General features: G+C 38.9%; 2 protein-coding genes and 1 long non-coding RNA gene across 5 annotated transcripts; 1 reads left to right on the top strand and 2 right to left on the bottom strand.

Moving 5' to 3' along the window:
* Window positions 1-5,784: 5,784 nt before the first annotated feature.
* LOC134552109 (uncharacterized) lies at window positions 5,785-12,516 on the bottom strand. The gene is made up of 3 exons (XR_010080765.1): window positions 12,081-12,516; window positions 11,397-11,474; window positions 5,785-5,890 (listed from the first exon to the last, which is right to left on the bottom strand). It is a non-coding gene; the product is annotated as an uncharacterized LOC134552109 (long non-coding RNA).
* A 10,223-nt stretch (window positions 12,517-22,739) lies between these two features.
* Window positions 22,740-50,851, top strand: NFE2L2 (NFE2 like bZIP transcription factor 2). 2 transcript variants are annotated; one of them, XM_063400445.1, is made up of 5 exons: window positions 22,740-22,895; window positions 40,772-41,041; window positions 41,197-41,292; window positions 41,638-41,817; window positions 43,777-50,851. In XM_063400445.1, the coding sequence occupies exons 1-5, from the start codon at window positions 22,869-22,871 to the stop codon at window positions 44,983-44,985; spliced, it is 1,782 nt and encodes a 593-aa protein (XP_063256515.1). In that variant the 5' UTR covers window positions 22,740-22,868; the 3' UTR covers window positions 44,986-50,851. The 2 variants fall into 2 exon arrangements, with proteins under 2 accessions (XP_063256515.1, XP_063256516.1); XM_063400446.1 differs by lacking the exon at window positions 22,740-22,895 and adding an exon at window positions 23,019-23,214.
* A 2,914-nt stretch (window positions 50,852-53,765) lies between these two features.
* Window positions 53,766-65,724, bottom strand: HNRNPA3 (heterogeneous nuclear ribonucleoprotein A3). Of its 2 annotated transcripts, none has more exons than XM_063400448.1 (13): window positions 65,570-65,724; window positions 61,707-61,820; window positions 61,206-61,229; window positions 57,399-57,521; window positions 57,165-57,311; window positions 56,873-57,083; window positions 56,546-56,635; window positions 56,378-56,470; window positions 56,152-56,232; window positions 55,338-55,484; window positions 54,388-54,513; window positions 54,229-54,300; window positions 53,766-54,142 (listed from the first exon to the last, which is right to left on the bottom strand). In XM_063400448.1, exons 2-12 carry the CDS (start codon window positions 61,770-61,772, stop codon window positions 54,248-54,250), a joined length of 1,161 nt encoding a protein of 386 aa, XP_063256518.1. In that variant the 5' UTR covers window positions 61,773-61,820; window positions 65,570-65,724; the 3' UTR covers window positions 53,766-54,142; window positions 54,229-54,247. The 2 variants fall into 2 exon arrangements, with proteins under 2 accessions (XP_063256518.1, XP_063256517.1); XM_063400447.1 differs by having other exon boundaries at window positions 56,378-56,485.
* Between the last annotated feature and the right edge of the window lie 78,455 nt (window positions 65,725-144,179).

Genomic DNA, 144,179 nt, shown 5'->3' on the forward strand with positions numbered 1-144,179 from the left:
GAAAAAATGATAAGAGAGAGGATGGGCCATGAATGAAACCTCTAATTTAGGGATCTCCAACCAGAAGTCAACCTTATATATATAGAAAAGACTAGTATGTGCTCTCTTTAAACAAAAAAATGCAGACTTTTTGTACATGGTGGTCAACTCTCCCCTGTTAAAGAGAGAAAGTGTAAAAGGAGCTCAACTATTTCAGCTTTCAGTCAACAAAATGATCTGAAAGCTTAGAAATGCTGGACCTTAATTTTAAGTCTGTATCTGAACAAGGGATGATCACTGAGAATCAAATACAACGTCCTTGTCCACAGTATATTTTAAAATGCATATTGACTCCTTGGTCAAACTGCTGTGACTTCACCAAGCCTCCCACTGGTGCTCCAAAGCAGAGTTACTAGTGATATATTTTTACTATCACTGTACTAAGTAACTCCAGACCTGAATTTTCTGTATACCAATTTTGCATGGAAGAAAAATACTTTCTAAATTGTTAGCTGTATGCACGGATAAGTTTGTGCATCCCTCTGTTCCAAGCTGGCAAAGATGTTTGCCTCTGCAAACTAATGAGATGCATCTCTGCTTCTTCTGATTACTTCTGGTAGTGAAACCAGTTGTGGTCACTGGTAGCAATAGGGGCAGGAGTGTTGATCAATGTACATGCATTGCAGGTGCACAGTGAGCTCATTTCACCTTCTTCATTCTACTGTAATGACAGCCCTGCTGCAGCCAAAAAACTAAGGGAAGAGAGACAAGCTTCATAGGAACCTCTGCATAGAGATGTATAACCCTGCCCAGCCTCAGCCCCTCCACAGTGTATGCTGAAAGCTTGTCAAGAGAAAAAGCTTTCATATTTATTTTTTGAGGCAATTCTGTAAAACCAAACGTAGTTACCAGATATGTCCTCTCATGGCTTGGTCAGTGAAATTAAGCATAATTTGACATTTACAGATAGTTAGCTTTCAAGGTGCATATCCCAAAGGAGCTCAAGTGCACACTCTTTTTACTGCCCCAAGACTTCCTACACTTCCCCTTTTTCAAGAGAGCTGTCAGTTAAAGTGAAATTTAGCTGCCCAGCATGACAGAGGAGCTTCTGTAGAAACTATTTGCCTCTTGACTTTCCTGCCTGTTGCAACTTCTGTACTCCTGCCTTTTGTCTTGGTGACATTATCTCATGACTATCCTCAGTTCTCCATCCTGGAAAATAGATTATATTACGGCATTTTGCTAAATTATCCAGTCTAATCATGTAGTTTGATTAGACATTTTTTTACATTAAAATTCTACCAATCTGCTGTCATTTCTCAGAATTTTGAGGAGAAAGAAGAAATTATGTAATAATGACATTTGCTTAATTCTGTATTTTTCTTGTTCATGTCCCTAGACATATTGGTTCTAATAACTATTGTTACTCCTAAGGGTATATAACATATCAACTATATTGTGAAAGAGAATATTGCTTGTGTTTTACCTAGAAACTCAATCCTTGAAAGTCCTTTTGAGAAGATTATAAGTATGACAAGAGCTCTACCATTTCTGGGTGAGAACAGCATCTCAGGAGGAGGCTAAATACAAGGGTATGAAGAGGGCTGATTGTCTTGAATGCAGTTTAAGTCTGTTGAATTTTTACTTGCTTAATTAAGATATGAAAAAGGTGTTGATGAAAAGCCTAGTGTATTTGTACAGTTCTTGACTGAATCTTATTCTAGATTTCTTTACTGGTGGAATAGGGACATTTATCAGATAACTTGGCAGAAATGTTTGACATATTTCAGTTAAAACTCTAACACTTAACTGACTCACAAAAGCCCTTTCTCAGATCAGATAGCCAGGCAGCTTAAGAAGCAAATCAGCTATTTCAAATTCTTGGAGTCTAAAGAGAAGGAACATTTTCTTCTAGTGTTTATTACATCTTAAGACAATTCTCTAAGTATGCTGTGGGAATACCGAGGTATGCAACATCAGACACACAACTGAGCAACATAATTGTGTAAACATCATGTTTGGGACAGGCAGAGTGTTTGAACAGACCATGCACAAACTGTTCCCAAATGGAAGCTGACAAATAATTATGTGACTCTTTAAAATGAACAAAACACACCTGAGGTGTTTGATTCTACTTCGGGGGTTCCCTTCACATAGTGCTATTGGTTTTATCACTTTTCATGTGAAACAATGTCTTTGCCCTTGCTTAAAACAATAGGCTTTCATGATCTTGAGGGAACTAGATGTCAAAACAGAATAAAACATCTACACCTTAGATTAAACCTGTCTCAATAATTCTTATATCATATCATATTACTTGATAATTATCTCCCACACAATAGTAAGATTGTCCTGTAAAGGTAGCTACTAATGGAAAGTCAAGAGTCTATAACTAATAAGAGAGAATTTTATTAAACGTCTGAATTTCCAGGTGCTTTGTGAAAATGGAAGGCAGTTTACAACTACGCTGAGGCATCTGTATTTGTTGTGATATATCAGGCACCCATATCATTTTTGTAAATAAGTTGCATAGTCTTTTAACACACAGCTAAGAGTGGAGACTGTCACTGTCATTTAAGGTTTGATAGGGAAATGGGTTAGGCTGAGTCCTGATGTTCTGCAGATTTGTCATTTATGCACTAAACTACTTTAGGATATGCTTACAAATAGCCACTTTCTCCCATCCCCTGAACTTGTATTTTTTTTTCAGCCCTCAGTGATATTCAGTTCCTTCTTAGTCTGTTCCCCCAAAGTTTCCTCCAATTCCTTCTAATTTGGCTCAAATGCCCTCTGGACTGCCAAAGCAGAGGTGCTCCCCCAGTATATACTGAACAAATGTAGGGGACTAATACAGTTTATTTTGAGAGACATGCTTCGGAGTGAAGACATTCAGGGAATACATGCAAAGAAAATGAGAACAGATTCGATGAGAGTCAGGCAGAGCGTGGACAAACACACGTGGTGGTAGTGAGCATTTAATGGTCCCTTCATGTGCTGTGCCAAGAGGGGATCGAGCACCCCAGGCAATTACATGGCAAGATAACAGAGGCAAACTGAACACTTAGAAATGGCTGTTCTTGAGCTTGCCACAGAAAGCTTTGGCAGGAGACTGCCAGTGCCACGAACACACCATATTCTGTTTCCTTGTACCACGTTTCTTTTGTACCTCTCCTGTTGCTGAAGGAATGGAGAAATGGGAAGGAGGAATTGTAGTCAGTGAAAGAGGAACCAGAGTCACAGAGCAGTGAACAGGGAATTTCAACACAAGCTAGTGAGCACCATCCACCATGTGGTGTTGCACTGGTGGCCAACCACAGCAGAAAAGTGGTGATTTAATGGTTTCAGGCAGCTAAATTATCATTATGCCACTACTAGACCATTTGCATTTTGTTTGGGGCAGAAGCACGCAGCTTCCATAACTTATTCTCCTTTTCCTTGGAACTGGATCTAGGCTGTTCAGTTCTGCCCTGTCTGAGATGGAAAAAACAAAAGGAGGAGACAGACTGAATTCTGAATAATGAGATCAGGTAGTAAATCAGGGAAGTTTGAACAAATGTAGCTAATTCTGTCATTATGTGAAACAAAACAAATGTTGATTCAACTCTAGCTTAGGCTGGGGCAGTTAAGGCAGCTGAACAGAATATTTGAATGAGTAAAAGCAACATTTCTGCACAGATTCAAATCTGTTGCTGTTTTTAAAACACAGTTTTAACATCAGAATGCTGGCTAAAAGGGTTGATTTTCAGGATTTTTCAAATCACAGCACAGTATATTAAGAGAAATGAGGGGCAATTTATCTGAATATGCAAGGCCATAAACTGGAGCAGTTCAGCAGCTGCTCCACACACAGCTAAACTGTCTTTGTGATGAGAGAGAGACCCTCCTGGAGAAAAGTGGACACTCATGGGTAGGAACCACTAAAAAGCATCATTACCTATAAGTAAGCAAGCACTGCTAAAGCAGACAGAACAGTGAGAGTCTCTAGCAGGCAGCCTGGCCGTCTGTCTCCCTTTCCTTTTTGGAAATACCAGTTATTTGTTGATTTTAACTTTTTAAAACGTTGTTTCCTTCCTGATGATGATGTGATTTGAATCCATCTGTGTATTTGATTTTTGCCTTGTAGAAGTTGAGTTCATTATATACAATTAATGACTGGTGTCAGCTTATCCTGTGGAATTTGCAGTAGCTGGACACCTTAAATGCTCCTGCTGCTGCTGCCTTGCCAGACCTGGGGACTCCAGTCTCGGGCACTGTCAAGCCAATGCTGTTCTCCAGTGCTTTGTTTCAGCAGAGAAATGTGGCACATACAAGGGACAACACAGGCAGCTCCTTTTTTGAAGAACACAAAATAGATTAAGCTGGTCTCAGCTGAAAAGGATGCCATCAATTTAGACAGCAGCCTGCTCTTTCAGCTGAAAACACGGGAAATGGAGCAGCACAAATGGGTGAACTGCTTGATTCTCCAAAATATTTGTGAGATAATTAATCTCTGCTGCTTGCTTTGTTTGATAGGGGACCAGCTTACTGCTCCATTACATGCAGTGATGTCGCTGAAGAAGGTAGGCATTTTCAAATGAGAGGAAAACAGAATTTATTTTCTCTTTAACACAACATTCTTTGTGTGCTGAGAAGTAAGAAAACAAGCTGTCCTTGTGTTCATGGCTCCTCAGCACTGCAGCACTGGAAGTTTAGGGGCAAAGGAACAGTAAAACAAAAAGTAGGGGCAAAGAAAGCAGTGCCAGACTTTGAGGGAGAAAGTACTACTGTAAATATACCTAATGACTAGGCATAAAAAGAGGTACTAAGTGATTCCTCATGCCCTTGTGAGCTGAAAGCAGCTTGGTGAGAAACCTCAGGGCAATCATTCCCAAGCTTGCTGGAACATCAAGACTCTGGAATAATAGTGTTGGCTCCCCTGCTAGAGCACTCCCTCCTGGCCTGTGGATGCACTAGTTTTAAGAGGGCAGTTAAGGAAAATAGTACAACCTTGTGACTGAAGGAAGAATAAAACCGTGATGATAAATTCAGCAGAGGGAGAGTTAGAAAATGGAGACATTTATCAGGACAATTATCTTCCTGTGACAATGGTAGCACTTATTTGGACGTGTTGGTACAAAGCAACTTGGGCCAAGAGCACTAAAACTGCCTTACTCCAATTAAAATAGCAAGTTTCAGCTGGAATGGAGAGTGTGACTCCTGGTACATAGGAAAGCAAGACAGCTAAAATGACTATTCTTGAACCCCTAATTTGAGATTTTCTTCTGTGTTTGAATTTTTCCTGAAATGGCTGGAAATCATTACTGTTGTATGCCTCCAGTAAGATGCTTAAATTTCTCCTTTAGTGCTCAGCACATCATTAAAATTCTCCATCTCTCAGATGCTCTTGGATCTTCAGTGGCTTTTACGGAAAGCTTTCTAGCAATTATTTTGCAATCAACTGAATTGTGTATTTATATATCAGCAAAGAATCTTCTAAACACTTTTGTTATGGTATCTAAATACATTTTACTGCAGCTTTTAAGCAGTTTCTAAAAGCCATTAAAAACTGAAAAGGAAAAATTATTTGCCTCAGATTTATTTTCCGCGTGATACTGTGTGTCCTGGAATTGCCAAGTGTTCCTGCCTTCCCTAGCTCTTACTTCACTTGTATGGCATTGTTGGCTGTGTTAAAACAGGCAAACTTGATCCTTATGCATTGTCAATCTTACCTGACTTTTGAGTCAGTTATGTTTTGACTGTGTTTAAAGAAAGTATTTCCAAGTTTGGGGGGTTTTTTCCCCTGTCAACCCTTGATTTCTCACTCCATCTTACCTTGTACATTGCTTCCAGGACTCTTCAGAATGTACCAGGTGTTGGAATGAGACTCCAGAGCCAGCTGCACAAGCATCTCTCAGACTCCTGGAGTGCTGACCTGTAATGAGTTGAACTGAATCAGTGCCTCTGTGGCAGGTTTTGTCCTCAGCCCTGCAAATCCCTGCAGGAGGTCCCAGCACAGGGCCAGCAGAAGGTCCTGGAGTCCCCAGCTCCTACAGACAGCCCCATCTCACCTCCTGAAACACAGAGGCTGGACCCTGAGAACTGATAACATCTTTTCATTTGATCTACCCCATCTGGGGACAGCAATTATCTTATATAGACAGCATCTCTGTGTGAAGGCATTTGAAATTCCGCAATACTAAGTTCTGATCTAAGAGGATCTGGAAAGCTGGGCAGGGTGGATTAACAAGACATTTTCTGATCTGTCACAACCTAAATGTGTCATTGGCAAAGGAGCAATGTGCTGTTAGTGACCTTTGCTTCCAAATGCACCAAAGCCCAGCCTTCCTTTTACCCAGCAGATGGCCAACTGCTCTTGCTAACAGAAAATAAACCTCAGCAGAGGCTTCCTCACTAATGTTTATAGCCCTGCAGATGGACACTTTAAAGGAAAGACAGCTTTGTGGAAACATAAAACAAAAAGCTATGAAACTTTAAATTCAAGACCTGTTATTTTGTGCTTGGTGGCAGAGCTCCTTTTTCTTCGGACAAGTATGCCTGAGTAATACAGTACATGCAAAGCCTCTGGGAAATGCAGCGTGTGCTCTAGGGATGTGGGGTAGTTTCCTTCTCCAGGAGAGCCAAAGACTGCAATAACAGAGATGGTAGGCTTTGTACCCCTGCAAAAGCTTAGAAATATGAACCTTAATTACAGGATAAAATATAAATAAATGCTTTGAAGTTTTGTTCAGTGCAGCACTATCTGCCCTTCCCTGGTGCTGTTCTTTCTCAGTGTTCTTGGATCTCTCAAGGACACTGCTGGTTTAGCTGGACCCAGCTGCATACAGTGGTTGCAATTTTGCCTGATGCTTGTGACTTAAGGTGGTCAGAGGGCACTTTTAGTTGGGAATGTGGAAGTCTAAACTTGAGCTAGTATTTTCTCCAAAGTTCACGTTTAGGATTCACCCAGCAGCTCAGACACGGTACTGCAGCATGTAGTAATTCATCCAGAGGGGATAGGTTCAATTCACATACTTAGAATTATCCTTAATATTCTGTCTCCCACTGTCAGCTTCTGCTGTTTGGTAGTTACCAAACAGCCTCGTGTTACCTTCTGTTTGGTAGTTACCAAAACAGGCCAGCTGATTGTCAGGCATCTTCTAGCATCAGGGAAGGTCTCACAGTGACAGAATGAACCAGCTAATGGAAAGCAAACTGGAAATGGAAACAACAAACTTTTAGCCATTGCTAGGACATTGTGTAGCCTAACACAGTATGGCAACTGTTGGCAGACACTCAAAAGCCACTTGAGAGGCTTGGACTGACCAGTCACAGGCTGTGTCAGCCAGCATCTCCAGGAACTGAGGACACAAAAGACATCAGTTCTCCTCCCAGACCTGCTCTGTTTACAGTAGTTTCCCCTCTTCTGCTTTTCCCTTAACTATTACAGTCAGGGCTATTCAGTCACCAGGGAGGTAAATGCACACCCCATCATAGGTTACAGTAGAACAGAGATTACAGAAAACAGTTTTGTGCTTAATTTTATGTAACTTCTAGCAGTATTGGAGTTACTGTTTTATCATTCCTCATTTGTAGCCAATATAGCTTTTTCTGTCTGAAAATTTCTTAGATAATAACACAGCAAAGGATATGAAGTAAGGAAGTATGACTCTCCACTTGAAAACTAAGAAAACTGGCAGGAATCCTATAGGCAGATAAAGTAAATAAAATAGCATTAACAATCTTAGCAAAGCATTCCAGATTTTGAAATGACAAAGCCCTTTTCAATAAGCTTTTTGCGTTACTTAAACACTGTGTTGTGCAAACAGTTTTTTTGTTCTCCTCTTACTGAGCAGGAGGTTATGCAACCAGGCTGCAATAGACACATTGCTTTTTGAAGACAAGTTCATAAAGCAGTAAGGTATTATAAAAGCATTGTTACAGAAGCAAAAGCTCTTTCAAATCGTTGTAACTGCTCATGTCACGAGAAAGGGAGGTTCTTTAAACTCTGTGTCATTGTATATTATGCATGTAAGGCATAAAAAAATGACCTTGGGACATAGAAGCCCTGCCTGCCTCAGACAATAATGGGTGCCACAAGTGTTTGCCTTTCAGAGGTGGCAAATTATACTCTAAGTTCACGTACACAAGTATGTACATGTGGGCTAAGAAAGCTAAACAGGTGGAAAGAGAAATCTGTGGCATGGAAAGCCACTAACTGAGGCAAATGTCTGAGCGGGTAAGGCCAAGAGCACTTCTGTCCCTGCTGATGTTCTCTGCCATTTTACCTTGGCATCTATTACCTTGATAGGCTTTTACTATTTTCTGCCCTGCCCCAGGTGTCTCTAAGCTTAGCATTTGATTTTGCACCCTTTTCCCTATCTTGCTCCCTTATGCTTGTTTCAGGCAACAACAACTGTGTGCAGCATATCTTTGGGGTTTTATAGAGCCACTTTCAAAACTGTTTGAGAGTGCTCCTACACATTTGCAATAATAAACAACAAAAGAAAGAGGCTAAAATTATTAAAAACATAACAAAAATACAGAGCTAAATACTGTTACATACAGTGAGAGCAATTGGAAGTATGAACATACAGAAAGGCTTCTTTGATTAGCATGTTATGAAGGAATGATCATTTTTAGAGAAAGAGCATCCAGTACTTATTTCATCCACCAAAATATCATTGTTTTTGTGTTTTGAATCCAGTTTTGAATAAACACTATGGGGCAGAAATGTTAGATTCACTTCCTTCCTTTTGTAAGTAGATGCCACTTTAGGTCCTCTTTCAACTGAGTGCCTCTGGTGAGCACTGGAGCAGACTCGGTGATGATCTCGTTATCTTCAGACCATGGTTGCTCCAAAGGGAGAGATTCCAGCTAAAAATATTAATCTTCACTCTTTTCTATCATACCCCCTTTTGGCAGAGGAGAAGCATTTGGCACAGAACTGCTCTGGGAACTCCACACCAGCTCAGAGGTTGCCTTGCAACAGAGCCATACCTTGGAGTCAGTATTGGACCTTATTTCTGGAAAAGAGAGTGGCTTGGCTCTAGCAGAATTTTCTCTGCAGCCTTTGTGTTGTTTTTTTTTTCAAACCAGGTTACCCACAAATCACTAATTAAAAGGAATAGATCCCTAGAACAGATGGATTTAGAGTTATCAGTCACACTTGCTATTTTAATGACTATTTTACATTTTACAAGAAAGAGAAGGAAATTACAGTAAACATCTTTTGATAAACTTGCAGATTCCACTCATATATCTAACTCCTATTTTGTGAAAAGCTCTATGCATATTGTGCATTTTTAAATCTAGAACCTCAGGACACAAGATGGCAGTGTAAATACTAGTGATTCAGGACTGGAAATGCTCCTGCTACTCAAACTAAGCATATAACATTTCATTTAAGTCTATATTAATATGATCATGTAATTGTGGTATTAGAAATAAACCTAAAAGTATTTGTCAACAGCAGAAACAAATGCAATTTGCCAATAAATGAGTATTGCATGAGCAAGTGTTAGGTAAAGCCTAATTCAAGATTTTATTGTACACAACAACACTCTGGAGACATTAAAAGCCTCTTATGAAACTCCTCAATTGCAATAACAAGAGGGTATCCCTTTATGAAGGAATGGAAGCTGGCTCAGTCGTAAGAGCTTCCGAGCAAAATTGGCTGCTGGGGACAAGCACATAAGAGAGCTGGCAGCCTGAAATATGTGGAGAGCTCAGGGCTCTCGGAGGAGTAGTGCAGAGCACTGGAGTGGAACAGGCTGAACAGTATCTAAAATTGAACAGGTGCCTTTCTGTGAAAAAACTAACAAAGCGGACAACTGTTTGGCATGGCAATTGAGAGAAAAAAATTTCCACTGAGAGGCATCAAATTAGGGGCTAGGTCTCTGGCTGAGGAGAAAATTGCTTAAAGAGCTACAAGGAGTTGGACCTTTCCACATGTAACTTCAGAGGAAGTTCATTCAGAGCCTCTCTGGGCACCAGTGGGTGAAGAGAACCACGGTAAAAAGCTTTCAAGGCCACTACCCAGAAACTTCTTTGGTTGGGTTATGTTGAATAGTGAATTGAATTAGTAGGTGTAGCTAAAAAGTTGTTTTGGCTTCCTTTCTTATCATTTGATTATGCAAACATGGCCTTGCTACATAGTAAAAAGAGCCCTTAGAAAAATAGTAATATTTCAGAGTATAAAATAATCCTCAAAGTCATTATCCCTGTGGGATGTCTAATGCTGACAAAATTCTAGGCAGTCCTTCTTTCTCCTGGAGAATGTTCAGGTGACTTTGCCTCTCTTTACCTAAACTCTTGGCCCTTATGGGCAAATCAGATTGACCCAGGAGATCCAGCCTCAACACCAAGGTTCATTATTTCTGGATATAGCTCTTAATTTGACATATTTATTAGGAATTAGGTCATGAAAAAGTTTATATTTCTCTTAGACTGGTTATATAACTATTTTCTGGTTTTCTCTAGAGAATGGGAATATTTGTAATCCTCTGTTGTACTGCACCATGGAAATCCTCCCAGTGTGAGTGGAGATGGGTGTACTGAGCTTGACCAGTGTTTTTGACAGAAGATGGAATTTGGGAAATCCTGGTCCCTGAGTCTACTTTTCTTGTGGTCATTATCTATGAGTAAAAATATCACCCTGTTGCCAACCCCTCAATCACAGCAGCTCCAATGAAAAGTTCTCAGATTTTTCATGGTGGCCCACTCCTTTTGTTACAATTGGCCAATTGCTGCTTGTTATGGCCTTATGTTCCCACGCATTAATCACTGGGTTAATACCTGGACTTCTTTTCCCTCTCTCTTTCTGTGTTTGCATAAGATTGAATTTGGCATTGATTCAAATCAAATAATTCAAATGCCTGGTATTTTAACTACGGCTGGGTGTGGGTTCATGACTAAAATAAAGTGTATTACCTAGCAGTTTCAGTCATTTGGTCTATTTTTCACAGTAGATTACAGAAAGTGTGGCATGCACAGAATTATGCATGCACTTTTCAACCATCTAAAATGGAGGATAAATTGAACATGTCATGGTTCTAGGAGAGTAATTTATATTGAGTACAAGCTGGGAAGGGACTAGAGCCAAAACCTCAGATCTAAATTACTTGAGTTCCAGGGAAATTTTAATCCAAATAAAAACTTCAGAGCTGTTCATTATATAATTAAGTGAACCAACAAGAGACCGTATCTCAGTACTCACTCCCAAGCTAAAGAATTTACACCAAAATTGAAGCTTTGTGGTTAAGTCCACAGATGCTTAATACTGACTGTGATCACTGTATGGAGTTACTGCCAACTGTCTGCTGTAACCACCCCACATGTCTTTTTTGGCTTTGTGTACATCCCTGTTCTTCATAAATGAACTTTTCCAACCTAATAATTGTTCCTCTCTGAGAGTGTGTTTTGAGGATTCACAAACTCACATTTTTTCATGCATGGACTTTTGAAGTTGGTCTCATTGTCTTCTTTACATTTCAGGGTCCACCAATAATGTCTCAGGACTGGGAGGAAAAAGGAAAACATTGGTTTTTCTTGCTGCTTCTCGATGATCTTCCGTACAGTCTTTCATCTTCTTTTGCCTCTAGTCAAAGTCCAACTATTCTTATCATGGCAGTCAGCCCATGTAGACATTCCATGAAATTCCATCTTTAGATAAAACAGTTCTTACTTTTCTATTCAGAATCATTGCTAATCCAACTTCCTTTTACCAGGTATAACCAATTTACACCAAATCAAACATAAGCTATCCTTTTCCTGTGATAAAATGTAGCTGTAATATCCCACCCCAAGATTAAGTCCTCCCTCCCCAGTATTTTACAAAAGCACCTCTTTGACCTGACCTGACACAAATCAAAACTAATGTCTTTCCCATAGTCCAGAACAACTTCTTCTCCCCAAAATAAACTCTTCTCTTGACATTCAAATGTAATGACCCCCAGACTCAGGAAGTCATGGTACAGCAGAGTGATTGTAGTCCTAAAGACACTTTAACCTTTTCATTTACGGCAAGCATCATCCTTCTGCCTGTCGTCAGCCCATAATGTAAAAGGTGAGGTCTGGACTATGAGGGATGGAGCAGGAAATGATGGCAGGCTGGAGATTGTTACCTTGTGGTCCAGCACAGGCACACGGGATCCAGCTGAAGCTTCAGAGCTGTTCAGAGCAGGCAGTTACTGGGGAAAAGGATATTGGGCATTATCAGTACCACTGATACAGTCCCCAGGCAAATATTGGTGGCCATAATGAAAGTAAAAGGCATTATATTTAAAGTCAAAAATAATAGGCCTGTGAAACATGCTGGCAAATGGTATTGAGGCCAAGTGCTTAGCAGGATTCAGTAAAAGGTTATACATACATATTCATACATTTGTGCGGTGAATCAGATTGGACCTGATAAAAATTCATAATGGATATAAATGTTCACAGTTCAGGGCATAAATCAGCCACCAGCCTGAGGTTAGCAAATAACTTCCCCTACAGTCAGGCTGTTACATAATTATCAATTATACTTGCAGAGGGGGGAAAGGAGGTTGAAGAATAGGGCAATTTCCTCAGAGACATCTGGGAATTACTATTGGCAGACAACTAATTTAGATTTTATCTGGTATGGAAGTTCTTATTACATCAAATAATGTAATTTAGAATTAAAGCATGTGATTTATTTTGTATTTTTTATTTTTCATGTAATCAAGTTAATGCCTGCGGGTACTGCAGGCCTTTCCATTACAAGCCAGCCGAAGTTAGCGAAATTCACTGTGCTGTTTTCTTACCAAATCTCCTTAAAAACAGCTTCACATTTTGCAAGGAAATCAGGCAGAGTCCCAGCAATTTAGTTTATCAAAGCTAGCCAACTAATACAATCAACTTACTGTCTATATTAGCAGAGAAGAAGTTACATGAGTGAACTGCAGCAAAATCTCCTTCCATTTTCTTTGTTTGCGTAGTAACCTAAGAGGACTTGCAGAAGTCCTGAGTATCTCAAATTACAGCATGGGGGCTGCTCCAGGCCTACCTTTTTTTGCTTGGTATTATCAGCTCACCTAAGCAAACCATACGCCTTCAGTGGACTTGTTTCCATCAAGCAACACACCTCCAGCTCTTGCTGCACTTGAAAAGAGTCTATGAGCCAAGGTTAACACACACTGCATGCTAAGAACAGCAGCCTTTGTGACCTTGCAGAGAGCTGGATGGAAGATCAGATCCTTAATCAATTGATTAAAAAACTGCAAATGAATACAGGCAATCCTTTATGTTTGCTGCATTGGGATAGTAGCTGCATTCTGCTGTACTTCTGGAGTATGTGATACACTTATTCCACTGACAACATAAACTATCACCACAATAGATGTGGAAAGCTGGGAAACATCTATAAACAAAACATCTCAACAATTTTCCCAAGGAAAAGGAGTGGTACTTGGCATTAGTCTCTCCTAAGCATCATTTCTGTTCCTAGTGAGTATTACTAGAAATATTGCACAGTGATTGCTCAACATCTGGAAAGTTCTAGGGACACAGTCTAAAAATACTATGGTCTTACTAAAAAATTTTTATTGTGTAAACTTGAGTATAAACTCTGTGTAAACTCTGTTCAGACAGATTTATAAAAGGAATGGCTGAGGAGAAGGCAGAAGATGCAATGTAGTAGACCCTTTTAAAAGGTTTCAAATCACATTTCGTAAAGATTTAAGTTGAAAAACGAGCTCCAGCTGGCTTTGCTGTGCCCAGCTCAGTGGTGCTGCTGCAGCGCCGGTGCCCGCAGGCTCCCCGCTGCCCCAGCGGAGCGCAGGGGCTGCAGAGGCAGTGCCAGTGCTCCGTGGCTTGTTAGGAGCAAACACGGCAACTCCTTAGAGCACAATTAGCTCTTAGCAGTGGCAGCCTTATCAGCCCTGCAGCTGAATCACAAATGAGGATTACAGTTGTTCGGGGTGGCTCGTGTTGGGAGCATTTGACACCAGTCTGCTGCCAGTCACATCTGCAGGTCTGTCGCGTCTCCTGCCTCCTCCTGTCCTGCTGCTGCTGCTGCCACCCTGCCAGCAGCAAGACATTTCCCTGGGATGCTCTCAGGCTGCTCACAGCCCAGCTGCTCGCTCTGCCAGCTACCAAACTGCTGCTCCAGCTCCCACATCGGCTTCTTCCTCTTAAACATGCTTTACCTTGTGCTGGAAACCCCAGTATATATTGGGGGCCTCAATACACAACTGCAAAAACATAGAATCCATTGAACTATGAAGAAATGTTTGGGCTGTGAGAGATATGGGGGTGAGAACTGATTTTTAAAAAATATTTTTAATAGGATAATGAAGCAAACTTCATAATACTGCTGACATTTACAATTGTACATCTCAAAAATCTGCAAATACCAATGCAGAATTATGGATGAGGTGTAAAAAAATGATGCACTCAAAATTAGTAGTTTTGATCTAGAATAAGGTAAATTGATAAATAGTGTACAAATAATCCAAATACTCTTTCAGTGGAATAAATAGCTTGAAAAGTTTGAACTGGAAAAGAAAATGATGGGAAGCTGTGCTGCCTTAGCAACTAGATGTGAGTTTGCACAGGATATAGCTAGATAAAAGAGCAATGTCATTGTAGACTCCACATGAAGAGCTGTAAAGTCATCAGGCTGAGCAATTTTCTTTTTCATTTAGGCCTAAAATACTCTGTTGTATCCCCAACACTGTCAAAAAGAAAAAAGATAAATGAGAAAGAATTCTGAAAAAAAGCCAGAAAATCATTGGCTGGAGGCCAAGCTTATTTGGAAATATGCTTAACTTGTCCAAACCTTCAAGGGTGATTAAGGGGAACTCATAGTGGATAACTTCTTCTGGAACCAAGCTACTTAGAAATAGAAAGTAGAAAAAAAGGAGTTAGCAGGTCATGGGCTGCCAGAGATACTGACACTGCTTTGTTAGCTGCTGCTGCTGAGCAGCCACAAAATTACTCTGCTAGCAGATCCCCAGAGCACATAAAAACGAGGGTTGCATTTACATATTCTGAGAATCAAGCTTAGGTTTTGTTTTCTCAGGAACTCACTCCCAGAGACAAACCTCCCATGTTTCTAACAGGCATTTAGATAAAAACGAGACACACGGTCCAGTCCAGTGCTAAGGGCCACACTGATTCTTTGATATTGCTTCCTGTTCAGATACAGTCTTTTTTACCCCGGGCAAGCACCTGTGCAGCTGCTCCAAGAGCAGCTCCTGCAGAACAGTGTGAATAGAGACAGCAGATTGTTTAGATTTTAAACTTGGTAATGACGAACTGCCTGCTGCAGTAGCAGAATATGTGGGGTGTGACAAGAGGCAGAGGGAGTAAACAACATTTTGTATTCCCATGTCATGTGACAATCAGGAGGAAAATCTTAAAAAAAAAAAAAAAAAGGCAAGGAAAAATAAAGGGTGACAAAGCAGCCAGGTTGTCCTGTTCTCCCTGAAAATCAGAACAACAAATAACTTAGGGTCTCCCCTGTTTAGTAAACATGTTTTTTTAACAGAGGACACACAGAATTAAGAGTTAGAAGATAAGGAAGGGATTCCCTAGAAGAGATTATGAACAAGCCATGAATTAAAGACAGTTTCTGTTAAGAGTTCTATTTGTATAGATTTAGTATGCCAAAATACTTTGACAGAACAGATGTCCTCCCAATGCTTCTATTACCTCTTGCATCAGAAAATGAAAGTCAAGGACACCTCTGCATTATTCTCACTTTCACACTTTCTGGATTATTTGCGGGTGTGGAAGGGGCAACAAAATAACTATGAACAATTATAATGTTCAGAAAAATCTAGGCTCCTGGGAATGCTTGAGAATTTAAAGGGAAAGAAAGGCAAGCAGGAGCTGGGTCAGCTCACCTATGACATAACTATTCCAACACTTGGAGGATGGGGGGGTTCAACAGCATATCAAACACGGGGGTCTGACTCCAAAGCCTGTCATGCTTTTAGATTCTTTGTAAAATATTTATTTAGAGTTAGTCTGGCTTCAGCAGTTGAAGTTTCACAAAACTAAGTCTTTTAAAACTCTTCCCACTATATTCAAAGCAATGCAGGCTGCAAGCATTTCTATTCACACAATTGAACCTGTATTGTAAATAGTAATATATACAGGGTCATTAATTCTGGAAAAACTTCCTTTATCTATTTTAGCATATATCAATATTTATTTCTAGAACAGTTGTTCTATTCTAGATTTATTCCAGACCTGTCTTGGCTCCAGAAAGTCATAGAAGTGTCTTCCATCTCAGACATATTGATATTGTAGTATGCCCTGGGTAAAACAAACATTAGGATTGTAGTTGAATTGGGTGCACACATCATATCATTTATTATTTGCAGATGCCAGGACATTAAAACTTTCAATTGTTTTCCCACCAAACTGAATACGGCAGTTTGTTAATACAATTACCTCTGTATAATTGGAAACTAAATCAACGATGACTGCGTGATTTGAATGCTACTTTAAATAATTTCATTTTTATGATGCTGTTTTGTTGCACATGGTATCACCAAATAGCTTATTCATTTTCCTGCTGACTGTGATTTGAGTTTGCATATTTCTCTGTGATGGAAGAAGCACATTTTCAACCTTTCTAGATTTCTGGGATAGAGTGTGCATTGTTTTTAATTATTTAAGCTGACACACATTAACACTGGAAGTCCATAGACCACAGTGAGTGAAACAAGAGGGAAGGACTGGGTGAACTCTAACTTCCCTGGAAAAAAAAAAAAAAAGCAGCCACCAGAGGTCTTTGGCAACGCCCTTAAAGGAAAACAACATGTGGGGTAGACAAGGTACACAGAACTTAAGTGTTGTGAAGGATTTCCCCTACTCCTTTCAGAGGAGGATCCCTAGTCACTGCCTGTTTGCCTCTGTTTTAAAATATTTGGACAAGCAACAGGGAGAAGGGCCACAGATTACTAAATCTGTCATGGTCTGTTTGGATCTCTCAAATTCACAGGATTATGTACTTTGCAAATTAAAGTTTATTTTATAAGCTCATTAGGAAAGAAAGCAAATATGATGAAGAAGGGCTCAGTCCCCTTTGTACAAACTAGCCTAGCTCATGAATTCACTAATTCATCATGTCAGTCATGAGGTTTGTAACTCACAAGTTCTCTAATTCATAATGTGCAATTCATTAACTTGTAACTCGTGCACTTTGCATAAGAGGAAAATACCTATCCAAGGGTGAGAGTGCTCATCCTTCATCCTTGGTCACAGTGCAGGTGTTCCCTGTGTCACATGAGAAGCACAAACATTAGTGTTTCAGTGTTTTCAACACTGTTTTCATCACAAATCCAAAGCATTGCATCATACAAGCTACTACAAAGAAAATGAACTCTATCCCAGTCATAGCCAGTATAATCTCCACACCTTATTCCCTACTATTGACACGATGCTCAGGTCCCACACTATCCAATAGATCCTCATTAGTCACCTTCCTCTTTCCCATCCTTTGCTATCTTCGCAGATATCATTCCCTGTAAAATGTCCATAAAATGCCTGTGAAATATTCATTGAATCCATTTAGTCCAGGATGTTAGGCTCCATCTGTTGGTGGTCACTCAGGACCAGAGAGCTCCTGTGCTCTGTGGAGTTACTGGGCACCAAGGCCACCTCAGGTCGGGTCACTGCTGCACGTGCTCCACTTCTTGCAAGGCTTCTTCTCCACTGGCAGTGATTCCTGCTACAGTAATCCCATAACATGCAACTCAGATCATAGTTAGAACAATTTAAAGGTGTCTCCATTGCAGTCTCCATCTCTGGAGACTCTCCACCTCCTTGCCTCTGCTCCAGTGTGGATTTATCCAGAGACTCCAGTCCTTTAGGTGGACCTGCCCATGGGCCACAGTCTCTCCAGGGTCCAGCTGATGTGGCCTTGGCACAGCCACAGTCACTTTGAGGTGCACCTCCTCCAGCACAGCCTCATCCAAGGGCCACAGTCTCTCCAGGGATGTACCTGCTGTGCTGTGGACATTTCCATGGCCATAGGGGCTTCTCCTCCACCATGCTCTCATCCACAACCTTCAGCAGGTTGTGATGAGAGCAACAACAACAGACACTTCAGGTTGTCCTGCTGCTGCAGGGACTATCCACAGGCCATGTCCCTTCAATTGAAGCTCCCTTCACTGGAGCTCCAGCCTGCCTGGCCTGGCAGCGAGCCCCAGGCCGTGGGCCAGCCCAGGCACGTCGCCATGGCTGTTATCAAAATGCTCCCAGGCACGGCTGGGCAGGGTGATAAGCCCTTCAGCAAACAGCCAGAGTGAAAAGAGGCCACTAACAAGATCTAGGCTAATGTGCAGCAGGGCAAGCAGGACCTATGGCAAACACAGCACTCTGCCAATTGATAGCTAAATAGCACTAAAAGCTATAAATTCAGTCTAGCAAACTCTGACCGAACCTGTCATTACCTGGGCATTTGAGCACCAGATTGGTCACCACAACAGAACTGTCATGGTTTAACCCCAGCGACAGCTCAACCCCACACAGCCACGTGCTCACTTACCCCAGTGGGATGCAGGAGATAATTAGGAGGGTAAAAGTGGGAAAATTTGTGGGCTGAGATAAAGACAGTTTAACAGGGAAAGCAAAAGCAATGCCCACAAACAAAGCAAAACAAGGAATTAATTCACATTCAGCCATCTCCAGGAAAGCAGGGCTTCAGCACAGGCACTGCTGACTTGGGAAGAGAAACACCCCCAGTCCAAACATCGCCCATTCCTTCCTTCTTCTCCCAGCTTTATATGCTGAGCACAAGGTCATGTGGTCTGGAATATCCCTGTGGTCACTTGGGGTCAGCTGTCTCAGCTGTGTCCCCTCCCAGCTCCTTGTGACCTCCAGTCAGCTCCCTGTTGGGGCAGCCCAAGAAACAGAGAAAATCATGACACTGTGCAAGCACTGCTCAGCAATAGCTAAAACATCCCTGTGTTATCTTTTATCTGTTTTAACACATTGTTCTCAAGCATTTTTCAACTTGAAATTGATTTCTAAGGTTAAGTCATCAAGCTATAACAAGACAGAAGCTCTGACAATCACACATTCAAATCATTTCAATGCCAGCTTATACTACAGGATGAGACAAGTACCAGCAGAAGATCAACTGCTTCTGACCCCTCTGAGTCAAATTTAAAGCTGAACTTTCTTCAGGAAGATTAGGGGTGTATATTCTACTTACTCATATTCCTGTACAAGGTCTTACCACTTCCTGTACTTCCACGATTCCGAGGAAGGAAATCATAACCAACAGTTAATGCCTGGGATGTGGGCAAAGGTTGTAGGCATATGGTAACTGTTTCCCTAGTCCTAGAGACAGGGTCGTCTTCATGAAGACATGAAAGAACCATGAAAGAACCAGTGCTGTACTTCACATTGTGTGTTGACCTCATCTCCCTTTTAGATGGTCAGGGTTAGGGAAGATGAATTCCAGCCATGGTGGCTGTAAACATCCCATCCTGTGCCAATTAGCAAGCAGGGATCTGTGGTCCATCTCATGACTCTGTGGTGTAAGAGGGGAACAGAACTTGTGTCACATGTGATGCTAATCCCAGGCTGTTTGGTTTACATTTCATGCAGAGATCTCTGTAAAATAGAGGATGTCTTCCTACCACTAACTGAAAAATAGACGTTGCTTCACTGATTCCTTTTATCAGTGTTTTTCCAGGGATATCACAGGGACTGATTTTAAAACAAAATTTTTTATTAAAAATGTAACATCAAAAAAGTCAAAATCCCATATCCTCCGAGTCACTTCTCATTGCAGTTTCAGTCAAAAGAGTCACTGGTTGAAAGGTCAGAAATTCAGTGGCTGAAGCTGACTTGGCAAGTCAGGATTTGTCTCCAACATTTTTCAGAGGTTTGAAAGTTATTATTTCAACAGATATTTTCTTACATTGCCCTTTAATCTGAAGCAAGTTTTTTAAAAGTTTGTTTTTCAGCAGTAGGTGGCACTATCAAGTTTCACAGATATTGTAATATAAATTAATATAAAATTCTAGGCACATAAATTATTTTAAAGAGAACATGAAAATATATCAGAAGAAATTCTGATTATAAAACAAATATTTTTCTAAATATTCCAATTGAGAAAAAGTCTAATGCAATAATAGGAATGAGAATGACTAATATCAAAATAGGTAACATGTAACATTTAAAATATGTGTCATAGAAAGTTCTCAATCCTCCTTGTAAAGTACCACCTTGAGTTGTTCTTGAATATACTACGTCAGCTACTTTAAATTTCCCAGAAATTGTATGTATCTTATTTGCATATAAAATGTAATACTGCAATTATTAGTGTCCATACATCTCAAATAACTTATGTGCTTTTTGTAAGGTAAATTAATGTATACAAACAGGAATATGGCAAATGGAAAAAGCATTAGGATTTTTCTTTTGTGGTTCAAAAGTTTATACTTAACAAACAGAGACTAAAAACACTACACGTAGGGCCAGATTCCTCCATGCGTACTATATGGAGATGTTACTATATCCCAAATAAACTCCAGGATTAAAAAGGTGCAATGTTAACTGAAAACATTTTCTTCAAAACTTTACTATATAAAAATCTATAAAGGGCAACTCACAAACAAATCTGTGTTTCCAGGTATTCCAGATTGTCTGATGACAGAAAATAACCGTATCACAAAAGCACTGCGGGTACTTTGTTTCAGAAGCTCCCAACGCCATGCACCTCATTCCTCAGCAGTGTACAGCAGGGTTAATCCAGTGCAATGCAGCATTTTCATTAAACTGGTTTTTGGATGACTGCCTTCTCATTAGAAATGAAGTGCTGGTCTGCCTGAGCACAAGGAGTGAAGATAAGGAAAGGAGAAAAGAAATTAAGTAAGGAACACAAATGAAATATATAGTCAATGCTTTTATCTGCCTGACCAGAATGTGTCCTTGCCATTTTTTTTCACCCCAGGCTCCAAGCAAGCTTCTTGGCTCTGCACTGTTTCTGCATAACGATACAACCTATGCCAATGCCTAAGATTCACACTTTCTTTTGTTTTCTATTAAATAAAGCATGTAAAAAAGACACTTTTATAGCTTCACAGCATTTTTTCATGAACTGACATTGTGTATTACTCCTTTTGTGCTAACACGGTCTGCTTACTCTTCTTTTATGATACCAAAAACATCAAAAGCTGGTACTTAATAAAAACGTAATTTATAAGGATCTGGCAGCAGCTGCATTCAAAAGGTTTTTTAACTTGCAACAGCCTGCTTCAGTTTCTCCAGAATTTTCAACAAGAGTCCTTCTCACTGAATTCACTTGGGTTCACTTTCGGACCTCAGAATAAAGTGGTACTACAAAAATAATATGCAGGGATATAGTTTAAATTTTGCTGTTTGTTTTCCATTACAAATGATTCATTGTCACCTTGCACTCTACCTCCATGGAATTGAAGCCATAGCATCGTAAGAGCTACTTCAATGTACCTAATTCATACAGCACCTCTCCTGCTTAGACCTCCACAATGTGCTTAGTGGCTCCATGGACCTGCTTTAACTAAACTTTCATTGTAAGGGAAGTGCTTCCAATACATCTTGTACAGTTATCAAATATGCATATAAGAAATCTATTTAAATTACAGGTTCTTATTCCTTCCAAGGGATATATCAATTTCACATAATTACAGCAAGCGTTATCTTTGGGTAGACACACAGCTGCAACGTGAAGGTGCAAAGAACTTTTAAATTATTAGAGATGTATCGAATTTATACACTTGTGCTATTTTTTAAGTTGTAAAGTCGCAGTCTTGTACCCTGAAGGGCAAACGTGAAAATGAGATCTTCACCCTGGCTCTGTTTAAATGGCACCAACAGCCCAGCAGCTGTGCATACGCAAAGCAGGGTCTGAGAGAAGCTCAGCACAGCTTCACAGAAGCAAAACACCCACAAAGCAACAGGGAGATTTATCAGGTTAAGAGTGTCCTCATTCCACATTATTTGGTTGAAGTAGTGATTGAAAGTAGTCTCAGGAATGGGCCTAAGGAGTGACCAAAGGATCATCTGAAGGGTACATCCTGTCATATACTCTCAGCCAGGCTATACACAATGGCAGCATGTGTATACTACCTTTTCAAAGAAGTATTCAGTGCCCTGAATCGTTTAACTGTATGACTTCCAAGGGGAGTTCAGCCTGCTCTCCGAGTAATGTAATTCCCCGTACAACGACAGGTGCTTTACGATAAGGCACTGCACTACTTTGGTAACTGTGACACGTGTAAGGAAGGATGCCAGCCTGTCTGCGCTAAAGCGTTCCCCGACTTTTAGGCACGTGTTTTGTTACTCCTGAGGAGCAGATGTGTGTTGCACATTAAACAGCCGCAAAAGGCTGATACAATGGTATCAGACTAGTACCACTGCCGCTCCGAGGGGAACCTCGCCCGGAGCTACCAATTCCAGACACTCTGTGCGTGCCAACCCGATCTCCCGGTGCCTGCTCCGGCTGGATCGATGGCTCGTTCGGGGCTGTTCCCGGGGCTCTGCCGTCCTTCCGCGCTGCCCGCAGGTTGCCGGCGGCGCTCCCTGCTCCAGCGCCGAGCTGCCCGGCCCGGCCCGGCCCGGAGCGGGGCCGCTCCTGCCCTCACCGCCCACCCCCGGAGCGCCGGCTGCCCAGGGCGCGGGGCAGCGGCAGCGGTGAGCGGGCCCGGCGTGGCCGGCACGGCCGGAGCCGCTGCCGGGAAAGCCGCCGCCTCCGCGGGTCCCGCGGGCGCTGAGTGGCTGCGCGGCCGGGCCGGGGCGGAGCGCGGGGGCGGCCGCCGTCCCGGCGCGGCCCCGTCCCCAAACAGCGCCGAGAGAAGCGGCGGGCGGTGCCGGTGCCGGTGCCGGTGCCGGTGCCGGTGCCGGTGCCGGTGCCGGTGCCGGTGCCGAGCCCGGCCCGCGCCATGGAGGCGGAGGCGGCCGGCGCGCAGGTGAGGGCAGGCCCGGCCGGCGGGCGAGGGGCGGGGCGCCCGTCACGCGCGCGCGGAGCACGTGGCGCGGGCCCGCCCCCCGGAACGTGCTGAGTCACGGTAGGGGCGGGGCCGCGCCGCCCGCGGGGCGGGCCGGGGTCAGCCGGGGCCGCCCGCAGCCGCCGCCCGCAGCTGGAGAGCGCGGGCAGGGCCGGGCAGGGCCAGGGGCCGGAGCCGCCCCCGAGGGAGCGGCCGGGGAGGCGCCGGAGGGGCTGCCCGAGCCGGTGCAGCCTCGAGTCGCTGCCCCCGGCGGGCCCGAGCGCTACCGCTTCGCACTCGGGTGAGTTACCCCCGCTTTCCGCTGCTGCCGTCCGGGCCCGCTCCCCGCGCTGTCCCGGCGCGGTCCGGGTTCGCCTTCGGGTCCGGATCAGCCTCGCACACGCAAACCCGCGGAGCCCGAGCCGGGGCTGCCCCCGGCAGCGCGTTGGGCACAGCTCGGTCCGGCCGGGGCGGCCTCTGCCGGGGCAGTGTCCCGGAGCCTCAGAGGTGTCGTGGTTTGTACTCATGTGCTGGGGAGCCTCTTCTCTCGAAGCCTGGGGAAGTTCAGTACTGCTGTGTGGCAAACTAGCTGCACAAGAGCTGCGTGAATAACTGGAAACATAATTGAACTCTATTATAAATTTATATTATTGTGTTTTTCTTGGGTGTCTGAATAGAAGCGTATTCTTATCAACAAAATGCTAGGTTTAAAGAAGTAATACTTAAAACTTGTTCTGGAGCTGCTTTAATTCTTTTCATACTGCTAAATTAGGACTCAAGTGTTCTGATGCTCTTCTAGTGTGTGTCAGGATAATATACGCTATGCAGTAGAGCTTCTTCTAACCTTGTCCATGCTCTAGGATATAGAAGCGTGTGCTTCCTGCAGGTGCTATCCCTTCCGCAGCGTTGGATGTACCTTTCCCTGTCACTGGACAGTTCCTTTCTGGTCTTGGGCTGCTCGTAACACTGCTCGGCTCATCTGGTTTTGTAGCCCTGGGCAGCACCGTCATGACCTCCACCTTGCCTGCCCTCAGTTTGTTGGCAAATACGGCAACAGCGATCACTGTCTTGGCCTGTGCTACATAAGCACCCTGTGAATTTGGTTTTGCCTATATTATCCAGGCACTTTTGGTCTCATTCCTCAGGTACTCTTAACAAACCAATTCCTGCGGACATGGTTTCATATGGTTTCATACCTTCCCCAATCCACTGTGACTTGTCTTCCAGAAACCTCACTTTGGTTACTCATTTGCCTGCTTTTAGAACCTCTTTACTAAGCCACCTGTTGCACTTTTCCTGGCTGAGCTTGGCAGCTGCTGCTTTCTTCTCTTGCAGACCTAGCCTGGAAAGGGAGTGTGTTTTTCAGATAGCGACTTATCTTTGACATATAGTCCTAAATGTATTCATTAAGTAGAAAATTCACATACCCTGTACCATAAGGTGTTCACTCAGAATGAACAGGGGGCAACACAAGCTGCATTTAGCCTCTCAGATTTTGCAAGGCAGCAGATGGGAAGGGTGTTCTTGCTGTCCATGTGCCTGGTAGCAGTGGTCATAGCAGTAAAGGTGAGTGGTAAGGATTGATCCAACTCCTTAACTGGAATGTAAAATCTCCACCTTTCACCTACACACTTCTGGGGGAGATAGCAGAGCTATTGCCTACAATATTCCTATAAAAAGTATTCCCTTTTTGTACCTTTCTGCCTGGAAAAAGGATGCATCTCTGTGCACAGAGGTAAAATGGTATGTTGCCTACATGGACCTCAAACCATCCAAGAAAAAAGATTGCAGTCGAACAAGTGGTCTGGATGTTCCAAATCACACTTGAAAATGCAGGACTTAGCTTTTCTTTTCCATAAATGTGAAGTTATTGAAATGGTTTCTTGTAACCTTGTAAAAAAGCTCAACAAGCCCTTTAGTTACTAAATTTTGGGCCTCACAACCAAAGGGCAAAAAGAATTCCCTCTTCAACACAAATAATGACACTGTTGCACTAGGTTGCAAGTAAGACTAATTGCAGTAACTGGCAAAACCAAGTAGACAAATAATTGAGTGTGCATGCAAGTGTATCTGTTAGGTTTTTTTACCTAGAAAGCTGTCCTGAAGAGTCTCCAGCTCAATTAGTGTGATCTCTTCAGCACAGAGGGCTTTAATGAGGAATTACACATACTTTTCTTTTTCTTGACCTGCCACATGAAATCATCGGGTGGGTTTATTTTTATTTTCTAACAGTGTCTCATTTCCACATGAGGGTAGATTCTGGGGGAAAGTCAAACACTCAGGGCTGGCAGCAAGTCTTTGCTTTTTGGGTTGTTGGGGTTTTTTTGTGTTGTGTTTGGGGTTTTTTTTGTTTTGTTTTTTGTTTTGTGTGGTTTTTTTTTTTTTGGTGGTTTTTTTGTGGTTTTTTTTTTTTTTTTTTTTTAGTTTCTTGATAATGAGATGTAATAACCTTATTGAGTAGGAATATCTGATCAGTATATCTGTAGATATGTCTATTCATGTATCTATGTGGATAAAATTCAGAAATGCCCATATATCTGAATGTATTGTTATCTGTTAAAATGGAGGATAAGTTTGGAGGAAGTAGATGAGAGAGTATCACAAGCACTTCCTTAAGTAAAAATGCATTTATTTTGACATTCCCAGTAGTTCTGTGCTCATCTTGATATTGAGCTGTATTGGTAGAGCTTTCTTTCCTTCAAAACTCACAAAATAAGATCTTTCAGTGTAGCATGTTTGGCTGAAATGAATGTAGCTGATCTTGTCAATCCATTCAGAACAGCTAATTGGATATTGTTATTAGTAAATAAATATGCATCATATGAATCCTGTTCTGTAGCATGTCTTTAAAATGTGCCAAGAATTTACAGTTGTATTGGAAACTGGGGGAAGAGCAAGTTCATTGACTCAGAAAATGTACCTGACTTGAAGAAATTAATTTTTAGCACTCAGAGTTGGAGAAGAGATAGGCTTTGAAAGTTTATTTGGAAATGTTTGAAAGAGACCAAACTGGAATAGAAAAGAACATTCATTGTAAGCAGGAGGCAGCTGGATGTTCTTGTGTGCTTTAAAGAAGCTGAGATGTTTTTATAGGACTGTGTGGGCGGTTAGGAAGGTTTGTGTTCACTTCCCAGTAATGTTCATGGGCAAGAATAAATTTGCTTTCTGTCTGTTACTTTATTCTTTTTCTTTTTTAATTGAAAAAATGGAGCTGTCATAATACTCATCCTGAATGAGAATGCTGTGGGTTATGTATAACCCTGAAAGACAAAGAAATTGTTGAAAATTATTATTGTATCTATTGTTGCACCTGAATACTGTTTTGATTTCTTTTGCTTTCTTTACCTCTTAAATTTGCAAAGCCGAAAAATACCTGTTTGATAAGTACTGCTACTTCCGTGATCCTGACTGAAATGAATGTAGCATCTTGAACATACTTATTTTGTTAAAAACATGTCAGATACCTTTGTGGAGTGTGCAGGGCTTTTTGAGGTGATGTTGAGGAATATCAGAAGTGCAAGGACCCAAGTGAAGTATTTGTTCTGAGTAAAATCAGTTCATACTATTCCTTAGTAGAGTTTTTCATACATAGTTGTAAAATTTTGTTGTATTTGTTCTTCAGTAGAACTAAGAAAACTCAAAGCAGCGAAATCTGTTGGAGTTTGCCACTGAGAAGTTTTGGAATGCAGTGGACTTTATAAGGAGAATGAAAATAGCCAATTGCAGGCTCGGAAAAGGGTGAACTTGAGGGAGAAAGAGAAAATAGAGAAAGTGCAGATGAAGATGGCAGTAAATGATGCCATGTGTACCCATACCTGTAACACTGGGGGTGTGACTCATTGCAAAGAAGAAATCAGTTTGATTTTTGTATCTTGAGCACTGCTTCTTTCTGGTTTTTTTTCTCTTTGCAATTATAAAGATTAGCTTTAAAATTACCAAACCATTCACTAAATTTAGGCCAATTTGTGTGAGTGTGACATATTTCCAATGATTGTCTTGGCCGAGGCCAGTGCAGTACAAGTTCAGGCAGTAACCCATTGGCATGAATTAAATATTAATCCCCTGCTGATTGAGTTGCAGCCAGCAAGACGTCCTGCAAAGTCTCTAGGTTAATCACCTGGTTAAAGTTTGCTTTGGCCTCCATCTCATTCCAGCCCTAAGTAACCTATTATTTTAATGTAGCACATTCCTAGAAAACTTGAAAGGTTTGAAGTCTGTTCAGTTTTCTGATCCAGTGTATTATACCAAAGTTGGACTCTGTGCCACAGAACGCCGCTTTAGGTGAAGGGGAAAGAATATGACACGTTGGTCGGCTCAGTCTTTTTCAGCAATAAACTGATTTAATTGGTTTTGAAAGCCCTTCATTTGCTACCTCTGCAAGTCTTTCAGTATGACCAATGAGGAGTCAGGAGGAGGAGCTGGAAGTGGCTTTGAATCTGTGTTACCCAGGGGTGACTGATAGACAGTGAAGCGCAATGCCGCTCAGGGTTGCTCAACTGCAATGCTTTTATGGCATATTCCTTTCATTAAGGTAAACAATTAAACCAGCGGTGAGAACTGAAGGCGGCAGTGCTTCTTGTGGTGGGTAAAACTGCTGAAAGCTGTGGAAGGCTTATCTGGAGCAGATACTGGCAAATGCATTCAATTAAAGATAGGCATTGTGTACTTTAGCTTTTCTACCCAGTAACTGCGTTCTGTACGGGAAAAAGCAAAGCTAGTGACAATCACGTATTAATTGGCAGTAACAAGAATTTAATTATCTTAGAGCACTTAAGTTTTTCTAAAATAAAAGAGCGGTGTTACTGCTCTGTGCAGCACAGTAGTGAAACAATCAGAGTGACACCTATTTTTCTGTTTCTGTGAATTTTCGATATATATTTCTTATTTTTTCTTTACTATTCTTTAAAATAAGGAAATAAAAATAAATATCCCTCATTATATTATCTTGTTTTAATATTACTTTAGTTTTACTTTGACATGTGTATGCCAACAGTGGCCCTTTCAAATGGAAGCAAGGTCTCTAAGAACCATACATTTAAATTAAGTATTAATTTGGCACCATACATTTAAATTAAATATTAATTTGAGTAACCAAGCAGTCTGTAACAACATCTAGTACAGATAAAAGTGTTTAATTATTGGACTGCTTTGGAGAGGAGCATTTGTCTTTATCTTATGATCTCCTGGTTTTTATCTTTTGCCATTTTGAATTCTTGGTGAAATATTTTCTGTTTTCTTTAAGTGACACATTGATTTTTCAGTGTCATGTCTCAATGCATTTGCTTTGTATTCACCTCGTAATTTGTATGTTAATATTCACTTCAGAATTCCCTTTAAAATACTTAGATGTTTTGAGATGTTATTCTGGAGATCTTGAAAAGCTATTAGGAAATAAAAGAGTGTTAATAACTCAAAGTTAAGTTAGCATTTTGCTACCAGCAGAGTATAAGTGCTGCTCAGTAGTATATTATTAAACCCTAGCACAAGTTCTAATTGGCACAGCTGTAGTGGAATGGGCATAGCTTAGAAATAATACTTACATGGCTGCAATTCATGCACTACAGGTAAAGCTGAAGGGTTTTTTAATATGTCAGTTCAGATTTCTAATTTTGGCCTGATTAGCTGCAGTTTTTAGACTGGGAAGAAGGAATATAAAACTGTTTGTTTAGGCAAAGTTAATTGGAAGGTACTGTAAATGACTGTTAATGTTTTCTATCTTTAAATGTAAACTACACCATTTCATAAGGTGTGTCTTAGCTGTGGATGCTGTTGCAGTACTGAGGGAGTTGAAACCCCTCAGCCTTGTACATGGCTTACAGTTAATTTAGCCTAACTTCTGCAGTATTATTATTAGCAATCTAGTTTAAAAAGAGAAGGGAAAGGGAAAGAAAGTTCCTTTAAGATTGAAGTTGCAGCAACAAAGTTATGTAAGATCAGTTTGAACCCATCTCTTTAAAACCTTTTAAGGAAGTATCTTATGTATTGCTATGAAATGTAAAGATATGAACTTTTCCCTCCATGGCCCCACTTCTGCCTTGCAGTTTCAAAGTTTTATTGCTGTTTGCTGTATTGATTTTACGTGCTGTCTCTTTTAAGTATAACAAAAAATTCCACTCCTGGAGACAGCTTGCGAAACAAAGTTTGCATACTCGGGAAATTGACTCAGGAGGAGCTTAGTTGATAGTGTGCCTGTAAGAGGAGGTTTGGTTTATGATTAAGGGTGTGTCTATTTGCTGTGTTTGAAAATTAATACCTACGAAATGTTAAAGCAGTGACTTTTCAACAGCTGAGTTACGTGAAAAGTTACTATGGCTCTGATTTGCTTCCTGCTCAGATCATCACCACCATTTTGCTGTAAAATACAAAATGATAAAAAGATCATGGGGGGTTTGTTTGTTTGAAACCTTGTGGTAAAATGAGTATCTTCCTACTTATTGCTGTAATTAGAGTGGAGAAATCCCTGTGCTGCCTGGGGGCTCCCCATTCAGCATTCCCCAGCCGCAGTGGTGGGTGCAGTGTGCCCCTCGCAGTGCTGCCCCGTGTGAGAGGGCCAGCTCCAGTGTCTGCTCTGCAGCTGCCACATGGGCACGGCCACCTCACCCTTTCTTCCTGCCGCCTGCAGGGGCTGTGTGCTTGAGTTCCATGCTGTTGGGCAAGGAGGCTGAACTGGCTTCTACATCAGGGTATTTCCAGTCAGACTGTGTGCAGTTATGTGACCAGATGACGCGTTCCACAGTCAGCTGGGGAGCAGAACAATGCACAAGAGAGGATGGCAGGGAGGAGTGGGTGGCTCTGAAGGCTGGTACAGCTCAGCTCAGGAGGGGAAGATTTTCAGATGCTTCATGGCTGGAAGGAGAACATGGAGACTGTAGCAGCAGAGGTCATCCAAAGCCTGTCAGTGGGGGTATTCCCCCCAGTTTGTGACACTAATGCTTGACTTCACCGCTGTCACAGGAGGAGTCACTGATAAGTCTGCACCAGCACAGATAAAATAGTCCTGAAGTGTCCTTGGTACAAGTGTACAACAGGCCCTGGTGCAATCTGCTGTGAATTACTTGACATGAGATGCATGGACCTGTTATCTGTTTTATGACACAGAATTATATTCACACTTGGCTTTGTTTCTACTGTAGATGGGTCTTGAGCAGATCTGTGTCAGCTGAGGAATTTCTGGAAGATTGGCCTGCTGATATTTGTAAAATAAACCTGAGTAAACTTTTGAAACGAGTAGGATTTAAGATGCCAAAGGATGAAAATAGAAGTAAGTTGGTAACAAAAATGGTGCTATTAAAATAGCATAATATGAAAACCAGAACTTATATTTGAATCTAAATTGTTATTTCTGACAGCTGGTCTTCCAAATTATTTAAATCTAATTATTTGGCTATGGAAATGCACACTATATTAATGTGCCTTATAGCTGTGTAACAGCTGTAACAGGTTGTAAGAGAGAATTACAGCACAGTGACTTCTGATACTGTACTTTCTATTTTGGTTTTAGTATTTGAACTAGAATGTTATCAGGTTAATTCTTCAACTGCTATGACTTGTTGTGACTCAGTGAAATGTTGTAGTGCCATGGAATGTTTTCTGGCTTGATTTATAATCCTTTATCATGGACCACTTCAGGAGTCTAGTCTGTGCTGACCACTCTTGGGAATCTTTGCTCAGCTGACAGCTAGTGTGTACATCTCTAAACATCTTTCATCTCTCAAAGTTTCTTTTTGTTTGCAAAGTGGAGAATGGAAGCCATTTAACATAAAACTGTTAATGGAGTTCTTCAGATTATTCTGAAACACTGTCACTAAGGTCAGACCCATAGAATTATTTTAAATGCAAAATGAAGCTTGGGATGAGAGCTTTTAATAAAATGGGCTATGAGTCTACTCCAAGGGGACAGACATGGAAGAAGCCCCAAGGAAAGTGGTGGGCAGTGGAGGCTCTTGTTTTGGATGGAAGGATAGTTACTGATGGTTGGGTTTTGCAGTTTTGTTGCTCTTTTGAAGAAAATTACCATTACTTTGGCCAGAGGTATAAAACCACTTACCTGCTTTGGTTTATGCCTTGGAAGATGAGTTAGATCCTTTTGCTTTCAGAATTTATAAGTTGAAAAGTGATGGCTGGAATGCACCACACAGAGCTTTAGTTTTCTACCCAGTTATTATTCACTTCCTCAGTGGGTTTACCTTTTTTAAGCAAAAGCTGTCATTGTGGACAGAAATGATAAATTGACATGAAATGATAAATGCCCAACTTGTTGGCCCTTACTGAGCTTTCTGATTTAGTTGTTTAACTTTGCAGGACCTTCATATGAAGAGATTACTGAAGCCTTTGTGGAGGCTGATTTACAGAGGCTTGCTTTTTGCAGATAAATGTTTGAATTACAAGTACTTAAGAAGATGAGTAAAATCTATCCTTGCTTCGTTATATGGAAGGATAATTCATGTATCTTGGTGTGGCTAGAGAAAAGGAAGAGGCTACAGGAACTCTTTTCATGCAAATTAAATAATGATTTCTATGATGTTTTGTGTAAATTTAGGCAGAGTGTTCTTGGTCAACAGTGCACAGTTGAATGGTATTATTATTGACTGAAGTATGTCACTAATGAAGGCTGTTCACAGTGTCAAATTAAGTTCACAGTGCCATTTAACCATGAATTACTCTTTTGGAAAGATATTGCCAGCACAGCTAAAACCTGCCCCTCTGGGTATCCCTTTCTCAAACCTGTTATGATTCTGTACAGCCCAGCAGTGAGCAGTTGAATAGCAATATATTTTTGGCCTCTTTTCTGGGTTTGGTTTCTTTTCCCCTTGCAGAAACTAAATAATAAGTGTATTAGAAGTTGAATACTCAAAAAAGAAACACCCTGCCCCTGCTTGTTTAGTGAGAACTGTGCTGTGACTGAACCCCCAGCACGGTCTGTATGGGTTATGTATGTGAACAGGGCATGATAATTGCAGGACTGACTCACAAAGGTGTTTTACACCTGTGCCCCATGTGCAGTGGGAACTGTGTGCCTGTGTGCTCTGCCAGATGTGGGCACATCTGGAGCAAACACTGTTCCCTGCACTATAACCCTCTTCTTAAGCTTTTAGTCTGAAGACAGTTCTCCTGGCTGATGAGGTGTTTGTATGGAATGTCCCTGCTGCAGCCACGGTAGCTGCCTGTGTTTCTGAGAGAGAGCTGCTGGCAGGACACTGGGTGAACCTCTTTGCTCTCAAACTCCCTCAGGCACTCCAGCTGCTTGTCACTGCTGCTGGGTCCACAAACAGCCATAACAAAGTGAGTTCCTTACGAGGTGAGTGAGGTGGAAGTTGCCAAGCCGTGCCTCTGGCAGTGTGGAGCATGCAGTGTCCACATCCAGTGCTGCAGCTGTAATGGCCCAGCCGGTGCTGGCCCTGGAACCTGCCCAGCCATCAGCAGCACGACAGCTGGAAATGGGGACTTTACACTGAGATGCCAATGCTGGGAAAACATGAAGTACCAGAAAGATATAATCCTGGAGAATATATGGATCCTCAAACAAACACACAGTTTTCGTGTTTGGTTTGGGACGTGCTTTTCAAAAAGGTGTGACATTGAAATAGTGGCTAATAGGTTGTAACCCAAGTTTTATACAATCTAATATTATTTGCAGATTTTTAGGTTCTTTTCTCTGTTCCTATATTCATTTTGCTTCTTGATTTGTTTGATTGGACAAAAGAATGTGCTATAATTTGACTGGATCATGTTTCCCAGATGACTGAGCCATTATTATAAACAAATCCTCTTGTGTATAAACTAGTGAGTATCCTGTGGCAATGTCTGCAGAGTACATGTTTGGCTGGGTACAGCAGAATAGCTTGAAGATAATAATTTAACAGATAATTCTTTTTCAAATACTGTAGGTTCAATATAGAAAATAAAGTGGAATGCAAAGGCTTTTGTATTCCTGTGGTTAAAAGATCAGCAGTATTTTTCTTATATTATTTGTTTACATATAGGGTTTTGTTGTTGTTGTATAAATTACAGAATTCAATAAATGCCCATTTCATTATGATGCTGTTTCAACTTGGGAAAGAAAAAAAAAACCCACACACAAATGAAGCCATTAAAGCCGTATTTAATTTCAGGAAGAGCTGGTCTATCTGAGATGGCTGCTGTTTGAATACCTGTCAAAAAGGGGTTTTATGGTGTGGTACATGGTGATAAGACAACAGCTAGAAAGTCAGGCACATCGCTCGCTTTACTTTTTGGGGCAGCACAGCAGAATTTTGTTGATGTATCAAGTGAAAACAAATAGTCAGACTAACCCACTCTTAGAAAACAATCCTGTAGTTTTGCCAACCTCCCAAGTTCATTATGCAACTTGTGTAATAGCTTGTAACTTGAATACATATTAACTTTTTGTGCTTATTGACTTACTTTCGTAATGCTGCTGATGCAAGATAAAGAAATAGCAAGTCAATAACTCCGTGAAGCTGAAAGAGGGATTCAGAATTGGAGTGTAAGGGGCTGCAACACTACTAGCCAAATATACTGGAAAAGTGAAAATAGTATTAACATGATATAATTAAGACTGAAAAGGGAAAACCAGAACCCATTTGACTAAAAAAGCAAAGCTCTGAAAACATGTACAGCTCATTGCTTTAGATACAGATGCTTCAGAAAGCACTCTGGGATGTCAAGAGTTTTAGGACTAAGTTTGGAAATTAAGAAGTGGGATCACAACCATGGCAATTTTTAGCTTGTTCTGAGCAGCCATGGTAGCACTTGTAAATATGGGCATAATTCAGTTTATTCAAGTAAAAATCATTGTCATCTGTTCTCCATGTTAGACCTTACTCTGTCTTTTCCTTATGACTAAGGCAGAAATAAGGGAATTTGGAACAGATACAATGCGTGATAGATCTGGTCCTCAGTACTAGAGGATAACTTTGGAAAAATCAGGTACTGGACAAAGAAAGTATGTACCAATGTCAAACTTAAGATTTTGCTTTCTGTAAGCCATGCAAACGAGACAGCGGATTGGGGATTTCTATTTTTTTTTTAAGTACATTGAGGACTGAGTACAGTCCAGACCCCACTCAGCCCCTGGAAACCAACACTCTATATGGAACTCTTACTATTTTAAACCTACCATCTAAAATATGTATTGATTAAACAATTTAGAAAAGCACAGTTGCTTCTGGGGTGTCTGAGATCATGAAACAGTCTTCTACAGATCCACAGCACTGAGCAAGAATCCCCTGATCTGTTGTACCATGAATGGTCACCTCAAGGCAGACCAGATGTGGTGGGAAGAGGACTCAGATATGTGTTTCTGATTGTTGGTGATGAGATGGAGCCAGAGAGGAGCGGGTTGCTCCTCCTGCGCCCCAGGCGGGGAGGGCTGTGAGGCGCATGGCCAGTGATTTAAGGAGTGTCAGCAAGGTGGGGTGATTGATTTTGCAGAAAACGAGAAGACTTGCCAGAGTGAAGAAGTGAACTGTTCTCTGTCCTTTCTTCTCCTGTTCTTTGCTGTGTTTCTGATGATGTTTTTCTTTACCTGCTTTGGTCTTGCTTTACTGTTAGTATTAGGATTTTGCAGGTTTTGGAATTGAAATAAAGTTAGTACATTAATGACCATAAACAGCCTTCAACAGCTATGCTTTATTGCAGTTACATTCTTGCTCATTTTTTATGTTCTTCAGGCTTAAAGAAACTTGTCTTTTCACCATACAGGGTGTGTTTTTTACAAGGTATATACGAGGTATATTTTTCCCTGTCAGTTTGGAAAGCTTGCATGCCATGGGGTGTGTTCAAGAAAACCATCATGTTGAAAGATGTACATAACTTACGGATTTAACCTTTGTTGCTACTATTCCTGGAAGATGACATTTCAGGTAAAATGCATAAATAATCCACCTCTCAGAGGAGTTGTGTCTGGAGTGAGGGTTGGGAGAATCCAGAGGGTTGAGTAGTATCCAGAAGAATTGTACTTCCAGCCCAGTCTTTTTGTCAGAGTAATGCCCTTGGACAAGGCTTGTAGTGAAGCTTTCTTAAGAATGCTGGGCAATCCAGCCAAGGAATTTTTCAACTAATCTAATTTATAAGTGTAGATCCTGACAGCTTGACATTTATTAAGAGAGCTTGCTGTAATACAGTGGGAGGTACAGTCTGAAATATGAGATGTGTGTTAGGAGAAAATACAAATTTGCATACATAGACTTAACATTTCAGGAACTGATCTTGTCTGGCTATGTTGGGGCAGAAGAATGTCCCACAATGCACATTCAGCATGGACAGCATTTAACAGGTTTATTTATACAGACAGGGAGTGAAAATTCTCTAGCAATATCACTTCTTCACAGCTAGGCCTTTTCAACCCTTTTTGAGTCCTTGCCTAGGTAAGTTAGCCTGCCAGGGCTTTAAGAATGTTTTGTGGCTCAGGCATCCAAAGACTTGAGGACCAGGAAGAGCAAATGGGCATAAAGAAAGAGGAGCAGGCTGGTGTAGTGTCAAAACATACTGGTTTGATGTCAGTGCACTGTTAGGTGGCACAGGTGTGAAAGAGGAAAAGACATCCCCTTGCATCCATCCAAGCACCTTGTTGCCTTCCAGATTTCTTAGAAGGTCTTGGTGAAAAATGTGGGACAGCAGACTGCTCTGCAGGGCAGTCGGGATTTGACCTTGTGTATTCACAAATCACAGGTTGCTGTCATGTGGCTTTGTTTGACAGCTGTTTGTTCTGTCACACTTCCAAACCCAGAATTCCAGCGTCTGAAATTGCTGTTGTACCCCTCTGCCCACCAGTGTAAATAACTTCTGTCATTCCCTTTTCCCCATTCTTCTCAATTGTTTTTAAAAAGGGTGTTGGGTTAACTTTATCTGCTTTCTGTGCCTTCTCTTAAGCATAAGGCTTATATGTCCAGAATTCTGTTCTGTAATTGTAAACTGTAATTAAGTAACTTACCTTGAAAAAGATTTAGAAAACCAAACAGTAGTTATGGGGATGTCAGATCATCTGAAAACATTAAATTATTTACAAATAGTTCTTAAAAACTACTTGAACAAAATCAGTTCCTCCAAAGGATAACGAGGTGAAAGTCTTCAGCTGTTGCTTCCACTGTGCTTTTCTGAAGTGGTAAGATGTTTCCAGCTCCTCTTGTACTTGCTTTATTACTTGATGGCCTCTGTTTCATTCTTGCCTTGAAGTATCTCAGGTCCTTGAGCCTCACTTCCAACATGTTTTTTATTAAAGCAGAAATGTAAGGTGCTTTTTTCTTCATTCCCTTCACTTTCTGGAAAACAGATAAGAATTGAGGGGTACTTTGCCCTGTCCCTGTCTGTGAGTGAGCTGTAGGAATGCTCTCCTGCTCCTTGTGCGGTGCTGGTTGGGCTCTCTGCTGGATGCAATAGCCCTTCATTCTGTGGCTCCTTTATTGACTCATGCTGGCATGTGAAATCATCTTGGTGGGGTTAGGTGCTAACAGATCATGGGAAAGGAAAACAAATCCTTGTCTGGTGAGAGATTCTGCTCGTGTCATCTCAGTTTATGGTGCAAAAGGCATGACTTTAGAAGTAGATGCACAAACCTCACAATGTGCTCTGCATCCAGGGGATGGCTTACAATGGGTGCAAGGTGCTGAGATTTTTCTCTGCTGACACTTGGGATGCTGGATGTTTCCATTCTAGCAAGGCTACCTGTAAATGGCTTATATTCCAAACAACACCAAAACCAGTCAGGTAAACCAGACAGGGATAAAACAAAAGATTAGCATTTTGTTTAAAACATGGAAGTCAGTCTATGAAGTTACATGGAAACAGGGTCTCTTTGTTTACCCTTCTGCAAATGTTTGCTTAGGAGCAATAAGAGTTAATTGTCAAACTTAACAACGTAGTCAGAGATTTTCTCATAAAATGTATAACAGACTCTGCCCAGATGGCAAATGCTGATATGTAAATCTAAAACATGAAAATTTCCATTGGGGCCCAGATGGTGGCTTAATGTGAATTGTTTAACATTTATGTTTATCTTATTAAAAGTGCCTTTATATGTCCAAACTAAGCTATCAATGTGGTTGGAAGAGCATATCACTAAATGAACAGAAAAATCAAACCATCAGTACAAGGCACCTCCTGCTTACATGGATCATGGGAAAGCAAACATGTCTTCTGTTGTTCTGTATTCAGAATTGCAAAGAAAATCAAACCAAAATCAACCAAAATCAATTTGTTGTTTGTCTGCTTGGGAAAAGCCTGAAACCCATACCATTTCTCCAAAGCTAAAAATGTTGGACAGCAGTAATACACAAGTTGAATCCCATAAGGTATTTGCCTTTGGCCTGGGTGTTCAGAGGGAGAGAGCTGAGCTCCAGGCGAGGGGGAAGCACCGTGGCTGCAATCCCTCCTGGGCACAGGCCGGGCTCTTCCTGCACGGCCTCTGGGCTCTGCCAAACCCATCATTTCCTCTGATGCAATCCAAGAAGTTGCACAACGGAGGAAAGAACAAGTGGGCGCTTGTGGAGGCTGTCACATGAGCTGTGCCTTTGCAGTAAATGTGTCTGATATTCAGGGAAGTGGTCAGCCGGGCTCTGAAGGGCAGCAGCCAGCTCTGGGTCAGATGAATCTTTCACAGGACTCGGTGCACGTGTTCCAGCTGAGATGCCAGTCTGTGCTCACTTGTCCCTCCAAACGAGTCTTTCAGAGACCAGCACCTCGTGCTGAGGCATCTAAAAACCAGCGTGTTGTTCTTGCACAGGAGAGGGGAACACGTTTTAATAGCTGTAGTTTTAACACCCAGGCATTGAGTACACAGTCACTTCTGGAATACTTTCACAGTAGAAGGGGAAAATCGCTTCAGTGATGAACCTAAAGCAGAATGCCTGCCTGCGTGGGTACCTCTGTGTATGTGTGTGCTGGTGTTAGACAAGGCAGGGAAATAAAGAGGAAGACTGTGGGGAGGCTGAAGGAGGAAAATTGCAAAATGTTTGCTTTAGACCGCAAGGTTCTTTTTAAGAGTTCTTTGCCATTACCTCGTGCTTGTGGTTGTGATTCATTCCTTAGTGAATCACTGGTCAATGTTGCCTCCCTTAACTTTGACCTGAGGCTTTGGACTAATGACCAGAATACTTTTTTTTTCCTGAGAAGGGAAGTACAAGCATTGGCTGGAATTACAGATAAGTGTTAAGTGGCAGGTTAATATTTAAATCAGTGTGCTGTTACGTACTATATATCAGTATATTGGCCAGAAGAACACTTCCTCCATGTAACCTATTTATGTTAAGAGTAATTAGCTGAATTGTTATTCAAAGTTAAGACTAATATTGCTGTATTTATGTACGAGTTTTCAAACTGAAAATAGGAGGGCTCTTTACAGTTACATGGCTGTAACAAAAACAAAACAAGCCATCCTTTTGGGTTTAAGTGTCACTAGCACAACTAAATAAAATTTAAAAGGTCTCCTGACAAGCATTGCTCTCCAGGGTAGAGCATGACACTGGCAAGGCTTAACTCTTTGCTAGAGATAAGACACTGACCTAAATATGCCCCCTTGAAAAATAGTGACAGGACCCAATCAGTGCTGTCATATTTGTCAAACAACAATTCAAGATCCTGACCATCTTGTTAAGTATGCAAGCATATTCATTGAAACAACAATCCTGAACTGGCTGCTGCACGCACAAAGAGGCAGAGGTGTACAGCCACATTTCCTTTTGTCAGCTGGTGTCTTTGGAGACATCTCATCCCACAAAGGAGGCAGCACTCAAAGCTACTTTGGTAATGAATATTGCCATTAGAAGGGCTGAAAGGTGTGATAGCTGGATCTTAATTTTTTGTACTAAGGTTACATGGATTTTTTTCTTAAGGAAAATGTGTTTTGCCTTCTGTAGCTCCAGAAAGAAAATTTTTTTGGTTTTCATTATTTAACCTGAAACTGTGCACCAGTTCTGATATTTTTGTGCATTATATACACACATGCACAAAAAAACCCCCACTTTTGAGTCACATTTTTAATGGTGCTTTGTAAATGAATAATTCAGAAGTGAGCTCTAAAATCCAGATCCTGCAGTTTTATCCAGAACATATTGCAAATGCTCAGAGACTAGGAAACACTTTTGGATCTGCTGCAGAAGGAGACACTGAGCAGCTGGTAAACTACTGGCCCTTAATGAAGCCATACCATATTGCAGTATCTCCAATTACTGCAGAACTTAATTAGTTCATTTTACCCTGCCAATCTGGAAAGACCAAACATTGTCTTGGGCAGCCACTGTAATAATTTCAGCTTCTTCATTGCTGGCCATTAAAGCTGAGTTTGGTCTCTCCCAACAAGGTATACTAAATATGTTTTAGATTTGGGAGTGCCTGCGTTTTGTTACACAAAGATATTTTACGTAACTACCCAATTTTAGTAAAAATACATTTGTTTAGTTATTAGTGGAAGTCAGTCATGGCACGTGGAATGAGGACACTGAATTGAGTTGTTCAGATGTGGACTTGGCCTAAAGATTTTTGCCTAGCTGTTGTACAAATGTGATGATTTTGAATGGCAGCATGAGCTGGCATTCACATTACTTTGTTCTCTATTTGAAAATAACTTTCAGAGCGAAGGGAATGTTTTAATTTGATACTTTGGCAAAAAATTGTATCTTGGGTGTAGAGCTGCAGAGTGCATCAGGAAGGTTCTGTTTACATGAAATGCAGTGTTTGGTGTATTACTTGTAGTGGGTTATCTGATGAGGATGCCCAACACTGAACATTATTTTCACATGCTGCCCTAAAGAGAACTTAAGCATGAAACATGATGTAAAATCAAAAACTTCCAGGCACTAGCTAAATGGTTGGTATTTACTGTCTGAGAAATGTGGCTAGTAAATATTACAATTCTGTATCAGCAGGCATACACATAGATAAATTTTGAGTGGTAGGTTTTCTTCATGGAAGAAAATACTCTAGACTTCAGTCCTAAAAATATTGATTATTGGAACAGGAAAAAACTAAAACAAGAGAATCAATCCACTAACCCCCTTGCCCTCCTCCCCTCCTCCCACATAAAAAATCCTGATGCAATAAATTAAAAGTCATAGTAGCCAAAGAAAATAGTATTAAGCAATTGCTTCTTCCTAAATAGCAGAATTCCATTTGGACTCTGTGATGAGCCAGGGGCCAACTCATTACCAGTATTTGAGACCCTGCAACCACTGTTTATGCTCCAAACCAGCCACATTTAGAACATCAATACGGACTAAGCTTTAAATTACAATTGTTTACTCATAGTCCTAATAATTGTCTTTAGTGCTAGTGGTGTTATGTCACTTGGTGTCTTTGGAACCAGATTCTCTTCTAGCTCTGAAGCTCTGTTCTGCTGATCTTTGAGATTAATACCAGAATGGAACATTAATATTCCAAAAGACATTTTGCAGTACGGCTATTATAGTTACTTCAGGAAGCCTCCATCATGTTTTTAGTCAGGTTTTGCAGTTTTACAAGAACATGTGAAAAAAAAATTTACATGGTCAAACTTTTCACATTTTCTCTTCTAAAAATTACTTTCTTTGTGACAAATTCATCCTGTACCTTCATGTTTTCTGTAAGACAAGTCAAAAAAGAAGAATGTATTTATCCTCTGGCTAGTTCCTGTATTTCCTTACCAACTGTAATAAGTTCTTGGTTTTCTATGATCCTGTGTGTGGGCCACAGGAACCAAACCACCACATCACACACTTCAGAAAGGTCCTATAGAGCTGTGTTTTGTTTTGGTAATTTTGTAGGATTGAGAGAATAAGCTTCAGTTATGAGTCTACTCATTTGACACAGACATAAAAAGCTTTGCTGTTGTTCTAAACCAGTTCTGCCGGGGAGGAACTTGCTTTAAAAAAGCTTTTCTGTTGCAGGACATGAACTTGATCGACATCCTTTGGAGGCAAGATATTGACCTTGGGGCAAGACGTGAAGTTTTTGATTCTAGTCAGCGGCAGAAGGAGTATGAACTTGAGAAACAGAAGAAACTTGAAAAGGAAAGACAAGAGCGGCTCCAAAAAGAGCAGGAGGAAGCCTTGCTGGCTCAGCTGGAGTTAGACGAAGAGACAGGTGAATTCATCCCTGTGCAGCCAGCTCAGTGCATTCAGTCAGAAAACACTGAGGCACCCGTTGTTTTCTCACAGGTAAACTCCAGTGGTTTGTGTTTAACCCCTTTCCCACTCACAAGAAGGCATAATTACTAGTGGCTGCCTAAAATGGATTTGCATGTGTTGCTCTAATGGAAGATGTTCCGTTACTCAAAGATGCAGTAACCTTTCTGCATAACTTTCCTATTTAGACCCCAGAGCCTTCAAAACCAGAAGCAGAGGCCTTGTCCTTTGATGACTGCATGCAGCTCTTGGCAGAAGCATTCCCGTTTATAGATGAGCATGAGGTAAAAATGCACAGTTCAGCGATTTCATGGGTGGTCTAACACGGGGTCAATCTCATGTCTTCTCTGACTAAGCTTTGTCTTCAGCATAACACTAATTTGTGGTCTGAGTTTCCTCCTCAAGCTGTCTCCAGCTAGCATAAAGCAGTGGGTATGCTTGAGCCTATTTTTATATTATTCCGTTATATTTTAAAAAATGCTTTTCTTAAGAAACACCTCTTTATTCTGCAGAAACGGTAGAATCTAAAAACTAGATTTTTGCTTTGGAAAATGCACATCTGGTTTTTTGAGTGGTTTTTTTTTTAGTTGTTTTGTTCAGCTTTTTAAATTTTTGTTTAAACCCTTCAGGCTTCTTCAGCTGCATTCCAGTCACTGGTTCCTGCTCAGGTCAGTAGCAACCCAGCCTTTGTTTCCTCAGATCAAACTCAGCCGCCTGAATCCCCTGACCTAGTTCAGCCCACTGATGCAGAGAATATGCAGAACATAGAGCAAGTTTGGGAAGAATTACTGTCCCTTCCAGAGTTACAGGTTAGTATGATAAGCACCTGAAAAACAAAGCATGATGTTTTTGGAGGGCTACAGTATTTTGGAGAAGGCAGTACAAGAGCATCTGAACAGATGGCGATTATGACTTGGTTTCTACACCTGTAGCGTGCTTATAACTCAATATAAGCTTTAATTTTTTTCAAAAATAATATATTAAATAACATGTAGAAAGAATGAGTTGTTTATGGATAAGCCTTAACGAAACACTTCTCAGTCAGAACTTCCTCATGTTTAGCAAGTCACTGTTTGCCTCTGTGTGCAACTTGATACAGCGTGATCATTGTTAAGATTCAGCTGCTCAAAAATGGACACTTCTGAGTCACGGATTTACAACAGGAATTTTCACAAGTGTTACTGTAAAAGTTGGGGGCTTTTTGGCAGTGTCTCATGCGAATATGATTACTTTTGCATTCAACTTTTATCTAAGGAAAAGGTTGTTTAAAGCTGATTACAGAGTATATATTTAGGTACACAAAAGAGTCAGGTATGCTGTTTGTATATGTATTTTTATATATAAATATATATATAATTTTTTAAAATATATATTTATAGATCTAAATATATATATTTAGATACATTCAGTAAAAACAACTTGTATAATGTACATGAACTGGATATTTCAAAGGAACAAAAAATCACTTTGCTAATACAGAGAATATGTAGGAATTTTTATCCTATATTTATATTTCTATTTTCTTTATATTTTACTATAAAACTGAATAAATTTATTTTTAATATATATACTGTAGAATATCATCATGCTTTCCATCATGCTGCTGCTCTACTTTATGCTATTAATACAAGAGATGATTGCTTGGTGGACTGCCCATAAATCTGAATCATTGAAAAAAACTAAAGTGGAAATTTGCAGGAGCTGAATTTTTCCTGCCATTCTCCCTTTTCCCTTCATCTTTTTATATTTGATATATTCTTCTAGTTTTCTAACCTGATTACTGTGTTAGGCTTAAAGGCCCCACATAAGTAACAAGGGCAATTGGCTGTGATGAGGCAGCAGTGATGGTGAAAATACAACCAAACCAAAATAATCTATTGCAGTAATTCTGAATAGTAATGGAATCATTTTCTGGGGAAAAAAAAGATAATTAAAATGAGGGCACTGCCTTTTACAAATTATGTTTAAAGAAATGGAAAAATAGAGCTTTCAAATTGAAAATCTTGGCCTAAGCCAGGAACAACATCTAGTTAAGTAATTCCTGGGGGAGAGCAGGCCTGTTTATTTCAGCTTTAGTTAGGCAACTGCCACCCCACTGGAAAGTTGTTCTTGTAACCAGTGGAAGGCCATCAGTGGAGCAGTCTGATGCTCAAACTGGTGTTTGCCTGCTGAACTCATGTGTGTTTGCCAGGCTCCATGTTAGCACTCTCCTTACTTCACCAAGAAGTTCACCACATTGCTCTGCTCAACAGCTCCTTCATGCAGTAAATCCTAGAAGAATCTTGGTTTTGAGGAACCGTGACATGAAGGTAGCAGTGCTAGGAGTGCTTGTTTGGTGTACATGCTCAGTAAGTCTCATTCAGGAATTTCACATTTCTGTACTCGTGCCATTCCTAGCAGTGGTGCTTGTGAGGAGTTCAGAGCTGGCAGCTCCAGGACCCCCACTAGCAATTACCAGAACAGGAGGCCTTCATGCAGGTTCTGTGACACATTGGAATGGGTGTCTCCAGCAGCTTGCTCTGAGCCTGAGAGGCTCTGCTCTCCTACTCTAAACAGCTTTGGAAGTTGTGTTGTGCTCTTGTTTTGGTGTCTGTTGTCTTCCTCAGCTGCCTCTTCACAGCACAAGGGTGCTATAGTCATCTAGACAACAGTGTTATAAACCCCCTTTATGTCCATGTTGACTGCTATTTAATGTTTTTGGGTTGTAGAAAAGGGTTTTATCAATTGGAGATGTGTTGCTCGACTTCTCCCTTGCCTTCCCCATCTAGTGCCTGAACATCGAAAGCGACAGCCTGGCTGAGGTGAGCACAGTGACGAGCCCTGACACCAAGCCAGCAGAGATGCACAACAGCTACAGCTACTGCAGCTCACTACCCGTGCTGAAAAGAGACGTTACCTGCAGTCCAGATCTCCTGGATGGTATGGAGGGCCCCTTCCCGGGCATTTTGCCACCAGAAGACAGCAGCCAGCTGAGTGTGAACTCTTTAAATGACACATCCCCTTCAAGCCCGGATTTCTGTGAGGATTTCTACACCACGTTTATTGATACAAAGGTGAACGGTGATGCAACAGCAACGAACACTATCAGTCAATCCCTGGCAGAGATTCTAAGTGAACCTATTGATCTTTCTGACTTTGCACTGTGTAAAGCTTTTAATGGCAACCACTCAGGGACCAGAGCAGAATGCAACGATTCTGACTCTGGGATTTCACTGAATGCAAGTTCCAGCGTAGCATCGCCGGAACACTCTGTGGAATCATCTGCCTGTGCAGATAAGACTTTGGGCTGCAGCGATTCCGAAATGGAAGACACGGATGGTGCTGCTGGAAGGATGCTGCAGGGCAGTGCTGGCGTGTACTCTTTGCACCTCCAGGATCGAGTGTTTTCTTCCTTAGGGCCAAGCACTCAAACACAAAGTTTGTCGTGTACAAGCACACCAAAGGAAGAACCCCCTCCTGCTCCCAGCCACCCCAAAGCTCCCTTCACGAAAGACAAACCTCCAGGCCGCCTCGAAGCTCATCTCACACGAGATGAGCAGAGAGCCAGAGCTCTGCAGATCCCTTTTCCTGTTGAGAAAATCATCAACCTCCCTGTTGCGGACTTCAGTGAGATGATGTCTAAGGAGCACTTCAATGAAGCCCAGCTCACGCTCATTCGAGATATACGCAGGAGAGGCAAGAACAAAGTGGCTGCTCAAAACTGCCGTAAAAGAAAACTGGAAAATATAGTAGAACTGGAGCATGATTTGAGTAACCTAAAAGATGAGAAAGAGAAGCTGCTTAAGGAGAAGGGAGAGCATGACAGGAGCCTTCATCAAATGAAAAAGCAATTCACCACTTTGTACCTCGAGGTCTTCAGCATGCTGCGTGATGAAGATGGAAAGCCTTACTCTCCCAGTGAATACTCACTGCAGCAAACCAGAGATGGCAATGTCTTTCTTGTTCCTAAGAGCAGGAAATCGGGGACTAAACTTTGAAGGGCAGTACAGCTGGCTCCTGTTCTCTGAGTTACTATTTTTGTATCATATCATGATAGTTTTTACTGTGAGGTGGAATGCAGGATTAGGTAATGTTTGTCAAGTAAGTCTATGCAATGATAATTTTCAAGTTGTTAACTAGTTTATGGAAGATGCAAGTTGAAAATTAATCACGTAATGCAGATGGGCATATACAGAATTTTTAATCTGACTTTATAACAGACATTTCCTTCTTACAGCACCACTTTGACTAGTTTCCATATATATGTAAATATTTAAATATGCCATATTTATATACTGTTCCTATCTATTGTTATATTCATAGATTTATTTCAGAGATATATAAAAATGATTTTAGCCTTCTAAATATAATTTCTTGCAAGACAACCAGGATGGCTTCTGATATTTTTTATAAATATGCAATAGCGTTCCCCATTTTTCTTACACATTTATACTTGCTTTATATTTAATATATTTAGTATAAAAGTTGACACTCAGTGTTTGATTATGCTTTATCAGCTCAATAAACTTTTTTAACTCTTCTTCATACACATTTATTTCCCTAAAGAAGAGAAATCCCTGCTAGTTTTCCAAGGCTGTCTTCTTGTAGCAGAATAATCAATCACACAGCAGTGTCAGCATTTCTAGTGCTCCATTCAGCTTCATTTTAATAACCTTTGGAAAGACCATGTAACACAAAGTTTCAAGTCTATGCTAAGCTCCTATTTTTTGTTTTCCTCCTTGAACACTGTGTAAATTCATGAGATCTTTTCTCCAAAGGTATTTAAAATCTGTTAAAGCATTGTCAGCGTTATGTCTTTTTCCAGCTAAAATTTCTGTAGGCATTTGAGCAATTCTCCTAGAAATACACTACTGTGCCTCTGACTTCAATCAAGGAGCATCACGTGTCCCTGCTGTTACTCTGGTGCTTATGGAAAACTGCTTACCAGCAGCCAGCCACCTGCTGTTTGGAATCTCTGCTCAGTGAATTGAAAAGCTTTGTGGAGTTTAAATTATGATTTATAAAAGAATAAAAAATGGGCAAATAAATAGCATTGTTTTGTTTACTACTCAAGGAACTCATTGCACTTGATCATTTTGGATTTTTTTCAGTACAGAAAATGCATAATTTGTAAGACACATTGATCTGAACATTAAAAACTATCTTCATTCCTGTGGAAGTTCTAAAAGGCATGCTTGATTTGAAGTGATTTTTTCTTTCCATTGATGGTCCATATAATTTATCTATTGCAATATTATGCATAATGTCATTTAAGTGTATATAAAAGTTGTTTTGCAACACCTTATGGTACATATTTCTAAAATAAGGAAATGGAGATGCTGAGAAAGGGTAGAATAGGACCCACAAAGATGGTTTAATAATACAGTAGGAGAAGAGCTTTAAAGAGGAATATCAGATCAGGAATCCAGCCTTCCATTATCTCATTATTCACAAAGTTAGAGTAGTGTTGAGTAAAATTATACAGGTTGCTGCTGAATTCAGTCTTGATATTTTTATTCCCAAACTTTCTTACTGTGCTGGAGTTGCAAGTCCATCAGAAAGCACCTCAGCTGGCTATAAAAGCTAAAATAACAATTTTATATCAACCTAATTCCACATCACTTTTTGTGAACCTTTTGAGTGTCCTCAACCCCTGTGCATTTAGGAAGCAGGGAAAGTGTTGTCACAGGATGCTGTGCAAGGGCTCCCATTTCCAGCTGTTCTGTGCTGCTTGCTGCTTTCATCCAACACTCCAGTGCAAGCCTTTTCACCTGAACATTAGTTTGGAGCCTGTAATAGTGTGAGGACCAGTTTTGGTTTTCCCCAGCTGCACTCAGTTGCAGATTATCTTTTACTGTTTGGTTGGCCACAGTAGCATCAGTCAGTGTAACTCCACAATCAGCTGTTGGTTTTATTACCCACAACCTTTGTCACCTTTTTGTCACCTTGTCTCCGTCTTGCTGTGAACTCATTTATGGGTTCTGGATGGCAGAGGCATCCCTGGCACACTCTCCCTGCCCCGCTGCAACATGGCCTTGGCAGGGCTGGGGGAGGAAAAGCAGAGCACCACCAGCTTCACTACAAAGGTATGCTTGTTCCAGGGCAGCAGAACACCAGGAATCATCATCTTACTGACTACATGCTCTTTAAAAGGCTCTTTAAACTGCCAAGTGCCAGGACCAGAAGGAAGTCTTTAGTACTTAAACCTGGGACTAGCAGCTGTTCCAGCCCTACCTACCTCAAAAGATTTCATGTGGTTTCTCACTTACTGCTGCAAACTTTCAAGCAAGGTTGTGCCCTGCAAAAGGTTTGACGCTGCAAATACAATGAAGTCATGAAAATATTTCAGCATCTCATGAGTGCTAGAAACCATGTCTGTTAGAGCTGTGCTTTTGCAGAAGACAATGGGAAATGCAGATTTAGGTGATCCAGCTTACCTTAGTGATCCTGACCTTCCCTGTTAGCTGTGTGCCAGGCCATCGCTGTCCCATCCTTGACACACTGAATGCAGAAACACTCCTCTGCTGGGAGCAAATGGTCAGCAACAATGGTTGAAAACCTGGAAGCTCGATTTAATGGACTTCACCATCTCGAGATACTTCAGCTGGTGCCTGGCTCTCCTAAATCAAAGCTACTGCAGCAGCAGGGGCTGTATTGCCTTCTGATGCTGTTAAAATGTGCCTCCCAGCTTTGCCACCAGCTTCTGCTCAGGATGGAAAACCCCAACAATTGCCAAGCCTGGGCAGGCACTGAGGGAATGCAAGCTGCTGCCACTTAAAGCAAGAGGAGTAACCCCTATTTGAAGATGGCAGTTTCAGAGCACAGGCATCAAGGAGAAGGCAGACCCAGCCATGGCCCTGGACAGCCTTTCCACATGGATACACAGGAACTCTAACACAGGCAGGGGCTGATGGCAAAGCAGAGCACCTAAAAAACTCCTGGGTTGCCCTTGCCATTAACTGTACTATCAAATGTCTGTCAAAGAAAATTCTCTCTACAGCTGCGATATAAATACTTTTAATTATAAATTGGCTATAAAACAGACATCTCAGTAAACTCCTGCCCTGCACTTCCATTTGTTCTTTAATTTGTTCACTAATGTGAAAGCCAAAGGCAAACAGCGTCCTTACAGCCTTTGCAGGGACTGCTGCATTTGTACCATTCATTTGTCTAAAACATAACACAAAGATGTGTCTACCATTACCTAAACAGAAGTGCAACAAAAACCTGCAGTTAACACAGCAGCTTTCTTTGAATTTCATCAGGTGAAGAATCAGTCTAAAGTAACTTGGTATGTGACAACCTGCATTCAGTTTAAAGCGGTGTTCTCCACATCAACACAGTGCATGCTGCTCTCGCATCAAACCCCCCAACACCATTAAGGAAAAACCCCACATTAATCATATAATAACATCATACTCGTATAAAAACATCAGACTGCAAACTGTAAGCTTCATTTTATTATTACTGAGGTACAGAGTATGTTCCCACACCTGAGTAACTAGTGACACTGCCAAGCCAAAAGCATCACAATGCTGACCTCACACTAACAAGCTGCCACATGGGTTTAAAACTATTCATAAAGCAGAAAAGCTGGCCTGAACCAGGGGTTTTTGGCTTGCAGTCCCAAGTTGGAAAGATGATCCTGTAAGAAAAGGTGTTGCAGTAATTCTAGACCACTGTATTCTTCACAGCACTAAAAAAAGGTGATGCCAACGCATTTTAGATTGTAAGTCATTTGACAATACACACTTTATTCTGATACAAAATTGAAATATTTTAACAAATTTCAATCCATTATGGACTATATTGAAATTTTAAATTTCTGTGCTATTTTAACTTGTTTAACCCCAAGTTTCAAGATGTCAGCACACTAGCACCATTGCTCTTGAAGTCTTTGCCAGTTACACAATTTTATTCTGTTTCCAATCTTGCGATATTATCTTCTACATGAAGGCCATTTTTTCTTCTATGGAGATACTTGGATTACTTTAGTTCAGGAAAAAGCTAATAGAGAGATGTCAACCTGTAGCACCCACAGCAGAAAAAGAATCATCCATCAGAGATATGTGAATTTCAGTGATACTCAAGATCTTACATGCTCCACACAATTTAAGATACACACACTTGTCAGAGACCACACACTGATTTCTGAATATTCCACCTTAGTGTAGACACTACATGAAAACACGGTAATGTCTTAAACACAGGAACCAAAGACAGCACGTCAGTATACCACACAGTGACTGCTTGAAAAGATTAGAAACCTTAAGTATTGAAAGGATATCAAAGTTAAGAAGTGTTTATTGCAGTTTTCTGTAACAGCACAGTTACCTCCGTCAGTCTGGGCGGCTTTGGGGGAACCCTCCCTTCTCTACCTGGAAGTATCATTTTTGTTATCAAATAAATTTCTATACAACTGCTTTGCATCTTTACATCCCCAACTCCGTTTAAAGCTGCTATTTTCAACAGAAGCCAATGAACAAAAACATGCCCATGAAACAATGCTCTTAACTCCTTAAAGTGCCTCTTGGACAGAGATACAATTAACCAAGTATTCCCTTAAGAATGTGTTTATTTTGGTCAAAATAATTATTTCTGAACAGATTTGGCTATAAATAACTGAATTTAAGCAAATTAATCTTAACAAGAATGTTATAAATCAAACTGTGAAAATAATTCTAACGGTGATTATCTGTTTCTGTAAGTGCAAAAAGACCCAGCCAGAGTACAGAACAAGTCTGCAGCAATGCAGAATCCTCTCATGTTAAGGAAAGGTAGAGCTTCACTCTATACACAGGCCTAGTACCAAGGCAAACTACAAAGTTTTTGTTAAAAATTAATTTTGTTAAAACATCTTCAAAATTTTACTGTTTAAAAAATCCAAAGATCACTGCAAGGGCAAGAGCATTTGCCTGCACCTGAGGGGCAATGCTGTTCCCCATTACCTGTTGCTGCACAGATGCCTGTGGGAGCTCTGCCAAGCAGAGCAAAAGCACAGCTTTCCCACTTTTAGGTCTAAGAAAGCAGACTTGTCACCTCAGCAACAAGCTGCCACACTTGGCTAAGCACAAACTTGTCCTATGTTTTTTGAAAAATATATGCAGTTATCATGACACTTTTAATTAAATAGCTTCTGATTTTATGAAAGTCTCTGTATGATACTTCCAAATTACATTTAACTGTGTATTACAAAGTCAGGAATTACTTCCTGGGAGCCTACAGGCAGCAGGTAAAAAGTTTAAGTACTTGAAACAGTTTGTGAACATGCCCCTGCCTCTGATTGGGCAGGTTCCATCTGACTACTTTCAGAGCAATTGAAGTATAACACTAAAATGGAAATTGACTTCCTGAGAATGCAGAGGCTCAGAAATGTATTTGGAAGTTTAAACAGATCCCAAAGTACTGAATAAAAGGACCTGTAACAATCAAAGATGCAGAAAGGAAATAATACCTGTTCCAGTCTGTGTAAAATCAAGATTCCGTGAGAAATTTTTATTGCCATTTAATTTGCCTGTACAAATGCCATTGTGATTTCAGCTGGGTATCACATGACAGTATTAGCCTCAACTACCCTGCCTGAAAGCACCCAGAATCTGAAAGGGAGCTCTTTGGTTTGTACACATAAATACAACATCAGCTGGTAAGCCAAGATCCACTGCCTAGGAGGGAAATCCCAGCTTGCACAAATCCCAAGCTCCCTCCCAGAAGGGGTGCAGCAGCAGCAGGCCTTCACACACTGCTGAGACTGAAGAACCACTTCAGTGCCACTGCTGCTCTGGGCTGCTCTGGGCTACCTCTTTCCATGACAAGGCACAAAACAATCCCCCCCACCCCCGCACACTCCCCCGTAAGCAAAACACATCATTTCAAAACATCAACTTGTCCTGTTGATCTCAGACACGAAGCAATTTTGTATCTGCCAGGAACAGAAGATTCTTGAATAGGAATTGTGCCAGCAAGCAGCCCTCATCCAGAACAGGAAACACTGGATGAGATGTGCTGGAACATTTGCTGCTTACTACTTATGATTTTCCCTTGATATTAAAAGACTGTCAAAGGAAAGCCTAGAAGGAAATAAGGGTCAAACACATTTTACTATACACTACAAATCTTACCCAGTCAGAAACCTTCATTTGAAGAGGATGTGCAAGACATTCCCCATTTTGTCAAGCAGCAGCTTCTCATTCAACCTGAAAATTAAAAGAATTACTCTTACCTTGTTTAAAAACCTCCCACCACTCTTTTTAATTCATGAAAAATTTTAAAGGCAAACCTTACCTATGCTCATTGCCCTTCCTTTCAGGTCTAAATGCTAGACCTATTGATTTTGAGTCAACTCAAGTAGCTATCACTCAAGGAGGTTCCAAAAGGTGAAGAACTCTTGCTAGACTTTCTTCGATATTTCAGCTGTGATAAGCAGATTTAACTAGCCTTGGGAAAGCTGCTCACTATCAGCACAGTATCTTATTCCTTCACTTTTCTGGAAGTTGAGGCTGTTGCTCCTGCTGCCTTGTCATTCTTTAATTAGGCTGACTTCTCCATACTCAATAGGCTGCTGAAGTCCTGTCTTACGAGTCTCCTTAGCAATGTATGGATCAAGGAAGTACATCCTAGGTTCTGTAAAGCTGGCGGTCACTGTCCTCATGGCTTACACTTTTCCACGTCACAATCAACAGCTAAGCTACCCCACCCACCTACAAAGCGGTCACTTACATCCATCTCTTAAAAGGTTGCATACAGATCTTGTTCATAAAGTTTATTATGACACTATTTTTCAAAGTTAACAATGTAGTCACAGTACAGCTACAAGAGGCCCTGTTAAAAAGAACACTGTCAATACATTCTAAAAAAATTTAGAAATACCAGATCAATTGTCAGAAGGGACATCAACCCCATCCTCCAGTTGTCCCTGCAATCAGATGCAGGCCCCAGGTGCAAGTCTACACATCTTCTACCGTAGTATTGTACAAAGCAAGTCAGTAGTTAGGTGTCTCACTCCCTAGTGAGTTGTGGTTTAGTTTCCCATGTTTTCAAACTCCAAATGGGTTGTTTAAAAAATGCCTTTATTGAAGTACAGCCTCCCCCCCACCCCAAGCCCAAATGCACACGTACAACAACAGAAGCGTTCACTAAACCACCAATTCTTGCTTTAACTTTTGAGATCTTTCAGAACTCCACAGACAATAAGCAGACTTTGAAATCCATTTTGGAGGCTACCATCTTGACACTGGTTCCTTGTTTTAGCGTACTGCAGTCTAAATACACTCCAATAACAGCGTTTAAATAACATGTTTAATTTTTTCAAACAACACACTTATTTTTCTACCACTTCTTAAAAATTATAATCCATTATTAATATGACTGATTATGCCTTAAGCCATTTCATACATCTTTGCAGATTCATTCCTACACTGGAATTGCATTTACCTTATACTGCATTGACCCAGAAGTGAAACAGGTGTGAGTAATTCCAATACATACTGCCAAGTGTCTGAGTATTTCTTTTATTGACTGGGTCCCTACTCTTCTGAGTCTGAATTGACAGCAAGCACTGGCCTGGCAATAGTCAAGAGAATTCACATCAGATGAGGACAGGACAGACTGCAGTGCCTTAATTGGGAGGTCAGAAGTGAGAATGAAGTACAATTTCTAGCCGCATGTACTGGTCAGATTTTCTACTCCACTGCACCGAATCCGGCTGTAGCACACTATCGTTCTATCTGTGGGAACTCAGGACTGTACCCTCTACGTTGTGGGAGTGCTTCTAGTTAGTCAAATACAACTAGATTGTGTTTGATCTTTGAGCTCTCAGCTGAGCACAGATGTCTGCCAGGGAAACAGCTCAAGAACTCTACTATTTAAGAGCCCATGGAAAATGGGCTTTTGGAACACATTACCTGGGACTGTCAGTGATTACACCTGTGCTACCCTTGGCTCCCAGTCAGAAGCATGTGTCCAGAAAATTGCCTAGGGTGCATGCAAGAAAGTATACAGCCATTAAATTATTGAGGAACATGCCTAGTACTCTCACCATGACACCTCATTTAATTGAAACAGTGCAGTCTGGTGCAAGGGAGAAGGAAATGGGGACAAGGGGGATGAAAATTCCAAGCCACCCTCCCCAAAGTATAGTTTTATTGAAACAGAATCATTGTATATCCCAAGGAAACAGGCACTTGATTCCCCCCACCTTAACTTCTCAGGAATTACAATAAATATAAAGGTAAAAAGCAAATTTCTTTTTCTCTCCACCCAAGACTTAAACAACTTCAGTTATCCCTTATACATCTCAAATGAGACGGGAGACAGCTTTCATGTGTCTAAAGTTGGTCTTGTTAAAATATTTATCATGCCTTATTTTCTTGAAGCGCTAGTACTAATACAGAACTACAAATTAAAAAAATATGCACAAAGCAAAAAGTAATTTGAAATTTTCATTAAGATAAAGCTTAGTTCTATGATTCACAAACACTAATTTGAGTAACTCAATCCTAGTTATACATCTAAACAAACTATAATGCAACATACAGATGTTTTCCCTCTGTATGCCTATGTAACTCATGTCAATGACAGTTACGTATATACACTGAGACTAGACCCCTTAAGACTGCAAATCAATAGGTGTTTCTATTGTTAACTTTAAATTAATACAAAATAGTAATTGAGAAATGCATTTATCTTCTCTATTAACTAACAAGGAAACACCCTAAACTACATTTCATTTCTGTTATAGAGTTCTCTGTACTAAATGTGGAAAAACTGAACTACACAAATATTGAAAAGTTAAAAATTCATTGATTTGTTTATTCCTGGTACCACTACCACAATTTACAGGGCAATATACCTGATGTAATGGGAAAATAAAAAGAAAAAAGAAAGACAAAGCTACAACAGAGAAAGACCTCAGGAATGTACATCTAATCGACACTACATTGCATGAATCAATAGCTGCACTTTTTGCAAACTGTAGCTATGACAGTCCTGATCAAGAAGGGTTTCCTGTTTAAGCTGCAGTAACTTTTCTGACTATGGATCATCGTTCCTTCTGTGGCAGATTTTACAGTTCCTCTAATTCATTTGGGACGACTGTCTCAAAGTAACCTGCAGCTTTCCTGACAACTCCTCGCTCTCTCTCCTGCTAAGAACTGTAGCCTGTTGAATACAGGATAAGAAAATTATTACTCTCAGTGAACAGTTGTACATTATTAATCATCATTATAAATATGCATTACACCTACCCTTTTTCCGGTAGCATTTTTAGAATCTTCTACCACCATAGCCCCCACTTCCACTTCCAGATCCATAGCCACCTACAAAAAAACAACCAGTGTGTATACTGAAATACATGAACAACAAGAGACTTTAACTCAAAAATATTTTCTGTACAACATACTTACCACCATAGGGACTGCCTGAACTTCTGCCACCAAAGCTGCCACCACCTTTCATGGGACCATAGTTAGACTGCTGCTGTCCACTGTAATTGCCAAAATCATTGTAGTTCCCACTTCCACCATAATTACCTGAAACAAGTAATTTATGAAGACGTGTTTGTTCGGACAAGCTTAGGACATAAAACTCACCAAATTCCAATACACAATGTAAAAATAAATTGTACTAGTTTAGAACAATTTAAAATGAAGTTTATGTATTTTGATGCTACCTCTATTCAAAAGAAGACCCTTGGAATTTTTATGACTTGAAATCAGTATTTTATCAAAGATAAACACATCACATTTTAAGCACATCTGAATAGGCAATTTGATATTAACCCAATAGGCCAAATCAAGACCCCTAAAATCAGAAAACCATGAGTTTCATCATTATTCTTCTACTGCAGAACTCTGCATGTGTGACAACGTAAATTACAATTTATTTGCTCCAAAGAAATGACGGAACTGTAATGGACATGCTGCATACATAGATAAAAATGTACAGTAAGATACACAGGAGTTTTTGCAGCTTAGTTCCCCCAAACTGAGGCACGCAATAAAAAAAAAAAAGCTTGTAAAAATGTGTCGTGTAGTCCTCACAGAGGATATGATCTCCATGTTGTGAACTGGTATCTGATAATAACATACCTGAAATAGTCAAAACCTTTAAAACTCCTGTATTCTGCCTCCACATATAGATTTATAGCCAAAGCTTTTTAAAAAACACATCCTTGGCAAAACAACATTATAGTTTATCAAAGCTGATCCACATGAGAAAGAATTTTCCTTATGCAACAACATGGCCTTCTGTGTTAAAACCTAGACATACGACTCATTTTATCAATTACCACATTTCAGACATTGTGAAATGAAACCTAAGAACCATGGATGTTGAATTAAAGCTGGAATCTTACCACCACCAAAATTTCCTCCTTCATTGTAGCCATCATATCCTCCTCCTCCACCTCCATATCCACCACCTGGGTTTCCATATCCTGGTCCTCCACCACCACCATAACCTCCTCTGCTGCCATAGCCAGGACCACCTCCATAGTTGCCACCTTTGAATAAAAGAGTCAAACTTAAGACACCAAAGCTAAATCCTGGTAAGGAAAGAACCATTTCACAACAAAAAAAAATTAAACCAACACACTTACACAATAAAAATGTTCCACAGAGCTTTCCCTGTATTACATAGATTCATTGTGGTTGCACCATTTATCTGAACTATTTAATTAGGGGAAAAAAAAAATCCCATTCTTACAAAATTAGGATCCTAGTAATTAATTCTGATAATTGCACCTTTTACCAAATTGCTACATTTCTCTTCAGATGCATTTTGAATACTCATCCTAACTGTATCACGAAAAAGATACTAGAATGACAAGAAGTCTTAAGAGTTGACTGAAAACAGTTGTTTACTGCTTTATTCAGTTTTAGTCATCTCAACTAACATCAGGATCTCTTCACTTAGTTCTCAGTAATAAACAGTTCTCTCATGACCCTGTGTTATGAGGTCTTAAAAAGGGTAAATACAGATGAGTATTTTTTCCATCCATCATTTTGTGGGAAGAACAAAAAAAAAGTCAATTCTTCACAGCTCTACAATGCAGACATTTCATTTTCATTATTTCTATTATCATCAAAATAGAGTTTGCTTCCAAGGTGAAGGCAAAACTTACAGCTGGTTCTAACATTGGGGAAAAAGGAAGTGAACAGTACACTTACCATCACCAAATCCATTGTATCCGTCACCACCCCCAAAGCTTCCTCTGCTCCCACCACCGCCACCACCACCCCCATAGCCTCCTAGAACACAAAACAGATGAGAATGTTTTCCTGAACAAGCATGTTAAGTGCTTAAGCCAACTGACACAGGAAATTAAAAAAAAACAAACACAAAACACAAACCAAAATGTAAATCACATTGTATACTAATATTCCAGCCATTTACCTCTCCCACCAAAGTTTCCTCCTCGGCCAAAATTTCCTCCACCGCCTCCAAAGTTTCCACGGCCCATGAAGTTGCCTGAGCCACCCCCACGACCTACAAAATATTTCACTTGAATTACATTAATTGAAAACCTGTTACACAAAATAGCTATGCACAACTACAACTCACCTCTCTGAGAGCTAGCAGTCTGCATCTCTTGCTTTGAGAGTGCTTTTTTCACTTCACAGTTGTGTCCATTTATAGTATGGTATTTCTGAACTACAGAAAACAGTGAAAAAGGAAAGTTAGAAAACCACATCACCCAAGTATACTGTTAAGCTCTCACAGAAAGTTACTGTAAGGCATTTGCACACTTTGGAAAATAACATTAAATCAACCCCACCCCTTACAATAGTAAGGCAACTGATTATGTAATCATCTCATTCCACACACTGCTCTTCTGAAATCTTAATACTTTCATCCTGTAAGTAATTTTTCACAGAAGAGCTTACATACCAACAATTTTATCAACTGTATCATGATCATCAAACGTTACAAAAGCGAAGCCTCTCTTCTTTCCACTCTGCCTGTCTTCCATGACCTCTATGGTTTCAATCTTGCCATATTTTTCAAAGTACTCCCTTAAATTATATTCTTCTGTATCTTCTTTAATTCCACCAACAAATATTTTCTTCACTGTGAGGTGTGCCCCAGGCTTTACAGAATCCTGCAATGCCAAAAATGACATTCAGTGCTTAATACAGTAGGTAAAGATTAGGGTATGTGGTTAACTGGAACACTAACTCACCTCCCTTGAAACTGCTCTCTTTGGTTCAACCACGCGTCCATCAACCTTATGTGGTCGAGCGCTCATGGCAGCATCCACCTCCTCCACACAGGAGTAAGTCACAAAGCCAAAGCCTCTGGAACGTTTTGTTTGTGGGTCTCTCATCACCTGCAAACACACAAGGATGCACTCTGCATTTCTGGGCTATTTGAAGTACCTCACTTTTCTAAAGCAAACTAATATTAGAGACTTTACCACGCAGTCCGTGAGTGTGCCCCATTTCTCAAAGTGCTCTCTCAAGCTATCATCTGTTGTTTCAAAGCTCAGACCTCCAATGAACAGCTTTCTTAACTGCTCTGGCTCCTTTGGCTCATGGCCCTACAAAATCAAAAAATCATACACAAATTTTGAATAAAAATCACTGAATTAAAACTTCACTGAATTATTAGAAATTAACTGTGCACATTATACTACAAATAGGTGAAATACATTTACATAAAAACAATGACTTCTAATGGGTTTAGACAGCAGAATAGTAAACAATGAGATGTGATTTTAATTAAAACACTAACAACTTAAAGAGCATTAAAATGCAGACAGTAAAGGGATTTCAATATATTACATAACTTAGTTGCTCCCACCACCCAGAAGTGCATTCATTCTGTACCTATATTTGAGCTGCTGTAGGGATCGCGCTGTAGGGACTGGGGAGGAAGCACTGACACGTAAAGGGAAGTTCTAACACTTTATGAAGCATAAATACACAGAACTACAAAAAAATTAAGAACGCAGTATACAAGAAAAAAGGTTCCTGCTTGGGCTGTCTACTCTTTGGGGATGTCCATTTTGAAAGGCTACTTTTATGCATTTTTATGAAACATATCAATGCTAAATTCCTTGAAATTGTAAATTCTGTACATTGGTAATTTTATTATTGGAGTACATGCCAGCAATAAAGTGCAAATATATATATAGATTTTGGTGTTATAGGAAATACCTTTTAAATGTGATACAACATGGACCTATGTCTTATAGACAAAAAAAAGCCATGAGTAACAACTCTTTAATGAACAGTAGTGGATACAACCACTGGAGCGAGATTGGTAACGTAGCAAGCATCACAGAACAAGCAAGTTTAATAGCTCCTGGTAACACTGTCTATATATGACCAGTCATGTTTTAAAAGGTGCAAATTTGCAGATCCCACTTCTCCATCACATGACCGAAATGGGCTTAAGAGTACGACTGTGTTTCTGCAGTGTTTCAGTGCTGCACCTGTTTAGTAGACAGGGAATTTCCCCGTGTACTTGATAGGGAGCTCACACAAAATTGTTTCACTGCCATTGTCGGAGAGGTCTTACAAAAGGCAACCAGATTAAAATCTCATTTAGCAAGTGGGTACTTTTGTGCATGTAAAACACTCCACAAGGTTCTGGCTAGCTATGCTGTGTGTGACTTCAGTTCTGCAGCATCAGTGCTCAACAGGCTTCACTATTTCTGCTGCAGTGCATTAAACCAGACTAGATGCAGCATTATCCTGAGGTAAACTACACAAAAACAGCCACAGACTTCCATCTGTAGACATTTTGCTTCAAATCTGAAGTGCTTTAACCTCTGTCACACTGCTAGGGTTGGCCAGGAAGGCTTAAGCCTTTGGGTGAGTTTTTATAATTATACAGAGCTTTAGCAAACCATTGGTTTATAATACTCAGGTTGTACTACAGCGAACAGTAACTAAGACTATAAAAAGCTGCCTGGGAAGTGAATCCCTGCCCCTACATCTGCTGAATTTTGTTAGAAAGAACGCCAGCATTCTTGGTAGCAACCTTCTATTTAAGGCTTTACCTCAGGATCATCATATGAATTATTAACAGTCAGTGGTCCCATGACTACAAAGTAAAGCTTCTAGTGTCTTCCAAGTGGTCCAGACTACAAAGGTATTAAACCCCCCCTCCCTTTTGACTACATTCAAACTTTTAATTTTATGGAATTACACATCTACTGCATATAGAAACTGCTTTAGGTCAAGGGTTGTAATCTGTTGCTAATTGCAATTTTTAAAATCTACTGACAATTTTTAGTTGGGTTACATTAAAGTTGGGAACATTAAGTGTTACAAGCTCCTACATATATTGAAAGAAAATTATTATGTAAAACCATAAAGTCTAGACTCCTCCAAAATCAGAAATCTATGGAAGGAAAAACGGCACAAGACTATTTACAGTTCTCTGCTACTACTCAAGGCTATGAGGGTTTCCAGCTAACAACTTAGAGTGCATTTACATTAAAAGAATAACCACAGAACTTTTCAGGTAAGGAAAAGTGAAGTTTGTTTCTGCTTATTGTTATTATGTGACAAGAACTGCTGTTCTCATACAGCAGGAAGAACACCTGCTGTTACAGCTTCTCTGTTCTATTGGACAGAAATTATCCTTAGGACACATACATGTTATAGGAACTCTGTGCAAAAATAGAAGGAAGTGTTTTCTTAGAGAATTAGGGAATTGTTTTTGAGGTAGTATGTTCTATCTGGGGTTTTCAGAGTGCTATCCTCTCTCACACAAGATGCTGTTTTCTGCTGCAAGTTATTCCCAACAGCAGTCTTTGCTCCACAGAGAATTCTGCAGAGCACATCTCTCCCTCAGTAACTCCCACCCTGCTGTCAGGATCAGGCTGCCTCCTGCTCAGCTGACAAGGCACGAGAGCACGCCATTTTGCAGCACTCCTCTGGCAGAAGCGGGGAGAACAGCTGCAAGACTGCCCAGCCTGCCTTTAGTCGGCAAGACACTGTTTCTCCCCCTAAGCTGTGAAAGCGGCTTCCAGACACATTACAAGGCTCTGCTCGCCTGCGGAGGCGGAGAACTTTCCCTCAGCCCCGACTTTGGCCTCCGCGCTAAAGCCTCCATTTTGTGCTCAGCGGCGGCGGCCGTGCCGCCAATATGGCGCCAGGGGCGGGGCGCGCGGCGGGCGCCGCAGTGGCGCCATGGGCGGGGCCCGGCCCGCGGGGCCCGGGGGGAGGCGGCGCTGCGGGCCCCGCTCACCGCCTGCCGCCGGCAAAACCACAGCGCCGCCTCCCCGGCCCCAGCGAATCCCAACACTCGGCGCACTGTAACTCTACCTCTCGCCTAAGAGGGGAGGGAAGATGGCAGCTAGAACCCCCTGGGGATTCCTGCAAAAATCCTCGTTTTCCAAGAAACCCTGACACCTTTTGAGACAATCCTGCTGCAGATACATTCTACGTCTATCCTGAGCTTGCCATCAACTGAAATTTCCTACGGCTGCAGTTTCAAATAATCAGCCTTTTGGAGTTGCAGTATTTCTCTCTAAAGGCACTTTTTGGTGGAAATCTCCCGCGCATTCTACCCCTGAGCAGCAGCAAGTGTCCACAAAATGCTTATCACCAAATCTATACTCAGCTGTGGCTGAACCTGAGACCACCCTGCCACCAGGCAGCAGAATCCCACTGTCTTCTGAAACGGGAAAGCTTACAGGCAACTGGAGCCTCTGCAACTTTCCCTGAGAAACCTGTTCTCTAGAAACACAACAGTGTTAAGATCGTTGCAGGGCAATCTACTTTTGCGAACTACAAGAGGTTCTTTAGTACGCAGTTGATCGACCCCAGTTACACTCAATCCAAAGTCCAAATGAGTGAGAGTTTCAACATTCCTTCCAGAAGGACTTTACACACCGCACTTCAATACAAATTAACCATACTACCAGACGCATGCAACTCCGACAAGGTTTGTTTGTAATTCAAGTGTATAGGCCCTCCCACATTGCAGAAGGGCATCATTCCAGAAAAAAGGTTGGTTTGAACAAGCTAAAATATTCAGGCAACCTGAAAAAGTAATGTTAGAAAGCAAACAAATCCAAATAAACAGAGAGAAAATGCCTCCGTTATAAGCTATATAAGCACGTTTAATACCCTTTTTGCTGATATTAAAATTATTTTCTGAAGGGTATTAAGAACTTTTCCCCCCTCCCACTTCCACACCCTGCCCCAGAAGTAACTAGCTCCCATCCTCCCAAAAACAGCCCCAACATCTTCTCTATACTACGCACCTTATTCAGTCTACGGTATTTCTGCTAGAAGCAAAAGAAAACAGTTATTTTTACTTAGTACAGCTCGCTTTCATTCGCAGTGACTATCAGGCATCCATTTTTACTTAAAAAAAAAAAGAAGAAGAAAAGAAAATAGGAACCTGTCTTCATTCCCACTAAAACAGGACTTTGAAGGTAGGAAGTAATCAAGTTCCTGCTGATACTCTGAGGATGCATGAATTTCTTAATAATTACACCTTGCTTTAATCAGAAACATATATTTAATTAGTTTTGTTATAACAGAAAGCTAGACAAGCAAAATTTCCCCGTTATGCTTAACACCCCACCCCTTAAAACTGTAGGTAATAAACAGCAATTTAAAGTTACTCCGCTAATACGGGGATGAAGAAGGTAGAAAAAAAAATATTAATATATCAGATAGAAATGGTTAACTTGCAGGTTTTTTTTTATCTTTCCCCCTTAAAACTACTTTATTTTTACTAAAAAACCCCATCCTCTCACCTGTGAGGATCGTCTTCCTTTCCTCTTGTAGTCTTCCACTTCTCTGTCTTCCTTAACAGCAGACATTTTGGAAGGGTACTCTAAAACTCGGCCTTTCTTTTAGATCTAGGAAACCTAGAAAACAGGTTGGATAAGTCAGTACTTACCCCAATTCCTGTGACACAGGGCCTTCTCTGGCTGCAATGCACAGGTGTGGCTTTACAGGAAGAAATGGGCAAAAGTAGAAAAATATCCCAGAAGGATTTAAAAGGGTAGAATAAAAAGCCTCAGCCTACTTAGCTAACAATTAAAATGGTGTGTAAAAGAAACATCTATTATGCCAGTCAAGCCCACTTTAGAAACTAATACTAAAATCTGCAGCAAACCTTCTATTACTATCTGACAAAACTATTGTGAATACAACTGATACACAGCAAGTAAATTCCACCTTCAATACTCAAACCCACTACATCAATTCTGCTTCTCTGGATTTCTAACCCCTGAGACATGTAACATTTTGCAAATACTGCTTATTAGGACTTCCTGATGTGTAACCTCTTGTGGTCAGGTATCCATCCGTAAGTGTGGAACACGAGAGGATGTCTCGTATAGTTCCTGTAAGAGTTCCACTAAGAGGAGTGCAAGAATCCCTTACTGAAGCTACCTTGCAACATCAAGAACTGCTGATCCTCAGCAGTCTGTAGCACTAGGCATGTGCTTTACTTTTGCTTCCATATTATATATTTGATTACTGCCCTGTACTATGTCATGGATGTACCATTACAAATAGGAACTCTCTTACAAGATAAGCTCAGTGAATGAACCCACACCTACACATTTAAACAAAAAAATAATGTTCCCTTTGGCCTTTTTTCTATAAAATTTTCTAGGATCCTTCAGTTAGTCCTAGTATTAATGTATTGGTATCTTTGATCAATATTCATTACTACTTTGGATGCTTCTTGAAGCTTTATTACAATACTCTTAACTACCTAACATATCTCAGTAAATCGGTAACTGTGCTGCATTTAAAAGCATAGATATTTACAAGACTAGGTGTATTTCTGTCAGGGGTTTGTTTGTTTGAGTTGTGGCGGGTTTTTTTAAAAGTTTTCTCCCTGCAAATTTTGTTCCTGCTTATGGAAAGGAGGCAGGTCTCTACTAATGAGCAATGTATGCTGTTATTCAAAGTGGAAATTCGTAAACATAACTTCATGTTAAAATCCGGCTTCAAACTACACTTAATTGTGAAATCATTAGTATGACAATTTAATGCATGAAAAATTTTAAACGTTTTCTTAAGTAACATCAAAGTGTTTGTAGTATCTTTAGTTCCTTTCTTTACAATGTTAAACCTGCCCTTGAAATCTTTTACATCAGTTTGATTTAAGAGGTATTAGGATATGAAGTATTTCAACTGAGCTGCTCAGTTTTTTAAATCATGTAAGGGAGGTGTGAAACAGAACATTAACACTTCAAGGGCTTTCTACAAACTAGCAGTTTGGCAAAATAAAACTTTAGGAATTGTTTGGGAGGAAATGCATAAGCTTATTTCAATACCTTTTCAAAGTAATGGAAAGTATGAATCCCTTTCTGAAGCTGTCACCTGCTGCTTTCCCCAGCGAGACTCCACATGGCCAACATACAGCTCCTGGGCAGGTCTCTGCCCCAAGGGCCTCTGAAGGCCTTGAGGGGTAAAAAGGGAGTTGTCTTCTTGCTAATGCACATTATCAGCTCATATGGAACACAGCCCTGCTTAGTCCTACCTTTATTTGCCTTACAGAAAGTTAAAGCTGACAGCACTAGATTTTTTAATTCTTATCACCAACAAAATACTCTATTCAACTCTGAGTGAAAATATTCAGAATACTTTTGTTATTAAATGCTAGTTTAACTAGCATTGAGCAATTATATACTGCAACTTAACTACAGAACTTGAAGCAGTCTCCAAGGAAATCATTTAACTATAATGATAAAGAAGTCACCGGGACATATCTCATTATTCACAATTCTGCTCTATCTCTTACAGGAGAAAAGAAACTAGCAGAGACAAACCAGACATTACCAAGATGGAAGTTCACCCATCCGATCAGAGAATACTATGGAAATGCATTGGTCTTTTCTGTAAGCAACTTAAGCTGGAACTAGAAGTGCATACAGAAGGGTGTTTTACCAATTCTAAAAGTTAAAGCACCAACAAACTGATTCTCATTTTTAAGTGTGTTGGTAGTGTATTCCCAACACCAACAGGAATGAATGCGTGAGAGAAAACTCAAGATATTAGCTTAATACCTGATGTGATAGGTTTCCAAGCTTTACTGAACCAACGCTTTGAACACATCACCCTTCTCAGTTACTAAATCCTAAAGCAGCTAAATTAATTGCCTACATGAAAAAAATATTCTTATCTGCTTTGGTAAGAGATCTAGTTTCTTCTGGTTTTAATGTAGAAACTAGTGTGAGCTGCTGGTTTCTCTGATCTTAGTTTTTAAAGGTTTCAGTCTTCAATGAAAACAGTAAAGATAAAAAATACTACACACAAAAAAAAAAAGGCAAAAAAGCGCACTATTTTTGCTTGCCATACTCTGAGACACTTGAGCAAAAAACCAAAAAAACCCCTTAGGTTTTGAGGAAATGACTATTTCCCTCCAGGTAGAGTGAGGATGATTCCTCTAGGTTTGTGCAGACTGCTTGGTGCTGCTCACCAGGATCATGGCAGAATGCCACCGAATGTCCTGGGTATTTTGCACGTGCAATTGTGGGAGTGGACAAAATGTAGAAAACTCTTCCCCACCTCCCCGGGCAGCAAAGGCTCCCGACACGCTTAAAGTCCCTCTGGGCAAGGGTGATAAGATACTAGGGAGCTGCTACAACGTGTAGCAGCATTTCTCTCCGAGATGCAGCGTACTGCACTGAACTATTTTAATGCTTCTAAAGTGTGTTTCGAGAAAACAGAGTGTGTAGAAAGAGCGTTAAAGAATATCCCTGCCGCACTACTCCCGAGTAGCTTACACAGGAGGGGGGATGAGCCAGGGAGGGAAGCGGGGAAAGGAACACTGTGAGGGCAGAACAATGACGCACGCACGTGTAGGGCTCGCCTTGCCCTACTGCTGCTCGAATACACGCCCCGGTGTTTTTGTGTCCCCAGGGTTGCTGCGAAGGGCTCCGCTGCCCACAGCCCTGCCCCGGCCCGAGGGCCGGGCCCCTCTCACCCACGCCGGAGCGCTGCGAAATGGCGGCCGCAGCCCGCGGGGCCGCGCGGCGGAAGCGCCGCCTCTCCCGCTCGCTCTCTCTTCCTGCCCGCGCCGCCATTGCGGAATAGCGCGGCGCGTCGCAGGCGAAAGCGGGCCCGGAGCCCGGCAGCAACGCCACAAGGAGGCGGCGGCCGCGGGAACCTGCAAAGGGCTCTGTACCGCGTTGCCGCCAATCGCCCCTTCCCCGCCGCGCTGTCCCGCCCGCAGGCTCGGGCGGAATTCAGGCCGCTCCAGCTCCGCGCGGCGCGGCAGGAGCCGCCTCGCTTCCGCCCCCGCCTTGGCCGATGGCGGCGAGCCCCGCGCGCAGTTACCTCCATTTTGTGCCCGGGCTCGGCCAGCGCAGCGCCAATATGGAGCCGGGCGGGAGAGGAGGGGAGGGCGCGGGGGGGTCACGTGGCGGCAAGGCGGGCTCGGGGCGGCGCGCGCGCTGCGGCCGTTACCGCTTTTCTTCTCTGGGCCCGCCGCCCATCCCCCCTCCGGCCTCCTCCCCCCCTCCCCTCCCGTCCGCGCGCCGCGAGCCCCGCGCCGCGCCTTGCCCGCGGGGACGGCAGAAAGGGTCGGGAGCGAGGGAACGTGGGGAGAGGGAAGGTGCGGAGAAGGGTAAGCAAGCGAGGAAAGAGAAGATATCACCGTGCTGGTGTTCAGCGACAGCGCCTTCCCGCCCTCGTCGGTCCCACGCCGGCCGCCGGCCCCGCGCACGAACCGCCGCCCGCTGTGGGGGTGGCGACGCCGGCGCAGCCGCTACTGGCGCGCGGGGCGGCCCCGCCTCCCCGCACTGGGGCCGCCCCCGCCCCGCCCCGCCCCCGCCGCCCGGCCCGGCCCGAGCGCGGGGCCCTGTGAGGGAGCGCCGCAGGGAAAGGAGGGGCGGGCGGCATCGGGTGCTTAGTACGAGAGAAAAGGAGGAAATGCCCTGCCTATAGGGGACATCTGCAGGAGTATCAGGGTGTGCCCGAGGTGCATAGGACCTTCTAAGAGGAGTTATTTCTCTACGTATTGTTTTACGCTGGAGATGCTGCAAGGAGGCAGCTGCAGACTGGCTCTCCAGCGCTCACCCTCAGAACTGAGCGTAGCTTAGTCAGTTTCCGGATAAATACCAAAACAACTCCTAGCAGTAAGTTTCACAAGCTCCCCATTCAGAAGCACTGCCTGTAGCTTTTAATGGCACTTGGCATAAACTAGCGTAGAGAGTTCAGGAGAAAGGGTATTCTGCGAGAATTCCATATAGAATGAAACATAGTTAAGCACATACACTACAGTTTTTTCCTTACCAGAAAAATGGCATCAGGAAAAGCAGTGTTATAAAATTTAACTATTAAAGTCAAGGTTTCTTCAGTCTTGGTTGTCCTCCCCTTAGTACCAGGACCTATTTCAGTATGATGATCTAACCTGAACAGGAGTTGGCACTTAGCCCTTTAAAAATAGCTTCATCCTATGGATGAAAACAATTGATGTTTTACTGAATCACTGGAAAATTAGTATTAGCTGTTAATTTAATTATTAATTTCTTTATTCTTTACCCTGATGTTTCTAAAAAAATATATAATTATTTATGCAAACATTTCCAAACCTGTTTGATTAACTGAACATAATTTTCCTAATGCATGGAGAAATTCCCAACAGATCTAGAAATGTTCTCACTGCTGTCGTGTACAGGGACTGAAACAACTTTTTAGATAATTTCTGTATCTTTGAGAAGGTAGATGTCTACACAGAAAGTAAAGCTCAGTGAAAATCTCATAAAACACCAGCTATTCTTTGCACTGAGGTCAAAGCCAACAATTTCACATCTTCCTTTTCTCAACAAAGTAAACCACACTATTTGATGTTTTATTTAAAATAAAATTCTTCCTATATGTTGTTTGTTCTCTTGCCTCTGTTACTCTCAGGGTGACAGTACTGAGAGACAGACAATGGTACTGGCTAAATATGTCTCTTAGTTTCAAAGGTTTTTGTAGTTTACACAGGAGCTGCCTCACCAAATTCGAAAAATTCCTTTATTAGTTCGATTGTCATTCATTTAACGTTAACATTTAACATTTAACATTAACATCTAACTGTTACTCATGGAGGCTGATTGCCTTGCAGTTCATTTGGTTGCACAGCCATAGGCAGATCGCATTTGAATTCCACAGTTTCAGTTCATGATCGCCCTCCCCGATGTGTAATCAACTGTACAGAATGCAATAATCTTATGATACTGGGCTTACTGCACTGAAATAAAGACAAACCAGTAAATGAGGGAGATGCACATTTTACAAAGATTCACTGTTGCAGATGAAAATGATCCACAATTTTGAGGGATTAGATAAAATTTTAATTTTGACTTCGGGCAAACAGTTTTCTGGTAGGGGTTGTTTTCAGGTTATCTAGTAAAATATTGCTCCCCGTTTGGGTCACTCGTTTCCTTAAGTGAAAATGTAGCATTTAAAATAGTCATATCTGTCCTGGCTCGTGTAGTTTCATAGTCAAGTGAACTTTCACATTAACTAGCAGATGCAGTATTGGTCATCTATTCAGATGGCTAACATGCTTTTCTTTTTACTAGCAATGTTTGCAAACATGTATGCTCCTCTTTGTAAGCCAAGGGAACAGCAGTGTGTGTCTATTTAAAAACAAATAAACAAAATATGGTGATAAAGGCTTTTCGCTTTTATATATTTATGTGGTTGGAATGACATGGTCACTTCATTGTCCTTTGTTGTGGGTTTGTTGGAGGTTTTTATTGTTTGATTCTTATCCAGCATTTGTTTGTTAAGTGAATCTTAAAGAAGGTCAATATTGTTGGTAAAACTGTCCAAAGTATTTTTTAGTATTACACAGATTTTAAGATGTGAATATGAAATCGATCTTGAACTCTAGTCACCAGAATAGTAATGTTAATGGAGCCGATTCACTGAACTAAATATATGTGCTATAAAACTCTAAGACTGCACAAACAAATGGGCTCATTATTAATTAAATGTTAGTATTGTCATCGTTTTGAACGTGGAGTTGGCCATATTTGAGTTTCATACTTTAAAAAGATGCAGACTGCAATGTTGATAAGAAGACCAGAGTGTGATATAGAAAATCATTCATGTGAGCTTCAGGCCACAGCGCTGTTTAACATTCAATTCTATTGTCTGTGTTGTAGAAATGTGGTATATTTAAACATGGGCAAGTGTTACTGGAAACACTTGACAATTGTGCAAGCAACTGCAGCTTCTGCTATCTTCTTTATTTGGAAACAATTGTTTTCATCTCCGAATTTGATTTAAATTGCTGAGCTTTGCTGAACAGAGACAGGATAATATACTAAAGTCTGGTAACATTTTGGCAATTCTTGTATGCAGTGCAGAATGCATGAAAACCTTTTACTTAATTATTTGAAAAATACAGAGCCAATACACTGATTACTTTTATTATGATTATGGTATGGGATTTGCTTTATTTCAGTAATTGTTATAACTCTTAATAGATATACACAGACATATACATATACATCTGTATATTTGTATACACACACACTCCAGAAACAATAAATCCTACAGACCCTTTCCACTGCAGATTGTGCCAGTCAAGTGTGTTGTGCCCCAGAACTCTGGCAGTCTCTGCAGGACTGGGTTGCAGTGATTTGAGAAAGCTTTCTGTCTGCCTTTTCCCATGGAAGTTACAGAAACGTGCAGACACATCAGCTGCTTCCATTTGCACTCTCCTATATTAATTTTAATAATTGATAAAGCACTGCTATAAGTAATACACCAGTCTGTCTTTAAGCTAGTTTGAAATGAAAAGATATATATGTATATACCAACCTGGTACAGGTTTAGTAATTTCCAGCAAGTATTTTGGAAATAGAACCAAACTCTTGTGACCGTGTCCATTCCACTCCATCTGTCAGAAACCTCAGATCAATTTGCCATGACTGCTGTTCCTCAGGAGCTATGTCTGAGACTGTGATGCAGGAAATGAGAGAGATGAAACAATTTTTAGCAACTAGCTCAATTAAAAATACTTGAAAACTTTGTATATTTCTCTTTGTTTATTTTAGTGTCATTCAGGATCACACAATTGCTTCTTTCTACAAATTGTATCTCTATGTAAAATGTTTATTTTTTATAGTATTTTATATTCTTACCATATATGTAATATGGGAAACAATCCTGCATTTTGGATTGCTATAAATACACATCTTTTCCTACATATCTTTTATCTTTGTGTTCTGCTCTTCTTTGCATGTTAATTAAATCTCAACCTATTCGATTATATTTTATTCCATAGCCTGCTATGTCACTATGTCTGTGTTTTATCGGAATTTTCGAAATTTTATTTTCTTGAATCTCTCTGGAAAAAAAAGAAAAAAGAAAAAAGAAAAAAAGAAAGAAGTGTACATTAGCAATGATACTCAGACTAACCAAACAATAAAACCACTAGCAGTGAGGGGAAAATAGCTTGCTGAGATGCCATTATGACATAGCTGGCTCTGTAACTTGTGCCCAAGAATTCCACATTTACTATCTGGGTCTTAGGATAGGGAGAATTCTGTTACTGGCAAAATTATACCCTAGACAAAGTGTAAAGGTGTCATGTCGAAATGCCATCATATTAAAGGAGATTAGTTGAAATAAAGAATCATATACCTTATAGCCTGGGCTGCTTGATTTACAAAAGGCTCTAGGGTAAATTTAGGGCTTTCTTAAAAGCCATAGTCTTTGTTTATGCTTGAAATTTTTTTGTTAGCAAACATACATTTTCTTTAAATGGTAGATCTAATAGAAAGGACTTTATGTATTGCCAGTGGAAAAAAGAATGTGATTTACACTTGAACACTCCAGGTAAAATGGAGTTTAATATGCTATATTTGAGATGCCAGTGCACGAGCAGTCAGCTGTTCTAAAATTTGTGTAATAAAATCATCACAGCAGGGGAAAAAGTGGGAAAGAATGGCAAGATTTCTAGTATAATTTTTAATTGGGATTCACTTGTCTACACAGGAAGAAAAAAACAACCCTTGAGAGAAAGAAGAAAAATGGAGGATGTAGCAGGTAATAGCTCCTATTCTTCAAATCAAATTTGTAAAAAATAATATATAATTATACTTGATCTTGAGTGTTCATTCTTTGTTATTACAATTTGCAAAACACTAATTAGAAGTAATTGTACAATTAACTAAACGTTTAGTATTATTTGGTACATTTTATTAAGGCGAGAAAACTGCAGGTGGATTTCCTGCTCGTGTACGTATCTGAGCAAGAGAGCAGAGCACGGGAAATAAATCTTGTTCCTCCCTTGACTGCAATGCAGATCTGGCTCTGGGAGGGGTTTCCATTTCCGCACGGCTCCAGCACATGGCCAGCGCTGAGCCAATGGCGAGCACCACATCTGCCACTGGGTGCGTGTGCCTCTGAATGCCTCTCTGACTGCTAAGGAGGAAAACCTCTCGCTTTTTTTTTTTTTTTTTTTAATTTTTATTTTTCCTCTCCTAAATTGAATTTGCACACATTCTTCAGGCTGTGATTTATGTCAAACATAGTTATAACTGTTTATCTGGTACACACTGTAGCTACCCTAACAGCTAGTTTGCCAACATCTGTCACAGACAGAATTTTTTTAGAAAAACAGCTACATAGATGATCCTTTTCCTGTACTTACTCTCCACGCTATGCTCTAAGCTGCTGGGATCATGCTTTTTAATGACATGGTATGTTTTAGTCTGTTTGTAAATTGTTCTCCGCTTTTAAGTACCACACTCCCTTGTAAGTCAGCTATTTCAAAATGCATTGAATTGATTTTTTACATAGTTATTTTCTGATCTGTTGCTGCTTAAAAACAGATTATTCTTTTTATAAAAATTATTTGAGATTTTTGGATTACTGTGATATAAGGACATATGAACTGTTCTTTATATATTGAATGAAACACATGTGAATAAGGTTATGTCTTTCAAAAGTTGTCAAAATAAATTTGAAATTCCAGAGGGTACTACCTCATGTGTTAATGTTTGAATTTGGAGCAGGAATTAGGAATTTGGAATTAGGGCATATCTGTTTTTTAAAAATCAAGTCTTTATAATGAATTCCTTACAAGTTTTCTTTTTCTCCCTAACAGAAATTTTGTGTTTAGTTAGAAATAGGTATTTCTAAATACAAAATATTAAGCTCTAAAATATGAGAGGTTGTAGTTTGAACCCATATCATAAGGATTATAATTGTCAAGTATCTTACAATTCTTTCTCCTTACCTTTAAAATGGTTGCACTGACCAATACCAATGGAGGTGCTGGGCAAGTAGAATAAAACTGCAGAAAATGTCAAGAACCAATCTACTCATTATGGCTGATTAAATCTCTTAATTAAGAGAAATATATTGAAACTGCTGAGAGAATATAGCCAAAGGTGAGGAAACTGCAGCTGGTAGTAGGTCATTTGTACATTGAGAGACCTCAAGTGTATGAGCTGATGTATTCCGTGGAAAATTGTGTTGTTAGTTTAAAAAATGCCCTGTAATGCCTGTAATGCTGTCATATTTACTAGGGAAGTGGCTGTACCTGCTTGTTTACCAAATATTGTAGGTCATGTGCAGTAAGCACCATTTGAATGTGCTGAGTAGTGGAATAATTTATGGCAATATATAACCTGATTACATTTCTGCCTTCAGGACAGACATGGTTGGAATTCATTGGCCATATTATTAATAATTTTCTAGGTGTTAATAAGAGGATGATAATGTAAGCAGATGGATTATGCAAGAGAAATCCAACATAAGGACAACTATCTAATTCAAAAGAATGTATTAACGTTTAACTTTCAAACAAGTTACTTTATATAGATGGGAACAATTCAGATTTTAGGTGTTCATAATTTTCTTTTGGAAAAATGACAGAAAAATATTTTTTGTGCATTTTCCCCAGAAGCCTGTCACTCAGTGAGGTGTAATCTAAAAACCAACACCTTTTTAATGTTTGCAACCATAGCATTGTTATAGTTTTATCATGTGCATTTAACATGTATTTCATCAATTTACATTATCCAGGTGTCAGAGGACTTGGTTGTAATATCTGCTACTAGATATAGTTAAAATCTAGTTTGATTTTGTGGTTCTTAAGGGATTTAATAAACTGCCTAGAAATGTCTGCAATGTATACAAAAAACTCTGAAAATAAGTTCCAGAATTGTGAAGTCAGATTCTTGTCTGATGACTGATTCTGCTTGTGCTTTATGTTGACTGAGGATGAGGCCTGCAGTCTGAGGAGACATGAGCAATTTGCAGATATTGTCCATTTCTCTTTTCTTTCTGGGTGCCATTTCCAAGGCTTGTTAGTAAAAACATGCAGATAAATGGGTCTGTCTGCTTCATTTCAGTGGGGCCACCTCAAAGAGGTATCATCTGGGATTCTGTGACTTCAGAGTTGTGCCACAGAAATTCTTCAGTTTTTATATCTATCAGTATACAGGATTTTATCTAAAAATAAGGATATTTATAACATTTAAATATAGAAAACACACAGCTTGCTATTTCTGTAAGTTAAAATTGCCATTATATCTGAACAAAAATTAGCTGCTTTTTTATTCCCTCATATGGACAGGTGTGTACCCTCCAGTACCTGTTGCTTTTGCTCCCATCTTGTGAAGTTAGCTATGGGATTAAATTAATTAGGTATTTTTATTTCTGTTCTGCATTCTGGTGCCCAAACAAAGCTTCTGTCTTGCCTATTTTTTAGCTTCACACCCCTGCAAGAGTTTCAGAAAGCAGACTGATGCAATTATATAGCACATCCCAGTTGAAAATTAGGACTACTATGTCAGGCCTCGAGCAGGAAGGCAATATTCCAGGCTGGCTGCTGGAAACCACAAATCTTGACCATTATTGCAAAACTTGTGATAGAAACCCAAAGAAGAGTATTATTAGCCAGTCATGGAGTATTGAATTATATGTGACTGTAACACCACTGAAACATCAGCTACCAACCTAAAGCTTTCCTTTTTCTCTTTAGTTCTCTTTAATGACAAGAGGCAGATATTCCTGGTTTGACCTTTGGATTAAATCTGTCAATATTGATTTTAAAATCTGTGCACAGTCCAGTTTTTGAACCCAACTCCTTTTTTCGTTTGTTTGTTCATTCTTTTCCCCTGTGAAATCAGTATCTGAGGTCCCAAGTTCTCATGTTTCCAAGTGGTTTACATGCATTTTAGTCTTAGGATGCTGAGGGAATTGGCAGTATGTAAGCTGTAAATGTCTGTGCAAGTTTCATCCTATTATTAGGGTTTTATTTTAGTGGTATTCCAGTAAAAATAAAATATAAAGTTTAGTCTGTTCTAGAAAGACTCCTATACATATATGCAGTAGCAAGCTTCTTTTCTGTAATGAGAGATGGTTACTGGACCAAAACAGTTGTTGAATTACTTCTCTGTGAAGGTGATGAGGACAAAGGAATATTTTGCTATAAAATAAATTCTCTTTTGGAGCACACTTGTCCCCACTATTTGCTGCTAAAATTACCTCAGCTTGAAAACCTCCCACAAACCTTCGGTTCCTCATAGCAGGGGCCGTGCTGCTTTGTTGCCTGCCTTACAGAAATTACATTAGTGTGCCAGAACCCAGTTATTTACTACTGAATGACACCCACCAGTGCTGAAGGTCTTCTCAGACTTGCCAAAACTGTCTCAAACCTTCCTTAGAGTCTCCTGGTCACAGCTTCTCTCCGGACAGCTCCTTGAGTGTTCCTGCTCCCACTGAGGACTGCATAGGAAATTTGCTACATAATGCTACAGCCTTGTGAGTTCACAGTCTGGGTGGGATGACTTAGAAGAGAACTACCTGTGTTTTAACCATTCTGGGAGTAACTGGGTTATAAATACACACAGGATACACACAGAATTATGAGTATTTTGAAAAGTTCAACTAATATATAATGGCTTATTGCTACTTCTCATAGCTGGAATCTATGTGTTTCTAATAAAATCTGGCAAAACGCTGCTTTCATAGTGCTGAATTTGAACACTTTTGGGGTGTGGGGAGTGTTTTTGTTTGTTTTGGGTTGTTTTTTTGTGGGTTTCTTTGTTTGTTATTTTACTACTGGCAGATTGGTTATCACTTCTGTTGTAATTGAATCCTACACTCCATGATGCAGTGTAGGCCCACACTCCCCTCTCCTCTCTGTTTCCTGAGGGTGGTAACTTCCAGCAGGAGAGGTACCAGACAACAGGCGTTGTGCAAACGCCTTAAATCTGCAGCTGTTGGCTCATTTCTATTCTGGTGCCACATGTTGTTATGAGTAATTTGTGACATTCATCAAAAGCGGAAAGTGTATGTTTTTCCTTTTTTGTAAAGTATTTGCTACAATTGTAGTTAAGCTGAATATTATTAATGCAGTTTGTTTTATTAGTTTCGCAATACTGCCCTGGCAATTACTGCTCAACAGCCAGAATTTGGTCAGGGAAAGAAAGTCAAGGTGAGGAATTGCAAGGAAGAAAGTAATTGGCTCCTAGTTAATCACAAAGAATATGTTCTTTTGTTTCTTTATTTTCCTGTTTTTCTTAAAAATAATAGATAGCAGAGGAAAATTATACCAGAAAGAAGGGGCTTGATGAACCTTATTGGGGCAAGTTATGGAAACACATAAACCCCTTTGTCTATCTCTCTAAGTGCTTGGTGAATTTCAGACTATGGACTTCTTTGTGATTGTACTTACAGATAAGGTAATTGGTATTAATTCAGTTAGAATTAGTAAAAAATTAAATCAAAGAATAACGGAACAAACAGCAGAGTCCATCTAGAGTTTGCTCAAATCTATTTATATGCTAAAAGATTTCCACCAAAGGTTTAATTTACTTTTCTGGTGATATATTCAGATTCACAAAATTTGAATTCCAAGCTGCACTTTTTCATTTTTTCACATTTTTTCCAAGCTTTCATTTTTGGAGTTGTTTTGTTTCCAGGTTTGTTTTCTGATGTCTTGATAGACATTATCTTTTACTTTGCTTTTACTCATGGGTGAACTGCAGCCTTGCTCTTTTCGTATCTTCCTTTTGTTATTCTATTTTTGATTCTTTTCCATTTTTATTGTTATCATCTGTTTTGAAAAATATGTTGTAAAAATTTAAATTAATGATAATTTTATTTTTATATTTATTATTTGTATTTTTCTTCAGTCTCTACTTTTTGTTTTAAAATAAGACGGTTGATACAATACAAAGTACATTTAATTAAATATTATAACTGCACAACATTCCCTTGTAGTTGGTCCTTGGCAAAGAAAGAATAATTCTTTAAAAAAATTATTAGATTATCAGTGTCCAGATTTTTTCTGATTGGTGGATCTAAATTTTTCAATTTCATAATAATGATGCTACTGATTAGTATATAATTTCTATTGGAAATTAAAACATTTTGGACATAAATTCAATCCTATTTGTTCAAGTAATCTTTTTATTCAAGATATGAACAAAAATTTAATTTACCCTATGTGGTTAGTTCAATATTACATTGCTAAGTCATATAATATGTCTCTTAATTTTGATAGTGTCCAAGAGGAGTGGCAAACTTAATGTTACTAGTAAGAGTACAATTTGCCTTTTGCTAATAACAGTGATGAGTTTTGTATGGTATAATGTTTGAAACCATTTCCTATTACATAGATTAAATAATTGAATAGATTAAGCAGTGTCAGATTTAAAGCCTTGTGTTTTGGCAAATACTCCAAGGAAGGTAGATATATGCTATACTACACCATTTCTTTATTTCTTTGGGAAGAATCAGGATTGGGGATATCAAACCTGAACCCCTTATGCAATGAAGATATTGAATACATTTGACATCATTAAAATAGCATTATTTGAAAAAATACTGAGTTCTTTGGGTTTGTAGTGCTAAGGCTGTCATGCAATGACCTCTGGGGTTGGTTAGATAACAAAGTTGTAAGGTAGGTCTCTTACCAGAGTAATATAAACTAGCATTGAAGAAAGGTTGCTAAATTCCTAAAAAGAGGATGAACCTGTCTTGAAGTATTCAATTAAAACAGTGCATTTGTCAAATCAACCTCAGGTGATGACATATACATTTTGTTTTCTTCTCCAAACAGCTTTGTAGTGAATTTAAGGCAGTGAAAATTACTGGTACTGTGAAGCCTGGTCTAGCTTTGTGAGTGAGTCATTCCCCCTGCCCCCCACCATTCCACATATAAATACTGAGAAGCTTGGCATAAAGAATGCAGCCTGGGGCATACCCCATAAAACTTACAATGCAATTAAATGAACAATTTCTACTGGAAATAAAATGGGCATGTTGAGCAGAATATGAATTAAACTGAGCAAGAACAGAGTCAGACAACCTTTCGTAGTACTCCAGGCTCTTGGAGAGAACCCCCAGGGTCAGCAGTACCAAATGCAGCTGACAGGTCAAGGCCAATCAGTAAAGAAAGATAACTGCAGTTTGCAATGAAAAGCAGGTCATTCCAAATTTTGATTAATGTAGTCTCAATGCTGTAGTGTCCACTCGACTGGGTTAGCAAAATAAAGACAGATAGCAGTGGATTAATTCTAATACTTCTTTATTACACTGCAGCCATTACAGGCTTCTCTGCTGCTGCATTCACTAAGCCGAGGTTTTCTCCAATTTATGATCCTCCGTCCCCATTGCCTCCTGGCCTGAATTCTGTGGAATTGACTCAGTTACAAGGGATTGCCCTGTGGACTGTTTGCAAGACTACCAAAATGACCTCAAAATAACTTTGGAAAATGGCAAACCCATCACATTCTTAACATTATGATTAGTTGATGTTGGCAGTGTTTACCCTGTGGAGCATATATAGTGAAAAGGTGTCAACTTCAGTGACTTTGTAAAAAAATTGGAGGAACTAGTTTGTTGTTTACTGACAGGTTTTGTTACACAAAACAAAGACTCAAAACATTTGGTTATAGAACGAACTTTGCAAGTGTTACTTGCCAAGGTAGGAATATGAAAATATATTATTTTTTCTTCCAAGATAAAATCAGTTTTGAAATAAGTCTTTGCAAAACACAAAATATCTCTATCAGTGAAGAATGAAATTCACTAGAAAATATGAAACTACTTGAAGAGATTTAAAACACCATTTAGAAAGGATTTGTTCTAGGTAGATTCCTTCTCTTTCTTTCCAGTATTTTGTTTGATTGTTTTTCTTTTTCATGTGGTAGATAAGTATTTGTGCCACACCAGTTTGAATATATGTTAGAATTGTGTTTATTAACCCAAATGCATGCACGCATAGCCTTCCAAGGCAATCTGTTAGAACCGATTGTGTCATTTTGGACAGCAGCAGCGCTGTGACGTCAGTGATTGCCCTGGAAACACGAGTGCAGTCTGTGTGCGCACTCTGCTCGCACTGGGCTGCGAGCTGCCTTGTGCCTGCTCCTCAGCTGCCTGGAGCTGCAGTGCTGAAAGCTGGCTGCAGCCCGGCCTGCCAGTGCTGCTGGACTGTGCTCAGGGCAGAATCGGAGCAGTGTAGATCATAATGAGGGTGCAGACAAAGTTCTGCATTTCCCTGTTAGGTAGGACAAGAATGTCATTGTACAGCTACACAGGAGATGACTTTTTCAGAGTGAGAATTAGAATGCTTCTTTTCCCACATAGCTAACAGTGTAAGTTAATGTGTGATAGTTTTTTGTGGTTGTTGGTAGGAAAGAGCTATATATCAGCTGGCTATTTTACTGAACCAACGGCAGAATTCGTAGCATCCATAGCTCTCTTCTTCAAAATGTACATTCTCTTCTCTCTGGTCCTATGGAAGGTTGTAAAATGAATATGTGTAACTTTATGACCTGAGGAGGAATGGTGCCATGGCCAGAATAGCAGGGTTCTCTTCATGTGACTGTCATTACTAATACTGAAATCTTGCCAGGATATCCTAACTTTCACGATAATTTTTGATTTGATTTACAGTAGCACAGAACCTGCCCCATAATAGAGAAAGCTTTATTTTCTTCTTAGGAAAGTCTTTCTTACATTATGGAAGTATTTCTTCTATTCAGACCACAGCTGAGAGATTTGGCATAAAGATAAAATATTTATGATTTATCAATGCTTTGTTATTGGTACTAGATGACCATTTATCAGTTTCTTTGTCCAACCTGTAAATAAATATACATTTCATAGACAGTTTGGATTGGTTGCCTGAAATGACTTTGGCTTTTTCTGAGGCTGAGTGGTAAATGACTGGCCTGCAGTCCCTGCTGTGACCTTTTCGTGGGCCTGGATGTGCGAGTTCACGTCGCAGTGCACGCGTCAGGTCAGCCCACAGCAGCTGGTCTGAAAGAACTGGAGCAGAACATGGCAGTGAAGTCGATTGCAATGTCAGAGCCACTGCAGTCAGAGAACGGAGACCAGGGCCCTGCCTCTCAGGGCATCTGTATCCAGCCAGCAGACAATGAAAGCAGCAGGCTCTAATGAGAAAAGGGAAGCCAGTGAAGGAGACAGACTCTGTGAAATTTATTAGCTGGTGCAATAAAGCTGCTTCTTTGGGAGTGAACCTGAAGTGGCCTCTGAGTTAATTTGGGATGAAAAGCCCAGTAAGGGAGGCAGTTTATTTGGGTTCATCCTCTTCATAACCCAAGATATTGACCCCTACGGTCTCCCAGCCAGCAGCAAAAATATCAGACTCTCCCATTTGTGCACAGTACCGTTTATTTTCATGTAATAAAAACACCCCCTGAGTCTGTTAACTATTATCCATTTCCCTTTGCAGGATGTGTCGTACCAGTCATCATTGAGAATATTGCTTTCAGACTCATTTTAGTTTATAGCCCCAAATATTTCTTGTTTGCTTTGAGTAATTGTTTTCTGTTAAAAATTGGGTAGCTGGCTTGTTAATTAGTAAGATATAAACCAGATACATCACTACATTTTTAAAGCTATGGTGCCAGCTAGCGGTGAGAGATGATATACAGTGTCTCCAGTGTGACATTTATCTAAGTATATGGTATATTTTTTATTTGCATCGTGATAACATGACATTAAGTTTTATTTGTCAGTTATCAGTACCTTGTGACCAAAAAATGTAAAATGAAATGAGCCACTGCTATTATTGTACAATTGGATTTAGTTTGGTATTGTTTATTTGAAGCCTTCCTGCCATTATTGATGGAGTAATTGTATCATTCATCAGACCATTTGCCAGTGAAGCCTTTTAATCCTTAGTTTTTCACATGTGATCATCACTTCTTATGCATTACGAACCTTCAGGTGCTCTTTTACTTTGTTGGAAATCTGAAATTCTTAGAGAATGCAGTAGATTTCAGTTGTGAGCAGCAAAAAGATGCTTAGGAGGTTTCTGCAATTGATTCACTCGTGCAAATTAAGGAGAGCTTTAGTGTATGCAATGCAGGGCCAAACTCCTAATTGATTCTATTTATTTAGCTGATACACCCTACTAAGATGAAAAAAAAAAGTCCTGTATTTTATTAACATGAGAGGAAATTTCAAACAATTCATTATTCATTATTCATTATGCACTCTCTATGTTAATGTAAGCTCACAACAGAAAAGAAAAATAAGCAACCCTTAAGAACATTTGTAAAGAAATGTGAAAAATAACTTACTTTTCTTTCTAACAAGGAGTCATTGACAGGTCATCTTTTCCAGTTTAATTAAGCAATAGCCAATCTTGGTGAGGTTGTGGAAGGCTCTTGAATACTAATAAATAAAACCAGAAGATGAAGCATTTCTTTCATTAAATAGTAGGAGCTGTTTATAACTCTATTACTTACTGTTAAAATCAATTATTATTACTATTCAAGTAATTTATACCTGAAGGCACACTGAAGGTTGTAAAGCAGAACTTTTCTTTTTAAATGTCAGACATAGCCACGAAGGTCAGCTCTTGTGAATAAGGACACCTCAGATGAACACACTTGTAATAATATTTGTGAAGATAGATCTCGTGTTAGTGACAGCTGCCGGCAGCAGGCAGAGCTGCCACAGTCTCACTTCCACTCTAATGCAGGTGACTACACTGTGGAAAAATACAGGGATGCTTCTAATCCAAGGGAATGATGAAAATGGAATGATTTTTGTATGAGATTGAGTCAACCGAATTAGAAGCAATTTATTTGAAAGAGGTGCCTAAAATATTAACTTGATATATACTGTCATTGTTTCATCGTACATTTCCTTCTGGTCCCCTTTCCTTTCCTTTCCTTTCCTTTCCTTTCCTTTCCTTTCCTTTCCTTTCCTTTCCTTTCCTTTCCTTTCCTTTCCTTTCCTTTCCTTTCCTTTCCTTTCCTTTCCTTTCCTTTCCTTTCCTTTCCTTTCCTTTCCTTTCCTTTCCTTTCCTTTCCTTTCCTTTCCTTTCCTTTCCTTTCCTTTCCTTTCCTTTCCTTTCCTTTCCTTTCCTTTCCTTTCCTTTCCTTTCCTTTCCTTTCCTTTCCTTTCCTTTCCTTTCCTTTCCTTTCCTTTCCTTTCCTTTCCTTTCCTTTCCTTTCCTTTCCTTTCCTTTCCTTTCCTGTTTACGACAGGTGTGCACTTCCTCTTTTTTCTCCTGTGCTGTTGCAACACAGTTGCTTTAATTTAATACTACAAGGAATATTTCAGTGGGAAAAAACCTATATCCCTTAAAGTATTAAAATGCAAATATGAGTCTTCACAGAATTTTTAACTGTGAGTTTTATAACGTGTTCAATGCTGTTGCCTAATTAATTACTTATATTGTTTGATTTATTTGCCAAATTGATAGTCTTTTAACATTTACGTGACTTCAGATTCAGTAAATAAGGTTTTAGTTTTTTAAAGAACATATCCTGTGTTGCGCAGTTGCAACAGTCGTAGAAGACTAGGTACACACTTTGAATTTGAGATCAAAAAATGGCATTCTACAGGCTATTTTTTTCTCTTTTTGTGCTTTAAATTAAACAAGTGTCTATAAACATAGTATCAGTGTGTAACTAAACCACCATTTTTATTTTATTTTATTGTAACTCCACTGTAATTAGGATTGACAGTCCAGCTATCATGGTATTAGACATCAAATGTATTTCTTGTCCTAAACTAATAATTTATATGGAAGACAAAAATTATACAAAAAGATTATTTTAAACACAATTTTAAGGGTATTTTGAAGTTTATTTTTCACACGATTACTGGATAAGATATAAATTTAGCAGTTTGCATTCTTTATTACTCTAGAACGTCTTGTTAATACAGCACTGAAACAATATACATTTAGTGGATTCTAAACTGGATGCATCTCATGTATATGAGAGACATCATGTATGTACATCTCATAAAACTCTGAAATTTTTGTATTTAAAAATCTGTGTGATACATTAATTTCGGTGGATTTAGAAAAATCCAGAGTTTAAGCATAAAGCTTAATCAAAATAATTTAAAAAAAATTTTAAAAAGCTTGTCTAAATTGAGCTGTCAAATAATTCCTTTAAATCCACTGATGTTGTGTTGGAGTTGTTGGAGTAGAATGTGATACCATGGCTGATGAAGTGGGAAAAAAGCATCAACAATAATCTAGAAATCAAGAGGAATGTGTTTCAAAAGCCATTTGGCAATAAAAACCACAAAAAGAAAAAACCACAAAAACTCCAAAGAAACAAACAAAAGCCCCACAAAAGAACCAACCAAACAGCTGCTTTATTATTTACCAAGAGCTCCCCTATTTGCATACCTGAGGGCGCCGTTCCTGCCTTCCCCTTGGAATGCTGTCACTGGAGCCCTGCACAGAGCTCCCTGGCAGAAGATGGAGTGCCTGGTATGGGAGTTGGCCACATCTGTCAGGAAACTGCTACAGATGGTTCAACTCATTAGCTGCCAGAACTCCTAGCAAACATCAGCTGAGAGTATGGGGACCTCGCTTGGACTAAATGTTAAGCTTGCCTCCTGTTCAGTGTCATTACATTTTCTGCAAAATATGATCCTTAACCATTTCTGTTAGAGGCTGGATACTCGTGCATGTAACCAGTCTGCAACTCTGTTTTGTTCAATTTGAAAACGTAAAATAATTGAATTAATACTGGTTCCACCACCCAAAAAGTGTCTCAAGTGCAGCTCACTCTATCTGTTAAATTTTGTCTATATCTGATGTTAGTACAGCTCCATAATGATATCACAACTGCAATGGGATGCAATGAGTTCCAATGAAGTATACACTTGTATTTGCAATACCTTTCTTTAGTATCATGTCTGTGTTGTGATGTGTGCTGTCCCTCATGCAGAATTGCTCAGCTTACCTTGTTGCTCGGTATTTTTAGTAAAGTTCTTCCACCTTTGTGTGAGTGGTGCTGTAGCAGAGCAGTCACAGCAGGTGTTCCACGGTGAGCTTTGCGGCAGAGCCAGCAGAGGGAGCAGACACATCGGTGTTTTATGGTACTGACAGATTTGGGCCATTTTTCCCTATTGTTTTTGCAAATGCATATATTTTCATGTATGGGGTCATTATATATGAGAATGTGGGCAAATGTCTGTGCGCTGGAAGTTCAGTAACTGTGGGGAAAAGCTAAAGCTGTCGAGTGTTTTCTGATTACAAAATTATCTTTGATTTTGCAAAGATTTGCATATATCATTTTGTGTACTGAGAGTGATTGTTTGTGCTGAGGTTTTTTGTACCCTGGAAAGAAGAGGCTTTCCCTTAAAAAACCCTTCTGTTATACTTCAGAGCACGCTGCCTTTGGAAAAACCACAGCATAAATTTAAGTACAGGTTAAAATGACTTCACACACTTGCAAGGTCAAGCCCTTAATAAATCACTGTACACACTGTGTACAGTTCACCTGTGTGAAACAGGCTTGAAAAGACTGTTCTGGTCATAGCTGGTATTTGGAGATACATTCTGGGTGTATGCAAACAGACTTCTTTTTAAGTTACATCTAAATGCCAAAATTGTGCAGAAATCGTTGTCCCATCCGTGGTCATTGTACCTTAGGCCCGCTCCCAAAGTTGACAGGAATTTACATGAAGAGGTGTCAGGGTAGAAACGTGGGGGTCTTTATACAATCTTATGTGTGTTTAAAAAATACAATGAAGTCAGTATTACTTTGTAAATGATGTTGTTTGCATCATGATTTAAACTTTGTTTAAATACTTTTTTTGGTGATAGCATTATCGCACTCTGTGCTTGGTTAAGCCAGGCGGGGTTGATTATCATTAAGTGTTATTTATTTCTATTTTATTAAGCCTCCTTTTACATTCATGTTACAGGTTAATTTATACTTTTATTTCATGCACTACTTGGCTTTACTGATTAATATGCCCCATGGCATTCAATAAAGCCAGGCAGTGGAGGAAATAAGAGTGGTATTAATTTCTAACATTGCTATAAATTTGCCTTAATAAAACTAGCTCAATAACACTGCAGTAGTAGTACAATGGATGCTTCCAAATTGTTAGCAAAGACACAACTGAAAGAACAACACATTTTTTTTCAGAATTTAAGAATGCTATGCTGTCTTTTTACTTGTGTTCAAATTAGGCTACCTGTTATATTATTGAGTGCTCTTATATTGTGTTCTAAAACACAGTATATATTTTTCAAAAATAATTATTATTTTACTTAATCAATCAGTTCAATCATAAGCAGATAAATCTTCTGAATCCTTTCAAATGCCTTTTGGATTTTCATGACCACTGTTACTTAACAGACAGATTTCAAAATATCAAGAAAAAAAGAGACAATTCTGGACCATAAGGACAAACAGAAAACAAGCAATATTAGAACAATGGGTTTTCTTTTTTGTAGTTAAATAACTACTATTTATTTATATTTGCAGTATTTTTCCATTGATTTATTTACATGTTGATTTGCAGTAGAGGAAAATTCTCAAGAAAGAAACACAGATAGGATTAGTGAATATTAGTTTTAGGTGCACAAACTACTCATTATAGCGGAAATATTTTGGCTGTATTTTCTTTATTAGCTATTAAATATGATAGCTATATTTTTTCAGGTCTAGATTGTGAAATCTGTGTAGCATAAAATCCTTAAGTAAACTTTGCCATGTAACATTTAATTGTGACAAATTTTTTAGTCATGCCTGCATTGCTTTATTGCTCAAACTCACATTGACTTAACTGAAAACTTTGCTCAGAAAGAGGGGTTTGGATAGAGCTGTTATTTGACCTCAGTACACGATGAAAGCATGACAAAGCAAGTTAGCACAGAAAAATCTGAGCAAAACCACAGCCCAAAAGAATTGCCAAATCCTCAGAGCTTGGTCCTAGAAGGTTCATGGAGAAGCTCGTTCCTCAGGTCATTGGGATGTGAGCCTTCTCTTCACTTTGCTGGGTCAGACCTTAATAAATCACTCAACACATTTTGCAGAGATCGCCTATGGAGTGAAAGGCAGCAAATGTTTAAAAGGATTAATATAAACATTATATATCAAACAAAACTTATTTTTACATTCAGGCAGCTATGAAAATAATACTGTCATTTTGATAAGTGTATTGGTTAGTTAAATTTAGATGGACAGAACACTGCTATAATTTGATTTTACTAAATAATATTAATTTGATTTTACTAAATAGTATGAATTTACATAATGCATAGTCTAAGAATCTACCAATGTAGATTCAAATTAAAATTTTGGGCTTTATGTAATGATCTTTGCTTAATATGTTTTTGTAAATAGTAGCAAAACCTGTAAAATTGTCTTACTTACTATAAAACTCGCTTATATCCAGAAATAGCATTTAATTAGGTCATACAATGCTGCTGTAGTTTAACTATGTCAAATAATTTTGTTTAAGTGTTCTATAACCTTGTAATCATAGAGACACTGAAGTTAGAAATGGAAATGTTGTCCTCACATGTGCCAGGCATGGCCAGGTCTGTTCTGGACACACAGTATGAGATATTGTGTCTGTGTGAAATTCTTGTGGCGTTCCATTTTATCAACTGTTTTCTCAGAAAAATGTTTAGTTTTTAATGGAAAACTAAATTTCTTCCTTTATCTAGATTTAAACAAGATATTAGCCGACAGTAGGAGTAATGATGTTCACAGGCATATTTGGTTCTGTGTTTTAAGTGGGGGGTATAATCTGTCATAATTTGGGGGAGATTTTCCAACTGCCGTTCCAAACTGGGTACCTCATCCTAGAATTGTACTTCATTGGAAGCTCCTATATATGCCCTTGGAGTGGTGGAAAATTAGATTAGATAAATACACAATTGATTAGATTGTTTGGCAGTTTAGTTTGCCAGAAATGATGAAAATCTGTGTGTGAAAATGCTGTGTGTAATCTGTGCAGCCCATGAATGCTTTCTGTCTTACACTGACAAGAGCAGAAGTTTATGCTGCTCATTTGCTCTGTGGGTAAGGCCTTTGGGGTGCATGGGAAAGAGACTGAGAACATTTTCGTTCTGCTGCACACGTAGGCAGCAGATAAGATTATTAAAGGAAAATTTGCAAGAGTAATTTTTCATGTTTAATTCCCTAATGCAAAACTATGGATATGTTTTCTTCTTGGATCACCACAGCGAAGCAGAATAAGCTGCAGTGTTTACAAAACAGAAAAATGTGTGTTTGGGCTGAGAGCATAACACGTGCAGTTAAGTATAAGCAGATCTCTTCAGTGTTACCATTGTGGGGTCTGGGAGCAGGATGAATGAAAATGCCAGCCTGAGTGCTGCAGGTGAGGCAGGAATGGTTGAAGCAATGTCATTTTCTGTGACAGTATTTGAAAGAGCACTGCATTATAAAGAGATGTCTAGAAAGAAAGGTAGTTCTTCCTCTCCATCTCTTGCACTGTACTTACCTTCATGCAGATGTTGAAACAGCAATATTCATTTCTGTTTTGATGTTTCTCTTTCTGTTTTCAGTACGGGTAAACTAATATTTTGTTTATTTTGCTCTTTGTGTTTTATTTTGTTGTGTGTTGTGTTTTTCCCCCTACCTATGTATCACACCTGTACTTCTATAGAACAGAGAAAATTCTGTACTCTTGTGGAAGGAAGTATGTACTGATTTTCTGTTCTGCCCTTCCATAAAGTGTTTGTCCTCTTTCAATGTATTTTTATGGAATTAAAAGGTTTTGCCTTTATTTATTGGCAGGTGATAAGTGGTATTTATTTTTACACCTTCTTTACAGCACAATCTTGGGAGAGAAACTGTTCTCTAAAAATTGTTATTAAGGTTTACATTTCTGGCCATGTGTTTAAGTGACATTTGTTTCAGAGAGAATAGATCTCTTCTCAGATGATGTTTTCTGGGAACTAGAACCAAAAATCCAAAACCAGTATAGCCAAATCCTTGCCTGTATCTCTGAGAAGACCATACATTGATCCAAAGAAGCTGCCCAACATTATTGTAATTAGGATCACTGGAATAATTTCTGGATGTCTGAGGTAAAAACGAATGTAGTAACACATAATAATAAGTACAGTCCATTCAGTATGAAATGTTAGCGTTGAGTGGATCTAGTGTTGATGCTCATGAGGAATTTGAACGGTGCCTTTATTTAGGCCTTTCGCAAGCAGCAAATTGTACACGGCCCCCAAAGTGCCTGGAGATCTGTGCCTTGGATGTCCACCTTGGATGGGTACCTTGGATGGGTGCCTTGGATGGGTACCTTGGATGGGTGCCTTGGATGTCCACCTTGGATGTCCACCTTGGATGAGTGCCTTGGATCGGAGCCTTGGATGGGTGCCTTGGATGTCCACCTTGGATGAGTGCCTTGGATGAGTGCCTTGGATGTCCACCTTGGATGGGTGCCTTGAGTATCCGCCGGGAGCCGTCTGTGGCGGGATCCCGCTCCCTGCGCGCCGCGGCCGCCAGGGGGCGCGGCCCGGCCCGGCCCGGCGCTGCGGGGCGGGAGCTGAGGCTGCGCCGGGATTGACGAGCGGCGCTCAGCCCGCATAAAACATCCCATAAACTTAGCGTCACTCCCTACAATTCCTATTATATGATCATTTACCGGCGATCATTATGGGATCGCTGTAGGGAGAGCCGTGCTGCTGCCTCTTCGATCCCGCACGTAGCTCCATGGCAGCGAGTCTGCCTTGCAGCCTTTGCAACTACCATTTCCTGCAAATAGTTGCGATCTCAATAAAGCGGTAGGAACATGAAGGAGTGATGGGGAGAGGAAGGATATCAATTTGCATAAAGCCGTGATTCCCTTCCATATTTGCTTTTCAAATATTTCAAAATCCTGCTTGAAACACAGATGTGGAGCAACGTCCTACCCTATAAACAATTAGAAGTTGAATTCAGTTGATGGGTTTTGTATGGTTTGGAGTCTTAACTGCAATCCCGAGCACACTGGTTATAGATGTAATTTTAGGAATATTTGTCTCTGTCTGCAGTTTGTGGAAACTCCTTCCTTATGAATGGGCTGGAAATGCAGATACAGAAGATGAAGTTCACATTTTGCCCACAAAATTACCACTGCTACTTACATGATAATAAATAATGAGGGTCATAATGATAATGATAACAACAACAATACTATTAACAACTGGCATGACGAGCAGAGCAGACAAAATGTCTTGCTACTGGGCGAAATCATCACAAGCATTTTGTGCATGTTCTATCTTCTCATTTGAGCAGATCCTTGCCTATTATGGTCTGTTAAGTGGAATGCTATATGAGGATCCTTCGAGAGTGTGGATGTGGTTTGCTGCAGCTCAGCCCAGATTCAGTCCCGTTCTAACTGAAAGGTGCAGGAATGCATTGCTAATTGCTGAAGTATGGCCTTTCTAATTAAAAATCAATGGGCCTCATTTTGTCGGGCCTTCCTAGGACTGATGCTGGGCAGCTTTATATTTATTTAAAGTTTTTATGAAATTAATAACTGACATGCTTATAATGTATATATTAATTTATCTAAAACTAGATATTAGCAAAGGAGCACAGAGAGGTCTTCAGTAAGGGGTGGTGCTCTTAAGCTGGTGCTTTTATGAAAATGGTACAATAGGTTTGATACAACTAAACATCTGAACTCAAGGAATCTAAGATCATTTGGGCAGTTTGTATCAGCTATTACTCTATTTGTACTATGATCCCAAGATTTTTTCCTAAAATCCAGCAACCTTTATGCTTGGGTTCCTGTTATAATCCTGCACATTAATTTCAGCTAGTCACTTTAGGGAGAGTGCAAGACTTTATGGCTTCAGAATTCCATCTAAGGAGATGCATCTCAGATTATGTTTTTTTCCATGGTTATTTTTGTCCCATTCTTTGTTAGAGAAAATATGTAGGAAAAATGTGTTTCTAAAATGTGTTGCCAGCTATGATAGTTGTTACAAAGCAGGGTGCTTTTTAAAAAAAAACTCTGGAGGATGTTCCTCCAAATTGCAGCATTTATTTTTTGGCATTTGTTACTTGGTAAAGAAAAGATGGGAATGACAGAAGGAAAAGATGAGAAACAAGTTACAATAAATGGAATCTCTTCAGGAACAGTACACTTTTCACCTCTGGGTGCCACTGTTCAACTGTTTCTTGTGCAGTGACCATCTGCTTAAAAGTCCAGCTCTTATTGGAGAAATATTCCCTGAAAGAAACTGTTAAAGAGATACTACCTATATCCCTGCATAGTCAAGAGACAACTTTCTGATATATGGATATTAGTAATGCACTGTTCTCATTCACTTTTAACATGATGAACAAGGAAACAGTAAATGCTCCACATTTGTTCAGTTTATGGAGAGGAGTCTGATGGTTTATTTAAAACTTGCCTCTTTAGCTAGAAGCTGAAACCCGAATCTGGGGTTTTTTTTTCATATAAATGAATACCAGTACAGATTTATTAAGTATGCGGATTGACTGTAATAATTCAGTTCATTTAAACAAGTTTTACAATAGCAAAAATGATTTGCTTTATTGCCCACAACCTACATAATTCAAAAATCTATTGACCGATACAATTTCTTTTCAAACACTGTAGAACTCTTAATATTCAGAGCAAAATTAATTGCACTCTGTGTATCCAGCTGTTCCACCAGATTAATTATATTGTGACTGTTTCTCCTAGAAATTCAGCCAGGACAACTTATTGCTAAATGACACTGGACCTTTCTCTGAACTGTTCTGTGCTTTTAATTCTAGTCAAATATGAATGAAATAAAGTGTGTCATTTAACTCTTACATTACTATAAGTGTGTTTAGAGCAACATTTTCAAAATGATAATAATAGAAATCCAAAATAATAAAATTGCATTTTATGTGATGAAATATCCCTTTTCTCAGCCAGGGGGGACACTGCTGGTGTCTTGCCCATACCTTCGATCTAGTTCTTCCTGCACCCTGCTGAGCACTGCAGTCTATCAGTGAAAGCCAGCAAGCCTTTTCATATCTGCACACAGACAATGGAAAGTTCCATGATTACCTCATAAACAGGCATTTATTTCTGTTCAGTAGTTCCATATATGTTCTATATATACATTTGTTCAAAGTGGTGGAGGAAAAATCAGACAAAAACATCTGTTAAAAATTAATTTCAACTTTGTCTTGGATTTGTACATTTTCTTTCTGTCCAGTTTCATTGGAAAATCCCAAATAAATAGAACACTTCAAAATAAAAGAATTTAACTTTATCCTGGGAACATGCAGTTTAGGTTTTGGAAAGGGAAATGTGCAATAAAATGCTGCTCAAATGAAATTGGTGAAGCTGTAAAATACGTAAGTGGAAACTTTGAGGAAACTGGCAATGAGAAACTGGAAATCAAGCAGTAATTTAAGTTTCACACAACCACCCTTTGCATGTGTGAGTACAAAGGAGAGACTAGGAACAAGTGTGAGTCAGACCTCTCCCCTCAGGAACTGAAGGGACAGAGATTCCCAGCATCTGTTTCCTTAACTATCACCCAGAGGATACTGGTGGTAAATCACAGTGAGTAAAAATAGAATCAGAAAAATAGCTCAAAACAAACGTGGTACTGTATTTTGCAGTAGTTTTGCAGCAGATCTGTATCCAGCTCAGCTTTCATCTGTGTTCAAATTTGACATGTCAGCTTACATTCACTTCTAAACAAATTGTTAATAAAATCACAAGCATGGCTAATTGGGATGTTCCACAAAACAACCAGCCAAATTTGATGCCTGAATGGAAGATTTACCCTGCTCACATATTTTAATGAATGTCCTAATGTCATTGTTTTAGGGTAAGATAGCCAGACACTTTGGTAGAGTGAATCACTGCCCTTCTTTTGGAGTGAATGGGCCTGCATCCAGTTGAATCTGCTCTGGTCCAGCCAAGAGAGTCCAGCTGGAAGAGTGAGTTTGTGTGTATGAATTATTTTTGGTGCCCCCTTGATGTGTACGTATTTTCCATGTCATCAGTGAAGGCTGAAGTAATAACACTGCCTAACTTCGCTAGAAGGGATCTAGCAAAATTTAATTAAAGTACTGTGAGTTCTTAATCTGGGAGACACATATGGTCACAAGAAACTCTTATCCATCCTAGGAGTTCTGAGTTTGTGCTCAAACATCAAACGTGTAAAACAATGTTTTATTTATTACTTAAGGTTGAGATATTTAAAAAATATCAGTGTGCAATCACCATGTCTTCAGTATTTCCTATTTGCTGTAAATAACCTTGTTTTAGGTGTGGAAATATGACATGACTTGGACTTCTAAATAAAATCCCAAGCTTTTATTTTAAAAATACATTTGTTTATGTGTAATTATTATGAGATACTAATGGAGTCTATAATACTTCCATAAATAATAGTTACAGGCTTTAAGAAATACAGCAGTTTTAATGAAATTTCCAGGTAAAAGAAGTTAACGATACTCAGCAGAATTGATCCAGCAAGTTATTGTTGACACCTCTTAGTGACTACCATTTCATAATATACTATTGTCAAGAGAGAATAAAAACTTTATGTCTTCTTTTAGTATTTTTCCTCCTCATATTTTGAGATGTACCTTTTTAATCTTGTTTTATTCATAATAAAAGATCATTTAATTTTATTTCGAACACAAAATATTGGAAGAAAAGCCTTTTCTTTTAGAGAAGTTAATATTTTTAGTAGAAATAGCCCAATTTTTTTTTGTGGTTGAAGAATAAAACATAAAACAAATAAAACAATAAAAATCTGGCAAAAAAGTGCAATCATATTTGCAATAAGTACTAAATATAAACCACTGTTGATTCCAAGCTGCCAAGCAGAAGAGAAAAAGCTTTATAATGAGGAACATCTAACCTACTACCTCCTATCAGTGTTATATAGAAATAATTTAATTTAAATAATTTTCACAAACAATGCATTAACAAATTAGTATGTGGTATTCAAGATTACTGAAATTATTTGAATCTGTAATTACCCAGTATTATAATTCTGAAAAAAAAAATCTTATTGTGGGGTTCTGAAACTGCCAAGCTTAATGATGTGATTCTCATGTAACCATAAGTATTTGTTGTTTATAATTATTTTTGTCTCTGTTCTATTGGACATTTAGTCTGGTGTCCATGTTCTCCAGTTTAGTCACCTTACTAAGGCAGTTTTTATTCCTTGGCATGCATGTAGTTTAGAATCTGATCTTTGAAGAGTACATTTTAAAAGAAAGTATTTCTTACATTTTTAACGAGGTTAAAAAATGCCAGTTTTAATTTATTTGTATTTTGCTTAATTAGAGTCAAGGTTTCACAGCCCCATATTCTTATGCTATGTGCTCTTAGCATAAGACACAAGCATAAGACACAGAGCCCTTCCTCTTGGAGTATTTGTGAACAGACCTGCACAGTGACTAGTTGTTGTTGTACCCACCACACCCTGTGGCTTTGATGTATCACATTGAATAACCAATAAAAGATTACTGAATCATAATTAGAAGTCCCTTTGATACACTGGTGATCCAGCTCCATTCAGGCCCTTGTGCTTACATCTGTTTGTGACATGATCATTTCTAGTGCCTTTTTTCCAGTGCTATTTGAGTGGTGCAGTGTGGTGAGCGCACCAGCTGCTTCAGGTGCAGGTGGCGTTTTCCTTGTGTGCCTTTTAATGCTATTTGGCGTTTGTTTTCTACTCCATGTGTTGACTCATTCACCCAGGAGCTTTAGTGACTGTAACACATCTGATTTGAACATCATACATGTTTTGTCTCATATCTGCTGCTGAGAAAAAAAGTCAAAGATCATGAGAAACACACGAGGCAAAGCAGGTACCAGGCAAATTAAGTGACATTAGAATTTTTTCCTGTCTGTACATAGTTTCCTTGATTTAAAAACAACAAAAAAGAATGTTACCTACATTATATATATATTTTCAGTATAGTTAAGATGTATTAATTATCCCAAGCATCCCCCACTAAAACAATGGCAGCAGTTTTTATTAGCAATGGTGGGGAAACCCTAAGAATTTAAGGCCAATACTAACTGCAATGTGCAATTTGCTGTGGCTTTCAAAAGAATTATACTATGCTATATTATTTTTCTATGCTTTCTCCCACTGATCATGTAAAGAGCAACACATTTATTTATTTATGCTGCCTATTTTGCCTTCCAGTCTGCTGCTGTAACACTAGAATTTGCTGATTCATTCAGGAATGTTTTGCGACATCCATTTTCACACTGTATTTGGTTAAAAGCCCCATCTGGCTCTGCATGACTGGGAAGCTGTGCTCCAAAATCAAGAGCTATGAAACGACTAAACTTGTCTGCAGATTGTTTAGTCACTGGAGGCAAGATTTAATGAAACTGTTGTCTCTTGTGTCATAGGAGCCTTTGTAAGCAATGCAGCTCATTATTTCTTGTCCTAAATGAGTGTCTGCATTTTAGAAATAGTCTTGAGTATTTTTCGAATTAGATTTCTGTATGTATGCATATAAAAAGCAAAATACATGTATAAAATATAATTTTATATGTAAATATATTTATACAAATGTAATATAAAAACATGATATTTTCTGGAAGATGTGTAAGCTAATGGAAGTTGGATGCAATCTTAATACAAAACAGAATGATTTCTAGAAATTCAGGTAGGAAAAAAAGCAAAATACCTGTTTCTATGATATCGTAGAGAGAGCATTTTTGAATTAGGTGAACAGTGTTAATACTGATTTTAAAGGACTTGCTGCTCCCCTGCCTTCTTACTGGGTCCACTGCTGCAGGTGAGAAGGAAATGGATTATCCTACTATGTGGGAGGATTTTGATCTGCTTTTTAGTAAAGACTGTAGCTCAGTTGCTTCTAAAAACAGAGCCATAATTGTTTCCAAGAAACAGGAGTTTTGCTTGAACTTGCTTGGAAAAAAAAAAAAAGTGACACAGAAAACAGAAGCCAAACTCTGTAATAATGTATTATTTCTCTTGGAGTTTAGGTTTAGGCTTCCTTTACTTTGATCTGACTTATTAACACAATTAATAATAATAAAAAATTAATTTGAATATACATATTACTTAAGTTCACCTGTGCACACCAAATGGTGGGGGTTGGCCTAACAGTGGGAGAATCTGCTGGTGGAATCAGCCTGCCCTGCTTGTTGATACACACAACATTGGGAACAGGAGTGATACCAGAAGCAAGACCTGACACAGCAGTTCACTCTCAGAGGAGATGTGTTCTCCTCCTGTGCCCCATGGCAGCTTCTTCTCTCCCTGCTTCAATGGGATTTTCTAATGCTGGCTTTGTATCAGTTGAGGTGCTTATTCATGTCTCTGCAACTCAGGATAGTTTCTGATGAGGAATTGTGTGTTGCCAATAGTTGGATGGCCTTGCTGGAGCATCAAATAAGTGCCAGAGCTGCTAGGGAGGAGGAGTCAGGATCGTGCAGCCAGATGCAAAAGCTGAGGGACAGGAGCAGGGAGGTGAGCAAAGTCTGTGCGGCAGAGGGGAGACAAGACTTCTGTTTTTCTGCTAGATATAGTACAGGATTCTAGATTCTCCCATCTTGGCTTCACTGATACATAAGAGGTTGTGTAACTGTTACTTTTTTTCAGCAAGTTGATGCAAAGGGTACTTAAAGCTATTGAAGTAATGCAAGAGAAAATCACCGAATCCTACCGGCCAAATCTTATATTCTGTTTTGAAGTAGATTTTCCCCTGCCTTCAGTTTTTCTGAAAAGTTTTCAAGAATAAGTAGAAATTGCATCCAAGTTTCAGACTTGCTCAGTGGTCAATATTTTATAGAAATATACATGTAGAAAACATGGAACAAACCTTGCTTGAAAAAGACACAGCTGGAGGTTCCATCTCTAGAAAGGCAAAGTGGTGTTGTGTGTGGTGTTTTCTTGTTAGGAAAAAGAAAACTTTGTAAGTGTGTACTTCTTTCAGTTTTCACTTGATTTTTAAATGTTTGCCTTTGAAAGGAAAAGCAGAAAGCCTGCAGTCAGTGATCCTTACATTCTAAACGTTGGTCCTTTTATCCTCACAAGGTGGTTTTGCACTATCATTCCACCTCCTGGGATTTTGTCCTCTTAAGAGCTGACTCTAAATTTACAGTTACTTTACATTCAGTGAATAAGAAATTTCAATTTCTTCTTGTTCAATAGGCACACTTATTTGATGCACATTACTAAAACTTTATTTGGATCTTGATTCCCTCCTGAGCTTTCCACAGCATTCTTTGCTGTCATACAGGTGTTCTTCATAGTAAGTTGTTTTAACCAAACTTTTGGAAGAAAACCATTATATGAGTTTACAGATGCAAAATGGAGACATATAGAAACAAGAATCAAAAGAATCTACTAGTTCTAGGAACGTGGCTTGACAGTACTGTCTTGTTTTTTTCTGAGTATCCCTATTATATAATAGCACTAGTAATATCGTGGCACATTAGGAATCCTGTCCCCATTGATTCCAGCTATCCCTGTCATGCATGAAGAATACACATTTGGTGATCACTTAGAAAAATTGCTTTGAGTTACTTGCCCAATGTATAAGGAGTTTTTAAGTCAATAATAACTTCTAATTCTGTAGAACAGGTTTCAGAAAATCATCTCTTCTATTTCTGCTAATTTTTAATTCTTTTAATTACATAGTTTAGCCCACATAATGTAACATATACCTCTGGTTCTGGCAAAGATGATGAAGAGATCTGAAGAAAGAGATGCCAAGTAGTATAGGAAAGCTTTATGAAACATCAACTCAGGCATCATTAAAGTGGTTATTTGTTTCATGGCTAACTTTAATCATATTGAGTAGGGAACCTGTTTTGAGACAACTTGTGAGGTCCTGAAGGTATTTCTGGAAATATCAGACTGAGTTCTGTCACATTCGATCTGGCTCACTAAAATGAAAGATAGTGACAATCATAATGGCTGGACTCCAATGTGCTGAAGTTGCACTGCACATGAATTTTCACTGTAACTTCACATTGAATATACACCTGCACACTTCTGCAGTGAATGAAGCAGTCTAAAAACTCTTCTATAAAACTTCTAGCACAGAGCAGCTCCAAACTGTGCTGTCAGATAGGGACCCTGTGGAAGAATTTATCCGAAGCTCTTTTCTTTCAGTCCTCATCATCACCTCTTGTTCCCACTTGAAGCTGTCATTCTCTTTGCTTTTCAGACTTTTCTAGGTGTTACAGTGGCTTTTGCTTTAGTTAAGTTTGTGGAGGACTTGCAAGCTCAAAGCTATGTTCAGCTGCTGAGGGATGATGATTTTCATTGAATAACAGCTGTATCTGTGTTGTGTGTATCAATTTTTATCAATGTGGCTGCTACCTGTAGACTCTCTCATGACAACTATTCATTGTTGCTGAGATCAAAGTTGGTGATTGGAACAGCCTGTAGATTTTATTTCTATTTGGCTTCCATTTAATTGATTTTCTGCATGAATACACCAACTGTAAAAAATCAGTTTATTTCAAGCAATCACAGACAGAATGTGAGGAAATGCTTCTATGCAAAACTTAACCCACAAAGGGATTAAACAGTTTGGGTAGAACAGTTAATTTTATCTGTCTATTTGTAGTGACTAAAAGTTACATGAATGTATCTTTCAGGAGCTATTAGTAGACTGATGGTTGTACCCTAAAACAAATATGTGGAACTCTGCTGGCCATGTTCAGCTACAAGAGCTCTGGAACTGGTCCATTCAAGCCAGTAGATTAGTGCAGGATGTAAATTGATATTGAATTTGATTCACTGTGGTTATTAGGTATGGGAATATGAAGGAAATTGAGTCTTGTGGAAAAAATATTAACAGCTAAAAATCAAAATCATTATTTCCACTGGGCATTTCTCCAATGGGTGTTCTGTGAAGTGTTAATAATATGCAATTAATTCTATGAATGAACACGTGCAGTCTTTTTTGTCCAGGTTTTGAATGTTTGTGAAAACAAGAGCCTTTCAGCTCTTTACAAGACACTAAAAGGTCTGTCTGCTTTCAAGGCTTGTGTTCTCCTCCTGGGAGTCCAAGTGAGGGTAAACTTCAAATTTTGCTGAATATTCAGGTGACTTGGACTAACCCTGTCTCTGGATCCACACATTGTGGATGCAGACTCTACTACTTCAACACTTTACTGTAATATACAACACAACATTGTGTCAGGCACAAGGTGTATGTGCAGAAAATCTATTTATATGTTTTTCTTAAGACCTGAAGCCCTGTTTCTTCATTTTCTCTAAGCTGCAAAACAATAGTTTCTTCCATCTACAAGCTAGGGCACCTATAGTTAATTGGACCAGTAATTGGCTAGGATAAAATAATTTTTCGGAAATGATAGAAATGTTGAGAACAAATGACGGGACAACCTTTATTCTTGCTTTTCTTTGGGCAAGAATAACAGATGATGATTGTGTTATATTTAATTGTACACGGATACAGTCAGCACTCTCCAACTAGGCTCAGAATCTGTCCTATAGTATCCAAGAATATATTTTTCAATGCCTACTGAACTATTTTTAATGAAAGGACCTAGAACATCTTTACAGATATCTAATAAAGGAAGAGGTTTTTCTTTATTTTTAAAGGAAATTTTCAACAGCTGTGATGTAAAATTGGTTATTTCCTGGCAGTTAACACTCACATTTTGCATAATAATATTTGTTTTCCTAGCAAAGTGATGCCTTGGTACTGTAGGATTAAAATTCTAAATCATATCAATGAAATGCCTGTTTCCATTTTCAATTGTTGAAGTCAGAAAGGGAATAAAACGATGTAATTGCAAATGCATTTGGATTTCAATTTTAAGAGAAAGCTGCAATTTTAAATAAGTTCAGTAACTCCTGGGAGCCAAGACAATTTTCAAAAGATAATAAATTAAAAAAAAAACAAACCCAACAACCAAGCCTCAAGTGATGTATATTTATAAACAGGAAAATAATTTTCAATTGAAGAGTAGTCTCTAGAGATCACTACACTTCCACAGTAAAACAATTCTCAGCTTGAATCCAATCCAATTTCATAGCTTTCTACTGTCCTATCATTGTGCCCTGATCAGTTAAGATGCTAATTATTTCCCCTTTGATCATATCATCCAATTCTGATGATATCAAAGCAAACCTAAGGGAATAAACATACCATTACTGGACATTCGATGTCATCAAGTGGCAAGGTTCACTTTTGCCTCCTGTTCACTTCTACTGCCGTTGTCCAAGTACAGTAAAAGTCTTTTTGTATTGTGACAGTACATTGGTACAAATGGTAGCATTTGTATAAATGCTGTACACTTTCATTTCTTTCAGGAAACAAAGGAGAAAAATAAACTCTATATGTTACTAAACTGTCCTCTTACACTTTGATTTAACCTTTACAAAATGAAAAATACAAAGTGAAAGGTAATGTTAGAAAATATTCGCCTCAATTGCTGTATTGATTCTTTTTTTAAAGGGAAAGCTGATAGCATATAGTTACAAAATGCATTCATTAGCCCATGGCATGTTTCTGACTCCAGTGTTTTAGCAGTGTTCCCCTTCCCCCAATTTCTTTTTTAATGGTTACTGTGCAGCATTTACTAAGAAGCAAAGGATTCTATCTTGTCTGTAACATAGATATTTAATTTTGTGTTACAGGAAAGGTGATGTTTATTTTAATTTTTTGTTGCTTTTCTGACAAAAATGACAACAGAGAATCAGAACCCCTATTTACCTCTTCTTGGAATGGCAAAAACATGTGTTTGAGAAAAAAGAAGCACCTTTGGGCACCAGAACAGTAGGTCAGATTCCCGTTTTATTTTTATACCTCTTTAAATAGTGATGGACAATATATAAAGAAATTAAGCACAGAGAACACTGCATTTGCATTCCCCTTTGAAGTATTTGGGTTGACAGACTAGCATAGAGCAAAAGCCAGTAGTAAATGCCTGGGGGTTGCATTTTTTGAGCAGAGGTAAAACCAGAAGGACAAGTTATAGGACAAGTTATTTGTGTTGCAGAATGGGTGACATATCACTAAAGTGATACGAAACTAGGAGTTATTTTGGAGCCTGATACAAAGCCTTTGAACACAATAGTTTAGTTTATTTTGAAACGTTTCAGATCAGCAACAACTTCCAGTTTTAAAGTCTCATTTAAATTACAGTATCATAGGCCAAATGTTTTCCTAGCATTGCTGAAACATTGTTTCAACACTGATTTGTAGGAGAAAGAAACCACTTACTGAACCAGTGAGACCACTTCCTGAACGTTTTAATTTTACGGGAAAAAGAAAATAGCCATAGGACATTGAAAACAATAGGCCCAGCAGCTTTTTGCCGAGGGAAGCTTGACAATAATAGGCTTTGATTTAAATACTCATGCAATAGTTTATCTTTCTTTAGGAAATCTTAGAAAACAAGGAAAATGCTACTGAAGTTTCATCTGATTTTTTTTCACTGTATTTATGAGGTCAGATTTATGATATGAGTCTTTATATCAGATGTATAACTGTGAATACAAATGTGCTCTCCCCAAATATTCCCTGAAACTATAGATTTTTGTCATATTAAAATCCATTTATTAAAAGATATTTGTCCACTTTCAGATGATTTATGGACTATGTAACCAGTCCTCAGATATCGGTTACATAGTCCGTATGTAAACACACCAATAATTTAGTTAGAGTTTTTGCAGCAGATATTTACATTTGAGCATTGTTTTAATAGTGAATGCTATGTAATAATGAATATTATGTTCTGAGGAAGATAGATTTTGAGAACCCTGACTGTATCAGGATTTGTTTCTGCTAGTATAAATATAGGTTCTACAAAGGCTTTTGTTACATTATACTCTTCCCTAAGCACTTCCTCTTGGCTTTTGCTGGAAACAGAATACCAGGCTACCTTTGTTTTGTCCTGGCATGGCTACCCTTATTATCTGCCTTGAAAAAAACAAGCATTCATATTGAGTATTTTCCAGGAAAACTCAAAAATCAACATATTCAATCATAGTAACAGTTTATTTTTATGTTCTATAATTAAAAGTTTGTGTATGCTTACATATATGAAAATATATGGATGTATTTGCATGCACATATTTACACGTGTATACACACAAATGCAAACATATAAAATGTTCTTGTCACTGATTTCATCTGTGATGGTATGACCTTAAACATTTATGCTTCTTTAAAAACATTCATAAAGATGTGCTTAAAACTGCAGTGTGAGTATCTCCATTGAGTCCAAACAAGCTCTCATATTTCCTGAAGGAGGTTATGACTGTTTACATTGTGTATTGTTATTATTTACAGTGACCAACTATTAGTCATCATTTCCACATCTTCTTATATACTTAATCCTATTTCTTGGAAGGGAAAATAATAAAGAAATTTTCAGTTGAAAAATTTTAAGCATTCCTGAAAAACTTTACGATGCAATTTCCAAGAAATTCAGCTGAATTCCTTCACTTTCCAACAGTTTGTTCCACTAGAAATGTTTTATTAAGTAACAGATTTGCATCTCTTTAGTTAATGGCCAGATGGCCAAATCTTAGCCTTTTGGGGTTTTTTGGACAGGATTCATTTCAGGCACTTTTGCAAAGGTATAGTACTTTGACTATTTCTTCAGACATAATGGAAATAGGCAATTCCATGGGTTGATTACTGAATGAAAGCAAGCTTTAGATCTAGTTATCTGAATAGAGTAAGTCAGTTTAAGAATGACTTCCTTTTATGTTTGCTTTTACGTTTTCTTACATATTCATTGCGATGTCAGAGAAACAGATAATAATGTGGTGCATGAATGTGTGTGTGTGTGCAGCTCTGTGTTTGCTGATAACTGTGGCACTGCACAGCATCCCCATACCCAATGGAGATCAGAGCTCCTGGATACAGCAGAAAGACTTTCAAAAGAGAAGACCAGTAATGAAATCCCTTATTCACAAGCCTGGTCTGTATTTGTGCAAGACAAGGAGATACCATCATATCCGTTAAACCAAACTGCCTGTAAATGTCGAGCCACTGTTATTTCACTTGTCACTGAAACTCACAGTTTCACTTTCAAGCCCATAATATCTTTTGGAAGATATAGCCACATAGTTGCACAAAGTAGTTGCACATTTTTACAGAAAGGAACAAAAGAAAATACTAAACCTTTTTTGGAGTGCTGGAGCAGATGTTGTCTGCATCCAACACTAGAATCCCCAGGGAAAAAAGTAATCTCCTCTGAAGTAAGTGTGCATCTGCCTACTGCTTCTCCTGCTATGATGGATAGTTACAGGAAATAAACTGACTCAGCAATGGTACAATGATTCTCACTCCCTTCTCTACTCCTGCTACTTCCTCCTATTTAGAATTAGTAGATGGATACTGTGATTAAACCCACTGTTTAGATATAAACTATAACACTGATTAAATGGATTGTTTTGCCAAGGGAGATGTAGCCGAATTGCCCATTTTTCATTCAAATGTTCAAGCTTAGAGAAGTAGCTTCCAGCTCTAAATATATTGAATCACCATTAACCCAATGAAGGGGATAGGAATACAGATATACCCCTCTTATTAGATGAGCAGAGTTGCTTGGCTGATAATATGAACAATTAAATGGCAGTATTTATTTAGATCCTTTCAAAATTTGATTCCACATGACAAGGTGTTGATTAAAATCGCAACAACAATTCAAGGTACTGATGTTAAAGTGTTTGTACAGGTCTGGAAAAGTCCTATTACACAGATGCTATGCATAAGTAACAGGTTGAAAAAGAAAAGGCAGAGAGACTCTCCAGAAATCAGGTTCACCAGAGTTATTAGTTCTTCACAGTTGGAACGAAGCCACTTCCCACAGGAATCAGTAATTGAACCCTGTTCGTTCCACTCTGTGCAATGATCATGACTTGCAAGTAAAGCAAAAAGCTTTGAGAGCAGCAGAAAATGCACATACCATCTGAGTGCTGAGTTTTGCTACGTGGAGTGCATATGGGAAGAAATTGCTTTGAGAATATGATAAAATATCTAAATGTTTTATTTGTATCTGTTTATTTCAGCTTTCAATTTGGGTTTCTTTAGTACATAACAACTTACAGTGTATTACAAGAGAATTAAACTGATGTATTTGTGTTTATTAGTCATGAGGTTTTAATGTAATCCTCCAGATTTATAACAGCTTTTAAATGGACTCATGGAGTTTTAAGGCTAAAAGAAATGGTTATGATTATCTAGTTTGACCATGGACCATTTCCCCTGGTGATTCCTCATTGATTCTGATGACCTGTGGCTGAACTACAGTAAGTTTTATAGAAAGACAGTAGTAACAGAATGTGAATAATTTTCCCATTTTATATTTCATGATAATCTCTAAGCACCTTGTATTGTTTTCGCATGCTTGAATATTTCCATTGTCTACTGCTGAATAGTTAAATACACAAAAGAGTTCAAGGCTTACTTCATAATTCGCTGTTTTATCTATTCATAGATGTTGCAGTTCTTATTATGTAGTAGTAAATGACTTTGCTCAAACAGAAACAAATCTAGGACAAAAGTGATGACAAACCCTTTTATGCATATTGATGCTGGTCCCACCCACTCACCTTCCTCAAAATAATGCCTCCAATCAAGTTTTTAAGTGGGTGGTGTGTTTTCTGACACTTTTTATGAAATCTGAATGGACACTACCTGAAAGGATATCTCTCTTAAAATTGCGTAATACAAAAAAAATAAACATACCTTCCTCATATTAAAATTGTATGGTATAGACACCTGGAGGCTTTTAGGAGTAGCAAGGAAAGCAATGAGTGTAACAGCCAAATATAATCTGAATTTACTTGTGCTGGTAATTGTGTAGCAGCAATTTATCCAGCAGTGTTTGAAGCTGCTGGATAAATACTTTTAGTGGTTTTGTGCTAAGGATGTCAAATAAGAAGCCTTAGAAATGAGTACAGTTGGCTTTGCCAAAGACACAGGATATGGGGAAAACAGAATTCCAATTTGCAAGATTTTGGTTGAAAAGCATTTAATTAAAATTATACTGCTCAAATTAAAGAAATGCTATGTAAAATGAAGAGAACATGACAATTGCAGAAAGTGGTATTCTCTTAAAGGAAGGAGTTTTAACAAAGAATCACAGACATGAGAACACGTTATTGCTCTTTATGTTACTGAGAAAACATAAGATTTCATGTGACATAAAAACTGATAATTGGCGGTGCCAAACAGTGTAAATTTAATTTTATACTCTTGAGCCACCACTAATTGGTGGGGTTTAAAAAAAAAATTTCATATGTATCAACCTCCCAAGAAATTATTACTCTTAATAGTAATAGTAAATTATTACTCTTATAGAGTGTCATCAGTGTCATGTGTAGCTTTTTATATGGAACATAAATGAATGTGCTTATTTTATGAATTAGTATCCCAGTAGTGTGGAGATTCTTGAAAACAGCAGCGGTGACAAATTATTTTGGGGTTCACATTGATTTTGGACTCTTAGGAAGGTCAGAAGTTAAGAATAAGTTCTGTTCAAGTTAGGAAGAGAATATTAACGTGTATGCTGGACTTACATAGCTTATGACTTCAAGCTTATGACTGGCTTAAAGATGAGGAACTTGCCTCTACAAGGGACTGTAAAAGTCTTGTTTCCTAAGCTCAGGCCTGTATTTCTTGACCTGAAAGATAATTATTTCAGTCTCAAATCTTCTTCAAGTGTGTGTCTATGTATCTCACTGTAAAAGACAAAAAATACAGCCGCAAAAAGTAGTTCTATTAATTAGATGGGGAAAGCCCTATATAAAATGACCAGTACTAGTTGGACAGTAATCCCCAACACTGAGAAAGGAGAATGTTACATCTTCAGAGATGAATTTGCCATTTCTGCTTCACTAAGAAGTCATTGCAAGATGCAGCAGAAGTAATTCCTTTCCTCTCACCACAAGCAGTAAAAAGAGAAATTTCCCCAAGTAATGTTTTTTGTACAGCCTCATGATCTTAGGGCTGTAGATGTACACTAAGAAGTGAAATGTTTCTTTTATTTATTGCTTGAAGCAGAGCCTATTACAAATTGTATTTTCTTCTGAAGTAATATTAAGTATATGAATGCAGAGATTTTGGCACATTTTCCACTAGTATGAAAGGGAAGGAAAATTCATGGTTTAATTGTTTATTACCATATTGCTTTCTGGTGTTTTGGCTGCTCATAATGATCGTCATTTGCTTTCTTTTGACCAGTCAACTAATTAACTAAACTTCCCATAAATATTTATTGGCTTCTGAGTTATATGTGAAATACAACTCAATCCAAAGCTAATTTTTAAACTGCGAATGCTTTAGTTCTTAACTGTAAACTAAGCAACAGAGCTTAGCACACAGTGTGTGCTAATCCCACTCTGACTGGAAGCTGTAAATTTTCATTTCACCACCACTGGGTCAGTTTGAGTTCAGTTATGCTGCAGAATGAAGTGCTTTACACATTGCATTGCCACTGCATGCTAAGTCGTTCTTTCAGTACTGAAGAACTGATTGCTAAATATCATTTGTTGAGGTAGAATCTCAATGAGTATGGAAGGCCTGTTCAATTAGCAAGATAGAAATACAATTTTGGGGAAGTATTTAAGCAACTAAATTGACATAATGATAATTTATCATATATTTTACATTTAATAATATTATTATTTTAATATTAAGTAATAAGAATTTATAAGACACTTCAAGAATTTGGGACTCCTAGTAGCATTCTTTTTAAGGGTTAGTTTGAAATTCCAAAGCCCCCCGGGTTACTTGCGTATAACTGAAAATAGATTTTAACCAGTATTTATGATTTTAAAAAAGTGTCTATTACATTTATTTTCATTTTAGCAACATCTGTAGCGAATTTAAAAATTCATGCAAGAAAGACAAATCACTTTCTCAGACTAAAAATGCATCGCTGGTGATGCATCATTGTCTTTTATACCTTCGTCATCATATCTCGCAATACTAATACACAAATTTGTGCACTATTCAGAGGGTTTAGTAAACTTTATTTTTCAGTGATTTATGACTATTGCTCTTTTTTCATGATTCTGCAGAAGAAAGAACCTGCTACTTCCCTGCAGTGTAATTTAGATCATGTCTTCACTAACAGGACCCGTTCATATGTAAACAGGAACTCATGGCTGAGCTCAGAGGGTGCAGAGCAGCAGTACTGAATCTAGCTGGAGGCCAGGAGCTAACAGTGCATCTCAGGGGTCTCCAGTGGGCCCAATGCTCTTGGATGTTCTCATTAATGGTTTGAATTATGAAGCAGAGTGTACTCTTAGCAAGTTTGCTGCTGACATCAAACTGGGAGGAGTGGCTGATACAGGAGAGGATTGTGTTGCCATCCAGGAGGACCTCAGCAGGCCAGAGAAATGGTCCTAAGAACCCTCATGAAGTTAAAGATAGGGAAATATAATGAACAAAGATAGAGGGAAATTCCCTGGTAGGGAATGAGCCCACCCACCAGTGTGTGCTGAGGACCAACCAGCTGAAAAACAGCTGTGTAGAAAAGGACCTGGGGATCCTGGTGGACACCAACTTTGATGAATAACTATTGAATGAGAACCAGCCGTGTGCCTTTGCAGCAAAGATGGCCAGTGGCATCCTGGGCTGCATCAGAAGGTGTGTTGTCTGCAGATCAGGGAAGTGTTTCTTCCCCTCTACTCAGCATGGAAGGGGCCAAACCTGGGATACTCTGTCCAGTTCTGGGCTCCCCAGTAGAAGAGAGACGTAGACATACTGGAGAGAGTCTAGCAAAGGGCCACTGAGATGATTATGAAACTGGAGAAAAGACTGAGAGAACAGGGACTGCTTAGCCAGGGAAAAGAAGGGTTGGGTGGATTTCACCAGTTTATTTAAATATCTGAAGGCAAGGTTTAAAGATGAAGCCAGGATTATTTCAGTTGTGTCCAGTGACTGGACAAGAAACAATGTGCACAACAGGAGCTGAGGAGGTAAGGTTTTTTTAATGTGTTAGTGATGGAACATGGGCAGAGGTTGCCCAGAGACATTGTGGAGATACTTGAAGATACCCAAAAGCTATCCTGGGCAACCTGCTGTATGTGACTCTGCCTGAGGAGTGGGGTTGGACAAGATGATCTCCAAAGATCCCTTCCAACTTCAGTTGTTCTGTGAACTCTTGCAGTTAAAATTACTCAATAAAAATGACTAAATAAAAAAAAAAAAAAAAAAAAAAAAAACCAAACAAACAAAAAAAACAAAAAAAAAACAAAAAAAAAACACCTTACTGCCAAAAATGAGGGTAACTTTGATGAATAATTATTATGTTGCTTTACCATGTGTTCTTGCAGAGTAGTGTGCATGGAATATGATTTGTTCGGAATATTCATTGACTTTAATTTCTGATGTTGTGCCATTTTTTTCCCCCATCATGACTCTGCCTTGTTGCAATAGGAAAGTCACCAGAGGAATAACAACTGAGATAGAGATTGCCCCTCAGCTGATAGGATTTCATCGTTGTGATAGCAGTGTCCTTCAGCTGAGGATTTAGTGCTAAGCATCAAGAAGCATCTTAGCAAGATAAATATTTACAGAGCAATCTCCATTACTACAAATGATGAACAATGCCAGGTGAAAACCATGTGTACCCTTGGTCTGAGTCATGATTATGGTTAAGCTTCTGTCTGCTGCAGCTTGAACTGCTTGAAGACAACTAACCAGACTCATTCTAGTTAAAGAAATACAGTAAAGAAAAACATTTCCAACTTGTCTATATTCTCTTTTCTGTCCTATTTGGAAGCTGGCAGAGATGTTATACTTACATGCAGAGAACTTCATAAAAATCAGACTTGTTTTAATTTTGCCTGGCTGGTTCTCAGTTTAGAGAACCTGGAGGCCAGATGTTGCAGGGTGGGTAGACTTCTTGGCAATAACCCAACTTTAAAAATAAAGTAAAGTGCTCTGCAGAGAATGAAGGCCTGGCTTTTCAAAGTTAGGAATAATTTCATCAATTTGCAACCAAAGCATGACCATTGATAATTACCACATACTTCTGTTATGACAAACGAAATAGATAATAGTAGTCAGCTGAAATATTCTTATTCTAAATCATAAGTAACTGGAAGAATAGCAAGCCTACATTTGGAGCAGGAACATGGAGGGATTTACGTGCTGTTGGATATTAGCTGACTCATTGTTACAAAGGCCAGTCACAGGTCCCCTTTAATAACTTGTCCTTATAGTTATTAAGATCTGTCATTTTATTAGAGTGAGTCATACTCCTGAAGAGAAGAGGTCACTGTAGACTTGGTACCACACTGGTAGTAGAGGCAGAAAATGTACTAGTTGTGATGGTTAGATGTGACTAATTGTCTTGGTTTGTGACAGTATTACTTTGGGATCTCAGGCAAAAAAAAAGTCATTTTAGCTATGGCACGTGAAATAATCTGCTTAAAGACTGCTTAAATTAAAATAAAATGTAGAAAGCAACAATTTTTACAAGCCCCAAAACAGACAGAGTGGTTTCGTTGTTTTGAGGTATCTGCCAGGAAAAAATAAAGAATTTACAACTATGATAGGTCCTTCTCAATAAATTTTCTTCCACATTTATCGTTTAGTATGAAAATTTGTGATAAAAATCTGGTTTTACACGCTATTTAATGGAAGTTATTAAAACAATGGGCAAACAAACATATTATAAGGAATAGTTCAATGATCAAACTGAGCTTTTACTTAACTGTGACTGAATCTGTTAACCTTTACATCAGAACAAAAGCTGTCAAAACAAATGAAATTGATGCAAGAAAAGGTTTTCTTTTTTTAGTTTTGTGTCAGAGCTTTAAACTTATTTCTTTTAATCTAAGACCCTAAAAAGCTACTTAGAGTTATAGTGCAAGTCTTTATGTAACAGGTGAAGCACACAACTATCAGTTCTGTTCTGAAAACATTTACAAAGAAGATCACTTAGTATATGTGATAAAATTGATCTAGTAGTGTTGCTGTGAAACGCCGAGACTATACAGGTTTCCTTGTGACTCTCAAGTTTCTCCAACTCCCACTGCTGTTACTTTAGCACTCATTATTTTCCTTGCTTCCTTCCTTAACATAGCCTCACATAGAGCTGAGAAAAGCTTAGGTAGAACAGCCAGCTGAAGAGCTTTGATTTCTGCAACTTAAAGTAAATCTTTGAACTGGCCAGAAATTAGATTTGAGAGCTGTGATATGGTTCCAGCGAGTGTATTGTGTGCATACACTGTCTAAGCATTCACATGGTGTAGGGGAAGAATGCTTCCATCTCACCAAATAAGCAATCATTTTTCCTAAATGTATTGCCATTTCTTCTTCATTGTTTTGCATCTCTCTTATGAGGAAAGTGTGAGAGAGATGAGCCTGTTTAGCCTGAAGAAGAGATGGCTGGGAGGGGATCTTACCAATGTACGCAGATATCTCAAGGGTGAGTGTCGAGAGGATGAGGCCAGGCTCTTTTCAGTGGTGCCCAGCAACAGGACAAGGGGCAACAGGCACCAACTGAAACACAGGAAGTTCCATCTAAATATGAGGAAAAGCTTTATTTTGAGGCTGTCAGGGACATGATCCTGTGTAACCTGCTCAAGGCAAACCAGCTTTAGCAGGAGGTGAACCAGATGCTCTCCAGAGGGCCCTTCCAGTGGCAACCAGTCTGTGATTCTGTTTTCTTCAGGAACTTGGTTCTCTCAAATTGGTTATTCATAAAACTCAGTCTAAGAACAGTTTCCTTAGACTCTGATGGCAGTAGGAGTGGCACAGGCAGTGGTTGTCAGCTGGTGTAGCCATGACTGAGATTTTTCACTTTTTGCTCCTGTAGAAAGCCGTCAGTCAAAGCGGGAGTCACTCATCTGGAGCGTTGTGGGTAAGCTGAGAGAACACAAACTGATTTTATGTGTGCATGACTTCCTGGGTTGGGGGGAGCACTCTACTTCATTTTCTGTGAAGACAGACTGTCCACAAGCATAAGAGAAGTTCATGTGACCCAACAGTTCCATAGTGCATGGGCTTCAGAGCTCTTGTTTTACTTGGAGAGTCCTACTTGTAGCTGCCTACTAATCTTGCAAATTCTACTGATGTGCCTGTCTATTTGGTACTTTTCAAAATACATCAATCATATCAGCTTGACCTTACCAGGAAAAAACATTCTCCATTTGATGTATTTATCAAAGAGACAAATGCTAAAAATATTAGTCAATGACAACATTACCATCATTTCATTTGCACTCTTTTAAATCCATGACATTTACTTTCTGGCAAGAAATGAGGCCCAAATGTGACCCAAATGTAGCATGTGACCCAGATCGGAACAGACTTTACTACGTACTCCAGTGACTTGTAACCTAGAGATGCAGGACCATCTTATCTTTTTATCAGAATTAATTAAACTAAGACAATTCAGCTTTTTTTCATTTTTTGTCATTATTGGCTTAATAGTGTTTGATTACTGTCCTGTTTTTTCAAATGATAATTAGAAATCTTTAGTTTTCATTTTTCACTGTCTGTTGACAGATTTCAGACAGCATTGCAGCTTATTTCAAACACAGTAATCACAAAATAACAAATTCAAGGAGGAATTTCAGCTTCCTATCAGCTGGTTTTATATTAAAATCTAGCTAACACATTGACTGCTCAAGTTCTTCATGTCCCTTAGGCATTTTTATAAGAAATAAACTTTCAGCATTTGTAAAATGTCTATCTTTCCCATATATTGATTTAGAGCATTAGGCCAAGCTGAATTTCTGTAACTGCTTCATGAAAGTAATAGCCTGACTGTCTTATCAAGCTTGGAAGAAATCCAACAACTCTAAATACCAAAGTACTTTTTAATAGTCCTGTTGGGACTTTTTTATCATGTGTTATACTCTGTGATCTGGGTTGTTATCTTTCTTCTTACCTTTATGCTCAAAATGGAACATAATCAATAACAAAACTTAATTCCAAACTCATTTCTTCCCACTGTCAATAGACAGCTCAGCTGTAATTCATTGTCGTATCCATCTTACGTGCTATACCTGTGCAAGTTTAGTAAATGCTCTCCTCTTAGAAAGCTTTTGTGAGTAGTAAAGCTTGGAGACTCTACTGGAAATTAATAGGAGATAATGAATTTTCAAGTTTTCAAATATTCTACATTTATGAATTCCTTCAGGTAAAGCCCAGGTTTTTACACCTCACATTTAAAGAAAGATTTATTTTTTCTTAAGCAAAAGGGCTGCATGCAAACACCTACTGAATTCAGTGACCATTGGGTCTCCCTGAGGAAAAACTTCACTTGGAACTCTACAGACATAGATATTAAAATAATAATAAACAAAAGACTATTGCAATAAATAGTTTTCATTAGCATGTTGAAGAACTACTATTTCCCTTCCTTGCTTTGAGTTTGACAAACAAGCAAAATGTCAGGAGGTTTGCATTCTGCTTGGCTTGTGTGGGTGGTTTAGTATCATTTTCTTTAGTTCCTGTCTATAAGAATTGCCCCATAGGGATTAATTAATTTTTAGAAAAGGAAGTAAGATTTTTGGGTGGAATTCATAGTAGAACTAAAAACTATAAGTACTACCTTTTGGACTCTAGAAAATAAAGTCCTTACATATAGGTTTTATTTTCACTCTTTGCAGTCAAAAATATTTTCCTCTTATTTTTCTCCATTTCCTTTCTGTGACCTGAAACATGTTTGAAACAGAGCATGCACAGTTATGTGCAATAGACTAAAGTTTGCATTTCAGAGTTAAGAATCTTAGTTGTGTCACTGATAATATTGGTCATTACCTCATTAAGTGAAAAGGATTATTCTTATCTTCTGCTACTAGGTGATAACATAGGAGAGGATATTTGTATGGAAATGTAAGAACCAGTACAGGAGAGACACATAAAATGGCTACAGCATAATAAAGAAGTATTTGGGTTAATCCGTTGCCATCCATTTTTGTTCTCTATTCCACTCCATTGCAACCACAAATATGAACTTGACAGATATTACTAAAAGGCTGGATGCAGTCCAGGCTACAATGGTTGCTGTGGAGAGAAAGTTTAAAAGTTTTGGCTCAAGGCTGCAAGAAGCTGAGAAAAAAAAAAGAGGAAAAAGAAGAGAATTTGGAATCAGTGACTGATAGACAAAACATGAATTAAGTTGATGAACTGTAAAATAAATTCATATTGAGAGTACGAGGTTGATGCAGCTTTGTGAAAGTAAGAAAGTGGATAGCTTGAGATCTGGTTTTTGTTGTTATAGCTTATAAGGTTGTTGAGAGATAAGTAATTTATCACTCATTTTACATTGTGTGATGGGATTTTCTGTTCTGGAGCTGGTCAAGTGAAAAGCACAAATATAGGATTAGCAAAATGGGCAAGCATTAGTATTAAGGGATAGAGTGTCATAATTCTCATGTAAATATGAGACAAGGGTTCAAGTTTCAAAAATCATATTTAAGACCCTGCACTATGGTCCAATATTTCAGCTTAAGTAAGTGTTTGTGATTGTCAGAATGAGAATAAAAATTATGAGCTTGGAACACAGTTCACCCTCTCTTGCCAAGGTAAGGATAAGCATATTTCTTTATTTCACTTCCCCAATGCCACTGGTTTTTTTTGGCTAGAGGCATGGAAAATATATCTACCTCAAGAATACAGGACTGTCTTTGTGACACAGAGTTGGTCTGTTCAGCTATCTTTAATAATACTGTCTTTATTCACCAGACTCCTTTCTCACCTATTACATGTTCTGATGCTGAGTTCAACAAAACCTGTATTGTGTTAGAAGTACTCTGCAACTTAAAAAGCTGTTTCTAGCCAAATAGTATTTTTGACTTACTATTGCTAATATTGTATACTTGTTTGGCTCAGGAAAGCACAAAAACCTTGAGCCTTGGCCAGAAAATGTTCCTATTGTTTTTTCTGAAGAGTTGGCAGAAAGCAGGTTTTTATTTTAACTCAATCTTCTCTGCTTGGAAAGAAAATACAATCTAGACCTCTTTAGAGATAATATTCTAGAAAGGAGAAAATACAAATAATAGATACTTAAATATCTGTAGTGAAGTTCTGTATCTTGGCTCATTCCTATTTGACCTTGGCTATTTTTCTTGTAGCAATGCATAATTTTGTTATCTGCTCTTATACCTGTTATTTTAAAATCCCTCTGTTTTCAGGGTTAATCAAGCTGAAATCCAGAACTACATCCTTCATGTTAATGCCTCAAATTTGGCTGAGGTGTTTCTTCCATTATTGGGAAGAAAGCAGTTGAAGTAGCCCTTCAGACTGGTTATTTATCCAGGAGGGTAACATCTTTATGACCAATAGGTATTTTTAGAAGAAAGACAGACTGTTCTTTAAAAAACTTTTCCAGTAGAACTATGCCTATTTGATGGAAAAAAAAAAATTCCAGAGGAATGTTCATTCTGTCATAGATATCAACAGAAAATCAGCAGGGAGGTGAGCTTTTATTTTCTTGCCAGGTTTTCTACCAGTCCAGCAGCTTGTCAACAGCTGCATGACCTCTTTACTGAGCTCTCTAGGCTCTTGACCTGGCAAGCTCTGAGCTCCTTAGTCTCCCAGTTCATCTCTTGATGGGCAGCCAGCTCTTTCTCTGGCTGCTTGGAAGGATCACAGAGTGGCTTGCTGCTGGCTCGCCTAAGCTTCCAAGTGTCTTGCTGACTGGCTTTCCTCCTTTCTTCTGTTTAGCTCTTCAGATGCCTTTTCCACAGACTGCCTCGGGCCTCGTCTCCCTGGCGTTTGAGGCGTGGTTACTGAGCGTGGTTTATTGTCCATCTAGCTGGCTCCTGGTGGGTAAGCTCAGAGACCCGGCTGGTTAATGTCCAGAAGGTGCTTCCCAGCTCATTGTCTGCTCAGCTGCTCCATGGACTCTTTGCAAGGCTTGCCATTGCAGGGAGCTGCCTTCTGCTGATAGTTGGCTCAATAGCGTTCACTGCACTTTTTAAAAACTTTCCTACCAGGCGTGGGTTTTAGTTTTTTGAATTATTACATAACAAATAAATGTGATAATTCTTTAAACAATTCCTTGCACCGTTTTCACAGAAAAATCCTAAGCCTGTGCTTCTCAGTGAGCAGGAAGGTTTTTTCAAGGACCACTGTAAACTTAAAAAACTTAAAAAAAAATTTTGCTTACAAGTAATATTTTTCCTCTAATTAAAATATCTTTTGCCTATGTGTTTGAAGAAAGACTCATATGAATCAGAGAAGGTGACTAACTTTTCAGGGATAACATGCTTTGGTATATATACCAATTAAACAAATGTTTACCTCAAAAAATCCCTTCTATCATTTGTAAGATTTATCAATACATGTGCTAAAAGTAAAAGCAATGTGAAATACTACAAAATGATATTTCAGATAATGGAATTTCACTTACTATATATTACATCTAAGAATATCATCTGGCAACAGTATAAAAACAGTAATCTTACAATATGTGGCCTGTGAAGCAAGAAGAAAAAAATTAATTAGGAACATCATAAAGTTTATTTAGGACATCACTATTTAGAAAGGTTTGATTTTTAATTTCCTAATTTTGTATTCTTTGAACTCCTTTCTGGTACAGATGATATTTTTTATTTTGTTCCTCATACCTCACATGATTAGTAGGGACCTTAAAGAGCAGCTCATCAGCTTTTCTCAAATGTTCTCTGCAGTTTGAGCAACCAGGTAACAGTCTTTTGTAGTGTCAGTCAGTGGAGATAAAAGAGGTGCTGGCGATACTTAGTTTTACCTTGGTATTTATGATAATTATGATGGTCAGATTTTAAATGATAAATGTCTGCAACAAATCTTCTGTCAATACTTCACTATTTTAGAGTATTAGCCCGTCCTCTAGTAAGAGGTGAAATAGTACAAGAGCACTGGGAACAGACTTGTGGTGACCTCCTGAGCCAGCTCCCTTTCTGTGTGTTTTGCGATGAGTGCAAAGCTGTTTTGTTCACGCTGCTGCTGTAGATACAGGAGGTCTTTCCAAAAGAAGCAGAGGAAATTCACACAGAATGATACACTTCTGTGTAGCTAAGGGGATGCAGTTTAGGGTGATGAGAGAGAAGTCCTTTGCACAGTTGTTTTGAATGTTTATTTAAACAAGATATAAATCTTCAGTAAGTGACCATTCTTCAGAGCCAGTAATCACCCATAGCTTCAGGACCTAAAGGAGGCACTGATTCATATTCTGTCTCCTTTTCCAGTGCTCCAAGCTATTCAATGTTTTCCTTTTTGGCACATCTTAGAAGATGATAAAAGCTGTTACAAATCTCATATCCACATTGAAGCTTGGACAACTGTAGTGCACTCTTGGTATTTAAAAGCTATTTCCTGCAGGCAGCCAAGCCAAAGGAATGTATCCAGAGTATATTGCAGAGATTTAAATATGTTTCTCTGGCTAAGAAGAAACCCTAAATCAAGCCAAGGCAACATTTGCACACCTTGTAATTAATGTGAAAGCTTTGTACTCTGTCACCAAAAACTCTCAACCAGTTCTTTGGCAACATTTTGATCGGAAAAAGGTGAAAACAAATCTGTGCAAACAGCTAGAAGTAATTTATAAAACTGAAGCAATTAAATTGGCTTGGCTGAAAGTTCTGGATCTGGCTGGGAATAAGGACTAGTTTTTCTGAAAGTAGATTCTTGAAGTATCTTTCTGAACTGTGGTGCCTATAGCAAGCTTTATATTCTAGGAAAGAGTACAAAATTATGTGCTTTTATGTATACTATATAGGAAGAGAGAAGAGGATGTCACTTGGATATAGTAGAGGGAGGAATGGTTCCTGCTTTTATCAAGCAGAAGTTCTCCTGAGCCTAGTGGTCCTTGCTAAATTACCTAGTAGGATTTATCATTATGCAAATATCCACTATTTGTGAGGTTTTTATTTTGTAGTAAATCATCAGATTTCTATGATATCAGGCAGTATTATTGTATACTATACCCAGCGGTGAAGTGCCAAATCTTACAAAAAGGTTTTACCTAATGAAACTGTAACACTTGGTCTGGCTAGTAACATTGTTAGTGCTTTACCCAGTTGTCTTGTGTTTTGGCTCCCTATGGATTGGAGCTCAGTTCCAAAGTACAAGCTCCGTCTAGGCCTGACAATAGCAGTTTGAAAAAGTTAACATCCTCACCAGCATTACATTGTCCATAACCATTTATAAAGCCAAAGAAAGTGTCAGGCAATGTGGAAGGACTTAGAAATCCATTAATGCATGAAAAAGAATTTCACAGAAGCTGAATATGTGTTTGATAACACAAATCTATTTGAGAAGCAATTATCTCAGACTTTACTGTTCCAGACTTCAGTACAAAAATCAGACTTGTTATTTAGTTCTTATACTTCTAAATTTCTTCCTCTGAACCCTTTGGGAGGTATTATAGAAAATATTAGCTAACAGGCTTTTAGAACTGGTTTTCCTAGCAATTTGAATGCCTGCCAATGTTAGTGTTTTTTGCAAAAGTGTTTCTTCCTTTCCACACCCTTTAAACATCCGTAAAGTAGTTCCGAGAAAAGAAACAAGTGTAAGGATCACACAGTATGTTTGGCATTTCTGATAAAGAAAGGCCTGATTTATGTGCCTTCTGCACACCACTCATTCTCCATTCATAGTCTTAAACCCCTTTTCTCCTTGCACATGCAATTTCTTTCTCCCTCATAAACAAAGAGGGGTTCAGAAAGGCAGGTGAAGTTGGCTTACACGACTTAACTGGTGTTCTGTCATGACAAGAAGGGAGCTCATTTATTTTCCTTGAAGGTTCCTGGTATCATGATTTCAGAAATCACTGGCTTTTGTTAATCCACATACAAATACTTATTCACAGAGGAGACCCCACTAACCATCTATAGGGAAAGCCATTGCTCTCCATTTTTCCAGATGATACTAGGGTTTGCATCCTCTTACTGGATCCTAGAAATAGTAAGAGGCTGAAGCTGAGATTCTCCTGCCCTGCAGTTAGTGGAATTAATCAAAAGAGCAGTGGGACATGTGTGACATCCCAGAAAGGTCTTTGGAGCTCTAAGTAAAATTTGTTTCTGCAGTTCATTAGAAAGTACTTCTGCACAATTTTTCCATAAGGACCATGCGTAGATTTCTGAGCCTAACTTGAAGATTTTGTAATATATAAATTATAAAATTTAAGTTATTTTTCTCAGTATTCATTTCAATGTATAATTGATGCAGCCAATACATATAAAGCTTTTGGCCTCCCCAAAGAAAGAGTAACTCTACAAATGCTTGTTGGCATTTTTATTTATTTAAATTTAGACTTAACACCTAAAGGATCTACATGGATTTGCTTGGGATCTGGGGCCATTTCTCTTTGCTGTTATGGAACTGTATAGTAGAATGAAGCCATATGCAGTAAGGATGTGCTGCATGTTGTAAAATTGTCATTAACCTTAACCACAGCACCATTAAACTGGTCAAAAACCAAGACTGCAACACATGGGCATACAATAAACATATTTACTAATCTTTATTTAACTAGGAACAACCTCTCTTAGCTGCAAGCTTTCACCAAAGTTATTTATGGCCAAGGGAGCCCTTACACCATCTTGTAACTTCTGTCTCTCTTCTGTAATGCCTAGAAGAAAATATACTTGCCTAAAAAATATAATTGCAGAGCATCTATTTATAATGTGTAATTGTTAAAGGACAGAGGTTTTCGTAACTGAAAAGTGTTGAGAACACCTAAATAGATCCTAAATATGTGCAGACCACCAGGACAGGGGCTCACTTTGAATAGCTTTTATTGAGAGACTGAAACAACTCTGCAAGAGTTCTTACAAGCTTTTGTGTAGAGAATCTGTGCACCAAAGAGAGAGCAAGTAGACCTTGACCCCACTGACCATTGTGATCTAGTCTGTCAATAATATCCACACTAAGAGAAGTCCTTAGTCTGCAGACTGGAGTCTTCTGCAGCACTCCCTTATACACCCAGCTCTACATTCTATATGCAACCATATAACATGCATAAAAAATTCTTTAGTATGTGCTTTGTAGTGGAAAAATAATATGGGTCTACTGAACCTCAGAAGTATTCTCTTGGAACTTTCATTTGACACTAAAACTCTACACTGCAGGAAAACCTTCCTACTTGTGATTTTGGATTAATTCATGAGAACGTACAGAGCATTTTAATAATATTCTACTGTGAGATTATTTCTATTTTCTGAGCCATCTGCAAAGTAAGCCCAGGAATCAGCAAACTTACTTAGCAAGCCAGTTGTTTGTCCTAACTCAGGACACTAAAACACTGAAATTTTGTCCTGTGAACATTCTCTGAAATCCAAACAACTTGTTATCAGTCTTCCTTTGCTTTTGATCCTGTTGTAGGATGATGTGTTTTCCTAATGATGCAGAATCTCTCATTAAGTTCAGGAAACAGGATATAAGGATAAGTCAATTGACGCAATTTATGGGCATAATAAAGCAGGCCCTGTTACCTTCAGCAATCAAGGCAAGATGAAACACAAAGTTGTAGAGTTATTATGACAAATAACTTACTATTTACCTGCAAATATAGAGTTAATACATTGTGGTTTTGTAGGAGAATTTGAGGCATTAAAACCTAAAAACCGTAATCATAATCTATTGTTAAATGTGTCATCTCAGAATATTTAAGAATTTATTCAAAGCTAGAAATATCTCTTACTAAAGCACGATGAACTGCAAGAATTTTTAAAAGTATTTCCTAATGTCTGCTCTACATCTCCTTTCAGCCTTTCTGAGTCAGTGTTAACAGCTGGGGATTTTTTTCTTACTTGCAATATAATTAAAACCAAATTTAGTAGGAGTATAGAAGTTTTGTTGGTTGCAGGCCTGTTAGTTTTTAAGAAGGTGACTAGCAATATACGCAGCTGTTCCTGACAATTACAAAGTCTAAACAGCAAAGCAGGGGAAAGAGGCTGAATTTGCCAAATACGGTTTCCTTTGTATGTCAGTGAAAACAAATCACTGGACACTCTAGAGTTCTTCCTGCAGCATGCTGAAATCAAACTTGTTTACATGTACTTCATTACAGAAGTTACAGATGAAACTTAATACCTTCCCAGAAAAAGCAGTGCAATAGATGCTTCCAAACTGCATGGGATACAGTAGCAGGTAAAGGAAACGTAAGCAATTGGGACCTGCTGGAACAAGTCTGGAGGAGGGCCATGAAGATGATCAAAGGGCTGGAGCATCTCTCCTATGAACACAGGCTGAGAGTTGGGGTTTTTCAGCGTGGAGAAGGCTCCAGAGAGACCTTAAGCACCTTCCAGTACCATAAAGGGCTGGAGAGGGAAGTTTTTACAAGGGCATGAAGTGACAGGACAATGGGTAATAGCTGTAAACTGCAAGACCGCAGCTTTAAATACTAGGAATAAATTCTTTATTGTGAAGGTGGTGAGGGACTGGAACAGGTTGCCCAGAGAAGCTGTGGCTGCCCCATCCCTGGAAGTGTTCAAGGCCAGGTTGGATGGAGCTCTGAGCAAACTGGTCTAGATGAGGGTGCCCCTGACCATGGCAGGGTGTTGGGACTTGATGATCTTTAAGATCCTTTCCAACCCAAACCCCAAACCCTGTTATTTTATTTAAGCTCTGGTATTTTGCCTTAAGGAAAAAGAAGTACATTTAATTTCAGCTGGAATATAGTCCAAAACTGGCAGAGAGATGTTGATTATTAATTCAATGCCTTAAACTCTATTTACCTATAACCATTTCAAAATTATGAAAAGAGGTCTTGTGCTTGTGCATTTATTGGATCTGTCATGGTGCAAATATTGCCAAAGGAGGAATATGGGACAATACAGAAGGAAATGTGTAAAGCAAGTTGTCAGTTGTTGGTACTATTTCCAAGTATATAACTATGGTGCTCTGTATGCATTGTTATTCTTGGGAATATATAACTTATGGCTTTGATCACCTAGAACATTTTCTGTAAAGCCAGATGCATTCATCTGGATGTCTTATGTCCAAATTTAGTTCAAACAAAAATATTTCAATACTCATCTTATTTTTGAATTGTTCAAAATGTCTTCTGTAGTATGACACAGGAAGTGGATATTCTAAGGAGAATTATGTGAGGGACCCTTACATATAACTTTTATATTTGTTTGGAAAGTGTTTTTGAGTCTTAAGGAATTGTAGGTGCCAAATGCAAGGCATCATGAATATTATACAACTGTATGCTCATTGGCATTAAAATTCAGAAACAAATTATTTCTAGTGCCAGAACTTATTCCTGTGTTCAGTCACTTAACAGGCAAAATTAAAATGAAGTATGAGCAACACCTTTCCCGTGCCAAGAAAAACACTGCATTTCAAGACAAGGGGCAAAGAATGTAGAGTCAACATTGGAAACATTTTCACTATCCGTTTCATTCAACTGCTGGGAAAAAATTTCTTGTAAGCCTATTTACCATGTCTCACCATGCTTTTTCTCCCTTGATATTTGTGCCTACATTTTTGAATAACTACTGCTTGCTAGAGTTGTCAAAATAAAATATAACAGCAGGTATAGGACAGATGCTGTGTAAAGTAAATGTAATAATGATAATCATGATTTTACTAACTCAGTGAATGAAAATTTAGCTTGGGAAGAGGGATGAGTTTGCTGTCCATCGTCATTAGTTCATTCATCAGCTAGCTGTTGCTCTGGGCAGCTCTAGGCTATCCGCCTCTCCTGGACTCAGCTTGGTTTTTCATCTGGAAAGATTTGCATTTTTTTGTTTGCTTCTTGTACTTGCTGTGAGCTACAGTAAGGAAAACCACACTGCTGCTCTGGAAGGAATTTGAAACCTAACACTTACAACACCTGAAGAGCCAGAAAGCATCATGACTCTGCTCTAGTATTTGTAGTCATTTGGGAGGAGCCCAGCCTTTTGATTTAGCTGATTGTTAATTTTTAACTTCTCAGGGGACAGTTTCAAGTGCCTGTAGTAGCTGAATCTGATCTTGCAAGAGCATTTATGGTGTCCCTTTAAAAGTCAGTTTGTTGCTGCTGTTAGGCAACTTGAATGGTTTTTGAATGCTGCTTGTGGTCAAATAATACGCAGAGAGGGAAGAGAAAATAATATTTTTGTCTTTGTTCATAACTAAGCTTTTTCTGGGATAGATTTACATATGTAACTCCCATTCTTCAGCTTCATTGACTTTCCCTCTTCAAACCTCATTTGAAACATATTTTCTTTCTCCTGTGGTTTGTTACTTAACTCCATTACTTAGTTACTAAAACTGTTTACTGACAAACACATAGACTGGCTTATAAACAAATGTTTTACTGCTTGTCCTCATAGCTACAGCTGAAAAAATTGAAAAAGAAAAAGCATACATGTTGAGGTCTAATAATATGATGTGCCTGCAATTTAAACACAGGAACATAAATAATAAATCTTCATAAAAATGTATTTTAAAATTATTCCTAAATCTTACAAAATTTTATTAATCTTTTTTAGATTTAGATATTTTGCCAAGATATTCCCCTCCATCTTCTAGTTTTTGAAAGCAGCATAGAAAAAAAAGCACAACGGACTTTCCCCAAGTATAAGGAAGGTTAGAACCAAAGCTAAAGGCCTAACAGAGGACAAAAAGAGAATGCCCCTGAACTGTCTGGAAGAATTTCAAGTGATTTTAGTGAGCTTTTGATACACTCCTCAGGGGTACCAACAATGTAGGCAAAATTCAGTTTTACTGTGGTATAGGCTTCTGTGAATGAAGGCTGGGATTTGAGGAGGCTAAGGATATTAGGGAAAGTTCAGCTGCTGTGGCTCTGAAAGCAGGTGTTAGTAGGGCTTCAGACTGAGACATTTAGAGGGCTGTGTGCAGGGATGAAGACTTGTGAAGTCAGTAGAGCTCTGGAGAATTTGGTGTCTGAGAAACCACAGCATTTGATTTGGGAAATCGTAGGAGGTCACCTCTATCCATAGGATCCATAAGAGATCATGAAGGTGAGCTTGAGGGGAGAGCTTAGTTATGTAAGAGCAAGGAGTTAGGGCAAAGGGACTGGAAACACTCTCTAGGTTTTGGGATGTGCATCCATGTAGAGTCTGCAGTTGGTGGCTGGGCAAGCATATGGTTTTGTTTGCCCTTTTTAGCCTTTCTGGGGACTGTTCTTTTCCTTCCTTGCAGAAGGTGCTATTCAACCTTTGAGTCTTTTGGAGGAGGAAAGAAGGGAAAGAGGAAGAAGACAAGTTCCTAATCCAAAGAGGTCCCTGTGTGTCTCCCAGGGTGGGTCTGGGAAAGAAAGGTGTAGAAATTGAGAAATGAATTGTACTCATTAGAGCAGGGCTCTCTTCCCTTTGGACAATATCTGCTGGTAGCGAGAGGAGCTGCCAGTGATGAGCACTGTGCCTCACAGCGTCCTGGGCAGTAATGGCAGGAGCAGCTGGCTGTGAAAGCACAGGAGGTTGAGGGTAGGTCTTTTCTCGTGGTGTGTCACTGCAGGCTGTTCCTGCTTTCTTGAGTGAGCATTCTGATTATGTGTGAGCACCACAGGAAAGTTCGTAAGCCCTTCCTAGAGAATGTGTAGTTCTCATTTAAGCTAATGGTTGTTGTATATAATGATGATGAAACAGGATAAAACTGAAAAGGTATGTGGCAAATGTTGGCTTCCAGGAATATGTGTTTCTTTTTAAAGTTACGTATGAAAAAACAACCTCTGTAGACACTTCATGAATGAGCAAACACCGATCCAAGCAGTGGCTGCAGCAGCCATAGGTGACTGCTGAGTAGCCAACATTTATATTTCAAAAAGTCAGTGCACATTTGAAAAAGTTCAGTGCACTTTCATGTGTCACTGCATGTTTTTATGGCCCTGCTGTGCATGCAGAATTGTTTGTTTTCTTCAAATAGAAAATAGTGTGAACCTGACCAGCACTACATAATAGCATAAACTCCTCTTCTAACATCTGGATCCTTTCATACTGTAATAGACAAACAGCTAAATATTCAGTGGCCTAATTTCTTTTTCTTTTTGCAATTCTGAGGCATTCAGATGCTTATCAGATCCTGATGGGCTTGCTGTTTTTACTTAGGCAAAATCACTACTGACTTTGAAGCCTGTATCAGCTTTGTTTAGCTAATGAGCAGTGACTTGAGAATTTGGCCCCAAATTCCTTTTATAGATAAATCATCTGGAGCTCTCATATAAGCAAACTGACTACTTATGTTTCCAGTATTTTTTGAGTTTCCTAGCATCAGAGAAGTAAATGACCTTTCTCACAATCTTTTAGTTTCAAAGTGGGATTGAGAATTTAAAATAGAGGTTTATATAAAACACAGTTTTCCTGGCAGGAAAGTGAACTTAGATCAGCAACTTTATACGTACTAACGCTTCCACAGAAACAGATAGCAGTGGTATCAGAGTTCAGGAGGAGCAGGAATGACAAAGAATACTAGGAGAAATAGGACTGTGGGACCAAACTTTTGAGGACTTACATCTGCAAAACATTATAAAACATGTGGGCAGCTACACAGGTGTTATAAAACTGCTGGTGTTGAGGGACTATTTGATTAGCTAATTACCCTTATAAAGGGACAACCTAATCTGTGTGGAACTCCCCCATTTGAAAACTCATTTTGTCATGGTATTTTCAGATTTTCTCTCCACAAAATGCAGTTAAAAACAATTGGAAATTTAGAAGAAAAGAAAGAAAGAAAAAGAGAATCCAATTTGTCACTAAAAAAATCAACTTTTAAAATTCCTCCCTGGTGGTCTGGTATTATTAAATATTCTCCTTGATTTTTTTTTTAATCTTGGTTTATTGGAGGGAGAAAAACAATTATCTGTAAACGTAATTTTTAATGCATGGTAATAAAAATAAATGGTATAGCTCTGCTGCTGCTCACCTAAATCTTCTTCCCTGGTGGTCTGGTGGTATTAAATAATCTGTTCCACATGTATTCATCATTTGCTGACAGGAAAAGGAAAACTTTTTACATTTTATTGTCCACAAAACAAACACAATGTTACTTAATCAGGTGGGTAAGATTTTTCTGAAGGTTACTCAATAAACAAAAGAAATACATTACTTTCCCAGGTGGTGTAATTTTAGCTCTTCTGATTTACATGACAATTATCATGGAACTAGAAGGGCAGAAATTATTTCCAGGATGCCCTTTGTGTTCAGTTCTACTTTGCCTAGGTTACGTTTTTTATGGTTTTATTCTTTTCTGAAACAAATTAGCGAAGTAGTGAATGTTTACCACAAATTATCTCATTGCTGATGAGGTAGTCATTTACTTCAGGATATTTACTGTCTGTTTTACACTCACACATAACATGTTTTCTATGTAATTCTCACAGTGCTTTACTGAATTAGATCAGCAAACATTTCTTTCTCTTGTTTCAAAGACTGATAAACTGAGAGGTGGTGGTGTGCAGTGTGGACTTGCCTTCAGCTGTGTGGCAAGAGAGGAAAATAGAATCCCCAGCCTCTGGGGTTTTTCCCCATCTTACCAAGCACTTCAAAAACTTTTCATGTTTGTGTTCATTAAATCTTCATTTTAATTTTCCAAATGCCCTTAAAGAAAATAAGCTTTCCACAATGGCAGTGGAACACTCATTAACTCTTATTCATCATCTTTTTTTGTCATTTGTGCAAGTTTCAGAAATGACGCTGGAGAAATTTTTCCTTCTCTAGTTTAAAACCGTGTAAAGTCATGAAGTGTGTACTCTTCTCTCAGAGGAGACCAAAAAATATTGATTTGTTGGACAGGGTATTATTGTATTAACACTGAATTTTGAAATTACATTTCCACACTGTTACATTTTTTTGGTTTTGGCATAAAGTTCAGTAAGGTATTTTAGAGATTTATCTGTCCTCACTGATGATACTTTTCATTTTGTAAAACAATATATATGATTTACTTATTAAATTCAAGCTGATATTATTAACATATAAATCTCAAGTTTTATACTGGGTGTATACTTCATATGGCACATTGGGGATGTTGACAGAAACTGCTTCATTTCCTTTGGGTTGTTTTACTTTGATACAGTTTGGACATTGAAAACAGCAGTGGGGAGAAAATGCACACTGGATCACTTTTACAAAAGCTGGAGCAGGGGCTGCTTTTTGCTAAAAAGCCTGTAAATAACAGGATTATAAGAGACTGCCACAAGATGTAATTTTGTTCTCATTATGCTGTGAAGGCTTGATAACTTGAGAGAGGTAAACCACCACAGAAGAATAGATTTCCTATGACAATGATTTTAAAAGTAAAAAATTGTTCTGAATGGTTCACAGCCCTTTCTTGGAAGCACAAATATTTTTGCTTTAAAATAGGAAGATATGTACTTTTGTTTTTAAACATGAATTGCTTTTATCTCAGAGTTATAAAATAATTAACTTAAACTCTGATAAAATCTGTAGTTTGTAATTGAAAACATGTGCATTGTGGGACCAGTGGAATGTTTCCAGCCAAGCTGTGTGTGGCAGAAAAGAATCTCTACAGAGCTCAAAGCATTCCTGGTTTTATGGTAAATGTCTTTCTCTCCTCACTGAATTCTTATTAATCAGTTTTATTTACATGGCATTGTAGTGATCTACTGAAGAGTAAAATGCTTTAAAAACATCTTGAAAGATACAAAAGAGTCCTTGAGGGAGCAGACTTTAATTTAGCAGCAAGTTCATTTTAAACCACATTTAGTGATAAGGCTTGAAAACAACCCAAACTTGTTATGTATGCGTGTATGTGCTTATTTATTTTCTACCAATGTTGTTGGAATGTCTTCTTGGGAAACTCCCTTACAGCGGAGTGATGAATTTTTTGTGTGGCCATGATGAGGATACATTTTATTAGGATATAATACTTATTCACATGATCACTATGAATATGTTATAAAAACTTTCTCATTAAACAACTCCTCTCTGGGGCATGTATTTCCCAGGGATGGTAACACAAACCAGAGTGCTGTCTTTGGGGCAAATGTCACGCTGTTAAAAGTGAAGATTGAAAAGGAAAACCTAATCTAAATCCCATTATTTTCTCTAGCAAACAGCCTCTTTTCCCCCAAAATATTAGTTGTTTTTTTTTTAAACATGCTTCATTTAAAAAGAAACCCATAGCTTATGGAGATTTCTAAGTTCTCAGCTAGGGGCTCTATTGTCACATTCCCAAATGAAACAGACTTCATTTATTTCCTAATCATTTTAAATGTAGTGCCATAGGGTTGATTGGGTTTTAATCCCTGTAGCATTCCTTAGAAGATGATCTTTGTGTAGGTACACAGGAAGAAAAGTTCAGTCTGTGTAACAAAAGCTTCCTAGGCCTTACATAGGTGTTGGTTTTTGTGTAGTAACTCCTGTGTCACTGTGGCTGCTGCTGCTGCTCCTCTGGGACTCTCTGTAGTCCTGTTAGAGGCTGCAAAGAAAGCTCTGATACATCGGTGTGAATTGCAGATCAATTTGCAGAGTCTATGAAAAAATAACTATCTAATTGTGTAAATTAATACTAGAACAATATTTGATAATAGAATGGCACACAGGTTTGCAGGTACTTAATTATTTTTGGGAATGCTTTTAAAAAGGCCAGTGATAAAAATGGATTTCCATTGCATAGACTGTCTACAGAAATCTTCCTGGTAGGATGGTGACTCTGCAGCACCGATCTCTCTAACTTAATTTGATTGAGAAACTAAAAGTAACTACTGGAGTTTGTTTTCTCAGAGAACCAACCATAACTTGAGGAGAGAAAAGCATTTTGATAATGAAGTGTGTTACAGCAAAGGAATGCAATGTTTTATTCTCTATTCTGAGGAGGTGGGATCCTTCTGGTCTCATTTCTAAAAATTATTTCTAATTCTAAGAAACTCAGTTCTCAAATCTGGAATCATTACTTCATGTAAACAACTTCATGCTTCAAAAGAACTTTGAATTATTTTTATTGTGGGTTTTTTTTCTCCATAACCCAGTCTGAGGAAGAAAACTATCACAGGACATTGTCTCTGAAGCCACTGAACAGTTTTTGGTGTTCAGTCCTAAGCTTTTAGCTTGGAAAAACCTCTCAGCTCTGGGAAAGGCACACAGATATCCTAAAACAAAAACTATTTCATTTTCAGGACAAGAAATCATGAATAAAACTATGAAGAAACAGTGTCCTGAGCTCATTCAGCTACACCCACCAAATCTATCTGAAGCATTAAGTTTTTGTAACAGACAAAAGAGATTAGTCAGTACAAGCAATCATACCACCTACCCTTGTGCTAATATGTTTTAAAGTACTGGGAACTTAAATATTAATTAGAATAAAAATAGTATTTAGTCTAATATGAACATGAATCTAAAGAAAGCTAGTTGGTGTTCAAAGAGAAGAGATCATTTTTCCACATGAAAGAAAGTAAGTAGTGGAATTCCTGATCTCAATGTTTATGTTTAGTGTTGAACATGCAAAAAATTGTCTATGAATCAAAAAACAATTAGACAAATTTGTGGAAGAAAAATATTAAACAGAAATTTACTGCTTTGGCTTAGAAAGTCTTCAAAGTAGAGATTGCTAGGAGGTGAAAGACTATTCTGGACAAATACCAGTATATGATATATTATCCTTCTGAAGCATCCTTATTGGCTATAACAGGAGGCAGCGTGGGGGATTAGATGGATTTTGATATGGCTGTTCTTCTGTTGATACACGGCTGCAATATCATTACTTTGACAGCACTAGTCCTTTGTCACAGGGTAATTCCTCTTACCAGCTGTTAGAGCTGTTAGTCTCTCTGATGCTTGCACTAATATCAAGGACATCAGTCTTCATAGTCAAAGTTTAGAATTAAAATAGTATTTACGAGCATTGTTCTTATTTCTCTTATTGCCTCCTTTTGTGACTTGGAATTCTTCAGCTTGTGCACCTCTGCTTATCTAACTTAAACTATTTTTGAGTTTTCATTAGCTAAGATTCTGGGTGATGTTAACATAAGAGTCAATTGATACTGAAAAGGCTCTACCATGATTTTTATTTATCGTTGCTCTCTTTAATTTTCATATTTTCATTTGTTTCATGAACTGTAAGTGTTGTGCAAGGACAGTGATGTAGAACAGTGTGAAACATCTATCTAGAGGGGTAGAAAAGCATGTTTGGAGGGGAAACTTCAGTTTTGAGCTGTAAATCTGAGGAAAGTATAATTAGCATCTGAAAAGCCTCAAAAACAGTTGTATAGTGTTAACTTAATTATTATGCCTTATAGCAATACGTTAACATGCCTTTAATCATATGGAATCAGCACACTGATATAGGAATTATTTATCAAAACTAAATTACTTTTTATCATCTCAGCATATTATCCTGTCTTTCTTAAAGGCAATCATGACTCAGAATACAAAGTTTCTTGTATTTTGGATTCTTCTTCAGGGAATATACCTGTGTACATCTGACAGGAGAGGATGTTGCTGCATGAGAAGCTCTGAAAAGTGGTGGCAACCCTCACAGCTGTTTATTTCAAGAAGTCTTTGTTTTGAAGTAATTGCTGAAGCAGTTTGAGCAGCCTAATTGTGCATGCACGGTGTCATACACATGGTTATAAATAGTTAAATGGGAGCTTTTTTCCCTTTAAATAGTTATCATGCATAAGACTTGATCTGAAGAGTGGTAATTTTACTAAAACAGGGAGGTCTGCTGTCTTTGTGTATATGCTGGAACGTGTACTCATCCTTGGAACGTGTCAAAAATAAAAACATTTATAGACACACAGAAGCCAGAAAGATATCTAAAAGTGCCACTGTTTAAAAGGGAAAATTGAGCTGTGACTGACATGATTGCAGCTTGCAGACCTGTGGCTAGAAAGGCTTGCAATGCCAGTGTGGAACGCCAGCCCTTTTCAGATCTAGAGGCTGGAGACAGCTGTTTGACAGCACTGTGAGACCTCAGTCCTACCCTACAGGCTTGTGCCAGTGGAGTTGTTGACACGAGAGCTCTGGGACTTCACAGGGTGCAGAGCAGCCCTTCTGCACAGTGTAAAGAGTAAAAGCTAGGTAAGAGCTTAGCCCTAATACTGGGAGAACATGGTGACAATGTAGTCACTAAAAAGTCACTCAAGTTATAACACTGGCTAGTGACATGCAAGGCTGGCATTGTGTCTATCAGGTTGCTGTCTGGACTTGGAAGAAAGAGCTGTGTCTTTCTTAAGAAGGAATGGAAACTCTTCTGAGTGCAAGGATTGCATTCAGGATTACATTTCATGTAAGGAATACATTCATTGCAACATTGGTTAGTCGTGACTCATAAAACCTCTTACGTGACATCATCATCAGAACTTGACATTATTTTCTTAACCTATAACATAAGTTCAAAATTAATCTATCAAATATAGTTCTGCATTATCCAGATACAAATCAACAATAATGGGGTCACTGTAGAAGTGCTTTCAAAATTCAGTGCATAAAAACTAACTTTTAAATTTTTTATTCAGTGCATAAAAACTAACTTTTTTATCATTAAAAATGACAAGATAACTAACTAATCTTGCCATTTTAAATGATATTTATAATATAGCACCCAGTCCTTCTAGGTTTCCTAAAATGTCAAAATATTCAGGCATACCATAAAAATTGTTTTGTGTTTAGAACTAGAGTGAATTTCACTACTTGTGAATAGTCCTGTGTGACACCTTTGATGGCATTTCTAGCACAACTGCTGAGATTTCTCTTTCTTGACCTGTTTGTGAAATGCTACTGCAACAGCCTCAGAGAAGTGTACAGCCTGTGTGGTAATACTAATAATGAGACAGGCTTTCCTGCTCTGCAAAGCAGAAGAACATCCTTTCCACATAGACTATATAATACAGTATGAAATAGAGCTGATTGTCTTTTGTTACTAAATCTTAGTAAAATAGTGTTATAGGACAATATAGTTCAACATTTTCTGTTGTGAAAGAGTCAAGTGAATGCGAGTCAATTCAAATGGAGGTATTGGCAATTAAAGGTGAGGATTGGTTGGGTAAGGTAGTATTGAATGTGCAGAACAGCTTCGAGCAAATGGAAGGCCATTTTGTATGGTCATAAGGTCATAAAATAGCCAAAAATGCATATCAGAAAAAAGGTTTAACTGATGAGTTAGAAACTGGGAACAGTAATAAGCTGAGCACGGAGAAATCTTCCCCAAGAGGGTAGGATTGTTTTTCCTCTGTAAACTGCTGGCCATCAGCTCTTTCCAGGGCAGGGAGTAGGGGCTGTGGTGATAGAAGCAGCTGGTTCAATGTTTCCAGGTGTGGCTTTGTCTCCACAGCTGCAGGTTATGCATAGCTCCAGCAGCTACCCAGGAGAGCTGCTTTTCCAGTGGCTTTTCCAGCCTTCATTACCCTCACACTAAGCACTAGTGTCACACTGTGACATTGAGCATATGGACTTATTCTACAAGAAGCTGCCCTTCCACACAGGTAAATAAACTGTTTTATTGTGAGAGGAAGAGGTGGTTATGGATACATTTAATGTGCAGTATATACTCCCCTTGAACCAGGCCAGATAAGCTGAACAATGTCAAACACAGGGTTGATTTGGCATATGGCAATAGCAGAATTAGTAGTTTTCTGAGTAATTTAACTCCATGAATTTTCTTGTTCCCTCATCTGCGCCGTTATCACATTAAAGAGTATCACAATGCTAGCTGCTCATTAGAGAATGAATGCACCTCTGGCAGTCCATAAACTAAGGCCAGAGTTTCAGGAGTGCTGAGGGCCTGGCAGCTCCAGCTGATAGCAACAGGAGGTGCAGGTGCTCTGCACATCTGAAAATTCAGGGCTGTTTTTTCACCAGAGATCTGTCTTAAGCATGGCTGTATGTGTACTCGGGGAAAGGTATTAAAAATGCCAAATCACACACTCATGGGCAAATGAAGAACAATAATGTTTTCATTATGTTTTCATATGTACACTTGAGATAAATCTTTTACAATGTGAGAGTGAAATTAAAACTCTTCATATCATTTGCATATTGATGTTCAATGTATTGAACATCAGAATAGATCTGCAGTTTTACTGAGGGCTAGCCCATGTAAGCCTGCAGCCCATGTCCAGGGGCAGATCCTTGCAAGGTGGACAGCCTCATTAAGTGCTTGGGCACTGGTTGAAAGAGTCCTCTTTAAAGGAGTGAGGTTTATAGAAATGAGAGAGACATATCAGGTTGAGATTTCAGCACTTGCAAGGGAATGTCAGAGGGAAGTGGGATTTGAATGTAGATAGTTATAAATTGCCATGGATGATGATCTGAGCATCAGGTATTAGAAAAATTACTGGTGATGTTTTTGGCATTGGGTAGGTATTTCCAATTTCTGTGTCCTTTCAGAAAATGACAAAGTAGTACCACACAAAAGAGTTATATTGCCTCATTTCATAGATTTTGGCTTTGCTTTGTCTGTCTAAGAAAAATGCATTTATATTGAGGAACTCTAGAGAGATGCCCATGTAGCACTGAACAATTCTGTATTCGAGGCCATGTTATGTGGAATAAATAGAGAAAAAACTGCCTAAGTATTCATTTGCTGAAGGAGACAGGAATCTGCAGAAAAATACTGCATGCAGTCATCTCATTAAAAGCACCATCACAGACTGTGTTGAGCTGTCTTCTGAACTTTGTTGAGTTTGACTATTTAGCATCAGTTTTATGAAGCTGTGTAAATGTGTAACTATATTAACCATCAGAGGATCGTCACAGAACGTCGTGGAATTGTACTTAGCAGGAAGAATGTTAACTGCATGGCTATCACAGGTTGTGGTAGTATAGACATGGTTTGTTAGTCTAACAACAGCCTTCTCTTTGCCTGCCTAAGTGCTAGGCTCATTCAAAATTTAAAAATAACCCCTCCCACAAAAAAACCACAAAACAACCCAAACAGACTTATCACTGGCTAAATGAATTAGTCAATTAGGCATTTATTTATGAATTAAGAAAATCTGTTACTTAAGAGAGACTTGTCTATGTTTACAAATACTAAAAAACAGAATTAGTAATTTTTATTATATTACACTGCTAGTCATTTTCTGTATAAAGGTTATGCACTACATTTTTTAATGCTGTAAGAGAAAGACTAATATTAAAGTCTGTCAAACAAGCCTCAATTCCATCTTTTGAAGGGAAAAAAAAAGGCAGAAAGAAAGCAAAAGCAAAGAAAAGCTAGTATTTGTAAAGATTTTCTGTTTTCATTTGGCCCATAGCATAACCTTTAACTATTATGACCTTTTCGGAAAAAGTTCTTGATTTAAGACAGATCCTAATGTGAGGGATTTTGGTGGGTTTTGGAGGTTTTTTTTCAGTTCTTCTCTGAGATTTACAATTTTAGAGATGAACAGAAGCCTCAAGTTAATTCCCAACTCCCAAGTGTTCTGTCCCTTTAAGAGTCTAGGCTTGATTGTGATGAGGAGTCTGCATTCTTCAGAGTGACAGTGGTTTAAGTCTGATTTTTAAAAAGATGATTGAAAAAAACTCAGGACTTTCTTCTACAGCAGCTTTCTAGATGCTGAGATGCAATCTCTTCCCCATCTTGTCTGCAGCAGTGTCCAAAGAAATTCTCAATTTCCTAAGTATTTTTTTAAGTGCTAGGACTAGATGCCAGTAGGAGATATTTTTTCTTAAAAATAAATTAGAGTGGAACAGTAGGTTAAAAGTTCTAAAGAAAGAAAAATAAACAGATGCAAGAGTGGGAAAAGGAAAAGAAATAACAAATGAATAATAAAATATTTAGTGCTTTTCAATTAGTATACTAGTGGATTATATCACAGAAATCATGCATTTTAATTTTTGCAGCCATTATCTTGTATGTGATTTACTCCCCTCTAATCATTAACAATGCTATTAAAAGGTGGATGTGGATGAAAATTCTGGGTAGTGTGCAGGAAAATAATATGTCTGAGAGTCAGGAATGAAGCTGAAAACCAACAGATTTTAAAGGACAGAGGTGGGAGACTGGAAGGGAACAGAAACCTGAAAGGAAATGAAATGAGGAGAAAAGAATAGAACAAAAACTGATCTGACTCATTCCAGTTCCTTACGGTAGCTGAAGTGCTTTTCTGTTAAGCTGCCTCCTCTCTTCCCCAAAATGCTGCAGTTTAATATTAATCCTGAACAAACCTTCTTTTCATGAAAGGCACAGCCTTTAGGAATTACACAGCTTTTCTTCACAATGGAAATCTGTGTGTACATCATGAAGAAGATAAATATGTGTGTGAAGAAGTGTCCCCAGGGTCTTTTCCGAAGCAATGAAGCATCCTTGTTTCAGGTTACAATGGCAGCTTGAGGGCAGCATTTCCATCCAGAAGAAAATGGCTGTGACTCTTCATAAATAGAACCCTTCTTGGAAAATGAGATAAAATGCATAACCAGGAATGTGTTAACCAAAGAGAGAAGAGAAACATCAGCAAAATGAAAATGAACGGCTGACACGTAGTTGGGGAAAGGTTACCAGTGGGAATTTCTTTGTCTGAATGGATGTTTTGTTGTATAAATAGATGTGTTTTTGTCATTATATGAGTTGCTAGTATTAATTAAAATTGTAATCAAATTTCCCAGGTGCTTTTCACACCTGAAAACACCAGTCCTTCACACAGCTGTAAGGATTCACTGAGTCAGAGTTTTCTGTTAATGTTCATCTCTTATGTTCAGGTACCAGCTAATTAGACTGTGCATTTAAAGTAGGTTTGTTTCTATATTTTTTTTCTCCGTGGTTTTGAACAGAAATGTTAGGCTGCTGCAACAGAGCAGTAGCAATGCCTTGTAGCTGACAAAGCATATCATTTTACAAGGTCCACAATAGGTTTTGCATGCCCTTTTTATAAACACAGGCTCCGAGCAAATATCAGCTGGTGGGAGAAAGAGCTGCTGGCCAGCCTAGCAGAGGGATGCTACGGCATTGTCTGTGAAACCAGATGACTGAAGGTTGTGGCCTGCAGCCTGGCTGTGTGATGAACTCTCCAGTGTTTGCCTCTTGCCTCCCCCCAGCTCCCTGATTGATACTGATGGCAGCAGAAGAAATGTGCACACTTACCTCTGTTTTATAAAACGCATTGGCCCAGACCTAACCACTGGGCACGCCAGGGGCGTGTCTGCCACTTTGCCCCTCAGACACTCAGGGACTTTCAAGTCTAGCAATTACTTTATGCCTTTACAAGAAGGGAAGGAAATAGGATGATACTTTTAATAGTAATTAAGAGCCAAGGATAAATTGTGAGTATAAGTTGCAGCTGCTGGTTGTGAGAGCTCGCCATATTGACTTAGCTTCCGGTTCTGGACCTTCTATTGTTTCACATCCTGAATTCTGAGTAAGTCCAGAAGGACCTTACTTAAGCCAACAAGTATTCTCTAGAGGAAGAGCACACTTTTGAGTCTACTGTACAGGAGAGACAGAATTGGAGAGTGAAGAATGATAACTGTAGGTTATCAAGGTTGATAACTGTACGTGCACAAGGACATATTTTCTCACTATATGATTGGGGTTTTGTTTGGTTGGGTTTGAGATGTGCAGGTTTCATCTCATTACTTGTTCCACATATTAGGGTCATGCCTCCCTTCACACATACCTAAAGGAATAAAGGCCTTCAATAGTGGATTTTCTTACATTTCCTTTGGCTTGTGTATGTGTTTTCAGTAATTTCTTTGAAAAGTATTAAGTGACTTATTCCTCTGCTTTCTGAGTTACAGTGTGTTTATCTCTTCATAAGGAAAAAAAAATACTGCTTATTTATTAATCATTCTAACAACAAACAAAATTATGACAAAATTATGACATATTATTTTTGTACAATTTCACAGGAATTAATATATTTAGATAGCATAACCTGACATACTGAGGGGGAACCTTTATGGGATCTTTCACCTTCACAGAGGTAAATCATAATTCGAACATCAACACCGTGATATTCATCATCCATCAGTTGCTCTCAAGAATGCTGCAAAAGAGGCAGTCATTTCCTTAAGGTGTTTGTATAGGGGCAGTATACAGAGATGCAGATTTCACTGGGTTGTCTGGCCCCAAGCATGCTCAGGTAAGTCACACTACCAAAAGAAGTAATGACTGAAGGGATTAAAAGGTCTCTAGAGAAGGACTTTTTGGTTGAAAAAAAGTCTTTCATCTTTTTTGAGAGAAATATTAATAAATATGGGCCTTGTCATTTAGAGTTTTCTACATTTTGACTGTATTTCTTTATGTACTGAAGATATCTTGATCCACACATGCTCAACTGCTTTCATAATGAATTGGGGTAAAAGGGTGAGAAAGGATTTAACAAATGCCATACAAAAGTCAGTCTGCCTCTCACAGAGCTTGACATTCAATATTTGCTCTCAAAGAGCTTTAATTTCTGACTTCTTAATGTTCCATGCTTTAATCACAATCTTCATGTAAAAATTTTAGTGAAGGGACAGCTTTTAATAAATCCTGCATTCTCATGAATTTGATTCATTGTTTTAATGCCTCCTGCCACAAGACTTTTGCTGATTCCTTATTTCTGAGCCACTTGAGTTCTTTCTCTATACCATAGCATCTCACTTATCTGTCACTTGGCCCTCTGCAGAATCCTCCTTTTGATGTCCAACTTCTCCTCAGTGTGCTGATGTGAAGTCCAGACTGATAAACCTCAGACCCTTTTGTGCTGTTGAACAGCACTGTTTTTATCATTAGATGATGAACTGTCTGACATTAATTTACCTAATTAATGTTGGATTCATAGATATTTGTGACTCCTACACTTTAATTAGGCACTCCATAAAAAAACCCAAAAGTAATTCCTTCATTTAAGAGCTGCTTGGTGATTACTCCTTAAGAATTCTGGAAATTTTCTCTAATCTATTCTTCATTGAATGCACATTCTTTGTAGGATCAAAACCAGTCTGAAACAAGGCAGTTAGAAGTTTATCCATTAATAGGCTTGTTTCTCTGTTGAAGTTGAGAAAATTGTAGCCTTTCTTGTGTTAGCTGAGATGGTGGTAACACAGCATTCTTGGAAAGCCAAATGACCCCTTTTGGGAATGAACAACCTTCAGAACTATTGTCTGTCTCTCATGCATCAGCCTCAATTCTGCTGCCATTGAAGTCAAAAGCAATTTTCCATATGTGATACTTTAGTTTTATTCTGCTAAAAGCAATACACTGAAAAATCTTCATTAGAGAACAAGTACAGTACTATTTCCTACATGCATAATGTCCCAACTTGTCTTTTTCCTTCATTCTGCTTTTCATATGCTGTCATATCCCAACAAATCTCATCTTCTATGCACTATGAGCATGAGTACTTCTGCTAAAATCTATTAGAATCTTTCCTTAGTTGAGTCTTCTTAGATAGCAGATCTACAGATCGTAGATAGCAGATACAGATGTGTATAGATTTGCACACTTTTTGCATAAAGATATGTGGTAAAGGCAATTTTTTGAATGTAAAGAAGTCGCATTAACTGTTTATCCAGACCACTTTTTATGTTAGCTCTTTTTCTGCACTATAATAGATACATAGATGCTATCAATATTAATATTGATAGCTTTATGTCAATTTTCATAATCTGAATTATGTGTCATGGGCGACATAAAATCTCATTAATACATTCTGAATAGGCAATAGATTAAAATATTTTCTGTTCATATAAAAATCCAGAAACTGCTCCAAAGAGATTGAAACGAAGGCATGATTATAGTGAAATAGCAATTTGACAAAAATTCAAGTATATATAAACAACCAAATTAAAGATGTCCCAAACCCTTAGTGTAATGATCAGAAGATGTGAATGGTTAGTAATGCATTTTGGGCTTTTGGGTGGTAGCATCAATATTAACAAACAAAATTTGCTTGAAAATAATCCTTTAGCAGCATATGACAGCTCTGGACTGAGGGGGAGCTCTGAGCTGATTTTAGAGCTCCAGCGTTACTGAGGCTGCCGGGCTGTCACTGTGTAATTGCATCCAGCTGATTTCCTTGCAGTACTCGCTGCATTTGTTGAATAACTCAAAACAGAATACATGGTACAACTCCTTCTCTCCTCCCTTCCCATATCATGTATTAAAGTTGTGTTTTAAAAGATTTTGTCTTTATTTTTCCCAAAAGCTTGCAATTCTTCTTAGCCTAAAAATTCCACTTAATAAAGTTAATTTCAATTTTGTTTGCCTTTCCTCCCACCTCACTCCACCACTTTCCCAAAAAATCTGAGGCATACACTTAGAGCATCCTTTTTTATTTGTAAACTGGATGGGTACCTTACCATAGGCATGTTGTTGGTATTTTTCTTAGGATTATTGTTGACATTTGTTGGTCTATTGCTTGTTTTAATCTGTATTTAAATATGTTGCATAGTAGGGAACCACGCATTTCTCTTTCTCCAATGTATCTGGAGTCACATTCAGTTAAAGTTCACTGATGTTTGTCCTTGGGGTTTTGGCTTGGCCAGAGAGGAAAGTTATCCACAGAACTGAAATGTGAACTTCACTGGTTAAAGCTCGGTGGCATTTGGAATGAGAAGTTTGATTGTGGTCCACTGCTAGTCTTAATTTTACTTTTTTTGTTACTGCTACGGTAACAAATGTATTTCTGATCCCGTGATTTGTGTTGTCTCTGGTACCATCAACCTTACTCTTAACTTCTTTGAATGGCAAGAATGGCCTGAAGGAAATATGCCTTATCATTTCAATCATCATGTTAGTTTTATAGGCAATAGAGTGAAACTTCACCCAGATCCACAAACTGAGTTCATATAGAGTGGTCAAAGAATTATACCCTCTGCTAGGATGCTATACTTGATTAACTTTTTAAGGTGATATTTCTCTTTCATATATTTGTGTTTTTAAAAGAGAATAAACCCCATAAGGCACTTTAACATCAATCACCCCTGCAGTGAAAGTTGTTACAAGCATATGTCTCATCAGGTAACATACCACAAAGCTTGATGTATATTCATAGGGAGACTGTGCTACAACCTAAGGTGATTAAATGGAGAACACTGGGAAAAAGGTGTAAGGACATGGAAACAGGGGGGAAGTGTTCTCTGTAGGCCAGTAGCACTGACACTAATAAAAAACATACTGTAGTATTTCAGTATATTTTATTTTAAAGATGAGATTTAATTTTATTTGGATGTAACATAAATCCGGACACAGCAATGATTAGATTCAAGAAACCACAATATGTCAGTCTTCATAACAAAAAAAAAGTGAGAGTATGGGTAGTCTTTAGTTTATAAAGAATTGATATTTTTTTGTCTGCTTTCTAGGTTTTGTCAGTTTGAGGCTGATTTCTGAGTAGACGAAAGTATTTTTTCTCACTCCTGGAGCAGCCTGTTCTCTACTGGTATTATCATCCAAGAAGGATTCGCTGGCACATTCCTTAAACATGACTGTGCATAAAGCATGTGGATATCAAGGAAAAATAAATTGCTTTAGCCTGATAAGTTAGATCTACATCTTTACTATTGTTAGGCATAAATCTTCCTGCATATAAGTATAAACAACTTCTTGTGATAGAACAAATCGTTCTGGAGAGATAGTTATGAACATGAAGCCAGGGAATATGGATTTATGTTCTGTTAATTTCAGTAGGAAATGCAGACCACTGTTTCCCTTGTATAAAAATAACTGAAATATATCCTGGTTGGTGAATTGCAGTTACATACAGCAGACATCACACTGGTAAGAGTTTTCTGCCTCTATACATATTCGTATTGAGATTCTTTATGGTTCTCTGGATTTCTCAGCAGTTACAGGTTAAGTTTCATGATTCCATTATATTTAGGCTCTTAAATGTTGTTTATCATTATAGTTCTGGGCTTAGTAGTTAATGAAGGAATGGGACTAATATGTCACATGTTGATCATTCTCTCATCCTCTCCCCAGAGAAGAAGTAATGGGATGTCTTGGTTTGCTTAAGATTTAAGTATTTATTTTAATATCCACAATTGGTATAGGCTTATTTTAGGGACAGTAAAATCTTGCACTGGGAATAGAATGGCATGAGCTTTGCAGCAGTCTTTATTCTTTGAGGGAGTTTGCTTCATGCATTTGGATGAGCTGAGAAAGATCTGTGCTCTATTTGCAATCTTTTCCTGAGACTTCCTCTCTTTTAATAATAGTTAACAGCCTTTCACCTAGAGCTTGAGGTTTTTCTTGTGCTTTCTGGGTCCAGACTGTTGAGGAAATGAGTACATGGTAAAATAAAATGTATGGTCGTGCTGGAGGTGGCCTTGGGCTTGCAGATAGCCATATACATGTACAAACACCAAAAGGGCCACACTTGGAATGTGGTGCTTCATTCCTGGCCAGCCCCATGCCTAACATGAACACAGAAGGGGTAATTTTAATTCCTGGAAGAGGAAATAATTTTATATGTAAATACACAAAATACTTTGGTTTTTCATCGTAAGTATAGGTCCTGTCTGGTGTAGTGTGAAGTTTTGCAGCTTGATGAGAAATAACACCGGAAAGTGTATTATTGTACTCATTGTGGTAATTACATCTATAAAATTGCAATCCAGCCCTGTAAACTATCATAGGATTACCCATAAGTAGTGGTAAGCTGTCATAACAAGTGTTTGAGGAGTTGGTATTTGCAGATCAGGTCCATAGTTAGAGGAAGATCCAGAAAGTGTGCTCACATAGAGGAGCTTTTGGAAAGATTTGAAGTCACAAGGAAAGAATTTCTGGCACTTGCATGATTTTGAGATCAGGTCTGTAATGCCTACAGTAAGAGAGTACTGCTTTTATTTATTTTAAATATGTAAAGTATTTTTAGGAAATTGAAAAATATTTCCTTGTGGTTATCATAAACAAATGAGTGGAATGTACTGTCCTTGTGAGAATTAAAGACTCTCCAATCTATAGTGTCTCCATCATCTACATAAGAACATTTATGTACTGCTTGTTTGAGTATGACAGAATCTATGGCACAGAAAATACCACATTTGGAAACCTTGAACTCTTTCCATCCAAAATGATTCTTGCTGTGTTAGATAACCATTTAATAGCTGTCCAAAACAGAGAAAGAAAACCAGAAATATGGCTAGAACAGAATATATATATCTACCTGAATGCATCTATTTTTAATGTTACAACATCGTGCAAATGAAATTTTGAATAAAAAACATTTATTGTGGGGTGGAAATGGAGTAGTAGTAGTACAGTTTATCTGCTACATAAACTAAAATCTGCTAATATTTACAAAAGTGGCATTTTCTAAGGAATTTCAGAATGCAAAGGAGACCTGGACTAACAATGAAACAGACATGTCTCTTACTATTGTGAATAAAGGCCCCAGATCCTGAAAGCACTTGCAGGAGTAAGGGACTGTGAACATATCAGCAGCTCACTGGTTCTTTCTACGGCTCATTTTGTTCAAAAGTTTCCACAGGTGCCCAAACCTCTGATCCCAGAAACACCCATTATCTGTGTTTTGCTAATAGGAGTAGCTTAGTGGGGCTACTGGCATGAGCTTGACAAGTGTTTGAATAACTTTTAAGGAATCCTTGCCTAGGTATTAGTGGATAATATGAGCTATTAACTAATTAATGTGCACTTGTGAATGGTGAAATGCTCCCACAGGTGCTTAAGACTGTCTCATAAATTTGCTAACTCTAATCATGCGGTAATGCTACTAGTGTACTTAGTTGTCTTCAGGTTTGGGCTGTGGGCTTCAATATACTGGTAATTTAATAAAATTTCATTTTAGGCTTGTGACAGTTTAATGTTTAAACCAATCAATGTTTTTAAAGTAGTCTTAAAAGTGTCTATTTCATTGTGCTCTCTGGGAGAAAGAAAGCGCAATGGAAGGAAAACATCTCTGGAAGCAGCTGAGTAAGAGCTTTCATAAATATTCAAGTGTGCAGTTTTCAGCTGCTGGTTTGATTTCTAAAGGGCTAAGGTGAAATTTGTGTTCATTGGTGAAAAGATTACAGACCCAGAGTTGTCTTACACATCCTTTATACCATACTGCAGACTCACCCAGGGACAATATATAAGAACGTGACACTTCACGGGAAATCAGTGCTCAGCATGACTGTGTGCTTTATTTTGCTGGTCTGATTTTTATTTATCTGAAATAGAAAGACTGGGACAAATTCAGAAATATTCTTTAACTGGGCCTGAGTAAGGAGGGCCTGCGAACAAGAGGTAGAACGAGACACGATCACAACCTTTGAGGCAGTTTGACTCACTGAGGAGATTTACACCCTTCTTGGTTTGTCAGGCACAGTACTTACATAATGTTATACCTTAGAAACTTGCTTGGTTTTCTTAACCAATCCTGTTCTGTCTTGTGTTTATATTGGAAAGTTTATGAGCTTCTTGCAAATATCCAACGAGGTCTCATACATCTATTTGTTCTTTCCGGTCCCAAATTCCTATTTGATTTATTTTCTGACAATCTTTTAATTAACCCCTGGGATCTATGGAAGTTCTACTGCCAGTTTCAACAGGATTATTGCTCTCTATATTCCCCATCTTACTGCCTGGTAGAGTGGCATTGATGAGCTGCATATTAGTTTTCTGCAGTGACATTTCCAACTTCCCCCATAATATTAGGGACGTGAAAAAGGATCCTAAAATCAAGCCTGAAGCTGTTTTGATCTTCAGAAAATGAGTATACATACAAGGAGGATTCTGTTTCTTCCCATCCGCCTTTTCAATTATTTATTTCCCCATAAGAATTCCTTGGCCCACTGGAGCCATGGGGAAAAGTGTTTTAGAGTTCCCAGAGATACTCTTTTCTTCTGTGTGAGAAGGATGCGATATACATGTGGAAGGTGACTGCATGCAGCATTGAAGGGGAATCACTCTGACGCAGAAAGACTCTCATGATTTGGATTAACATGGGATCACCATAAATGCTTAATTACTTGACTTTAAATATTAGTGTGGTGAGTTGACCCTGGCTAGATACCAGGTGCCCACCAGAGCTGCTCTATCAGTCCCCTCCTCAGCTGGACAGGGAAGAGAAATGATAACAAAAGGCTTGTGAGTTGAGATAAGAGCAGGAAGAGTTCACTCAGCAGTTACCACCATGGGCAAAACAGACTGGACTTGTGGAAATTAGTTTAATTATTACCAATCAAATCAGAGTAGGATAATGGGAAATAACCCCAAATCCTAAAAACATTTTCCCCCCCACCTCTCCCTTCTACCTGCGCTTGACTTTATCTCTGTTTTTCTCTAATTCCTCCCCTGCAGAGGCACAGGGGGACAGGGAATGAGGGTTGTGGTTAATTTATCACACATCTCTGCCATTTCTTCCCTCACAGGGGAAAACTCCTCTCACTCTCCCCCTGCTCCAGTGTGGGGTCCTTCCCACATGAGACAGTGCTTTCCAAAATGCAGTTCTTGAACTGCTCAAGCACAGGTTCCTTCTGAGGCTGCTCTCCGGCTCACGGCTGCCTTGGGGCATCCTCCTGCTCTGGCATAGGGCCCTCCATGAGCTGTGTGCGGGTATCTGCTTCCCCACGGGCTGCAGGGGCACAGCTGCCTCCCCATGGTCTGCACCACAGGCTGCAGGGAAGTCTGTGCCCTGGCATGTGGAGCACCTCCTGCCCTTCCTGCACTGACCTTGGTGACTGCAGAGCTGTTCCTCTCATACTCTCACTCCTCTCTCTCTGCTTCTGTTGTTCTCTGCAGGTATTTTTTCCTACCCTTTAAATACATGGTCCCAGAGGCACTACCACCATTGCTGCTGGGCTTGGCCTTGGCCAGCGGTGGGTCTGCCTTGAAGCTGGCTGGTGTTGGCTCTGTCATAGCTGGGAGAAACTTTTGTCATCTTCTCACCAAAGCTGTAGCCCACTCATTAACTAAACTGTCACGGAAACCCAATACGATTATGTTTTGAATGTGCTGCAGTGTAGCAGCACTGCAGTGTACCAATATTGCAATAAATTCATGTAAGAAAGTGTAAGACAATAGTTTAACAAAAATATGAACCTGGAATAGCACATTGTCACCAAAATGTTGCCCTAGACACCTGCATGAAAATCCAGGTCACAATCCTGCTCCTGTAGACAGAACCTTTTTGGAGACATTTTGGAACATTTTGTCAGATGATGTAGAATTATCTATAGCTGGGCTCTCAACAGGGCAAAGAAGGAATTTCTTTGGGAATTATGTATATAAAAATAACAAGTACAGTATTATGTAAAAGACTACATTACCTTATGCCATATATTTCCAAATGGCCTAACATGTTATAGGCTTTGCCTTTCTTATGGATTTCTTTCATGGCTAAGAACAAGACTGAAGTTAATGAGGATATTTACTGCAGGCAGAAGTGACAAAGTTTGTGTTGATTTACACAATCATAAATGCAGAATGACGCCCCATCATGAAAGGAGTTGTGCTAGATTTACGATAGTATACACAAGATAAGGAACTGGCCCAGGGTAGACACTTTAGCAATAAAACCCCATTTATGGGGTGAAAATGTACAGCAGTGAGAGATGTGAGGATGCTAGGGGATTCTGTCTGTCAGGACTGCCAATTGCCTGGGTCAGCTTGCTGTCTAGGCTGGCTTTCACAGTACCTGCTTATGTAAAGAATTTTCAGATCACGAGCACAAGTGACACCTACTAGAAGTTTGCCAAGAATAGGAAGAAATAAATATTAAGGTGGTCTAAGCTGTTCTCTGTATTGCTTAAACCACTGGCTTCCATGGTGTATATATGATCTACAGAACAAATGCACACGTTTTTGGTGTACTGGTGACAGAGTTCTTCTTGCTTAGAATTAGTTTAAAATAAAGATAATGGCCGTCTTCCTTGCTATTCTTTTTTGATGGAGACTTTGTGCTCTTTCATCCTGTATAAACTTTTTCACAGACAATTTAAAACTTCAGAAAAAGTGCTAGCACAGTGATGGTACAAAGAGTTGTACTGGTCCTAGCCTGTGCCTGTGATCTTGAAGTTTCATGCACATGGGAAAATTTTAAGCCTCTGAAAAAACAAAAATAGTTTTTCATGGATATCAGAGACAGATTCTTATTCTAATATCTTGAAAAATATCCACTTAATCCTTACTACTATGGATTTAATTTTAAATTATTGTCTTTCTACAGAGATAAATGAATGTGCTGGTAAGAACAGTAATACAGTAGTCTGACTGGCACTCCACTATTGTTCCGGTAGGTACAACCATCCGGAGCAGACACTTTCAGGATTGATAGCAAACTTCAGTCGTTCAATACGGCTGGAAATACCAGTCCATCTTTAGTGAAGGGCACTATTAATAGCCAGGTAAAAGCATTTGTGTATTAGAAGATTCCAGTTATGGTCATATTGTGTCAGGAAGATGTCAGTGTTCTATCTCGTCTTGCTACTAATGATTGCTAATACAGTACTTACAGGATAATAGATGAAGAGGGATGGATTACAAAGTTTTAAATCAATCAAAGTTTTTGTGATACATTTATATGGTTTTTCAGCTTGTTAAATCATCAAAACCCTCAGATTGATTTTTACTTTAACAATCAATCCTCTCTATGTTTTTTAACATGCAGTCAAGAGTTAAATTTTTCTAACTATAAATATTGAGAAAAGTGTTATGACAGTAGCAGGAAGATTTATTACATTCTGATGGCAGAGCTGAGAGGATGTATATACTATACCACTGAAGTGTCAAGATGCAAAGGTTGATTAGTCAGAAAGATTTTGTTTTACACAGAGAAAACTTATCTATATGTTCATCAGCTGATATGCAGCAGGAATTCATCTGCACAATTCCTTACACTTGCAGATGGTCTGATATCAGCCTGCACATAGGATAATGTTCATGTTTCCATTGAGAACACTTAAAACATTATCTGTGATGAAGCTGTGGCGGTACACAGGTAACTGTCACATCTAAGGCTGTACAGCTACTCGGTATTCATCATGGCTTCTGATAAGCAGTAAATGACCCTAAAAGATCCAGGCTTTCTGGTCACATGTTTACCCAAATGGTGACATTCCAAAACAGGAAGTCTTTTAAGGGAAAGATAGCAATTAAATGTCCGGGTACAATCAGCTACTAGCTTTTAGCTTAACAGGCAATTTTCTATTTGAATACCACCCAATAGGTATATAAATATTTGGGAGTTGAACTTTTGACAAACTTCTGCAATTGAGTCATCTGTATATCAGGAACAAGACTAAATCTCCCAGACATATTTTGTACAATTAACACAGCTTCCAAAAAGAACATGGGTTTATTAGCTATTTATCAGTTTACTGGGAAAACTGGTCTGTGCAATATTTAGAAAGCAGAGCACTGTACACAGGGAGTTATGCCAGTCCACTGGACTTTGGTTGAGGAAGAAGATCCTGAGAAGTTGTGGGCTGCAGATCAGTAGTGGGGAGGTTCTTTGATAGCTCACACAAACATCCCTTGTAGCTCTAGGAGGTGTTTCCATCACTGGCACCACCTAAGCCACACAAACCTGAAGACAATCCCTTGTGGGGAATGCCCTGAGTGCAGCTGTGTGCAGATGGTGAGTGCAGCAGCATCTGAGCTGAGATCCACCTCAGGTGGGCTCCGTTCTGTGGCTCTGCACAAGTGTGGCCCTTGCAAAGGTGTCCTCAGCATCCCAGCTGAACCCCTTTGGCTTTAGCTAGCCTGGGTTACTGCTCAAGTAGAGCACACAAAGCACATATATGCCCATTTTGGAAATGCTAAGCTGACTATTTGCAGTTGTCTGCACACGTGTTTTATGTTCCACTATTTTTATTAAGAAAAAAGGCTTGCCATATGTGACCAAAACATTTATTAGAAGGATTAAAAATAGGCTAATGACAGATATCAAACTATATTTGTGTAAAGGGAGAAATTAATTTGGTAGATTTAGTTTCCAGTGGAGCTCTCCAGGGATCTAGACTTGTTTTGATACTAATATTTTTGTCAAAAAACCCTAGACAATGATGAAAAGCATTAGTTCCTAAAGCCTGTAGACGAGACAAAAAAAAGTTAAGAATGTGAGCAGTAATTCTGTCTTAGAAAAATATGGTACCTTATGAATATTATTTCAATAGGAGCTGTCAATGATGTAGCTAAAACAGGCAAAGGCTTCCTTGGCTGTATCAGAAGAAAAGTACCTGGAAAAGTGAAGAAGTTCAAACAATATTTTCAAGATCACAATAAGATTGTGTTCTTTTCTGGGGACCACACTTCAAGAATTAGATGTGGAAG

Source organism: Prinia subflava, chromosome 6 (genome assembly GCF_021018805.1).
Source record: "Prinia subflava isolate CZ2003 ecotype Zambia chromosome 6, Cam_Psub_1.2, whole genome shotgun sequence".
Lineage (NCBI taxonomy): Eukaryota > Metazoa > Chordata > Aves > Passeriformes > Cisticolidae > Prinia > Prinia subflava.

What these genes read in the sequence shown, in the direction of transcription:
- NFE2L2 (XM_063400445.1), top strand. Translation starts at nt 22,869, where the DNA reads ATGGAGGCGGAGGCGGCCGGCGCGCAG. An exon ending in CGGAGGCGGCCGGCGCGCAG is followed by an intron (nt 22,896 to 40,771) that starts GTGAGGGCAGGC and finishes TTTCTGTTGCAG; the next exon opens with GACATGAACTTGATCGACAT. An exon ending in CGTTTATAGATGAGCATGAG is followed by an intron (nt 41,293 to 41,637) that starts GTAAAAATGCAC and finishes TAAACCCTTCAG; the next exon opens with GCTTCTTCAGCTGCATTCCA.
- HNRNPA3 (XM_063400447.1), bottom strand. Translation starts at nt 61,772, where the DNA reads ATGTCTGCTGTTAAGGAAGACAGAGAAGTGGAAGACTACAAGAGGAAA. An exon ending in AATACCGTAGACTGAATAAG is followed by an intron (nt 57,522 to 61,205) that starts GTGCGTAGTATA and finishes TTGATTTTGTAG; the next exon opens with GGCCATGAGCCAAAGGAGCC. An exon ending in AGAGAGCAGTTTCAAGGGAG is followed by an intron (nt 57,084 to 57,164) that starts GTGAGTTAGTGT and finishes TTGGCATTGCAG; the next exon opens with GATTCTGTAAAGCCTGGGGC.